General features: G+C 44.4%; 1 protein-coding gene across 11 annotated transcripts; it reads left to right on the top strand.

Moving 5' to 3' along the window:
- The first annotated feature begins 53,825 nt into the window (after positions 1 to 53,825).
- DUSP22 (dual specificity phosphatase 22) lies at positions 53,826 to 120,382 on the top strand. Of its 11 annotated transcripts, none has more exons than XM_046639822.1 (10): positions 53,830 to 54,208; positions 66,603 to 66,636; positions 75,100 to 75,182; positions 96,304 to 96,353; positions 103,209 to 103,268; positions 105,873 to 105,947; positions 108,205 to 108,376; positions 108,863 to 108,935; positions 110,661 to 110,813; positions 110,947 to 112,784. In XM_046639822.1, the coding sequence occupies exons 1-9, from the start codon at positions 54,188 to 54,190 to the stop codon at positions 110,798 to 110,800; spliced, it is 708 nt and encodes a 235-aa protein (XP_046495778.1). In that variant the 5' UTR covers positions 53,830 to 54,187; the 3' UTR covers positions 110,801 to 110,813; positions 110,947 to 112,784. The 11 variants fall into 11 exon arrangements, 10 of the variants coding, with proteins under 10 accessions (XP_046495776.1, XP_046495771.1, XP_046495778.1 ...); XR_006885313.1 differs by having other exon boundaries at positions 53,832 to 54,208; positions 110,680 to 110,813; XM_046639815.1 differs by lacking the exons at positions 110,661 to 110,813; positions 110,947 to 112,784 and adding an exon at positions 112,791 to 120,382 and having other exon boundaries at positions 53,827 to 54,208.
- Positions 120,383 to 144,179: the final 23,797 nt, after the last annotated feature.

Raw genomic sequence — 144,179 nt, 5'->3', positions numbered from 1 at the left:
AGAGTGTGTACTCAGTACATGCCTTTTGAATGAATGCACAAATGAATACAATCAACTAAAAGTAAAATTATAGAGAAAGGCTTACCAAATGAACCTCACTTTTGCCTTTAACAAAAGACTAAAAGAATATTAGCCCAAGAGAGCACGTCACACAATTTTGAAATAAAATTTCCTAGTAGACAGTGAAACTTGACACCCGACGCTGTGCGTTTCTCCAGCATCTCATCCTTTTCCCTAATTTTACAGAAGAAACTCAACTACGCGTGTGCTGCCAGCCAGAGGCAGAGTGCCCTAGCTCAGTGTTCTGGAGAATCAGTCTTTAGTTGCCACTAAGGTTACGCGTATACAACACCTAAAGGCTGTCCTGTCATTCAGAGCTAAACAGGAGAACCAAGAGCAAATGCATAAATGAAGGCCATGGCAGTTTAATTATTACTGATGTAGTAAACACAAGTCTGGCTCTGACATGGACACGCTCGTAGCTGAGCCTTTTGTGTGCATCAAGTCACTTGCTTTGTGTTATCTAGATTGGTGCTACCGTGATGATATTTTGACCTGATTTGTACTTGGGTGCTCTCATTCTCCCAGGCCTGGCTGACAAGTGCTATGTCAAAGCTGGGTCATACAGACCTGAGCCCTGTGGCCCTGTGCGGGTGCCCGACCGAGGCTCACAGGTCAGTACTCATACTGTCAGCAGCTGTTCAGTGTACTAACACACAGTGGTAGGAGAGATGTAATATTTTATGTCAAATTGTATTTATTATATATATATAAATATTTATGTAATATATTTCTATAAATGGATATATCATTTCATTTAATATTAAAATATATATATATATATATATATATAGTGTATATAATTTGTGACAGAGGTATCCTTTCCCCAGATATCAACTATTTCATAGCTCATGGGGCCTTCTAAAGGGAAGAAAGACAGTCGTCCCTTGGGTAGGTTCTAGGACCTCCACAGATACCAAAATCCAAGGATGCTCAAGTCCTTTATATAAGATGGTGTAGTATTTGCGTGTAACCCACACACATCCTCCCTCCTGTGTACTTTAAATCATCTCTAGATTACTTATAATACTTAATACAGTGTAAATGCTATGTAGATAGTTGTTATACTGTACTGTTTAGGGAATAATGACAAAGAAAAGTGTGTACACCTTCAGGACAGACACAGCCATCGTAGGCCAGTTGATGTGCGGTTGGTTGAATCTGCGGATGGGGAACACTCAGGGACGGAAGGCTGACTGGCTTTGGGAATTTTATCTTTAAAAAACAGTTTAAGCTGAATGCCTTAAATCCATAATTTTACATTTTAACTTAGGTGTAAAATTCCTTAGGGAAAAAAGTTCGTAAGAAATTTTTCAACCTAATAATTGCACTTGCTTTATTGAAGGACAACATACCCATTTATGAAGCCAATACATTTTCCTCTAAAATACTAAATGTATTCTAGAAAAAATACTTCCTGGAGAAGTGGTTTCCTTTTGAAAATTCATTTTATCTTGCTCTGACTGTTTCTGGTTGACTAATCATGAGAAATCTCCCCTTGGTGAGGTAATTCTCATTCCGACGCTGTCACCACGGGGGAAAGAAAACTTCCAATTTCTGTTTAAGAGGAAGCCAGCGCCTGGGCCAGGTAATCACTTCCCTGGAAGAAGAGCATCTCTTGATAAACAGAATTTTTTAAGCTTAAAAACTTAATTTTTCAATGCTTAAAAATTGAAACTATTGCTAGAATTGATAAAGTGGGTACGATTAAAGATTATATGTGTAAGATAAATGCCAGTATGGAAAGAAAATTGTATTATGGAACTGAGTGTTGATGGTGTAAAAATTAATTTTTTGCATTTAAAAACTCATCTGTGGGCTTGGCTATTGGGTGCTGGGAAGGGCTTCTAGGATATTCCTCAGGACAGCAGAAGGTGTAGGCCAAGTCTTTTAAAAGTGGTACAGAAAATGTTTTATATCTCCATCTGTTGGAGGTTCTATGAATTCTAGATATAAAAGGACTAAAATATTATGGACTTTACTGTATGTAACTTATACCTCACTTAAAAAGGCAAAGCGAGCTAGTGAGCCAGCCAGTGAGCAGTGTGGAGCACTTCTCTCCACGTTTCCCGTCAGCCTCAACTGTGCCGACCTCTTGTTCCTGGCTCAGAACCAGCCAAGTACTCAGCACGTGGGGATGACTGGTAAATGGTCTGCACTGCTCCTCACCTCCATTTGTGTTGTTGAAGGGGGACTGTTTATTACCCACTCCTGATGCTACCTTCCACATGGAAGGACATCTATTAGTGTAACACTCTTGGTTGCTTTCTACCGTTCAGCTCCTGCCCCCCTGATGGAGTTGGGAAGGAGAAGCTGATATGTGCAGCTGTGCCCTTCTGCCTCCCTCCTCGCAACAAGATGCTCATGGGAAGTCTGCATTCCCTACTGCTCTTCCCTGCTGTAGGTCTTGCAGAGACAGACTTCTCACGATGGGAGACCACCGACATTGCCCATGACTGGGTGGGGACATTCACACGCTGCAAATATAAGCTATCCTTTCATTAATAGTTACCAACTCATCTGTCATTTCTTAATTGGTTCAAGCCTCAGGTGGGAATCAAAGACACCGACAATTAGGCTCCCACAGAGACCCCCAACACTTGCCTTCCAGACCAGAACAGATGAAAGCTCCCTGTGTCTCTGAATGCAAACCTGGCATGCCCTGATTTAAGCCTCAGTAAAATCTCGCAGAATTGTTATGTAAAAGAATTAGCTAATCTTTAGTTTTAACTTTCAAATATCTTTTATTTTTGAGGAAAATCAAGTCCATTATTGTTTTTGGAGTTCGAGAATGCTACTTTCTTTTTTTTTTTAAAGATTTAATTTTTTTCCTTTTTCTCCCCAAAGCCCCCTGGTACATAGTTGTATATTCTTCTTTGTGGGTCCTTCTAGTTGTGGCATATGGGACACTGCCTCAGCGTGGCTCTATGAGCAGTGCCATGTCCGCACCCAGGATTCGAATCAACGAAACACTGGGCCGCCTGCTGTGGAGCGCGCGAACTTAACCACTCAGCCACAGGGCCAGCCCCAAGAATGCTACTTTATCACACCCTTTTCCTGCTATGGCTTTGTGAATTAGTTGACAAACAGAAACAGAAGTCAGATATGGATCAACATATTGACTTTGTTGCTGGTAAGGTTGGATTTTTAATCCAACCTTGGACTTTGACCCAAGGTCCAAATCTTCAACTTAATTTACTGCCCACTTGCAGACAGGACAGCTGTAGGCCTCCTGTGGCAAGGGCAGCACCTGGCTTCCTGGGCTTACCCCAGGAGGTGAGGAAGACAGGTGCATCCTGTGGCTGGGCTGTTTAAAAAAATTATGAGAGAGAGAGGGCCTACCAAGGAGGGGGGAATGAGAGCAGTGACCTTTGTTCATTGATTCTGACCTGTAATGGGTAGTGCAAGTAGTCAGTCTTGCTGAGAAGTTAGAGAGCAGATGAAGAGGAGAAGGAAAAAGTTCTTTCCAATAATTCTGAAAGGTCAGAAGTTCCCTTTCCCCAGGCCAAGGCAGGAGCAGGTAGGGACAGGGAGATATCTCCCTTTGATTGATCATTCCAGGAGGTCACTTAGAATGTTATTGTGGGCCAAAACTGAAACTAGGCTTTGCCTAATGGGCCTTTGCCCATAGGACACAAAAATTTGAAAGCCCAGTAAAAGTTTTAAATAATACTTTGAAAAGACTGTGCATGCATTTAAATCCCACCTCCTCAACAAATGCTCTGCCACCAGCACTATGGCCTCACCAAAAGAGGCCATGAGGGGCTGGCCCAGTGGCCTTGTGGTTAAGTTCAGGCGCTTGGCTTCAGCGGCCCAGGGTTTGCCAGTTCAGATCCTGGGTGTGGACCTAGAACCACTCATAAGCTACGCTGAAGCAGAGTCCCACATAGAAGAACTAGAATGATTTACAATTAGGATATACAACTGTGTACTGGGGCTTAGTGAAGAAGAAAAAAAAGAGGAAAATTGGCAACAGATGTTAGCTCAGGGCCAGTCTTCCTCACCAAAAAGCATACCTTTAAAAAAAAGGAAAAAGAGGCCTTGAGCCCAGCTCCAGCCTGCAGCAGCAATGATGATGGGGCTGGAGACCAAATGTCCCTCTATGGGCATGAAGAGTGTTCCTCTCTTCCTCTCCCCTTCCCTTTTCCTACTGTGTAACCTGGTGCCTCTTTTGATTTGAGGGATTTTTCACGTTGTTTGTCTCTAGCATCAAAGTTGGTAGCTAGGAAGCTGAAGGCAGAAGAGTTTCTTTCAAATAAGTGTTAGAATTCTTTCAATAGTAATTTATTGAGCACGTGCTCTGTGCTGTTCTAGGTGCCAGGCATACTGCACTCAGCAAAAGTTTCCATCTCAGTGGAAGGAAACGGGAGTGAACCAGTAATTCATCTGTGGAGATAAGTGCTTCTATGTATTTGCCTTTCTCGCGTTTTCACGGAAACCAGCACGTGAATAAGGCACGCTGCAGCTCCCCGGAGGACGCTCACTGAGACAGTTCTTCAAGGTGTGATCATCGTAGGGTGGTGTGAGCGATAAACCTGACACCGACACAGATACACACAAATTGATTTATTGACTATTCAGGCTGTGCAACGGACACTTTCATTTTAAAGCTCACTCTATTACAGGAAGTATATAACCACAGCTGATTCCTTTTTTAGTGGTGAACAATAAACCTTGAACTCACATCTCTGCTTTGTTTTAACCGGGTAGCCAAAAAGCAATAGTGAAAGTTTTTGGCTTTTTTTTAAAATGAAGACAAGTTTGAGAGGAAAATGTTTCAAACTTATTCTTTACCCAGGTCACTTTACTGATCCGTGTCCAGTGACAACTGCTTCTTGGAGCAGCCTCGGGGGCACTTTGCACTCACTGGCTCTTTATAAACAACTGTATATTCGTTTTGTAATCCAGATTGCAGCCTGTTGTATGTATGTGGACTTACAGACTCAGCATGGGAGGAGCCTGAGACACCATCATGTCCTGTCTTGCCTGCCACATAGCTGAGAGAAGGCCACCTGTGTGCTGTCTGCTGGTCTCCAGTGAGCACATGCACCTTACTCCAAGAAAGAACAGTGTATTCCACTGTTGTCCAGACGTAATTGTCAGAAAGCCCCTCCTTATACTGTGATCAGAACTGATCTCCATGCAGCTTCCACCCATGGATTAACCCAGAGCCTGTCTATGTTCTCTTGGGCACATGGCCCTTCAGATATTTAAATGCAACAGAGGTTGCAAATTGACCCCTGTTGGGGATTCCATTCCTTCTGCAGTGCGTTTTAGTTTTTAGGATAGTTGCCACCATGTAAAGTTTGGAAGATTTCATGTAATCCAGATCCTAGCTACTCTTTATGAACTGGAAGATCTGCTGACCCCAGGTCTTCACTCTGCCAAGTCAACCAACGGCTGGCTGACTCTGAGGAGCAGAGGCGTCTTCTAGACATTTCCCTCCACTTGGCCTGCTTCTGTAATGTCCTATACTGTCTCACATTTGTTTTCTCAACTGCTGTCTGCCATTTCTCAAGCATCATAGCTCCCGGACTCCTCACGAGTACCCGTGCCCTCCTGTGGACATTTGGCAGTCAGGCCAAGAACTAAACATAGTTCTTCAGGCCCGGTCGGGTCACACTGGGCCGCCTGGCATTTCTTCTCTTCATGTGGACGTTACTCTTCCATTAGTTCAACTTCAGGTCAAGTCATCTTTTTTGTTGTCCTCATTATTCGTTCGCGGGGAGCTTTTGGTCACTAAAATCCTCCCGTTCTTAGCTACATCAATGCTGTTGCTTGAGTTCTCCTCTACTCACATCTTTTTGTTTTAATTTATATGCAGAACTTTTTTGATACTTCTTCTATTTCATCTTGTTGGTTTAAGGCTCTAATTGCAGCCTATCAGAGAACATTCATAATTCCTTAATCTGTCATCTAATATACTCTGAGCATTCTATCTTCCTCACACTTGATACAGCAGATGGTCGCTGTGGGTCTATGTGCCAGTTTTCAATTAAATGCTACTCGAGACCATTCTCCTGGTTGTCACTGATTCATTAATCAAGACTCCTTTGGAAATAGCTGTTTAACTTTTGGGGGCATATTGTTTTCATATTTAGTGTGTGCGTGTGTTCATGTGAAAGAGAAACTGCAAACTTCTATTTGGCAAGTTCTGGTGGGAGGTCCCAAGTAGAACAATACATTGTAATTGGATCAGAAACAAGTAAACTATAGGTTTAAATTACACCATTGAATTTTCTACTAAAGATCTAACAAATAAAGAATTAAATGTTGTTGGAGAGGTCCCCAAGACCACTCTTAGGTTCAGTTATTCATTAGGACTCAGAATTTGGCAAAGCTGCTACCTTCATGGTTACAATTTATTACAGCAAAAGGACGCATATTAAAATCATCAACAGAAAAGGGCACATGGGGCAGAATGCAGAAGGCAAGCACGAGCTTTCGGGCGTCCCCTCCCAGTGGAGTCTGACTGATAGTGTTTAATTCTCGCAGCAATGATGTGTGACAACACACAGAGAGGATTGCCAACCAGGGAAGCTCACCCAAGTCTTGATGTCCAGGGCTTTTAGGGGGGGTCAGTCTTGTAGACAGGGCTTACTGCCCGCCTGGCTGACTTTGGTCTCCAGTCCCTCCAGAGGTCAAGCTGATGCCAGGTGGCCCGAGGCCCCCACCGTAAGGCACAGTATCAGCATAAACCATCCGATGCAGGCTCATGTAAACAAAGACACTGTTAACTGACAGGACCTTCTAAGGGCTTCGAGGTTATCTCCTAGGAGCCCGGCAGGGGCCCCCACTTCCCTTTGGAAAGTACAGGTCTGGATGACCCAGACCTGCTGGGTTAACCCTTTACTGCACAATTTCACTTTGATCCATTTTTATTTAATTAAAAAAGTAAATAACGTTCAAAATTCAAAAGATACAAAATGGTATATAATGAAAAGTATTTCTCTCGCCTCCACCCCCAGCTGTCAGTTCCCCTCCCAAGAGCATCAGGTTCTCAAATTCTTAGACGTAAATCCAGAGACACTTTAGATGTTCACGCATATATGAGCAAAAGTGGTTTATGTGTGCTTTCCCTGCTCTTCTTTACAAAAAACTCAGCACACCATAAACATGTCTGCACTTTTCATTTTTCACTTAACAAGTATTTCTTAGTAATCCTTCTCTATCAACTTTCTCGTTCTTTATTATGGCTACATGCTGTTCCAGCGGGCTCTGCACACCTGGGTACTGCCATTATTTAAGCAGACTCGAGCTAACGGGGATTTAAGTTGTTTCCAAATCCTTTGCTGGAACAAATATTGCTTCAATAAATAACTCTGTACACAGATTATTTCACACCTGTACAAGTACATCTTTAGCATAAATTCCTGGAAATGGAATTGCTGGATCAGAGGGTATGTGCTTTTGCAGTTTGAGAAGTGATACCAAATTTTCCTCCGTAGTTGCTTTACCGATTCACATTCCCATCGGGAACAAAGAAAACTGCTTCCCTTTCCACATTCTTTTTGTTAGAAGATAGTGATTTTGCCAGTTTAGAGAATAAATTTTAGTGAAGTTTTATAAAATCTTGAAAACCGTTATTATGTCAAATCTCAAAATAGAATTCTGTTTCTTAACCTGCTCAAGTCTCAGATAAACTATTTTTCCCCTCTTTTGACCTTTTCCTCAATTTTATTCTTTAACCACAAAAAAATAGCATTTGACTTTTATTGAACACCATGTCTTGGCCATAATTTCCAAGGTGATACTTACCCACTTAAAACCTTTGTGTTCTTTCTCTTCTCCCATTTTGTCTTCTCCTTCCTTCTTATCTTCATTGTGTCTGCCAAAGGCTCTGACCCAAGCTCTGCTCTTGGTTAAAAAGATAGGCAACTTTAACATCATCATCTCTGCCAATCGCGTACATTTCTGAGCATCCTTGCCTGGCCTGGCACTCGACGAAGTGCCAGTTAATATTTAAGTTCACTATACGTTCTTTCTGCTCGTGGTGTACCTGAGAAAGCAGTGTGGCCAGAATCTCAAAGGCTTTCTTGCCCAGGGTTTACAGGAAGCTCTCCTTATGATTGTTCATCTTTGTGACTAGCTCCAGGAATTCTTACTTTTGCTAATTAGGTTGCAAAATATTTTCCATTATGCATTCTCTCTCTCTCAAGAAAAGCTCTCCTAGTCCAGTGCAGTCTAGCAGAAATGAAATACATCTCCTTTGAATATTATTTATGATCACAAATATTGGCCATATAGGCCAGTGTTTGAGGAGGCTCTAAGTGACTCTTACCTCTCTCCTTGGGTGAGCTGAGAGTGGGAGACAGTTTGAGTGCCCTATGGAAGAAGGACAAGTGTTCCGAGGCTCTCCATCCACCCAGTCCATCCAGGAGCAGTGGGAGGAACGTTCCAGTAACATGTTTCATCATCGGCTGTGAGGCAGACAGAAGAGGAAAAGTGAGAAGACAAAGAAAGCCCTAGCACCTCTGCATCAGTGGTGGGCCAGTCAGTCCCAAGAACTTCCGGTAAAGTTAGTGTGATTGGCAGTGACACAGAAGACAAGCATGGCAGATTTGAAACCTCTAGGACAAACAGCAGCTCCGGATCATGAATAGGAAAATGACACAGATTACTCACTGCTTTTTTTCTTTTGAGGCCACTGTTTCTTCTTCTCCTCTTTTTATTGTGGAAAATATATATATCATGAAATTTGTCATTTTAAACATTTTTAGGTATATAATTAGTGGCACTGATTACACTGACAGTGTTCTGCCACCATCATCACTATTTCCAAAACTTTTTCATCACCCTAACAGAAACTTTGTACCCAGTAAGCAATAACTCTCCAATGCCCCCACTCCCACCCAGCCCTTGAGAACCTCTAGTTTACTTTCTGTCTCTATGTATTTGCCTATTCTGTATTGTATATTTCAAGTAAGAGGAATCATACAGTTTTTGTCCTCTTGTGTCTGGCTTATTGCACTTATATTGTTTTCAAGGTTCATCCATGTTGTAGCATGTTTCAGAACTTCATTCCTTTTTATGGCCAGATAATATTTCACTCTATGTGTGTGTGTGTGTGTACCACATTTTATGTGTCCATTCGTCTGTTGGTAGATACTTGTTTGGTGGAATGGTTTCCACCTTTTGGCTATTGTAAATAATGCTGCAATAAACATTGGCATAAAAGTATGTCAGTTCCTGTTTGCAATTCTTTTGTGTTGTATCTCTAGGAGTGGAATTCCTGGGTAATGTGGTAATTCTGTTTAACATTTTGAGGAACCACTAGACTTTTCCAGAATGGCTGAACATTTTAAATTTCTATCAGCAATGTACAAGGGTTCTAATTTCTCCATATCCTTGCCAATACTTGTTATTTCAATTTTTTTCGTTATAATCATCCTAGTAGGTGTAAAGTGGTATCTCACGGTGATTTTGTTTTGCATTTCCCTAACTATTAATAATGTTGAGAATCTTTTCATGTGCTTATTGGCTATTTGTATATCTTCTTTGGAGAAATGTCTATTAAAGTTCTTTGCCCATTTTATTTATTGGGCTATTTGTCTTTTTGTCATTGAATTGTAGGAGTTCTTTATATATTATGGATATTAATCACTTATCAAATATATGTTTTGAAAATATTTTTCTTCCATTCAGTAGATTGTCTTTCACTTTCTCGATAATATCCTTTGATGTACAAAAGTTTTTGGGTGAAAGGGGTAAAGGGGCACACGTGTATGGTCACAGATGAAAACTAGTCTTTACCAGTAAACACAATACAGTCTATACATGACCAGAAATACAATAATGTACACCTGAAATTTACACAACGTTATAAACCAATGTGACCTCAATAAAATAATTAAACAAAAAAAAGGTTTTAATTTTGACGTTCAACTTAACCTATTTTTTCTTTTGTTGCTTGTGCTTTTGGTGTCTTATCTGAGAATCCATTAACAAATTCAAAGTCATGTTTTCTTCTAAGAGTTTTATTATTTTAGCTCTTAGGTCATTGATCCATTTTGAGTTAATTTTTGTATATGGTGTAAGGTAGGGGGCCCAGCTTCATTCTTTTGCACATGGAAATCCAGTTGCCCCTGCACCATTTGTTGAAGAGACTATTCCTTCTTCATTGAAAGGAATTGGCACTTACGTCAAAAATCGGTTGACCATAGATGCGTGAATTTATTTCTAGGCCCTCAATTCTATTCCATTTGTCTATATGTCTATCTCTATGCCGGTACCCCATTGTTTTGATTACTATAGCTTTGCAGGAAGTTTTGAAATCAGAAAGTGGGATTTCTCCAACTTTGTTTTACTTTTTCAACATTGTTTTGGCTATTCAAGGTTCCTTGCAATTCCATATGAATTTGAAGATCAAGTTTTCCATTTCTGCAGAAAAGGTTGCTGGAATTTTGAAAAGGATTTCATTCAATCTGCAGATTTTTATGGGTGGTATTAACCTCTTAACAATATTAAGTCTTCCAATCCATAAACGAGTAGAAGTGATCTTTCCACTCGTTTTTGTCTCCCTTAATTTCTTTCAGCGATATTTTACACTTTTCAGTGTAAACTCTTTCACCTCCTTGATTAAATTTATTCTTAGGCATTTATTCTTTTCGATGCTACTGTAAATGCAATTGATTTTTAAATTTCCTTTTTAGATTGTTCATTGCTGATGTATAGAAACATAACTGATTTTTTTATGTTGGTCCTATAATCTACAACTTGGCTAGATTTGTTTTTTTGTGGGTTCTTTGGGAGTTTCTATATACATGAACATGCCCTCTGCTGATAAAGATAGTTTTACTTCTTCCCTTCAAATTTGGATGCCTTTTACTTCTTTTGCTTGTCTAACTGCTCTGGCCAGAACTTCCAGGGCAATGTTGAATAGCGGGAGTGAAAATGGGCATCCTTGTCTTGTTTCTGATCCGAGGAGGAAAGCTTTCAGTCTTTCACAATTGAGTATGATGTTAGCTGTGGGTTTTTCAAAAATGCTCTTTGTCATGTTTAGGAAGTTCTCTCCTATTCCTAGTTTCTGAGTTTTTGTTTGTTTTACCATGAAAGGGTGTTGAATTTTGTCACACGCCTTTTCTGCATCAGTCCAGATGATCATGTGTTTTTTCCCCTTCCTTCTTTTAATATAATCATCTATTATATTGATTGATTTTCTTATTTTGAACCAACCACCTTTGCATTCCTGGCATAAATCCCACTTGGTCATGATGTGTTATCTGTTTAACATACCATTGGATTCCATTTGCTAATATTTTGTTGAGGATTTTTGCATCTTTATTCGTAAAGGATATTGATTTGTAATTTTCTTTTCCTGTGATCTTCTTTTGACTTTGGTTTCAGAGTAATGCTGGCCCTATAGAATGAATCAGAATGTATTTTTCCCCTCTTCAGTTTTTTGGAAGAGTTTATGAAGGATTGGTTGTTAATTCTTTAAATGTTTGGTAGAATTCCAAATGTTTAGACCAGTGAAGCCATCTGGTCCTGGATGCTTCTTTGTAGGGAGGTTTTTGATTACTCATTCAATCTCTTTACTTGTTACAGATCTGTTTAGGTTTTCTATTTCTTCTTGAGTTAGCTTAGGTGATTTGCCTGTTTTTAGGAATTTGTCCATTTCATCTAAGTAATTTAATTTGTCGGTTACAATTGTTCATAGCATTCTCTTATAATCTTTTTCTTTCTGTAAAATTGATACTAATGTCCCCATTTTCATTTCTGATTTTAATTCAATTTAATTTGTGTCTTCTCTCTTTTCCTTTGTCAGTATAGCTAAAGGTTTGCCAATTTTGTTCATCTTTTCAAAAAACCAGTCTTTGTTTTTATTGATTCTGTCTTTTTCTTTTCTTGATTTCATTTATCTCCACTCTAATCTTTATTATTTTCTTCCTTCTTTTAGCTTTGCAGAAGAAAGTTTAATTTTCTCTTCTTTTTACAGCTCCTCCTGCTGTTAGGTTATTGATTTGTTATCTTCTTTTTTAGTGTAGATATTTACAGTTATAAGTTTCCCTTTGAGCACTGCTTTGGCTGAATCTCATGAGTTTTGGTATGTTGTGTTTTCATTTTCATTCACCTCTAAGCATTTTCTAATTTCTGTTGTGATTTCTTCTTTGACCTACTAGTTGTTTAGGAAGATGTTGTTTAATTTCCACATATTTGTGACTTTTCCAGTTTTCCTTCTATTTTTTGTTTCTAGTGTATTCCACTGAGATTGGAGAAGATAGTCTGTTATTTCAATCTTTTTAAATTTATTGAGGCTTATTTTGTGGCCTAACATGTAATGTATCCTGGGGCATGTTCCATGTACACTTAAAAAGAAAGTGTATTCTGATGTTTTGGGTGGAGTATTGTACATACGTCTGTTAGATCTAGTTAGTTAATAGTGTTGTTTCAGTCTTCCATTTCCTGATTGATATTCTTTCTCTATCTTCTATCCATTATTGAAAATCATATATTGAAGCACTCAACTTTTATTGTAGAACTATTTCTCCCTTCAATTCTGCCAATGTTTGCTTTGTATATTTTAGCCTTGCTGTTTTATGCAGATGTGTTTATAATTCTTAGATCTTTTTCATGAATTGTCCCATATACTCTTGCTAATATAGCTCTATCGACCTGTCATGTCTACTAATGTGCTTGGCTCATTTGAATTTTTCTTATTATGAGTACAATTGAGCATCCTTTGTACATGTTTAAAAGTCATTTGTTTTTCTTTTCTATAAACTCTCTGCTCATATCCTTAGCTCGCATTTATGCTATTTAAAAATTATTGATATATATGTAATCACAATATATTGGGATAATTAGTTCTTTGTTTCACTGTGATTTGTAAATATGCATTTATCCATGTGTCATTTGTCCTCTGACTCTGCTTATGGTGGCTTTTGCTATGCAGAAATGTTTGATTTTCGTGTATCTAAATTTGTCAATATTTTCTGAGTTTTGTATAATAGTTAACCAGAGATTCTTCACTCAAAAGTTGTTTTGAAAACTATTGTTTCCTTTAGTTTCCTGTAGTACTTTCTGATTTCATCAGGGTTTTTTTCAACTTATTAACTACATAAATTCCATGGGGAATGTATACTGTTTCAAAGTGTGAGGTAAGGAACCATACTTATTTATCTCTCCAGAGGGCCTTCGAGTCAACCCAAACTATATATTAACCGGTCTGCCTATTCAACTAGCTTCGATGTGACCTAACTTTAACAATTTCACTTTCTCCCTTATCAGACAGCTTTCCACTCACCGCAGCATTCCTTAATGAAGCCCACCTGAGAATGTAACTCTGCCTCACATTTTGGTACCAAATCTGTTCATAGTAGAAAAGGCATCTAGGAATCCCTAAGGTAGAAAATTTTTCACCAAGCCAATATTCCTATTTATTCCACTCTCACCTTCTCTTCCAGTTTAGTAAATGGGCTTTCTGTAATCAAGACTCTATCTGTACCCCATTTCAGGACCGTATCTTTATTTTGTACTGATTTGAGTGCGTCATTGCTTTAAAAACCTATTTGGGACCCTCAATTCCTGAATGACTGAGGAATGGAGCCCGATTATAAACCCCAAGGCCAACAACCATTTATATGCTGAGCTGTGTCTCTGAATGTTGCTTTCTCTCAATTTGTATGGATATGTCTACAAAGAAGATTATACAGACAACAAATATACACAAGAGAATATATTCAGCATCATATCTCATTAGGAATGAGATACCACTTCACATCTATTAGAATGTCTAAAATTACAGAGAGTGACCAAACTAGGTATTGGTGAGGATGTGGAACAACTGGAACTCTCATACACTTCTAGTGGGAATGAAGGTTAAGCATATTCAAACATACACCTACTTTATGATCCAGCCATGTTCATACAAGACTTGTACATAAATATGTACAGCTTTATGCATAACAGCCATAAACTAAAAACAACCTAAATGTCCTTTGACCGGTGAATGGATAAACAAATTGTGGTATGTCCATACAACTGAATACTACACAATAATAAAAAAGGAAGCAATTATTGATATAGGCAACAACATGGATGAATCTCAAAATAACTAGGCAGAGTAAAAGCAGACAAACAAAAAAGTGTACAAACTATATGATTCCATTTATATAAAATTCTAGAAAATACAAACCAGTCTTTAGTGAGAGAAAGTAGGTCAGCAGTTGCCCGAGGATGAAGGGTGGGCAGAAATGGGCAGGAGAGACGAATTACAGAAGGGGACATGAGGGGACTTTGGGGATGATGGATAAATTTATTCACTTTCTTGATTGTGTTGATAGCTTCACAGGCATATACATACATATGTCAAAACAACAGATTCTACTCTTCAAACGTGTGTAATTTATTATTTGTCATTTACGCCTATGTCAATAAAGTTGTAAAAATAGGTATATAAGTTTAGAATTAGTATTTGAGTCTGTATGGAATAGAGGAGCACCCAGAAGGTTTTGAGAGGAAGGTAATGCACCATGGTGCTATATGTAAAATTATCATCAAATTCATGAAACTGATACTTCTGGGTAAAAATTTCAAAATGTTACCCCCTAGAATGAACTGTATGGTACCAGGTTAGAGTCGGAGACACCAGAATGAACTCATGTTTAGCTTAATACACATACAGATGGATAAATAGAGAAACAATTACAGATGCGCATGTATACATGGGTTAGTGTATACACATATATGTCCTAGCCCTGTCTAAGAGGGCCTAGAAGCAGTGGGACACCAGTAACAATGAGCATACCTAGTGCCCAGATCTTGATTTCTAATAACACCATTCTCAAGCATAAGGAACTAGAACTCCTAGTACCACATAGAACTGTTGATTTTAGAACTGTGGCAGGGAAAATACAAGGTGAATCTGGAGCATCTAGTAGTGCCAGCAAGAAAGGATGTATTCATGAAACAAAATTATTAGAACATGTCAAAGGGACACAGCAGCCAACCTGAAAGGGCTCCCAAAGGATCAATTTGGAACAATTTGAGCAAAAAAATAATGACATAATATTGAACTATAACCTAAAGCATAAAATAAATATTTATGAGTCTATACTGATATAAATAAGTGGTTGAATGAATGAATAAATGAACAAGAAAATAAATAAATAAGAATAGATAAATCTTACATGAAGAAGAATTCCAAATAATTTACGCAGATACTTTGTCCCGCAGGAAGTGTAGCTTAATCCCTCCTCCGTGCCCCAGCCTCCTCTTGAATATTGGCTTTGCTTGATGACTTGCTTCCAAAGAGAAGAACATGCACAAAGGAGGGTGAACTTTACAGTGGGGATACCTGGAAAGCACTACTTCAGTCAGGCGATCAAGGTTATCATCACTGATAAGTCATGTTGATAACATGTACCCCTGATATGATATAATGAGAATGGCGCTTCATCTCTGTGGTCTTCCTTCCAAAGCCCCATAACCACAGTCTGACCATGAGAAAACATCAGACAAACCCAAATTGAGGAACATTTCTACAAAATATCTGACCAATACTCAAAACTATCAAGGTTATCAAAAACAAAGTAAGTCTGAAAAACTGTCACAGACCAGAGGAGATGACTAAATGTAATGGTGGTATACTTGATGGGAAGCTGTAACAGAAAAAAGACACCAGTGGAAAATTAGTGAAAACCGGATAAAGTACGGAGTTCAGTTTCTATTAATGTACCAACATTGGATTCCTAGTTTCACAAATGTACTGTGGTTGTGTATGATGTTAACGATGGGGGAAAGACAGGGCAGCACTCTGCCCTATACTGCAACTTTTCTATAAATGCAAACCTATTCCAAAATAAAATGTTTACTTAAAAACATATCCGCTTTGTTCTGGTCTTTCGGCAGACTAATACAAATCAAAAAAAATTAATAAGAGTATGACCAAGATCAACCTTTGTTCATCTCAAAGTGATTTCTCATGAGAATAAAAGAGAAAGTCCTCCTTCTCCAATGTAACACTTGGCTCTGGGTGTTACCAGCCTAAATTCTCAAAGTTTTAAATCTGAGGTCTTAGTGTTCCCCATCTGATAAACGAGATTTCACAAAGGGAACCACTGGGGGCTAGCAGGGGCCTAGTGAAGTTCTTGGAGGCCCCCAGAGATGCAAATTACATTGACCACTTTTTCCAGTTGGGGAGAGAAGCTCTAGAAGAAAGGTGCTGGAAGCCTTTATCCAAGGACAGAGGATGAGTGAATGAGCTCCACCATCAGAAATATAAGCTGAGAGCACGTCTTGGAATTTCCCAGTTACCTTCTGGTAATTCTCCCTGAAATATCATGAACTTCCCATACCCTCAAGCAGGTTAATCTCCTACTCTACTTTCAAAGCATTCTAAATATCCCATTACTGCAGTCATGACTGTCTAGTTAACATTCTTTCCCCAACCAGATGAACTCCATGAGGGCCACGCCCTGCCTCTACCCTTCTCCAACTCCCTCAACCCACTCTGGCCTGATGCCTTGCACTCAATAAGTATTTTGTGTTAGTTTCTGCCTTAACATTACCACAAACTTAGTGACTTAAAACAACATAAACTTATTAGCTTATAGTTCTACAGGTCAGAAGTCTGACATGGGTTTCATTGGGCTAAAATTAAGGTGTCAGTAGGCTACATTCCCTTCTAGAAGCTGTGGGGGGAAATCTGTCTCCTCCTCATTTGGTTTGTTGGCAGAATTCCTTGTGGTTGTAGGACCTAGGCTTGTGTTTTCTTGCTGGCTGTAGGCTGAGGGCTATTCTCAGCTTTTTGAGGCTGCTAGATGCCTTGGCTCATGGCCCCGTTCCTCCATCTTTAAAGAAATGGTAAGTGGAATCCTTCTCACATTGCATCTTCCCAACCCACTCTTCTTTTGCCATCTTCCACTTTAAGGATTAGGCCAGAATTGTCTCCCCATCTTAAGGTCCTTAACCTTAATCACATTTGCAAAATCCCTTTGCCATGTGAGCTAACATATTCATAGATACCAGGGATTAGCACATGGACATCTTGGCAAGAGGGGGCATTATTCTGCCTACCACACATTTGTTGAATGACGGTTGAATGAAATTGTCAGAAACTATAGAGTGAGAAGTTCTTTTTTAACACACTATGGGAACTTTTTAAGTTTTGTAACTTCTTTACATTTTTAATTTGTTGTTATGTCATTTCAGTTTCCCTGTACTGATTAGTTTTGTTGTAATTGGCAATGACACCCTTAAAAACAGAAGAATAAAGTGTTCCACTTCAGAAAATCAAATGATAAAAGCACCTGCTAAGCACTAAGATGTCACAGGGACTCGGCAAAGTGTTTCACACGTATCAATCACCTCACTTAATTCTCACAAACCCTAGGAACTGAATGCAAGTATTATATATATCTTCATTTTGCAGATGAGGAAACCAAGTTTTAAAGATTTAGTAGGTATCCCAAGTTCATACAGCTAGTTACTAGTGCAGGAGCTAGTATTCAAAACCAGTTCTGACAAGGTCCAGAGCAGAAGTATCTCCCCAAGGAGCATCCTGCCTGACAAGGACGAGGCTCCGGAAGCTCCAGCATCAGCCCTTAGCTGAGTTTAGAGCTAATAATTCCAAGAGATGGAATGGATGGTGTCTAACCACCAAACGGGAAAACAGAAGAAAGAGTCCTCTGTGGTCTGAGCAAAAAAAAAAAGAACAAGTAGGGCAAGGCTGGCACTGGAGATGGATGAGAGAAGCCTGGGAAGGGATCCAGGAATTGACTTCTGCTCCCTACTTAAGTTGTATATGTATACATAATTTATTTTTACTATCTTTAAATCTTCTCAGCATTTTTTCCAAGTAGCATTATTGAGATTCATAATTCACACATCATAATGTTCACCCTTTTAAAGTGTACAATTTAATGGTTTTTAGTATATTCACAGAATTGTGCAACCATCATCACAATCTAATTGTAGAATATTTTCATTACCTAAAAAGAAACCCAGTAACCATCAGCAGTCACTCCATTCCCATCTCCCACTCCCCAGTCTGACGCGACCACTAAATTACTTTCTGTCATATAGGTTTGCCCATTCTAGATGTTTCAAGTGAATTGAATCATACAATATTCATCCCTTTGTGACTGGCTTATTTCACTTGTCATAATGCCTTCAAGGTTCATCCATGTTGTAGCATGTGTCAGAATTTCATTTAATTTTAAGGCTAAATAACATTCCATTGTAGGATATATCACATTTGTTGACCCATTTATCTGTTGATGGGCTTTTGTGTTGTTTCCATTTTTTGCTATTGTGAATAATGCTGCTATGAACGTGGTAACAAATACCTGTTCAAGTCCCTGATTTCACTCCTTTTGTGCACACACCCAGAGGTGGAACGGCTGGATCCTATGGTAATTCGATGGTTGACTCTTTAAGCAACTGTCACATTGTTTTCCATAGAGTCTGCATCATTTTACATTCCCACCAGCAATGTACAAGAGTTCCAATTTCTCTACATCTTCACCAACACTTCTTTTCTGTTTCTTTTAATAATAGTCATACTAGTGCTGTGACATGGTACTTGTGGAAATGTGCATTTCCCTAATGATTAGTGATGTTGAATTTCATGTACTTATTGGCCATTCATGTATCTTCTTTGGAGAAGTGTCTATTCAAGACCTTTGCTCACTTTTTAATTGGGTTGTTTGGCTTTTGTTGTTGTTGAGTTTTAGGAGATCTTTCCATAGTCTGGATATTAATCCCTATTCATATATGTGATTTACAAATATCTTCTCCCATTCTGTGGGTTGCCTTTTTACTGTGTTGATAGTATTTTGATGCAAATAGTTTTTAATTTTGATGGAGTCCAAGTTGTCTATTTTTCTTCTGGTTGCCTGTAATTTTGGTGTCATATCCATAAATCTTTGCCAAATCCAGTGTTGTGAAACTTTCTCCCTAATGTTTTCTTCTAAGTGTTTTATAGCTTTAGCTCTTACATTTAGGGCTTTGATCCATTTTGAATTAATTTGGTATATAGTGTTAGGTAAGTGTCTAAATTCATTATTTTTTATGTGGATATCCAGTTTTCCAGCACCATTGTTTTAAAAGACTATTCTTTCTCCTTCAATGGTTTGAGTATACTTGTCAAAAATCATTTGGCCAAAGATGTGGTCTATTTCTGGGCTCCTGTCCTATCTATTGGTCTATATATCTGTCTTTATGCCAGTACTGCACTCTTTTGATTTCTGTAGCTTTTTTTGTGTGTATGAGGAAGATTGGCCCTGAGCTAACATCCATGCCAGTCTTCCTCCATTTTGTATGTGAGATGCCACCATGGCCTGGCTTAATGACGGTGTGTATGCCCACACCTGGGATCCAAACCCATGAACTCCAGGCCACTGAAGTGGAGTATACCAATCTAACCACCATGCAACTGGGCTCGCTCCTGATTTCTGTAGTTTTGTAGTAAGTTTTTAAATCAGAAAACGTGAGTGCTCCGAATTTGTTCTTTTTCAGGATTTTTTAGGATATTGAAGTCTCTTCAGATTCCATATGAATTTTAGGAAGGATGTTTCTATTTCTGCAAAAAGACATTGTTAAGATTTTATAGGGATTCCATTGACTCTATAGATCCTTTGGGACAGTATTGACATCTTGAAAATACCACAATGGATGAACATTGGATGTATTTCTATCTATTTACCTCTTCTTTAATTTCTTTCAACAATGTTTCATAGTTTTAAATAGAAGTCTTCCACCTCTTTGGTTAAGTTAATTCCCAAATCTTTTATCTTTTTCAATGCTATTGTAAATGGAATTATTTTCATAATTTCCTCTGCAGCTTGTTCATTGTAAGTGTATAGAAAAGCAAATGATTTCTGTGTGTTCATGTTGTATTCTGCAACTTTGCTGAAATTATATATTAGTTCTAAGGTTTTTTCTTCTGTCTGTGTATGTGTGAAATCTTTAGGGTTTTCTATGTATAAAATCATCTGTGAACAAAGAAAGGTTACTTCTTCCTTTCTAATTGAATACCTTTTATTTCTTTTTCTTGCCTAATTGCTCTGGCTATGTTATGGACTGAATGCCCCCATTCCTATGTTGAAACCCTAATCCTCAATGTGATGGTATTTGGAGATGAGGTGTTTGAGGCCTTGAGAAGGTAATTTGGTCGTGAGGAAGGAGTCCTCATGAATGGGATTAGAGTCCCATAAGAAAAAATCTGTAGTGTCTGCATGTTGCTGTGATGCTGAAAGCTGTGCTACCAGTATTTCAAACACCATCAGGGTCACCCATGATGGACAGGTTTCAGGGGAGCTTCCAGACTAGACAGACTAGGAAGAAGGACCTGGCCACCCACTTCCAAAGAAAATTGTCCGTAAAAACCCTATGAATGGCAGTGGAGCATTGTCTGATATTGCACCAAAAGGTGAGAGAATGGCAAAAAGAAACCAGGCAGGGTTCTGCTCTGCTGTACACAGAGCCACTAGGAGTTGGAATCAACTCAACAGCACAAACAACAAAAGAAAATACACCAGAGAAATGATTTACCTCTCTGCAATGTGAGGCTACAGCAAGGAGGAGGCCGTCTCAAACCAGAAAGAGAGCTCTCACCAGGAACCAGATTGGCAGGCACCTTGATCTTAGATTTCCCAGTCTCCAGAACTGTGAGAAATAAATGTCTGTTGTTTATGCCCCCCAGTTTATGATGATCTATTATAGCACTCCAAACTGACCATGGCAGGCTAGAACTTCCAATACTCTATTAAATAGAAATGATAAAAATGAACATTCTGGTCTTGTTCTTGATTTTAGAGGAAAAGCTTTCAGTCTTTCACCACTGAGTACAACGTTAGCTGTGGGTTTTTCATATATGGCCATTATTATATTGAGTAGTTTCCTTCCATTTTAGTTTGTTGCCTTTTTTTAACTCACAAAAGGGCATTGAATTTTGTCAAATGCTTTATCTGCATCAGTTGAGATGATCATGTGATTTCCCCCCTTCTTTCCATTACGTGATTGATTTTCATATGTTGAAGCATCTTTGCATTGCAGGAATAAATCCCTCTTGGTTATGGTGTATAATCCTTTTAATACACTGTTGAATTCGGTGTGGTAGTATTTTCTTGAAGATTTTTGCATTAATATTCATAAGCGATATTCATCTGTAATTTTCTTTTCTTGTAGCATTCTTGTCTGGGTTTGGTACCAGGGCAATGCCGGCCTCTTAGAATGAGGTAGGAAGTATTCCCTTCTCTTCAATTTTTCGAGTTTGAGACAGATTGGTGTTATTTCTTCGTTAAATGTTTGGTAGAATGTACCAGTGAAGCCATTTGGTCCTGGGCTTTTCTCTGTTTGGGGGGTTTTTTATTACTGGTTCAATCTCCTCACTAGTTATAGGTCTATTTGTATTTTCTAGTTTTTCGTGATTCAGCCATGGTAGGTTTTGTGTCTCTAGGATTTTGTCCATTTCATCAAGGTTACCCGATTTGTTGATGTACAGTTGTTTATGGTGCCCTCATAATCTTTTATATTTCTGTAGAATTGGTAGTAATGTCCCTACTTTCATTTCTGATTTTAGTAATTTGAGTCTTCTCTTTTTGTCTTTGTCTATCTAACTAAAGGTTTGTCAATTTTGCTGATCTCTTTGAAGAACCACTTTCTGACTTCATTTATTTTCTCTGATGTTTTTCTATTCTCTATTTTATTTATCTCTGCTCTAATCTTTATTATTTCCTTCCTTCTGCCGGTTTTGGGGTTATTTTGTTCTTCTTTTTCCAGTTCCCTAAATGTAAATTTAGATTGTTGATTTGAAATCTTTCTTCTTTTTTAATACAAGCATTTACAGTTATAAATTTCCCTCTTTGCAGTGCTTTCACTGCATCCTATAAATTTTGGCATGTTGTATTTTCATTCATCTGTAAACACTTTCCAATTTCCTTTGTGATTTCTTCCTTGACCCATTGGTTGTTTAAGAGTGTACTGTTTAATTTCTACATGTTTGTGAATTTTTTGTTTTTCCTTCTGTTATTGATTCCTAACTCCAGTTTGTTTGGTTTAGAAAAGATGCTTTGTATGATATCAATCTTTTAAAATCTATTAAGACTAGTTTTGTGGGCTAAGATATCCTCCATCCTGAAGAATGTCCTATGTGTCCTTGAAAAGAGTATATGTTCTATTTTTCTTGGGTGAAGTATTCTGTATCTGTTAGATCTAGCTGATTTACTGTGTTATTCAAGTCCCCTATTTTCTTATTTATCTTCTGTCTTCTTGTTCTATACATTATTGAGAGTGGGATATTGACAATTATTGCAGAACTGTCTATATCTCCCTTCAGTTCTGTCAGCTTTTACTTCATGTATATTTTGAGAGTCTTTTATTAGGTGTGTAAATGTTTATAATTGTTATATCATCTTGCTGTATTGAAAAGTTTATTAATATATATGTCCTTTTTTGTCTCTTTTTTGACTTGTCTATGTTGTATGATATTAGTATGCCCTCCCCACTTCTCTTGATTACTATTTACATAGAATATCTTTTTCCATCCTTTCACTCTGAACCCTTTTGTGTCTTTGAATCTAAAGTGAATCTCTAGTAGGCAACAAATAGTTGGATCATTTTTTTAAAATCCACTCTGCCAATCTCTGTCTTTTCATTTGAGAGTTTAACCTATTTACATTTAAACTGTTTACTGACAAGAAGATACTTTTTTCTGCTATTTTGCTATTTGTTTTCTGTAGAGTTTATAGCTTTTTTGTCCTTCATTTCCTGCATTACTGTATTATTTTGTGTTTAACTGAAACATTTTAATTTCTTTCTCATTACCTTTTGTGTATACACACCATAATTATTTTATTTGTGGTTACCATGGGAATTGCATTTAACATCCTAAAGTTATAACACTCTAATGTGAATTAATACCAGCTTGAGTTCGACAGCATGTAGAATCCTGCTCCTATACAGATCTGTCCCCACCTTCTCTCACTAATTGATGTCAGAAATTACACATTTATACGTTGTGTGTCCCAAGACAATGACAAGTAATAGTTTTTCAAAATATTTGTCTTGTAAAACTTGTAGAACATATAAAGTGGAGTTACAAACCAAAATTACAATAACACTAGTTTTTATAATTGCCCATGTATTTACTTTTATCAGAAATCTTTATTTATTCATATTTATTAGCATTCTTGTCTAACATTCTTTCATTTCCACATGAAAGATTTCCTTTAGCATTTCTTGCAGAGAAGTCTAGTGTTAATGAACCCCTTCATCTTTTGTTTACCTGGGAATGTCTTAATTTCTCACTTGTTTTAAAAGAATTTTTGTAAATATAGAATTCTCAATTGACAGTTTTCTTCTTTCAGTACCTTGAATATCTCAACCCACTGTCTTCTGGCCTCTGAGGTTTCTGGTGAGAAATATGCTGATAATTTTATTGGCAGTCCCTTGTATGTGGTGGGTAACTTCTCTCTTACTACTTTCAAGATTCTCTCTTTGTCTGTGGCTTTCAACAGTTTGATTATAACTTGCTTTGGTGTGGGTCTCTTTAAATTTATCCTGCATGGAGTTCATTAAGCTTCTTGGATTTGTAGATTTACATCTTACTTCAAATTTGGGAAGTTTTTAGGCATTGGTTCTTCAAATATCTGTGTGCCCTTTTCTCTCTCTCTTCTCCTTCTGGAACTCCTACAATGAATATGTTGATCTTGTTGATGATGTCCCACAGGTCCCCTAGGCTCTGCTCATTTTCCTTCAATCTTTTTTTTCTTTTCCTCAGACTTAATTTCAGTTGTCCTTTCTTCAAGTCCACTGATTCTTTTTTCTGCCTGCTCAAATCTGCTTTTGAATCCCTTCAGTGAATTTTTCATTTCAGTTGTACTTTTCAACCCCACAGTTCTTTTTGTTCCTTTCATGTTTTCCATGTCTTTACTGATATTTCTGTTTTGCCCGTACATCATTTTCCTAACTTTGTGCATGTCTTCTTTTAGTTCTTTGAGCATCTTTAAGAAGGTTGTTTTAAAGTTTTTGTCTAGTAAGTCTGTCATTTGGTGTTCCTCGGGAATTGTTTCCGTCAATTCATTTTGTTTGTCTGAATGGGTTTTACTTTGCTATTTCTTTGTATGCACTACAATCATTTTTGTTGTTGAAAACTGGACATTTGAATCTTATAATGTGGTAACTCTGGAAATCAGATTCTCTCCCTTTACCCAGGTTTGCTTTTTTTTCTAGGAAGAAAGGCAGACAAACTTTTGAAATATTGGGTGCATTATGTGCCATGCACTCTAACTTTTCCATGTGAGTTTTCATTGCTGGAAACTAATTATAAAAGAGGATAAGACCTTTCCATTATGTTAATAAATGTGTGTAAAAATTGTATAAAAGATCTTGGACTTTTGTTAGAATATTTTCTGAGCCCCTTTCCAGTTCTCCAAAGTTGCAAATATCTTTGTATCACAGTAGTTGAATTTCTTTGAAGTCATTTCACAAACAAAAATTTTTTTTTCAAAATTGTGGTAACATTGGTTTATAACATTATATAACTTTCAGGCGTACATTATTATATTTCAATTTCTGTGCAGATTACATCGTGTTCACCACCCAAAGACTAATTACCATCCATAACCACACACCTGTGCCTAATCATCCCTTTCACCATCCTCCCTTTCCCTTCCCCTCCAGTAACCACCAATCTAATCTCTTTTTCTATGTGTTTGTTTGTCATTGTTTTTATCTTCTACTTACAAGCGAGATCATACAGTATTTAACTTTCCCCTTCTGACTTGTCTCACTTAGCATAATACCCTCAAGGTCCATCCATGTTGTCACATATGGCCAGATTTCATCATTTCTTATGGGTGAGTAGTATTCCATTGTGTGTATATACCACATCTTCTTTATCCATTCATCCCTTGATTGGCACCTAGGTTGTTTCCGAGTCTTGGCTATTGTGAATGATGCTACACTGAACATAGGGGTGCATGAAACTTTATGCATTCACGTTTTCATGCTCTTTGGATAAATACCCAGCAGTGGAATAGCTGGATCATATGGTAGTTCTATTCTTAATTTTTTGAGGAATCTCCATACTGTTTTCCATAGTGGCTGCACCAGTTTGCACTCCCACCAGCAGTGTATGAGGGTTCCCTTCTCTCCACATCCTCTCCAACAGTGTTGTTTCCTGTCTTGTTAATTATAGTCATTCTGGCTGGAGTGAGGTGATATTTCATTGTAGTTTTGATTTTCATTTCCCTGATAGTTAGTGACGTTGATCTTCTTTTCATATGCCTGTTGGCAACCTGTATATCTTCTCTAGGAAAATGTCTGTTCTGATCTTTTGCCCATTTTTTAATTGGGTTGTTAGCTTTTTTGTTGTTGAGATGTAGGAGTTCTTTGTATATTTTGGGTACTCACCCCTTATCTGATGTACAGTTTGCAAATATCTTTTGCCAATTGTTAGGTTGTCTTTTTATTTTGTTGATGGTTTCCTTTGCTGTGCAGAAGATTTTTCGTTTGATGTAGTCTCATTTGTTTATTTTTTCTATTGTTTCCCTTGCCCAATCAGACATGGTACTTGAAAATATGCTGCTCAGACAGGTGTCAAAGAGCATACTGCCTATGTTTTCTTCTATAAGTTTAATGGTTCCAGGTCTTACATTCAAGTCTTTGATCCACTTTGAATTAATTTTTGTGTGTGGTGTAAGATAATGATCTACTTTCATTCTTTTGCATGTGTCTGTCCAGTTTTCCCAACACCATTTATTGAAGAGACTCTTATTTCTCCATTGTACGTTCTTGGCTCCCTTGCCAAAAATTAGCTGTCTATAGATTTATGGGTTTACTTCTGGGCTCTCTGTTCTGTTCCATTGATCTGTGTGTCTGTTTTTATGCCAGTACCATGCTGTTTTGCTTACTAGAGCTTTGTAGTATATTTTGAAATCAGGGAGTGATATCTGCAGCTTTGTTCTTTTTTCTCAGGATTCCTTTGTCTATTTGGGGTCTTTTATTGTTCCATATAAATTTTAGGATTCTTTGTTCTATTTCTGTGAAAAGCGTTGTTAGAACTTTGATAGGAATTGCATTGAATCTGTAGATTGCTTTAGGACGTATGGACATTTTAATCATGTTAATTCTTCCAATCTGAGAGCACAGAATATCTTTCCATTTCTTTGTCTCTTCTTCAATTTCTTTCGACAATGTTGTTTTATAGTTTTCAGTGTACAGATCATTCATCTCTTTGTTTAAGTTTATCCCGAGGTATTTTATTCTTTTTGTTGTAATGGGATTGTATTCTTAATTTCTCTTTCTACTGCTTCGTTGTTAGTGTATAGAAATGAAATTGATTTTTGCATGTTGATTTTGTATCCTGCAACCTTACCATATTTATTTATTATTTTAAAAGTTTTTTAGTGGATTCTTCAGGGTTTTCTATATAAAAATCACATCATCTGTAAATAGTGACATTTTCACTTCTTCCTTTCCAATTTAGATCACTTTTATTTCTTTTTCTTGCCGGATTGCTCTAAGATTTCCAATACTATGTTAAATAAGAGTGGTGAAAGTGAGCATCCTTCTCTGGTTCCTGTTATTAGAGGGATAGCTTTCAGTTTTTTTCCATTGAGAGTGATATTAGCTGTAGGCTTGTCATATATGGCTTTTATTATGTTCAGGGACTTTCCTTCTATACCTATTTTATTCAGATTTTTATCATAAAAGCATGTGGTATCTTGTCAAATGCTTTCTCTGCATCTATCAGTATGGTTGTGTGATTTTTATTCTTCATTTTGTTAATGTGGTTTATCACATTGATTGATTTGTGGATGTTGAGACATCCCTGCATCCCTGGAATAAATCCCACTTGATCATGATGTGTGATCTTTTTAATGTACTGTTGTATTCGATTTGCTAGTATTTTGTTGAGGATTTTTGCATTGATGTTCACCAGTGACATTGGCCTGTAATTTTCTTTTTTTGTGGTTTCCTTGTCTGGTTTGGTATCAGGTTAATGTTGGATTCATAGAATGAGTTAGGAAGCTTCCTCTCCTCTTCAATTTTTTGGAAGAGTTTGAGAAGGATAGATATTAAGTCTTCTTTGACTGTTTGATAGAGTTCACCAGAGAAGCTGTCTGGCCCTGGACTTTTACTTTGGGGTAGGTTTTTGACTGCTGTTTCAATCTCCTTACTGGTGATCAGTCTATTCAAATTCTCTATTTCTTCTTGATTCAGTTTTGGAAGGTTTATGATTCTAAGAATTTATCCATTTCTTCTAGATTATCCAATTTGTTGGCATATAGCTTTTTGTAGTATTCTCTCATAATCTTTGTATTTCTGAGGTATCTGTTGTAATTTCTTCTCTTTCATCTGATTTTATTTATTTGAGCCTCCTCTCTTTTTTTCTTCTTGAGTCTAGCTAAAGGTTTGTCAATTTTGCTTATCTTTTCAAAGAACTAGCTCTTGGTTTTATTGATGTTTTTTCTTTTCTTTTTCTTTTTTCTATTTTATTTATGTCTGCTCTGATTTTTATTATTTCCTTCCTTCTACTGATTTTGAGCTTTGTTTGTTCTTCTTTTTCCAGAAGAACAATGCTTTTATCTATTTATGGTGATGAATAGAGTAAATTTAGATACTGATTAATGGGTAAGCACACAGATCGACTAAGTGACTTGGTCCTACACATGAAGAAGAAATGATTCAAATTTGCCTCAGGTAAACTATACGTGACCACATGTCAAAGACCTTTGGGCTCTCTCATGTTTCATCTTTGAATGCCATGGTCCTGCTTTAGACCATAATGGCATTTATACTGTTTTCTTTGCTCATTTTAGTTCTCGCTCCCTCTCCCTCTCTCCCTCTCTTCCTTCCTCCCTCTCTATATGTCTCATGGAAAAAAATCTGAGCTGCACATTTATAACAGATCTTGTCCTTGTGTTTAATGAAAAAAGTCATGACAAACTTAATGAAAAATGAAAGCAGCCCTATAGTCTGTACATGAAAACAACTATCAAGTACCTGTTATGTGACGGACACTGAGTTATTTACATGTTTATTTACCCTGCTCATGCAGTATAATCACCCAGGGAGCTTTTTGAAACACAGATATTCATGTCCAGGCTGAATAATATTCCTGTGTGTGTGTGTACACATATCACATTTTCTTTATCCATTCATCCATCAGTGGACACTTAGGCTCTTTCCATGTCTTGGCTATTTTAAAAATGCTGCAACAAATATGGGGGTGTAGCTATCTCTTCAAAATAATGATTTCATTTCTTTAAAATATATACGCAGAGATGGAATTGCTGGATCATGTGGTAGTTCTATTTTTAAGTTTTTGAGGAACATCCATATTGCTTTCCATTGTGGCAAACCAATTTACATTCCCACCAGCAGTGCACAAAGCTTCCTTTTCATCACATCCGTGCCAGCATTTGTTATCTTTTGTCTTTTTGATGACAACCATGCTAAAATGTGTGAGGTAGTATCTCATGTGGCCTTCATTTACATTTCCCTGATGAGTAGCAATGTTGAGCATCTTTGCACATACCTGCTGGCCATCTGTCTTCTTTGGAAAAACATCTAGTTCCTCTGCCCATCTTTTTTTTTTCCAATTGTTTGTTTTTATGCTATTGAGTTGTATGAGTTCTTTATATATTCTGGATATTAACTTCTTCTCAAATATATGATTTACAAATATTTTCTCCCTTTTCATTTGTTGATGGCTTCCTTTGCTGCCAAGAGATTTTTAGTTTAATGTAGTAAAACTTATCTATTTTTGCTTTCGTTTCCTTTGCTTTTGGTGTCAAATCCAAAAAATCATTGCCAAGACCAATGTCAAGGAGCTTACCCCCAATGTTTTCTCCTAGGAGTTTTATGCTTTTAGGTCTTATGTTAAAGCCTTTAATCCATTTTGAGCTGATTTTTGTGTATAGTGTAAGATAGGGGTCCAGTTTCATTTATTTTGTTTGTGCCTGTCCAGTTTTCCCAGAACCATCTATTGGAGAGTCTATCCTGTCCCCTTTGTATATTCTTGGCTCCTTTGTCATAAACAAATAGATCATATTTGCATGGGTTTTGTTTCTGGGACCGCTATTCTCTTTCCTTGATCTATGTGTCTGTTTTTTTGCCAATACCATATTGTTTTGATTACTACAGCTTTGTAATGTAGCTTGAAGTCAGTAAGTGTGAGGCCTCTAGCTTTGTTTTTCTTTCTCAAGATTGTGTTGGCTATTTGGGGTCTTTAGTAGTCCCATACAAATTCTAGGACTATTTGTTGTATTTCTGTGAAAAACGCCATTAAAATTTTGATAGAGATTGTATTAAATCTGTAGATTGCTTGAGTAGTACGGATATTTTAACAATATTAGTTCTTCCAATCCATGAGCATGGAATATCTTTCCATTTATTTGTACCTTCTCCAATTTCTTTCATTAATGTCTTATAGTTTTTAGTCTACAGGTCTTTCATCTCCTTGGTTAAGTTTATTCATAAGCATTTTATTCTTTTTGATGCACTTGTAAATGGGATTGTTTTCCTAATTTCTCTTTCTGATAGTTCATTATTAATATATAGAAATACAACTGACTTCTATATTGATTTTGTATCCTGCAATTTTACTGGATTCGCTTATTAGTTCTAACAGGTTTTTGGTGCAGTCTTTAGGATTTTCTATACATAATATCATGTCATCTGCAAATAGAAACAGTTTTATTTCTTTGTTTCTGATTTGGATGTCTTTTATTTCTTTTTCTTGCCTAATTGCTTTGGCTAGCACTTTCAGTACCACATTGAATAAAAGTGGCAAGAGCAGGCATCCTTGTCTTCTTCCTGATATTAGAGGACAATCTTTCAGCTTTTCTCCAGTGAGTATGATGTTACCTGTGAGCTTGTCATATATGACCGTTGTTATGTTGAGGGGCTATGTTTTTCAGTTGTTGCAGGGTCCTCTGTCCTGAGGATCAGCCTGAGGTATAAAAGTCTTCTCAGGCCTTTTCTGAACCTGAATCTTTCTCTGGGCATGTGTGGTGACTTTCTAAATTCTCCCATATAAGCAGTTGCTTTTGAGTGTCCTAATCCTTAAATGTCAGCCAAGTGTTTCCCTGAAAGCTGCAAGCCTTCAAATAGATTCCAGAGTTCTAAAATAGTTACATCAGACAGAATATGGAAGTAAAATTGCTCTCTAGGTGGAGAGATGGATTCCTGGAACTTCTTACTCCACCATCTTCCCTGATGTTTCCCTGAATTGAATTCTAGAAGAGCTCATCATCAAGAGCATTTATAGATATATAAAATTTACATGCCTAGTAAAAAAAAACTTACCATATCTTTCACATATTACTCTGGGTTTTATAAAACTAAATAAATATAAAAAATGAAAACACTAAAATCTGAATTAATTCTATTTGTCTTCAACAAAACATCCCAATGAGAACAGGCTGTGATTTGTTGTATAAGTTCACGCATCAATGAATGCACTGTGCTGATGTCCCACAGCCAATGTACCAATTAAGTCTTGCTACAGACCCACTATCCAGAATCCTTCATCCAGGTAACTAGTTTTCGAGGGATAAACAGTCAACAGTTGAGTTTATCACTTCTCAAGAATTAGTGTAAAACCTTATACATACACTTCATATTTTTTGGTAGAGTTATCACTAGACATTCCTTGCATTAAGTATGTTAACTTTAGTCCTCATCAAATGAGTTACATGAGATGAGAACATTAACTTAATTTAGTTATTATATTCCAATGTCGTTTAAAAAAACTTCTACTACCACATTCTATTGGTCATTATTATCACATAATAAAATCATGACACAGCTATCTAGTCAGAATTTTAATTTTTCAAGTGTCCTTCATCAATCTTTACTTTTTTTAATGTAACAGACATCTCTTGGTTAAAGGTCCATCTCATAATTACCATTTCTCTGAGAATAGTCCCCAATACACAGGTTTAGACTTCCAGGGTTAGACTCATTTGCACTAAATGTCCTTGACTTCAGGGTCATAACTAATCAACCAAGAGGTGGGCATCTGACCTAACCCGAGGCACTCAAATTGTTTCTCCCAGGGACTTAAAACATGGAGTAAACCAGACATGAGGAGCTGTTGGAGGGGAGCTATGTTTTTGCAGTATCTAGGGAGAGGCTTCACAAATTCCTGCTGCTCAGATCCTTGGAGATATGCCAGCTATTTCTCTTCTGACTCTGGGTTGCTTTATTTTTCCTTTGATTCTGTGATATCATACATTGTTTACTGCCTACCCAAGAACTCTCCTTTCTTCTTCTTTGCTTAAAACCCCAGACATTTCCCATGATAACCTCATGAGATGACTTGCAACTGCTCTAAGACTTTCCAGACAAAATAGTTTATCTTTGCTAGACACTCTATTTTTCATCCTTTCTTGCAACAATTGTGGCCATATGACCCAGTTCTGACCAAAGATTCCTAGGAGAAGTTTGGCGGAGGGATTCTGGAATAGTTCTCCCTCTTTTTTTCTGGAATTGAATGCAGACATAGTACCTGGAACTGCAGCAGCAAGAGCAGCAAACAAATACATTAAAGGTGGTGGAGTAGAAAGTTGAAACAGACCAGCACCTTGACGGACCACCCAAACCTGATCTCACTGCCTCCAAACATCGTTTAATCACAGAAAAATAAATCCCTATTTCTTTAAGTCACTATTAATCAGGTTTTCTATTTGCAACAGCAAACATTCATAACTAATGTTCTATGGTGGGCAGAATAATAGTCCCTCAAAGATGCCCACATCCTCATCCCTGGTACCTGTGAATATGCTGCCTTCTGTGGCAAAAAGGACTGCAGATGTGACGAAGGTTAAGAACCTTGGGGCAGAGAGTTTATCCTGGCCCAATCTAAACACGTTATTCCTTAAAAATGGAAGACAATAAAAGAATAGTGGGTCAGAGAGATGCAATGTGCAAAGGATTCAAGCTGCCAATGTTTTGAAGACAGAGGAAGGAATCCAGCCATATCTAGAAGCTGGGAACAATAGAACATGGCTCTCAGTCCCACAACTGCAGGAACTGAGTTCTACCAACAAACCAGTAAGGAGGAAGCAGATTCTTCCCTACAGTCTCCAGAAAGGAGTGCAGCTTGCCAACACCTTGATTTCAGGCCAGCGAAACCCGTGTCAGACCTCTAACCTACAGAACTGTAGCCTAATACATTTTTGTCATCTTAAAGCACCAAGTTTGTGGTAATTTGTTAAAGCAGCAATAGAAAATTTATACATACACTCAGTTTCATCTCAGTAAATTCAACTTATCTCACCTAGAACTAAAAGAATCTTCAGTAATTCAAGGATTTAGGCTCATAAAATTAAAGCCATATATTCTCTGAACTGAAAAGAAAATATGCTTTCCCAAAACTCTTGGATACATGGCTATCTGTGTCCAATACCATCTTTTCTTTCTTAGTCCATACTCTAAAAAGACAAATTCTATCTTGCTATCTGCTGTTCTTCAGAATTAGGTCTGGAGTTGTGGTTCCTCTTTGTTGCCTCCTCCACCAACTTAGATGAACTCAGCCAAGCAACGACAAATATTTAGCAGATATTTTTCCTTTAGCAGAATTAGAATCACAGTAGATGTCCAGAAGTGTCAGTATATGAAAAAAAATACAAAAAGTTCTAATCCATGATTCTATTAATCAGTTCAACATAAGGGGATTACTAAAAATTAAAAATAATTTTATTATTCAAAAAATAGTTGTTAGAATTCCATGTGGGGTTGTTCCATGATTATCTCTAATGAAATACAACATAGTGAGTAAGTATGCATAATACAGAGGGAGTTCACATTAGAGTAATGATTAAGTGTTGGAGCTCTGAAGGCACTCAGCCTGGGTACAAATATCACTCCTTCCACTTACTCAGCACATGATTATGGGGAGTTACCTTCTCTTAGTTACCCTCTCAGTTTTCCATTAGTTAAAATGGGAGTATAGTACCTGAATCATAGGACCATAAGCATGAAATAAGTTAATATATTTGAGGCACATAGAAGAGTTCTGGCCGATAGTAAATACTTAATAAATGCTATTATTTATTATTACTCAATTAACTCTTATGAAGAATATATTTTTAAGTGACTATTTCACATATCTTCAAAGAGCTTCATCACCCTGAATTGGCAAGACTATTTCATTTTACATTTGGTCATCATTAAAGAATATTGTTGCCAAAACAGTTGCTTTCTTATTGATTAGAATGCTTTTAGCTGCAAGTGATGTAAAACCAAAGTGTGCTTAAACCATAAGGAAATTTATTGTTTATCCAACAACTCTAGTTCCTTTGCCTTTCCATACAAATTTTAGAACCTGTTTACTGACTTCTACAAAGAATCCTGCAGAGATTATAAATGGGATTGTATTGAATCTATAAATCAACTCGGGGGAAATTTGACATTTTAACAATACTGAGTCTTTCAATTCATGAACATGGTATACTTCTCCATTTATTTAGATATCCTTTGATTGCTCTCATCAGCTTTTTGTTAATTTTAAACAAAGAACTTGCACATATTTTATTAGATTTACATCTTTTTCATGTTTATTGGTGGTATTGTAAATGATACTGCTTTTTAAAATTTCAATTTCCACTTTTTTATTGCTATTTTATAAAAAACAATTGATATTTTTATATTGATCTTGTATCCAGTGGCCTTGTTAAATTCATTTACCAGTTTTGGAATTTTTTGTCTATTATTTGAAATTTTCTGTGTAGGTAATCATGTCATCTGCAAACAGAGGCAGCTGTATTTCTTCCTTCTCAATCTGTATTCTTTCTCTCCCCACCCCTCCTTAGTACATTGGCAAGGATTTCTAGTATGATGCTGAACAGAAGTGGTGAGAGTGGACAACTTTGCCTTGTTCCTGATCTTAAAGGGACAACATTTAGTTTTTCATGATTAAGTAATTGATGTTAGCAGCAGATTTTTTATAGATGCCATAAGGTCTCAGGTTGAGGAAGTTCCCTTGTATTCCTAGTTTGCTGAGAGTTTTATCAGGAACAGATGTTGGATTTTGTCAAATATTTTTTCTGGATATATCCAGATGTCCATTGATTTCTTTAGTCTATTAATGTGGTGAATTATACTGTTTGATTTTCTAATATTGAACTAACATTGCACTTATGGGATAAATCTCACTTGGTCATAATTTATTATACTTTTCATCTATCAATGGATTTGATTTACTAATATTTTGTTCAGGATTTTCACATCTACATTTATGATAAGATAGGCCTGTAGTTTTCTTTTCTTGCATTGTCTGTGTCTGGTTTTGGTGCCAAGGCAATGTCGGCTTCACAGAATATGTTGAGACGTGTTCTCTCTATTTTCTGGAAGACTCTGTGTAAAATTGGTGCTATTTCTTCATTAAACGTTTAGAATATCTTCCTGTGAAGACTTCTGAGCCTGGGAGTTTTTTTGGAAGATTTTTTTACTTATATTTTAACTTATTTTTGTGGCAAAATATACATAACATAAAAATTATCATTTTAACCACATGTAGGTGTACAATTCAGTGGTGTACATTCACAATATTGTGCAACCATCTCCACTATCTATTTCCATAATGTTTTATCTTCCCCAGACGATAACTCCCTATTCTGTCCTCCTCCCCAGCCCTGGTAGCCTCTGTTCTGCTTTCCATCTCTATGACTGCCTATTTTAGGTGTCTCATAGAAGTGGAGTCATACAATATTTATCCTTTTTTTCTTGCTTATTTCACTTATTATAATGTTTTTAAGGTTCAACCATACATCAAAATTTCCTTCCCTTTTAAGGCTGAATATTATTCTGTTGTAGTATGTACCACATTTTATCTATCCATTTATCTGTTGATGACACTTGGGTTGTTTCTAACTTTTGGCTGTTGTGAATAATACTGCAGTGAACATTGGGTACAAGTATCTGTTTGAGTTCTTGCTTTCACTTCTTTTGCATAGACATTAGGATATATAGAATCTATTCCTGAAAATGGGATGACTCTCCTGGGTAGTTAATTGAGGGAGTTGAGTCAATCTGGTCAAGAGCTGAGTTGGAGTTGGGTTTTGATTACCTTCAGTGCATCACTGGCATCAAATTTCTCTGCTGTTGTCTTGTGCTTAGGCTTGGAGTTCAGGACCTGGGGAGTTTTCCTCAGTGCTCCTGCTCCACTCTCAGCTTTTGTCTTTCCTTGTGACTGGACACCACAGACAGATTCTCTCTCCCTGCCCTTGCCACCTGCCAGTGGTAGGCTGCTGTTGCTTGTCCCTCAGCGCTTGCTAGCTTTGTGGTGGGAAGCAGGAGAATTCTTTGTTGTCCTGGTCCAGCTTCAGTCTCAGGCAGGCCCTGTGTGCTGAGGATTCCATGGTGGGCTTTCTCCAGCTTTCCATGAAGCCAAATTCTTCTGCGTACCTCTGGCAGGTCTTGTGTGGGTAGGGTTGCTAGATAAAACCCAATTAAATTTGAATTTCAGGTAAACAACAAACAACTTTTTAGCATTAGTATGTCCCAAATATTGCAAGGGACAAACTTACACTAAAAATTATTTAGTTTGTGTGAATTTCAAATTTAGCTGTCATTTTTATTTGCTAAATCTGGCAACTCTATGTGTTGGAGCTTCCTGCCCTCTCCCTCTAAGATATTAGAATAGGTTCCTGGGCCAGGGCTGTTTTCTGTCCCTCTCCCAAAGATAGAGGGGTTTTTATTTTTCATCCTTCCTTAGACAATGCGTGTTCACCTGCACCCTCAGACTTACAGGATTTCCTGCCCCTCTGCAGTGACTTTAAGCTTTAGTTCCATAGCGGAGAGGGGTCTGGATGGGATTCATGACTCTTCTGACGTGGCAGCACTCCCTCCTCCATGTCTGCACTGCCATAGGAGGCTCTCTCCAACCTCTTGTCCTCCTACCCCATCTCACCAATGATAACCTGGTGAAAGTCTGTGGGGACGAGCTCGTGAGTGGGGGACAACTCTCCTCACATCAGTGGGGGGCCTCTCACACTAGCTCATACTTGGCCTCCAGCAAACTGTTTAGAAGTTTTAACTCTTACCTACTTGTATGGTACCCACAACGTTTCCTGCTCTATTCTACCATTAATGGGCCAGTGCTCATATCCCATCTGTCCTGGAAATGGCCTGCCTTTCCTTGGATATGGGGCTACTTAGTTAATCTATGACCTCAAGTCCCTGATGGGTTCAAGAAAAGTTATGATTATATAGTTTATCTAGCTTTTACTTCTTAGAGTAGAAGAGATACTTCTTGTTTTCTGTATATTTAGAACTGCCCATCTTTCTTTCTATTTTATTATATATTAATTGAAATCTCAGTTAAGACATAATAAAATAGAACTTTAAATAAGTGCATTGGAATCCTCTTTAATTGGCCTTACAAAGTGCATAGGTTTTTTCAATTGCAACAAAGAAAATGTGCCTTACCTTTATTATTTTTCAAATATGCCTTAGGGAGATTATTTGACCAACAGTAAAACCACACAGATGTTTCTGCAAGAGGATTTTCAGAGGATTAAGAGCCATCTTTCAGTGAGACTGTCTTTTTTTTTATTGCAGTAATATTGGATTATAACATTATATAGCTTTCAGATGTACATCGTAATATATTTTAAATTCTATGTAGATTACATCTTATTCACCACCAAAAACTAATTATAGACCATCACCACACATGTGAGCCTAATCACCCCTTTGCCCTCCCCTCTTCCCCTTCCCCTCTGGTAAGCACCAATCCAATCTCTGTTGCTATGTACTTGTTTGTTATTGTTTTTATTTTCTACTTATGAGTGAGATCATATGGTATTTGACTTTCTTCCTCTGGCTTATATCACTTCACATAATACCCTCAAGCTCCATCCATGTTGTCACAAATGGCCAGATTTCATCATTTCTTATGGCTGAGTAGTATTCCATTGTGTATATACGCCACATCTTCCTTATCCATTCGTCCCTTGAGCAGCACCTAGGTTGCTTCCAAGTCTTGGCTATTGAGAATAGTGCTGCAATGAACATAGGGATGCATGTATCTTTATGCATTTGTGTTTTCAAGTTCTTTGGATAAATACCCAGCAGTGGAATAGCTGGATCATATGGTAGACCTATTCTTAATTTTTTGAGGAATCTCCATACTGTTTTCCATAGTGGCCGCACCAGTTTGCACTCCCACCAGCAGTGTACGAGGGTTTCCTTCTCTCCACATCCTTTCCAGCACTGTTGTTTCCTGTCTTGTTAATTATAGTCATTCTGACCAGAGTGAGGTGATATCTCATTGTAGTTTTGATTTGCATTTCCCTGATAGTTAATGATGCTGAGCATCTTTTCATATGCCTGTTGGCCATCTGTATATCTTCTCTGGAAGAATCTCTGTTCAGATCCTTTGTCCATGCTTTATTGGGTTGTTGGTTTTCTTGTTGTTGAGATGTATGTGTTCTTTGTATATTTGGATACTCACCCCTTATCTAATATATGGTTTGCAAATATCTCCTCCCAATTGTTATGTTGTCTAATCGTTTTGTTGATGGTTTCCTTTGCTTTGCAGAAGCTTTTTAGTTTGATGTAGTCCCATTTGTTCGTTTTTTCTTTTGTTTCCCTTGCCCGGTCAGACATGGGACTTGAAAATATGCTGCTCAGACCGATGTCAAAGAGCATACTGCCTACGTTTTCTTCTAGAAGTTTCATGGTTTCTGGTCTTACATTCAAGTCCTTAATCCATTTTGAGTTTATTTTTGCATATGGTGTAAGAAAATGGTCTACTTTCATTCTTTTGCATGTGGCTGTCCAGTTTTCCCAACACCATTTATTAATGAGACTCTCCTTTCTCTGTTGTATGCTCTTGGCTCCCTTGTCGAATATTAGCTGTCCATAAATGCGTGGGTTTATTTCTGAGCTCTCGATCCTGTTCCTTTGATCTGTGTGTCTGTTTTTGTGCCAGTACCATGCTGTTTTGGTTACTATGGCTTTGTAGTATATTGTGAAATCAGGGAGTGTGATATCTCCAGCTTTGTTCTCTTTTCTCAGGAATCCTTTGGCTATTCGGGGTTTTTTGTTGTTCCATATAAATTTTAGGATTCTTTGTTCTATTTCTGTGAAAAGTGTTGTTGGAACGTTGATAAGGATTGCATTGAATCTATAGATTGCTTTAGGAAGTGTGGACATTTTAACAATGTTAATTCTTCCAATCCAAGAGCATGGAATCTCTTTCCATTCCTTTGTGTCTTCTTCAATTTCTTTCAACAATGTTTTGTAGTTTTTGGTGTACAGATCTTTCACCTCTTTGCTTAAGTTTATTCCTAGGTATTTTATTCTTTTTGTTACAATTGTAAATGGGATTGTATTCTTAATTTCTCTTTCTATTACTTCATTGTTAGTGTATAGAAATGCAACTGATTTTTGTACGTTGATTTTGTATCCTGCAACTTGACTGTATTCATTTATTATTTCTAAAAGTTTTTAGTGGATTCTTTAGGGTTTTCTATATATAAAATCAGGTCGTTTGCAAAAGTGACAGTTTTGTTTCTTCTTTTCCAATATGGATCTCTTTTATTTCTTTTTCTTGCCTGATTGCTCTGGCTAGGACTTCCAATACTATGTTAAATAAGAGTGGTGACAGTGGGCATCCTTGTCTGGCTCCTGTTCCTATAGGGATAGCTTTCAGTTTTTCTCTGTTGAGAATGATATTTGCTGTGGGTTTGTCATATATGGCCTTCATTATGTTGAGATATTTTCCTTCCATACCCATTTTATTTAGAGTTATTATCATAAATGGATGTTGTATGTTGTCAAATGCTTTCTCTGCATCTATTGAGATGATCATGTGATTTTTATTCTTCATTTTGTTAATGTGGTGTATCACGTTGGCAGATTTGCCAATGTTGAACCATCCCTGCATCCCTGGAATGAAACCCACTTGACCATGTTGTATGATCTTTGTAATGTATTGTTGTATTTGATTTGCTAATATTTTGTTGAGGATTTTTGCATCGATGTTCACCAGTGACATTGGCCTGTAATTTTCTTTTTTTGTGTTGTCCTTGTCTGGTTTTGCTATCAGGATAATGTTGGCTTTGTAGAATGAGCTAGGAAGCCTCCCTTCCTCTTCAATTTTTTGGAAGAGTTTGAGAAGGATAGGTATTAAGTCTTCTTTGAATGTTTGGTAGAATTCACCAGGGAAGCCATCTGGTCCTGGACTTTTATTTTTTGGGAGGTTTTTGATGGCTGTTTCGATCTCCTTACTGGTGATTGGTCTATTCAAATTCTCTACTTCTTCTTGGTCTGGTTTTGGAAGGTTGTATGTTTCTAAGAATTTATCCATTTCTTCTAGATTATCCAATTTGTTGGCATATAGATTTTCATAGTATTCTCTTATCATCTTTTGTATTTCTTAGGTGTCTGTTGTAATTTCTCCTCTTTCACTTCTGATTTTATTTATTTGAGACTTCTCTCTTTTTCTAAGGGTTTGTCAATTTTGTTTATCTTTTCAAATAACTAGCTCTTGGTTTCATTATTTTTTTCCATTTTTTAGTCTCTATTTTGTTTATTTCTGCTCTGATTTTTATTATTTCCTTCCTTTTGCTGATTTTGGGCTTCTTTTGTTCTTCTTTTCCAAGTACCTTTAGATGTGCTATTAGATTGTTTATTTGGGATTTTTCTTGTTTGTGAGGTAGGCCTGAATTGCTACAAACTTCCCTCTTAGAACTGCTTTTGCTGCATCCCATAGATTTTGGCATGTCGTATTTTTGTTTTCATTTGTCTCCAGGAACTTTTTGATTTGTTCTTTGATTTCTTCATTGACCCAATTATTGTCCAGTAGCATTTTGTTTAATCTCCACATTTTTGTGGCTTTTCTGATTTCTTCCTGTCATTGATTTCTGATTTCATACCTTTGTGGTCAGGAAAGATGCATGGTATTATTTGATCTTCTTAAAATTATTGAGACTTGTTTTGTGGCCTAATATGTGATCAATCCTGGAGAATGTTCCATGTGCATTTGAAAAGAATGTGTATTCTGTGGTTTTTAGATGGAATGTTCTATATATATCCACTAAGTCCATCTGGTCAAATGTGTTGTTTAAGGCTGGTGTTTCCCTATTGATCTTCTGTTTGGATGATCCATCCATTGGTGTAAGTGGAGCATTAAAGTCCCCTACTATGACTGTGTTACTGTGTATTTCTCCTTTTATGTCTGTTAATAATTGCTTTATATATTTAAGTGCTCCTATGTTCTGTGCATAGATATTTACAAATGCTATATCTTCTTGTTGGATTGTTCCCTTTATCATTACGTAGTGCCTGTCTTTGTCTCTTGTTACAGTTTTTGTTTTAAAGTCAATTTTGCCTGATATAAGTATTGCTACTCCCACTTTCTTTTCTTTGTCATTTGTGTGAAATATCTTTTTCCATCCTTTCACTTTCAGTTTGTGTGTCTGTAGGTCTGAAGTGTGTCTCTTATATGCAGCATATATATGGGTCTTGTTTTTTTATCCGACTGGCCACCCTATGCCTTTTGATTGGAGCATTTAGTCCATTGCCATTTAAAGTAGCTATTGATAAATATGTATTTATTGCCATTTTGTCACTTTTTTTTCTGGGTGTTTTAGCAGTTCTTCTCTGTTCCTTTCTTTTTCTCTTGCTCCTTTCCCTTGTGGTTTGATGGCTTCCTTTAGTAATATGTTTGATTTCTTTTGTCTTACTTATTTGCTTACTTATTATAGGTTTTGGATTTGTGATTACCATGAGGATCCTACATAATACTCTATGTATATAACAGTCTATATTGAGTTGATAGACTCTTTAGCTTGACCTCTTTCTAAAAGCTCTACTGTTCACTCCCCTCCTCCCACATTTTATGTTCTTGAAATCACACCTAATCTCCTGTTTTGTATTTGTCTATCCATCACCCTCTTATCATTGAAATAGGTAAGTTTAGTAGTTTTGTCTTTTCACCTTCATATTATCTTCACAGATGGTTGATCTACTACCTTTACTGTATTTTTACCTTTACCAGTGATTTTATTGCCTGGTTTTTTGGGGGATTTTTTTGATAATTTTTTTTTATCCCTATTTGTGGTCATTGCTTTCCCACTTTAAGGCCCTTCTGCATTTCTTGAAGAACTGGTTTTTTGGTGATAAACTTCTTTAATTTTTGCTTGTCTGGGAAGCTGTTTATCTCTCCTTCCATTCTGAATGACAACCTTGATGGATAGAGTATTCTTGGCTGTAGGTTTTTTCCTTTTAGCACTTTAAATACATCATGCCATTCTCTTCTTGCCTGTAAGGCTGAAAAGTCCACTGATAGCCTTATGGGGTTTCCTTTGTATGTCACTTGTTGCCTTTCTCTTGCTGCTTTTAAGATTCTCTCTTTATCTTTAATTTTGGACATTTTAATTATAATGCGTCTTGGTGTGGACCTCTTTGGGCTTATCTTGTTTGGAGCTCTCTGTGCTTCCTGTACTTGGAGGTCTGTTTCCTTTCTTAGGTTAGGAAAATTTTCAGCTATTATTTCTTCAAATAAATTTTCTGCCCCTTTGTCTCTCTCTTCCCCTTCTGGGACACCTATAATACAAATGTTAGTGTGCTTGATATTGTCCCAGCATTCTCTTAGTCTGTTCTCATTCATCTAATTCTTTTTCTTTTTTCTGGAGACTTTCTTTTATACTACTTTGTTCCTAAGGGCTATCTGCTGACCATAACTAGGGTTGTCAGAATTACCAAACCACCAAAATTGAGGTGGATGATAAAATGAATTATTTTTTCAAACTAAGATTTCATAAAAACATCTTTGGAGTCACTGATGTAGCACACACAGGTATTTTTTCATCTTTCCAAATTTTGGCATTGCATAGTTCACTTCCTCGTTATTTGTTGCCTGCTTGAGCTGACTAATTTGAAATGGCACACTAGAAGGCCATGACACGCACAATTTGCTCTACCAGTGGGCTTTAAGAGCTGTAGTCTTCATCTGGCCTTTACACCTAGTATTATTTTCTCCTGCTGACAACACAACTGGAATGGGATTTCTAAGTAGCTCACATCATCATACCAGTGTTCAGCTGGGAATCTTAAGATCCACTATATCGACATTTATTCCACACTTAGCACTTCCATCCTCTTTGGTCACTCCTTTGTTTCACTTTTTTGACTCCATCAGCTCTTTCTGGAAGACTCTGTCTTACTCATCTTTCACTGTTACCTTTCCATCTCCCAACACTTATTTCAAGATTTATGCCAAATTAGAAGTCAATAACTGCTTGTCTAAAAAATTACTATTTTTTTTTAAAGATTGGCCCTGAGCTAGCATCTGTTGCCAATATTCTCTTTTTCTCCTTCTCCCCAAAGCCCCCCAGTACATAGTTGTATATTCCAGTTGTTGGTCCCTCTGGTTGTGCTATGTGGGACACCACCTCAGCATGGCTGATGAGTGGTGCTAGGTCTACACCCACGATCCGAACTGGGGAAACCCTGGGCTGCTGAAGTGGAGCATGTGAGCTTAACCATTCGGCCATGGTGATGGCCTCCTAAAAAATTATTAAAATAATATGCTTATAACTATGACCTAATCATGGTAGTATCTGCTTCTCTCTCACACCAAAGGTAGGAAAAATAATAATTTTTTTAGAAGAATAAAACCATTCTGATTCATGCTGTAAGATGGTTAACAAAATTTAAGTCATCATTAGGTTTTCTGTATTTTCTTGTGTCACTTCTCTCTATATTTTCTACTTGGGTAACCCAGAGGCATCTGAAACTCAGTTTCATTTTCCCACCATCATTTTCCCACCAGCCTGTTCCTCCTCCTGTGTTTCCAGCCTTTGTGAATGGCACCACCATCCGTACAGTCTCTCAAGCTAAGAACCTGGGAGTAACCTTTTCCTCTTCTCTCCTTCCCTCTTCCTACATCTAATTAGTATTCAAGTCCTATCTCCCTTTTCCCTTTTCCCCAACCAGCCCCATTCTTTCCAACCCCACTGCCAATCAAGGCTTTCATTATTTTTCAACCGGCTTTCTGTAAAGGCCTTCTAACTGATCTCCCGTCTTCAGTCTCATCTACTAGGATATGTCAACCCCAACAGAGCCCTCAAGATGCTCATTCTAACATCCAAATCCTTCAAAGACCCCCAAAAGTCTCTGAGAAGGAGTCCAAACATCTTGGCACAGCATATGAGGATGTTTTTAATCTGGCTCTGCCTCCCTTCCGCTCATGTCCTGCCTCTCACCACTTTGCCCTCTATACCCCCACCTTGATAAACCACCTCAGGTCCTCGAAGGTACCTTAGCTCTCTTGCCAAGGTGCCTTTGTGTCTATAACATCTTCTATTGGAATTGTCCTTTATTCAGGCATCATCGTCTGCTGATGACTGGACCCTCAGGGACGCAGCCTTGGCTGGTAGCTTTTGAGCAGGAGGCCTGGGTGTGAAGCTGGCTTAGCCACTTGCTGAACCTCTTTGAGACTAACTTTCTTATCTGTAAAAAGAGGAGAATAATACCAACCTCTAGGATTGCTAAGAGGAACTAGAAATAATAAATAAAAAGGGCTGCTGGTGAAAACAATAACAACAACAACACATAGCTCTTATTATGGGGCAAGTAAGATTCTAAGTGTTTCATTCATATTAACTCATTTATTATTCCAGACTCAGTTCAAGAATCACCTCCTCCTTGTAGCCTTTCTTGATTTCTCAAGACTTAATTGGACGTCTTTGCTGGATCCATTCTTACCCTCCTTGGCTCCCAGGTGCCCTGGGAACCTGCACGTGTGGAACTCATCTCTTGGGCTCCTCTGCTCACATCTAGCTGGGGCTGGCTTTGGAGTGAGATTAGGGAGCAGCTGGAGAGAGGCCAGGTGTCTCTTCCCCATGGCCTTCCTGATCGAGTCACTTTTCTGGCAGTGGCTGCTTCCTACTCTGTATTAGTTTGCTAGGGCTGCTGCCATAACAAAGTACCACAGACGGGGCAAAAAATGTCTTTTATTTCTTTAAACAGCAGAAAATTATTGTCTCCCAGATCTGGAGGCTGGACATTGAAGATCAAGGTGTCAGCAGTGTTGGTTCCTTCCGAGACTTCTCTCCTTGGCCTGTGGATGGCCGTCTTCCCCCTGTGTCTTCAGGTGTGCTTCCCTCCGTGTGTGTCTGTGTCCTAATCTCTTCTTAGGGGACACCAGTCATATTGGATGAGGGCCCACCCCAGTGACCTCATTTTTACTTTAATTACCCTCTAAAGGCCCTATTTCTAAATATGGTCCCATTCTGAGGTCCTGGGGGTTAGGACTTCAACAGATGAGTTTTGGGGAACACAGCTCAGCCCAGAACACTTACTCCAGTCAGTGGCCCATCGCCACGGCTCCAGCTTCTACTGGGCTCCAATCAACTTGTTCTTCCTCTCCCTCCTTCAGGCCTAGGGACGGCAACAGCTTCCCGCTGTGCTGGTCTCCTGCTGCCTCAGCAGCCACTTTGGGTTCTCTCAGCCCTGACATCCCTTTCATGAAGTAATTCCTCATTGCAGTTACTTGAACTATCTGATTGGGTTCAGTTTCCTGCTGAGACACTGAAATAGTGGCTTCTCTGTGAGTTCCCTCAGCCACATTCTCTCCCCTGCTCCCAACAGTTAGCACACAGTATGTCAGTTGTCTGATTCCTCACCATGTTCCCCATGAAACTGCAAGTTCCTTGTGGGTAAAAACCAGGCCTTTTTATTTTTTATCTTCAGGGCTTCACCTGGTATCTGTTGTATTATAGTTGCTCCATGTTTGTTGTACAATTTAATCACTGCCTAAGGCTCCCCTCGCCCTCCCTCCCCACTCCCCGTCTTTCTAGCCTTATTTCTTTAGATCCCTTGTGCCTCATCTAGACTATGGAAATAGCTTTCTAGTGGATTTCACTGGCTCCCATCTCTTCCACCTTCAGTACTAATGATGGATTAGTCTTACTAATAAAGGATTAGTCTTTAATAAAAGATTAATGTTCCTAATAAAGGATTTTCTGAGACATGTGGCATCCAAGGCATCCACACTCAGCCTTAACCCACCTTCAATTTCTCATGCTCCCACTATGCCCATCACCACCACCCACTTTCCAGCCCAGAATATACCTCTGCTGCCAGCCTTTGTGCCACTAAATTGTGCCACTGTGCCATTGCTTTGTGCCATTGAATTGTAATTCAATTTTTTTCAATATATAACAAATTTGACTTGCTGATTTTGCTCATTACCAATCGTCTAACTCTGTGGCCAGGTTTTTTTTACAGGAAAGAAGAGCCAGATGAGGCAGATCTAGCAGGGCCCTCCTCTAAGCTCCCAAAGCCAGTGCTACAAATTCAGGTGCTCCACACCGCGTGGAAGCTGTTTCCACATAAGCCTCTCTTTCCCATGGACTGACAGATAAATGTGAGTTAAGCGTGGGGACAGTTTTACTTCTGTATCCTTAGCTTCTGGTGCAATGTCTAGAACACAGTAGGTTTTCAGTAAATGTTTGCTGAATGAATCAAAAGGCCACCTCCATGCTTGGAGATGGAGAATGTGCACAAGGACATCCATGACCATTTTACCTGGAGAGTGGCGACTGGGCGGAGGGACAGTGGGCAGTGAGGGGATCTCAGAGGAGGAAGGAGATGACTAAATAATGTATTTATGTATCCAACCCTCTAGTTTATGGAACTGTAACCACTTTTAGGAGACTGTGCGTCTCGTTTGAAATAAACACTCACTCTTTCAAGCACTGTGATCTCTTCAACTCAGTACTATTAGGAAAATCTATTAGGCTCTCTTGGTTATTCCGAGATAGTTTCTAGGGAAAATATTCAAGTGGAACTTAACACAACTATCGACTTGTTTGGGAAAGATCAAAATGTATGCTTCTCCAGGGAGAAATAGTGACCTTGATTCTTGTTCAGCCAGTATTTCCCTTCTGGAAAGTACTGATTGCCCACTGCAGCCCTCGAGGACAGAGTCCCTGCCTCGTGCACCAGGCGGCTGAAAACTGCGCGGCCCTGCCTAGCAACAGGAGGCAGCTGCTCCTTTTCAAGGCTTCACACAAGGAAGGATTTATAATAAAGAGGAAGGTGCTTAAATGATAACTACTTTTTTCTCATTTAAAACTAGTGTGTATTTCCCCAAAATACACCATAGCTGTAGGGTAACCAGCTGTCCTGGATTGCCCAGAACTAAAGGGCTTCCTGGGACACAGAATTGTCACTTTTACTTTTTTTTTTTGGAGGAAGATAGCCCTGAGCTAACATCTTCTGCCAATCCTCCTCTTTTTGCTGAGGAAGACTGGCCCTGAGCTAACGTCCATGCCCATCTTCCTCTACTTTATATGTGGGATGCCTACCACAGCATGGCTTGATGAGCGGTGTGTAGGTTGGCACAGAGATCCGAACCGGCGAACTCCGGGCCTCCGAAGCGAAGAGTGAGAACTTAACCACAGCACCACTGGGCCGGCCCCAAGGACTTTCACTTTCAAAACCAGGGAAAGGCTGGGCAAATTGGTACAGGCTGGTCACCCACATGATAGATTCTTTATACCAAGTCAAAGAACCAAATTGTTCCCTCTTTTTATGTGATGACTAAACATCTTGGAAATAAGAAATTCTACAAAATTAAAAAGAATAGAAATTGGTGCTGCAGACTAAAACCGTATCTTTCTTTAGGGAATGGGTAAAGAAGGCTAAGGGAGGATTATCTTAACTCTATGAAACTGTTAGACTTAATGACTAGAAGAGAGCACCGTCTATTCCACTGGATGAGACATTTTACCTCTGTGACAGTCAGATATGGAATTCTGACCATCAGAATCAACACTGACTCTAAAATTCTGAAGTTGCTATTACTCAGGAAAAAAAACCACACACATACTTTTTGTGTGTGTGTGAGGAAGATTGGCCCTGAGCTAGCATCTGTTGCCAATCTTCCCCTTTTTGCTTGAGGAAGATTGCTGCTGCGCTAACATCTGTGGCAACCTTCCTCTATTTTATGTGGGATGCCACCACAGCATGGCCTGATGAGGGGTGCCAGGTCCATACCCAGGATCCAAACCTCCGGCCACCAAAGCGGAGCCTGAGAACTTAAACCACTACACCACTGGGCCAGCCCCCACACTCATGCCTTTACACCAAAACGAAGCATCGTACAACGGCCTGAATATAATAGCCACAATGCAAACAGCTTCCTGACCCATTTGCTTAACTCTTATGACTGCAACAAAAATAGCGAGATTTTAAAAGCAAAAGTTCATCTTAAATTGTACGTATTTTGAAAAGCACTGCAGTGAGGAAAGATGTTCACATATCGTGCTGTCTTATATATCAGTTATCTAACTATCTTTCTATCCATCAGGGCACTTGCCCACCTGTTGTTCTGCCCTACAAAGCCTTGACAAGCACGTGGGGGAACTACCATTAAAAGTCACAAAATTCTCAGTCTGTAGAGACAGAGATCTCACATCACCCTCCAGACACACTGCCTCCCACAGGAAGTACCCTCACAGCCTCCAATTACAAGAGGCCATTAAGCACTGCTGGGTAGTTTGGGGCAGAACGCGGGAGAAGCTGACATCATTACACAGCCCTGCAGAAGTGTGTTTAGGTTGAGACACGTTCTAGTCTGTGCAGCGTGCGATTGTGCATCGATGAGCCTGGCTGAGCTTTTCCCAGACTTTGTTGTGCTTTTTCAGGGGTTACTGGTGCTATGAGAGGTGAAAGAGAAATATACCCAAACCCCTCATGAGCTGGCCTAGACCTCATGTGCATCTGCTTGACCCTCTTTGTGGTTGTGCCTGTCAGTCGCTGTGTGCGCAGACCTGCAGCTGAAGTCCTGCACAGAAGGGGCACACAGGTGTGACGGAGACGTAAAAAGTACAAGTCAACCAGCCCCTGAAGGGCACCCGTCTTCAAGTACTGCGAAGGGCGCTGGGTGGGATGGCCTTGTCTGAGCAGGGCAGGTGGCCTCCTGCAGGCCAAGTGGGGTTCACTGAGAAAATACAAGCGCCTGCTGTGGGCAAGGAAGACAACAGTCTGGGTTTGCTGCTCAGCCTGAGTAGCACTTTATATACAATGGTCTTCTCATAATTCACAGGGTTTTAATGATGAATGACTAATCAAAATAACGATAACTATTAACAAATGTAAAACCCAACCAAGTGTTAAATAATGACACCATTATGTCATATGAAATGGACTTCCCCTCTCACGACAAGTAAAATTTCTCTTGGGACATTCCATTCTCTGAGGAAACCCCCTTCTCCCTCCAGCCCCCTACCCAGACATTTTTTAATGTCTTCAGATCTAGTTCACTTTCTGTTTCACATAAAAAGGTGAAACAAACAAACAAGCAAAACTAACGTACATAAAGCTCTTCCCGAAGGAAGGACTAAAGCAACATTGAGCAGCTGGGCGTCAGGTTCTCTGAGGAGAGCTGCCCTGCCCTGGTCATTGCTCAGAGCTGGGGCTCCCCTTGCCATCTTCCCCTTGTCTTCACTCCTGGGCTGCCCCCTGGTCCCTGCAGGCATTTGAAGAAGGAGAAGTGTGTCTCTGAGAGGGTAGTTGGCCATGCAGGTGTGGTAGATGCAGACGGACGGAATCTTCTGACAAGGGACACTTAGGGACTGTCCCACTCTCCACTAGACTGCAGGCCGGGGGTCACTTTGAATAAGAGCTATGAAGATTTGGAGACCAGGAGCATAGGACTACACAGAAGGCAAATGGCAAAGGCTCCTGTGTCTCTTCGTGCCCAAGTGAATGAGGGAAAGAAAACAAGGCCAAGTTGTATCATAGACCAGTCCTATGAGACACAAATGAAAAAGATGATGATGCTACTGAGTCTAAAAAGATATTAGTGGAGGCCGACCTGGTGGCGCAGCGGTTAAGTTCCCACGTTCCGCTTCACCAGCCCGGGGTTCGCCGGTTCAGATCCTGGGTGCAGACATGGCATCGCTTGGCAAGCCATGCTGTGGCAGGCGCCCTACATATAAAGTAGAGGAAGATGGGCATGGATGTTAGCTCAGGCTCAGTCTTCCTCAGCAGAAAGAGGAGGATTGGTGGCAGAAGTTAGCTCAGGGCTAATCTTCCTCAAAAAAAAAAAAAAAAAGATATTAGTGGTCCAGATTTTAGCAGCTCTTTGGGGCTGGCATCATCAACCTTGAAAAGTTTTTTGGTTTTTTTTTTAAGCCATATAAATTTTTAAAGGACCTGTTTGTTGTCTCAGGTAGACCTTCCTTGGCAGAGACAGGGAAGTACGTAGGTCAAGGCAAACCATCCTAGACAAGGAGAATAACCATAGTCAACCTGCAAGATGGATGTTCATAAACCAGGAATGGTCTCTTAACCAAAGCTCAAAGAACAACATGATGTCAAGGGCAGAGGTATAGAAAGTACTGGACTCTGCCAACTATAGCTATGGCTGCAAATCAGGGGGCAGAGGACACATGAAACTACTGTGTGCAAGCACTCTCTCACCTGCACATACACACACACCACAGTACACTGCACCAGGGTCAGAAACAAAAGACAATAGAACTTTGGTCACTCCTAGATCACAGAGCCATCCCACATGGAAATTGCATTGCTCTAGAAAAGGTAGATGCAGCATTGATAGAGTATCTGGCATCTAAAAGGATGAATTATTGTGAACCTCACATCTGGACAAATGCAAGCACCTCTCAGCTAGGTTTTTTCTCCTTAATCAATAAACATCTGAATGTTTCCCCATGTACCAGGAACTATTTTACGTGCTAGATACTAAGGTTGATGACAACTGGTCCCTGCCCTCATGAAGCTTACAATTTCAGAAACTAGGTGTACTGACAATACACAGGCAGACATGTTATGACCTGTAGGCTGACAAAAGTGTCACCTTTCATCCAATCTTTAGGAGCTAGGGCTCTGTTTTATTTCCTCCTTTGCCTAATACTCTGCTCTGTAATCAGCCTGAGAACTCCATTCCTCCAAGACTGTGCTTGCCTCTGCTAACTCTCCCAGGAACTCTATATGTTGACAGACTGTCCTGTCTCCCAACTACATGCTTGCTGGCATTCCTCCATTTACCTCCTCCCAGATTCTCCAACCCCATCTTTCTGCCCTGCTCACCTACCTGCATATCCATTCCTCGTTCTGCCCTGACCCCACACTCTCCAGATGCCTGTGCTCTGAGCTCCCCAAACTTCTTATGTGGAATAGCGAAACCAAGTTCATAATCAGAAGACCACGTGGAGGGCCGGAAATTGATGGTGTTTTAAAGGTTAAGGTCATTGAGGAGCCATCCTCATAGTCAAGCTGCCCTGCATGGCTCCAAGCAGTCAACTGGGTGCCCTCTTTCTGGACAGTTCTGGAGAAAGAGAGAAAATATTTTATGCTTTTGTTTCAGTAGCTCTAGACTCCATCTTTTTCCTTCTTTCCACAATTCATTAGGTTCTGGCTTTCTTTGACTTTCAATTGTACTTTGGCTCGATGAGCTCTTCATTTTAACGTCTTGTTCTCAGTTTGTTCCTATTTGACCTAATGATTCTGCAGAGGACTAACACTACCTCATTAGTGTATATTTAACTGGTTATTAAGCGAGAAAAAGAGAGAGGGAAAGAGTGACAGAGAGAAAGGGAGATTTCGTCCCTAAAAGATCTCATCCAGGTGGCCCCATCATACAGACGATGGTGGCAGGACATGCATTTTGCTGTCCCAGGGCTGGAGACATTTCCTATTGTCGTGACTGAGAGGGTGCTACTGGCATCTAGTGGGTAGAGGCCAGGGATGCTGTTAAACACCCTACAAGGCACAGGACAGCCACACAAGGAGAAAACTATCCAGCCCCAAATGTCAGCAGTGCTGAGCTTGAGACACCCTGGATACAAGCATGTTCCAAAGGCCAAGGAAGATTACATAACTGCTTCTCACTTGGGCAGAGGTTTATGTCAATCCTCTGAAGTCATCAGTAACACCCTAGTGATTTGGCTGAACCTAACGCTGGAGCTGCTGCCTGCGGGCTTTTACACACTCCCACCTTAAAGTTCAAAGTTATTGCTCACTAAACACTGCGAACTGCTTATCCTTAACCACGTGTATGGACCCAGCCGGCCCACATGACCAGTAGACCAGCCCTCATTGTGCACACATGAAGGCCTTACTTTTTGGGAGTTGTTGCAAAACTTGCGGTGTTGGCTGTCCTGAGAGACGGAAAAAATGGCAGGAAGCAAAGTGGAAGTAAAAATCTTACATGGAGTGAAATTCCACTACGCTTATGGTGCCTTAAACATTTTATGAGTGAAAGAGAACGCAAGCAAAAATTCTACTTTAGATGTGAAGCATGTCAGCTTTGTCTAGGAGTCTCCTTCCTTCCCTTCTTTCCATTATCAGAAGCTGTAGAGAACAAAAGAAAGAAGACAGGAAGGAGGTCGGAAACAGGCAGGTCGTCTGTTTGCCATGAGAGCCGACCCTGAAAATCTCTGAGATCAGGACGTGCTGCCAAATTGGATCAGACTTTCCCCTTTTCTTTAGTTACAGAACTGCAAGACATGACAAACTGATAACGATTGTGTTATGATGCGGGGGTTGTGTTCTAGGATACAGTGGGGAGGCGGTACGGGAGATAGGTTCTTATGGAGAAGCCCCCCACACACAAAAGAATAAATTTTAAACATCTGACTCTTCTGACTTCTAGTGTTAAGGGTCTCCTCATTTCTCATTTAACCCAAAAGAAAACTCCGAGAATTTGAAGTGCGCTCTGGATGTGGGGGTGTTGCAGGGCTACAGTGAGTGCCGGCCAGAGGGCGCGTGTTGGTGGCTAGGAGACAGCCATGGAAACTCTGAGCCTGGGAGAGACTGTCAAGCAGATGATCTGAGCTAGAGAAATAAGTTTATAAGAAACGAATAAGAGAAAGGAAATGTAGCAAATGGACAACAGAAGAAAAACTGGGTATGGATCTCTCATTATGAGCAAGTGCCAACTTATGAAGTGATTGTGTTCTGGAAAGTTCATCTGACTACTGGAAGCAACAACAGCACAAGTGGAGTGGAGGGAAACAGAAGTAGTTTATTGATTGCTGGACACGACCTATAAAAATTCACAATCCAATGCTCTCATTTTAAGGAGGAAAAACTTATTTCAGAAAACTTGATCATGGCACCCAAGACACTCTCAGATTTAGGAACAGAGGTTGGTCTTGGGATTCCCCAGGCGGTCTACTAACCATGCTGTGTTCTCTATAAGCAGGAAGGCAATAAAAACAATGATGATGAGGAGCAGAAAGGTAGGAGGTGGGCTGTCCAGGTGACTGGGAGGCGGAAGGGAGAAGAAAAAGTGAAGATGGTAGGGAAGGAACACTCCAGAAGCAATGAGCAGGAAGGGTGCTGCCTGGTCTGGGTCCCATTCCCCTATGGGAGACAATTTGAGTGCACATTGAGTGGGGGCTTCCTACATGGGGGTTCTGGTCCCTGTCGCTGCCCAGAAATGTGGAATACAAGGAGAGAAATGACTAAGATGGAGTCTCCAACTTCTTTTCAAAATGTCAGCAATCTTCAGAACCTCATGGCTATTTTCTCGGCCCCCCTGGAATTCATTAATTTATTTAACAAATGCTTACTGGACCCCATTTGTGCCAGATCCTGTCCCAGGCCACATGGCTAGGGCCGTAAAGAGGACAAAGGCCTTTTCCTCTGGAGGCTGCTTTCTAGAGAGACAGATAAAAAGCAAGCAAATCAATATGATAATGTCTGGTCATGTTAAGCGCTATGAAGAAAATAATGCAGGGTAACACGATAGTGACCAGAGGGTCCACTGTAGATTGGGTGGTCAGGAAATGTCTCTTTGAGGAGGTGACATTTGGGCTGAGACCCAACAGGCAAGAGCCAGCTTTGCAAAGAGCTAGGGATTGAGAGCACAGCCCACACAAAGGTCCCAGTGCATGATCAAGCAATCAAGTGTGGCAAGTTCAAGGGACACACAGAAAGGCAGTGTGGCTGTTAACTTGGTGAGCAAGAAGGAGCATATGAAATGAGCTCATCAGGGGTGAGCCCGGCCATCTCAGATTGATGCATGTGCTCATTTAACAAATATTTATTAAGCACCTGCTGTGTGCCGGACATCGCTAAGGATATAAACATGAAACTGAGAGACTCCTAGCTCAAAGATTCTGTCCCCAGGGAAGAAGTTAAGAGTCGAGTAAGGACGACAGAATCCTCAAAACAATTCTGCTACAGGTTAGAAGGTGTTCCACTCCAAAGAGACTCAACGCAGACACCACCATGTTGCTGAGCAAGGCTAGGGGCTTTCCAGAAGCAACTGTATGAACACAGCCATGCACCAACTACAGTCAGTTTACAATCTGAAGAAAGGGGCACACTGGACGTCCAAAAGACAGCACGAGGTCTGAGGTCCGGCCATCTGCTCCCCAGGGCAGGGAGCTTAGGGCATCCCAGAGATGAGTCACCTAGCCCACCTTTCCCCACCGGGTGAGCCTTCTCGTCTTCGTGGGTGGGGCAGGGCCACAGGAATCCCCCCACCCGGCCTAAATCTGTCACACTCAGAAACCCCAGGCAGGGGGGCCGCGAAGACCGAGGCTCTGATTAGCACCTGATTCACCGCGCAGTCAGGGCAGGGCGGCGACTGCTGGGAACAGGCCCCCTTGAGTCGCCCCAAGGGGAAAGGCTTGCGGGAGTTTCGGTGACCCCGATCCCGGGGGACCTGCCCGGTGACGCGCCGCCGCCCGGTGCTAGCGGTGCCTGCACGACCCCCACCCTGCCCGCGGGAACGCGCGCGGAACCGGCGCGGGCGGCGCGTGCGCTCTCGGCTCTCGGCCCTGAGCTCGTGGGGCACCCGAGCCGAGTCCGCGCGCCCCCGTGCCCGGCCACCGGGAGCCGAGTCCGCTCGGGGCGGGGCCGGCGCGGCGCCGGGAGCCCGACTACAAGTCCCAGGGAGCCGGCCGGGGAGGGACGCGAGCGGGCAAGGCGAGACCGTTTCCTGGCCGGGGCGCCGGTGCCCCTGCCCTGCTCTGGCCGAACGAGCAAAAAGGCCTGCCGTCCATGCCGGATCCCTGGAGCAAACCGAGTGGCCTGGGCGTCCCTGGTCCCTGTTGTTTATTCCGCGAGCAGGAAATTCCTCCCCGCCCGCCCCTCCCTCCTCCTGCTGTAACATGCCTTAGTGAGCCCGCGCCCTCCCTGCCCAGGGTGCTAGAGTTCGCGGTCAGCCGCCATGGGGAATGGGATGAACAAGGTAACGTGTCGTCTTTCCTTTGCGATCTCTTTGTTTCCACTTTGCAGCCTTCCCTCTGGCTGGGGTTTGCTGGGCAGGAAAGCCCGTCCTCGCTCCCCCACCTGTCACCGGGGTACCCTTGCTCCGCCACTCGAACGTGGTGCGCTTTCCCGTGGTGGGGAGGGGAGCGGGAGGGGGGCGGCGTGTCAGGCCTGACCGTCACGGCTGTGTTTTTGAGGTGCTCCCCCCCAGGTCCCCTGCCGGCTTCCGGGTGAGCAGTCCCCAAGCCAGCCCTGCGTCCTGCGGCTGAGAACAAGCCGTGCCCTTTAAAAGCGTTGACACTTGCTCTGCCTAGAACTCAGCTGAGCTCAGGGGATTGTGGTTTCCTCTTTTTCTCCCCTCCCCTCCCCTCCCAAACTTGGCTCTTGAAACATCACCACCCACATCATTAGTAAACTGCAGTAGATAAGTGTCTTCTATTCAGTAATTTCCTCTTTCTCCCCAGATTTTTATTTGTGTGCACAGATAAGTTTTTCTTGTGGACAGAAAAGCTTGTAGAGGCCTGAGTCCTGAGGGGTTTTTAAATACCTGGAGGGAGGGGGGGAATAGAGTCAGAGCTGAGTTATCCTGGGTTATGTGGCTTCTCCAAGAAGGGCAACCTGCTGACTGGCTGCTTGTGCTGATCGTGCCTTCTCGAAAATCCGCCTTGCTCTCTTCTGTTTGTCTCTGTTCTGGCCCCCACCCACTGCTCCCCAGTTTCCCAGAGCCCGCTTCCTAGACTGTGGGATAGTCTGTGTCTTTCTGTCAATGGAAGGTTCCAGATCCCAGCTCTTGCAAGTGAGAGTTGTGTCAGGTGTGTTCTTATCAACCGCAAGGTTAAGGATTTTGTGATCTGGTACTGCTGGTTTAAAGGAAAGACTTATAAAACTTTTAGAAGTCCCTCAGGTCCTTCCCTCTTCCCAGGGCTTCGAAGGGGTCCTGGATCCGGGGTTAGTTCCTGGTCTTCTGTTTCTCTCCTTCCATGTGTTCCACTCACCTGCAGCCCACATCCATTCAGCTTTCGTATTTGGTGGATGTGGCAGTGTGGCTGGCTTTCCTTTTGGTTTTTCTCGCCGGTGGGGTCAGCAGTGGTTTGGTTCTTTCAGCTGGAGTGTTAGAAGTGGGGTAGGGAGGTTAGGAGCCAGGCGGGGAAGGGCAAGTGTGGTAGGGCACGCTGTGTACTGTGTGCTGAACTCTTGTCACCTGCCCACACCATGTTTATTGGCTCCTCGAGACCCAGTTTCTGAAGGAACCATTGCGTGTTTGGGGCCTGCATATCTGAGGTTTTCTGGTAACCAGAATTGTATTCGTTGTGTGTGGGATTTTTTGGAGGGGCGGGGGTGGGGGAGTGGGCAGTGATCGGGTTTGGAAATAGACTCTGTCTCTCTCGGATAAATCCTTGATCACATCCCCATCAGCGCTGGCATCCATCAGCACCATGAGCCTTCTGCTTTTTACATGAGAACAGAACCCGGTAATGGTGCGTCCATGAGTTTGTGGGCTCTGCCACCTCAGCTGGCCTTTGGTTCTTTCTACAGTTTTCCCACTTGAGTTGTTCACTCTTTACCTCTTTCAGCATTTAATTTGTGGTATTTTTATATTATAATTCTAATTACATATTTAGGAATACAAATGATTGCCTAAGGGTTCAAAATTAATTTCAGGCTTTTCAACAAAAGCAGTCATATTCATGTCATGATTTTTACCTTTCAAAGAAAGTAAAACATTTCTTGATGATGTTGTCACCATGACCATCTTGTATTGTAAATAGAGCCACTGTTTCCAGTGTAGAGGTGGAGAAATGTGTACAGACAGATGTAGAGACATCATTGATTCAACGCTGTGTACTGTGCGCTTGCTGTTAGCCAGGTGCTGGGCTAGCTGAGGAGCTGGGAGGAGAGGGGGTGGGAAGTGGCACAGAGGTCCTTCACCTGACGTTCAGTATAGACCAGCAACTGCCCAATAGAAGTAGAATGTGAGCCAAATATGTAATTTAAAACTTTCTAGTAGCCACATTAAAACAGTAAAAAGAAACAGGTGAAATTAATTTTAACTATTTTATTTAACTGAAATATATTCAGAATATTGTCATTTCAACATGTAACCAATATATAAAATTATTTATAGAATGGTTTACATTTTTTTTTGTACGAAATCTTCAAAGTCTGCTGTATATTTTCTGCTTAAATCACAGCTTGTTTGGGATTTTAAGTACTCAGTAGCCACCCTGGCTAATGGCTGCTGTGTTGCACAACGCTGGTTGTGGGTGTGAGAGAGAGAGAGCAAACACAAGCCAGGGAGAAGTGGAGGAGAAGATGGGCAGTGGCGGGAGAGCAGAGAGCAGGTGTGAGCGCGACCTAGAAGAGGCAGTCCATCCAGGCGCACTCTCCCACTGGGGTAAAGATGCTGAACCTGAGCTCACAAGGAATTACTCAAAGTTAAAAGGTTAGTTAGTGGCAAAGTAGATTGCTTGAGGCCGGAAATTAAAAGGCTTAACTAGAATTCGTACATATATTACTGTGTGACTTTGAATTAGGCTTCATATTTTCCCCATCTGTAAAAAAAAAAAAAAAAAAAAAAAAAAGAATGGTTGATTTGCACAGTCAGTGGAATTATTATAAGGTACTATCCATAAAATGCTTTTCTAAGAACACTTATAGATAAAAATGTACAGTGCCTTTGGAACTAAAAACATGTTTTGCAGTGTGTGCCCTGAGGTTACTGGGACAAGATTTCTTTCCTTAGCAAAAGAAAACTTAGGAACTAAACAGTGCAGATTCCACTCTGACTGCTTTGAATGTGGCGGTTTTCATTTCTATTTCACATCCTCATGGAGGCCCTTCTCATTGGTCTGTCCCAGTCTCCTGGGTGGCACAGCATCCTGCCCCTCTCAGTGTGGACGGTGTGTTACACAGAGAATGTGAGAGAAGGAGGCTTCTGTATTCTGGCCTGTGGAAGATGATGAGGAGATAGAGAAAAGACACAGCAGTTGTGGTCTGTTATTTTTTGAGCTGCATATCATGTGCCTGCAGTTTATGAAATCGAGGCCTCACTGTCGCCCCAGGAGGACAGTCTCTCACCCTCTTTGTGCAGGTTGGGAGATGGACTCTCAGAGACGTTACGTAGCATGACTAAGGCCCGATGCTAGGGAGTGGCGGAACTGGGCTTGGAACAAACCGGATGGTAGAAGTCTTTCCTTTGAGCTGGGATGCTGGTTCATCCCAAGTGAATTCTAAAGATGCTGGAAAGTAACCTGAAAAAGCTCCCCAGAGTTTCAAATTAATTGCAAAATAGGAAAAAAACACCTTCTTTCTTCCTTCATGTTTGACATTGATAAAAAAGAGGAGGGAAAGGCAGGCAACTAAAACCATCTTTTCACTGTTTTGTGCAGTTCCCAAGTAGACCCTCTGAGCGGGCCAAAGTTACAATCATGCCTGAGCTTATGGTGTGCCAGGGCCTGCCCTGAGCCTTTACACTAGAGCAACTCCTCCAACCCTCCCCGCAGCCCTGTGGTTGTGAAGTCACTACTGCTCTTTGCATCCCTGGCTTACAGAGGAGGTGCACAGAGGTGAGACCTGCCCCGAGCACCCAGCTGGTGAGGCCTGGGCCTGGACTCCCTGCCAGGTGGTCTGCCTCTTAGCCACGACACAGGGCCTCGCTGCTGGTAAATGTCTCTGTAGGATTAGGGTTAGACTCAACAAGCTGTTGCATGCAAATGTCGTGTTTATGTGGAGCCTTTGAAAACTCCTGGTTAACTCAAAGTTCTCTTAAGGGTCTGAACTCCTAGATCTTTGTGGGGAGGAGCTATAAAGAAAACTCCTCATTGCCAGCTTGTAAGTCTTAAGGCCTACAGTGCCTCAATAAAAACAAAAATCTAGCCTCTCTAGCCAAGCATTAGGACAGAGAAATCGGCCCTAAATGCTTTTCCACGTGCATATTTTTATCTTAATCAAGCTGAACTTACAACCTAAAAGTGACCTGCAGTATTGCCATCCTAGGGCAGGATGTGAGGACCCTCTGGCTCTGACATCGTCCCCCACTGACTGCCAGGGTTGGTTCAGTTCCTCCAGCAGCCAGCTGCCCAGCCTGGAGGCCTCTTCCTCGCTGCCATGCATGTTATCCAAAAGCATCCTGCCTGGTGGATATGGATGCTGTCCCAGCATTTCATGGGAAATTTGCTTGTGGCGATGGGAGGCAAACACTTCAGTTAGTGCGTCACTTTACCATGGGACGCCCACAGTTGTGAAAGAAAGAGGGGCAGAGTCTTCAGAAAGCCTGATGTGGGGTGTCTCTAGCACTCTGCCGCTTCATGGGTGTGATCTTGAACAATCACCTAGTGTGTCTGAGCCTCAGTTTCTTTATCTCCCTCGATCGTGGGGACAGTGGTTAGGTTATCTAGTCTCCTGACTCACTCTAAAATGAGTATAATGATAGCTCCCCCAGTCACTACCCAGGTTCTTGGGAGAAGCAGATGAGAATTTATTAGAAGATATTTTTTCAAACTGGGAAATGCAGATGTGCGCTGCTTTCGTATTCTTGGATCTGTCCCATCAATGGTTACAGTGATGACCTCTGCCGTGGAGATGGCTGATGCTGTTTTAGGATGGCTCTTTTCTCCATAGGAAGATAAGGGAGTATAGTTGAGAAAGGAGGATAGGGAAGAGAGCAAGGGGAATATGCCCTCCTCGGCATAGGCCAGGGTTCCTCAACCTCTGCTCTCTCAACATTTGGGGCTAGGTCATTCTTTGTTGTGGGACTGTCCTTACATTGTAGGCGGTTTAGCAATATCCCAGGCCTCCACCCACTAGCTGCCAGTAGCACCTCCCCCCACTGTGACAACCAAATATGTCTCCGGGCATTGCCAGGTGTCCCCTGCAGGGCAAAATCGTCCCCCATGGAGAACCCCTGGCCTAGGGTTCTCCACTCAAAATCTCCTGAGGCCTGTGTGACGTGGAACCGGATCATTCTCAAAAGATGGGCTAGGGCGTGGCAGGTTGAGAAGCACTGTTTTAGTGGTAAGGGGCTGGACCGTCACACACCCTTGTGCTTTTAGATGCTGCAGTTCGTACATGGGAGCACCTGACTTGGGTGCCTGCATAATTCATTCATTTGTCCATTCTCCCATTTATCAAATTATGTTATTGAACAACTGCTATTGTCAAGGCACTGAGCTGGATCCTTGTGCTAGATCCAAGAAAACTCTGCAGATGGGTCCCAGGAAGCTTACAGAGGAGCTCCCTGCAAGAGGTGAGCACTCTGTGAGTGGCACAGCTGTACAGCCACGGTCGTGGGGCTGATGGACAAAGCCTCTGGGCTGGCGGTCTGTCTTCTCTCCTCTACACCAGCCCCTCCACATTTGCTCCTCTCAACATTACAGTTTTATTTCATATTGAAGGAACAGATGCTTAAGGCAATGTTGTAAGTGCATACAAGAGTATTCTCAGATTCATCCTTTTATAAATGCAAGCTGATTAAGTCCACAGCCAAATGGCACTAAGAAAGTCCATGACATTTAACCCTTCAGGGAACCCACCAAAGTTCTCCCTCTCACCCCTGGCTTTGAAACCCACAAAGTCCTTTCTGACCTAGGAAGAATCAAGATCCCCTACCCCTGTCACCACCTTGTACTGCTGCTTGATCGGGAATTTTCTCTCTTACATCTATTTGGGGGGTGTTCTTACTTAGATTCCGTGGCATCCTGAAGTACTAAGAGAAATGTTTAAAAAATAAACTCAAAATATTTCCTGCCTTTTGTGCTTAAGTCCTTTTTTATGGCCGAGCATTTCATTGTATGCATTTCTGTATGACGAGTGTTAGTATACTGTGGGCATGAAGGCTGTTGATCAAGATGAGCCATCAGTCATGGAGAGTATTTAGCATTAGATCTCAAAGTATTTCTGTAGGAGTCTACCTTCATTATCTATCGCCAGTCGCTCTTTTACCAGAGAACCAGAATCTCTGTGCCCAGCAGAGTGCCAGAGGTCATCTGGCTTGTGGTTTGTGCCATTTCATCACCGGTTGTCAGTGCTTCTCTCTTCACGTGCGGACTCCACCGCAGGCTTTCGGGACACAGCAGGGAACCAGGCAGACACAGCCCTTGCTGCAAGGTCAGTAAAAAAAGTAAGCAAATAAATAACTTTAGGTGCGGATAAATATGATGAGGAAAATAAAACAGGATCAAGTGATAGAGGGTGTCAGGGAGCTTGGTGGTCAGGAGAGACCTCCCTTGGAGCTGTCACCTTGTGGGAGACCCTGACAAGAAGCCACCAGGTGAACCATGGGAGAGGACCATTCTCAGCAGAGGGGCAGAACAGTTGTTTCTGAGGCCCAAGGATGATTAGGGCCAATTCTGTACTTCCTCTTTTAGAGTCATGGAAGATTCCCACGTTGCATTTACGAACTTTTTCCTTGGTTTAGCCTGACTTCCTCCCAGGTGGTGCTGATCGCACTCCTGGTGTGTCCTTGCTTCCAGCTTGAGCTCAGACTCTCCGTGAATCAGCCACTTTCTCCCAGATGAACACTCTCTTCCGTGGTCTGGAAAATTATTTTATTTCATTTCATTTTCTCTTTCTCTGTACTTCAGGATTACCAGCAACAATAATAGTGGGGAAGTCAATGGGTCAGATTTTTTAGTTTTAAGTTTGAATTTTGAAGCTGACTAGAATCAAAGTTTAAATGTTTATGGGCTTTTTATTCTTCTTGAAAACAAAAATGTAAGTCTGAAATTCTCTCCCTGCCAGTGGCCAGTCCTCCAGCCTTCTTTGGTGTTGTTTTGTAATGCTATATGGAAGCAACTACAGAAACTGGCAATGAGCAATGTGCTTTCTATTTCCAGCCCTTGAAGCGCGAGCTTACTCTCCTGATGTGGGAAATTGCAGTTAAAGGTTTACTGACACAACTCTGTCCTCTCTTTATATTACTGAAAAATATTTCAAATGCTTACAAAATGGGAATCTTATGTGATTTTTACTAGGTTGGCTCCTTGAGCTAGTAAGCTCAGCCCTCTGTCTCTGCCCCAGAGTCCCCTCAGGGTCCTGCTCTCCTGCAGCCTGGACCGGTGCCCCTGGCCTGGTGTCGCTGACCCCTGGGAACCTGCCCAGGGCAGAAAGGAGCGCAGTTTGACCTCTCAGGATTCACTCACCACAGTTTTCACATCTCTCTTCTCCTTGCTTCGCCTCCTCCTGCCCTCTGCACACTGTCTCTTTGTTCATTCCTTCATTGAAGAAATGATTACTTGAGTAGCTACCCATCAAAGGAGAGCCATTCACATTTAAAGAAAACATATCACAAATATGATGCAAACAGCAGATAGAGGTCATAAACTAGATATTCATGGGCCATAGTCAGCCTGCAGATGTGTTTTATTTGTCATATATTTAAGGGTTTTTTTAAAGTAGTTGACAGTATTTGAAAATTGGGCAGTTTCCCATAAAACCTGGAGGCTGGAATTGGGGGTCTCAGCCTGCAGCTGTGCGTCGTCACCTCCTCAGATGTGGAGAAGATTGAGGAAGACGCTAGCATGGGGCGGAGGCTGAAGACAGAGCAAATCTCAGTCCTGGAAGGTCTCACTTGCTGAGGTGTTGACTGAATTTCACGATGATAACTACTTGGAGCCCTAAGATCTTAATCTGAAGAGTCATGTGATTAACTTTGCATCTTGGAGGCAGGTTGAGGAATCCTTTGGAGGGACAAGTTCCGGGGTGGGGAGCTCTCTGGGAGGCTGTTGCAAAAATCAGACGGGAGGTGCTAAGAAGCTGAACAGAGGTACTGCAGAAAGTTCCAAGAGGAGCAGATAAATTGGGGAGCTGTTGATGAGTAGAGGTGAGTGCTGAATGAGACACAAGTGGAGTCCAGGGGAGGGAGGCCTCTCCTGTCGGAACCATCTCTGACTTGCTCTGGGAGTGCCAGTGGACCTGCTGTTGCAGGGTAGGAGGGTGGGGAGGGCTTTGCAGTCTATAACTTGCCTGAAGGTGTGTGCAGCTCATTTGCGTTTGTGCATTTTTTCCGAGTTGAAAGGCCCATCAGGTCCATGGCTGTAAGCGGCAGAATCCAAATGTGGCTGCTTTAGGTAGAATAGCTCAGATGGCCAGGAAGGCTAGAGAACCAAATTCAGGCTGGCCTGCCAGGAGCAGATCCTGGAACTGGTCTGGCGAGAGCTTTCTGGGACTGTCCCAAGACGCTGATGCTGCTGCCAGCAGGCCCCAGGTGTGCCACTAGCCCTACTGCCCCTGCTGCTGGAGAGAAGATGCGCTGTGTTATCTCTGGATTCTAGTCCTAGTCTACAGCAACTGTGGAGACATGTTGCATTTAGGTCCTCTGTCTGTGCCATAGCAGCAAAGGCAAATGAAAAGTGCATATCTGGCATTCGCAGCTTCTGTAGTAAGAGCTGGGCTCTGCTTTCTACCGAGACTCCATGGTGGGGGCTGGGGATTCTAAACACAGGAAAGGGCTTCAGAGGCTAGGAAACCCATAGAATAAAATAATGGTCCATCACAGGGTTTATGATTTTTGAGCATACCCAAGGGCTGAGGTACTCTAAACAGTGAGAACCACTTCTCTGTCTAAGAGAATACTGAGAGCAAAGAAAGATGATATTGCAAGGTGGGACCAGTAAGGGGTGTGGGAAAATGGGGTTACCCAGCTTGCCTGAGAGACAAGAGAGGTGGGGAAATCCTTCATAGGTAGGAAGCCATGTTGAAATTTTCAGTTGCATTTCAAGTTTGGCCTTCATTTTCTTGGGAAATGGTTTGCCACTGAACATGTTGATCTGGAAAATGACCCAATGAGAATATGACTTTAGAAAATTAATTTGATGGGACGCAGAAATAAATTCAGTGGCTACTGCTCTAGCCCTGTGTGGACTGGGTTCTGGAGTGATGGGGCTTCATGACTCACTGGGCAGAGGCGGGCACCAGGGTAGGGGGGCAAGGTGCCCTGGTGGGAGTGAGCTCCACCTGTTTCACTGTGGGTGAATGGGAGAAGGTGGCGCCATCGTGGGAACTGATGATGGGTGTGGGAAGACGATGGCCTGTTTTAGAGGGTGCAGGGAGTGGAAGCAAGACTGGAGGTGAGTTCCCGAGGGTGGATTTAGAAATCACATAGTCCTGATTTGAGAGTGGCAGAGCACAGAGCTCATCTAATCTCACGCCTTTGTTTTGTTTTATTTAAAAAATATGAGATGTATTAGTTTATGCTTCGTAGAGAAGGTAGTAGAAGTACAAAGAAGAAAAGCAAAAATGAGCCATAATCTTGTCCCCAAATAACCCCACTTGACTTTTTTAAAAAGTCAATTGAAGTAATGTATGCGTACGATTAGAACATTCAAACCATATGGAAAAGTGCAAAGCGAAATGCAAAGGCGGTCCTCCACAGACCTGCCCAGCCCCCAGCATCCCTTCACAGAGGTGAGCACAGCAATGAAGGCCTCATAGTGCACACAACTTTACCTTTCCTTTCCTTTTATCATGACTTTTCCAAGATAAAGTAAATAAAAATACATAGAAATGTCTACTTCCTTCTAACAGCCTCACACATCTTAAACATCTTAGTGGCACTTATCCTGGAGCCTTGGAAACTTTCTCTGGCTGACAGTGTCCGCTGAGCAGGACCGACAGCCTTCACCACTGCCTCTACCTTCCTCATTCTCTCTCTGGTAGAGACTGACCTTCTTTCTCGAGGCTGTTTCCACTGCTCCTTGCCTGTCCTTCCCTCTCCCCTGGCCCACTCCTCTTGGATGTCAGGTCTTCTCAATGTCACTGCCTCCTGGAAGTCCTTGAGGATCTCGGAGTGGTCAGTACCCTCCTCCTTCCCTAGGCAAGAATCTCCACAAGGGAAATAGGATACTGACAGGGCCATGTCTCTCTTGGCCACATCTGTATCCTGATTGCCTAGCATGGTGCCCATGTGTGACAGGAACTTAGTAAACCATTCATCCACTGTAATACGTTCTGTCACTTTGGGCAAACAAACGTGCTCATATTGTAGTCCATTATAACTGTCAACTGTATGAATCTGGAGCCATTTGTGGTCGATGATATAAAAGAAAAATTATTCTAACACTTATTAAAAATGGCAAGGAAGACTATTGCAAGTGAGAGATTGAACTCAACTCCCAGTACAACAGGGGCAGGTGGGGATTTGTAGCCAGTGGGCAGGGTGAGGGAGTGGATGGGAACGTACTAAGAAAACCTTGATTAGATCTCAAGGGTGGAGGAAGAGGAGCTTGAGTGGATGTCAAGAATGGGAGGATTCCTTGCTGCATCTGGCAGGCCAGGGACAAGGTCTGGTCGAGAAAAGGACTAAAGGGGCCTGACTGAAGCTTGATCAAGGAGGATGTCCCAGTCACCATCAGCCAAAAGGCCTAGGTGGTAATGCTGCCCCATGGCATCTAATGCCACATCATAACAAAGATAGGAGGGAGCCTGGAGAATGGGCAATCACACATGTACGTGGGCAAGAGCTGCCAGAGGACATCAGTTTGATCCATCTCCAATAGTGAACTTCTATTGTTCTTGTGTTTTAAAACAGGAACGATGAAGTGTCTACTCCACCCTTCCTCCCGGGAGAATCCCGAATACTGATTACATTTCAAGAAAGACCTGTCAAGTGTTTTAGCTCCTTGGCAGTGAATGCTGGCGTTTTCCTCTGAGATTCTGTTTCCCATCTTCCTGGTTACAGAGCTCACCCAGCTGGCGTCTGTGCTGTGACCTTGGTCACGGACGTGACTGACCTCTGAGTCCCATGGGGCGCTCTCCAAGCTCACTTTGCCACCCTGGGTAGGAGTCAGCCAAGGGGATCACACTTGCTGGGCCCATGTTGTCCTGAGTCGTTATTAGTAGCCTCTCGTTACCCTCACGAGTGTTGTAGTTAGATCAATATGTTCTGTGGCCCCTCAGCTTGGCCCTGCCCCCAGCACAGAGGCTAACCCTGGACCTACTTCTGCGTCCCCACAGGCTGTCCTGACATTGCCACGATAGGCTCCCCCTGCAGTGACTCGCACACATGCCATCAGTTTTTGGCAAGGCAGCTGGTTGTCGGGATAGTGTGTGAAGAAATCCACACTCATGAAGGACCTCACCACACGCTGCTTCCTGCTGTCAGTGGGAGTGGACAAAAGCAGGGGTGTGAAGCAGGCAGAGCTGAGAGGGGTGCGGGGAGTGGTGCTGAAAACAGGGTGTTGCCGGGATACCGGGGGTCTGAAGCGAAGTGTCACCGAGGCCGGGATGCTGTATGCACTTGGAAATCACTTTAGGTGATGTGGCTTCTGTATTTGGATTTCACTTACCGTACAAAGTATTGGCAGGATGAGAATTTGCTTCATATTTTGCGGAGTGGAAGGTGTTTGTGAGAAACACAGTCCCTAGTTCTCTGAGATCTACTGAATCATCCTATATGGCAGCTGGGAGTAGGGGCTTGTCCAGAAATCTGAATTTTTAACAGATTCTAGTGATGGATAGTCTGGTTTGAGGCCCACTGCCTCAGGAAAGGTAGACCTTTTGGCTTGTTTAGACAGTTCATTCATTCATTCAGGAATTCTTCACTGAGTGGTCATCATGGACCAAGCCGTGGGCCGGGAGCTAGGCAGGCAGCAGTGAGCCACACGATGTGTGTGCTGCCCAGAGAGCTTTCCAGACCAGCAGAGGGGACTGGCCTTCACCTAGTGATGCCCCTGTGACAGCATCACTACAAGGGGAACACAGAGGGCTGTGGGTGCTGAAGCAGGGCCCAACCCCAAATCTGGGCTCAGGGCAGGCCTCCCTAGGGTGTCGGTCAGAGCTGGGACCTGAAGGATGAGGAAAGCAGAAGAAGAGCTGCCTGACAGTGGAAACAGCATGTGCAAACGCCTCAGACAGCAGAGGGCAGGGTTGCTGGAGCTGTGAGAGAAGCCAGGGATGTGTAGGGTGTAGGGGGTGTGTAGGATGTAGGGGACATGGAGGGTGTAGCTAGAAAAGGAGGGGCTGTCGGGGAAAGAGGGTGGGGAGGGATAGAGGGGATGCTGGAGGTGCTTAGGTTTAGGGCTGGGCTTGGAATGCTGAGGAGCGCTGAGAGGCTCGAAGTGAGAGAGGACACGTGGGGTCCATGAGGACCTGTGGGGGATCCTGGTCTTTAAAGTTCTATGAGTTGATGGGCACCAAAATGCAGCCACCCACAGGCTATTTGAGCAGCCTTCCTAGTGGCCCTGGGCAGGCCAGGGCCCTGGAGGCATGGCTACTTGGTCATCTGTGCTGTCTGTCTGGGGAGGTGCTAGCAAGCTGGTGTGGTGGACAACAGGCCTGGGCTGTGCTCTGACCACTGTGGTGAGGGCCCAGCCTCTGTGTACAAAATACTGTCATCTTCAGATCTATAACACTCATTCTGGTCTATGTCTCTCCCCTAGATCCTGCCTGGCCTGTACATCGGCAACTTCAAAGGTGAGTTCTGTTTTTTATTGTTGTGGTAAAATATACGTAATACAAAATATGCCTTTTTAATCATTTTTAAGTTTACAGTTCAGTGGCATTAAGCACATTCAATTGCTGTGCAACCATCACCACCATCCATCTCAACAACTTTTTCATCTTCCCCAAATGAAACTGTCATCGTTAACCACTGACTCCGGTCCCCTCCGCAGCCCCTGGAAAGCACCCTTCTGCTTTCTGTCTCTGAATTTCACTACCCTAGGGACCTCATCTAAGTGGAGTCATACAGTATTTGCCCTTTTGTATCTGGCTTTTTTCACTGAGCATAATGTCTTCAAGGTTCCTCCATGTTGTAGCATGTGACAGAATTTCCTTCCTTTTTAAGGCTGAATACTGTTCCACTGTATATATGCACCAGGTTTTGTTTGTCCATTCATCTGTTGATGGACATTTGGGTTGCTTCCACCAAAGGTGAGTTCACCTTTTAGAAGATCACCTTCAGGCTTCTCATGCATGATTGAGTCCAAGGGTAGACTCATTTTATATGGCATCTGCCTGGGCCCCTTGCTGGGCCCTCATCCTTGTGCCCTGACCAGAGTGTGAGGGGCCCTTCAGGTTCCAACGTGACCTCTGATCTTTGTCTTCGTTGTGCTCGCTTGCTGAAACATTATTATAAAAGAAGGTAGCTAACAGGCAAGCACATTGATCAGTCATGTAACTTATTTATAATCTTCTATCACTTTTGTTTTCTAGTTATTTTTAATAAATTTCAAAACCTATTTTTTTAAACTGCCTGGGAAAAATAAGTGGCAATTTCATCTCTGGCAAATTATCCTCATCTTGTGTTGACTTTTCTTTGTACATTTCTGTGTGGCTTGTTCAGTATTTATTGATTTGCTGTCAGTTATTGATTTTTTACTTTTAGCTCATCTGTCTCAAAATACTCTGTAATCACCGCAGTGAGGAGAAGCCCACAGAGCAAAGCACCTGGTGGAGAACAGGCTCTTGTTGATTTCCAGAGCGGGCCTGGGTCCCCATGTGCCGCTTCAAGTGTGTGCGGTGTGGACACAGCTCCCGTAGCGATGGAGAGAGCGTGTGCTCAGTAGGAGGCACGCACCTGGGAAATGTGCAGAAACAAGTCTGCTGGTGGCAGGTGGAGAGAGCCAAACCTCATCGTAAACCCCGAACAAGCCAGAACACACTCCTGCCTGTTTTCTGGTTGTTGCTTAAATTTGTGAGTTCAGGTTTAAATTGATTGTCAAAACAATCTATGATTTTTCTGCATCATGTTTATTTCCTCCGCTTCCCCCGTAGGCTCCTGGTGCTGCTAGCTGGCTTCTAAGAGGCTGAGTGCAGGGCTCTGACAGCTGCTAATTGCTACTAGAACAGGTTAAAAATAGTACTAGAGTTCCTAAATTAGTAAGCTTTGTAGTTCTGAAAAAGCAGCCAAGTGCTCTGTGGTGGGTAGGCCAGCGGTGCTGGAGTGCACTAAGGAGCAAATGTCTTCACGGATTATTTAGTGAGTTATTTAGGGGAGAGGGGAATGTTTTTGTGTTTGAGAGCAGAGTTAAGTAAAAATTCTTGAAAGTAGAATTGCTAGGTGAAAGTTGTTTACAAATTACAAATTGTAATAAATGCCAACCAAATTCAATACTGCTGCCAACAGTTTTGAGCGTTTTCTCCTTACTCATAGATCACTTTCTTTTAGAAGGACATGTGTGCACAACTTTAAGGAATTATTCAAAACTCTTTCTGTACTAGAATCTCTATCTCTTTTCTCAATATTCAGTGACGTGGGAACCCTCGCGGGCCCTGGACTCCTGCTCTGGGATCTCACTGTCAGACAGCTCGACAGCAGCCACGCCTCCCGTGTGCAGGCGGGGTGTTCCGTGACTGCCTTCAGTTACTCTGACACTAATATGTGGTTGTGTTTGACTCATTCATTAATTTACCAAACACTTATTAAACACTCACCAGGTAAGGTAAGACATGGGAATGGTAGTCCAGGGAGTTGACAGTGCTGGAAGGAAGTGTTGCATCCTTCAAGTTGCCTGTGAATTAATCATTCATTCCACAAACTCATTGCAAGTGCCCAACGTATGGGGCATCTGATGTGGACATGTGTCCTGGTCCTCAGAGGTTTGGAGTCGGGGGAGCAGGTCCTGCGGAATGGAGACAAGCTGTGGGGTGGGCCTGCCTTGGAATCCGGTTACCCCACGGCTCACGAGCCAGGCGCTTGCTCTTGGACACATCGCACAGCCTGGATGTGGGAGGGGATGAGGACATCAGCCCGGGGCTGTGGTGAGGGCTGAACCAGATGTGCAGTGGAGGCCCTCGGTTCCGTGCCTGGTAGATGGTGGGTCAGCCAGTGTCAGGCCCTCCTCGCCTTCCCTGTCTGTGAAATGGAAACCACACACCTACTTTGGGCTGTTGTGGGAAGGAGACAGATGCTCATGAAGTACCCACACCACACCAGGTGTGCAGTAGGCGCTGCTGGCCAGTGTGGAAGCCCAAGGTCAAACGATCATGACTTCTCCTGGAACCCAGATCCAGCTGTCATCCATGCTTTAGCACAAGGTCTCATTTAGTCATTTTCTTCTCTTTTTAAATTACAAATAGTACGTGCCTACTGTAATACAACAGCCAATCTGGAAATGTATAAAGAAAAATTAATGGAAACATTCTTTTGACTTTCTGAGAGATCTTTATTTTTTATAGACTATGGATAGGCACTGCTATCCTGGCCGGCGTTCTGGTGGCCGTGATCTCCTCAATGCACTCATTGAATGGTCTCCTTCCTTCCCTCCCTCCCCCTGCCCTGCCCTTCCTTCCAGGGGATCCTTTACATGTCACTCTGCAACTTCCTTTTTTTCTTTTAAGTTTGCAATGAATCACAAACGGTTTTCCAACACCTGGTGATTTTTCCACCTAGAGAAAAACCCACAAACAAACCCAACCTCTCGAGCTGGTGTTTGATGAGAGCCTCTCAGCTGAGCTGCCTGTGGCTGGCAGGTGGCTCTGCCCAGATGCCGGGGGGGGGGGGGGGGGGGGGGGAGGGTGAAGCCCAAAGCAGCTCCTCCCTGGGCTGAGCGGGCGAGGCTAGTGCTTCCTCACAGCTTGGCACGTGCAGCGTGGATGTGCGCTGACAGAGGAAGCCCTTTTTGTTTGAAGGTATCCACAAACATCTAGAAAAGTGAGAGACAAGCTCAGGAACTGTGTGTGTGCTGGGGATGTACACGGAGACACGTCTGAGGGCTCCGAGCTTTTGTTCTGTGTCTGCCAGTGAGAAGGGCCGTGGTCCCAGTGGCGGTTCCCTGGATGTTCAGACAAGGCTGAGCTGGGTGCCCTGCTGCCCACTGTCTGTGGTGGACTGCTGTTATTTAGCCCAGGAGAGCGTTAGGTGGCGGAGGGAGAGCTGGGAGTCAGGTGTCTTTGAAGAAAGCGTGTGTTTGGAAACAGTCAGAGGTGACTGAGATCGACGCCCATACTCTGGTCCTGATGATGATGTTGATGATGATGATGGCAATAGTAACATCACCACGCGCCAGCCAGCACTTTTCTTTGTATTTTATATCATTTAGTACTTCCAGCAGCCCTTTGAGGTTTCACTCTTACCATTTTCCCACTTTACAGGTGAGAAAAGTGAGGCACAGAAACACTTGCCCGAGGTTAGCTCCAAAAATGTCAGAGCCAGGGTTTGTGGAGAAGGTAACAAGTAGGAACCGCCCCATTTTGGCCCCCAGCACAGGTTGGAAGTGTATCCACTTCAAGGTTGAACCCACTAACAGCTAATTTATAACTCTAGCAGTTGTTATAATGTATAATCATTTATAACTCTGGAAGCCTTTCCATCTAGTTCGTGGTGGGAAGTATAACTGCGAGCAGGTTGGAATCTCTCACCCGTCTCTCACAGATTCTCACCCTGGAGGTGAAGGTTGTTTGGGAGATGACTGAACATGGCTTGGGGTTCAGGGTGAGAGCACAGGGCGCTGGGACCCTTTGAAACAGAACCCTCCCCTCTCATCCCGCGTGGCCATGCTCTTGAGCCTACAAAGCAGTGCAGCCGCTGCTCTGAGTGTTGGGACGGCGTTACTAAAGAAGTTCTTTCCTGCAGACTTTTTCTAGAGTGCTTGTGTTGATGGTGTTAATTTCTGATGCTTTCTCCGATATATTTTTGTTAATTTTTTTCAGAAGCAATTCTGCTTGACTTCGCTGGACTAGCTTATTTCCCATGGCCATTCTGGCATTTCCCACATTCAGGGCTGGTGCCCCTGTCCGTCTTTTGTGTCAATATAAGATCTAGAGCACTAATTCCCATCCTAAGGAAGCATGTGGCTGTCACTTTGCCCACTGAGGGCAGCATCTTCCAAGAACCCACCTGCTACCCCAGTGAAGTCTTACCAGTGGTGGGTGGGGTCTTCCTCTGAGCCAGGCAGGGAACGTGAAACAGCAAAGGGGGAGGATTGGTTGGGAGCTTCTGTTTCAGTGCTCCCACCATGTGAAGGTGACATTTGCTTCCTCAGGAGGCCACGTGAGGCCTGGCATGGGGGTAAACAGAGGTAGGCGACAAGAGTGGGTATGAGTCCAGAGGCCAGGGGAGAAGTTGAGACAGAGGAAAAGAACATGTTTAGCTGTTTTTGCCAATGAGGAGTTGACTATTCATTTTACCTATTCATGTGATTTATATTGAATTTTGTGAACAGTATTTTTTAAATTTTGTTTTTCCTAATTATGTGAGTGATGTGGCCTTATCAAGCTAAAATAAGATAAAAGCTTCAAAAGTCCAAACATGAGAGAAATATGTTAAAGAGAGTAAAACCTTCTGCAAACCCCACATCCTGAGGTAACCATGGTCAGTGTATGTCCCTCTAGATTTTGTGTCTGTGTGTGTGTGTGTGTGTGTGTGTGTGAGAGAGAGAGAGAGCAAGATTGGCCCTGAGCTAACATCTGTGCCAGTCTTCCTCTATTTTATATGTGGGATGCTGCCACAGAGTGGCCTGATAAGTGGTGTGTAGGTCTGTGCCCAGGATTCGAACCTGCAAACCACAGGCCACCAAAACAGAGCACGTGAACTTAACCACTAGGCCACTGGGCCAGCTCCAGGTCCCTCTAGATTTTTTTTTTCCACATGAATTTTAACCGGTAATCTTCCCATTGTTTTTGTTTGTTTGTTTTTTGTGGGGTTTTTGGCCAAGGAAGATTTGCCCTGAGCTAACTTCCACTGCCAGTCTTCCTCTTTTTGTATGTGAGCTGCTGCCACAGCGTGGCTGCTGACAGATGAGTGGTGCAGGTCCACTCCCAGGGACCAAACCTGGGCCACCAAAGCAGAACACACTGAACTTAACTGCTAGGCCATGGGGGCTGGCCCCCCACTAGTTTTATTGATGTTGACTTGTTGCATTTTTTATTGCGAATGGTTCTAAATTATTTTCTGACTTAGAAGTGGCATTAATGTTCCTCAGTGGGGGCAGGACACTGTTGACACCAGGTCAAAAGTCATGCCCTGGGGGCTCCCAGGGCTCCATGTGTGCAGTGCACACAGCCTTCTGGGTTCTTAGGCAATGGCGGGTTCTGGTCCTGTGGGTATGTGTGGCCTGGGAGTCTACATTTCCAGCACACTCCTGGGCGACGCTGTGCTGCTGCTTGGCAGATTCCCGTTTGAGCAGCAAGGACTGAATTCTGCCCCTCTCACTTGGTGCTCAGGGAGAGCTGGTGTGAAACTTTCCAGGCTGGTGCACATGTGTGTGAGCTGATAACTCACGGCTGAGTCTTAGTGCTGTGTGCCTAGCTCGGCCCAGAGTGCCCGTGGTTGTAGGCAGCCATCCAAAACCATCAATAATTTTAATTTTGAAGAATAAAAGGTCCAATGTCATCATCCAGTGGTATTGATCAAGCATTTTGTGCACACAAATAGGTGGGCAGAGCCTGTGCTTATGGGAAAGCGTCATCCCAAATTGGGGTGTCAGTGTGCACAGTGCTGTAATAAGACAGAAGGAGTGCAGAGCGCAGAGCAGTTTCTAAGAGTTGCTTGCGTTGTCTTTGGAGTCCAGCATTCAGTCGCCTCATTTGTGGTATTGAGTGGTCTTCTGTATTCAAAAATGTATAATTTTATTCCCAAACCACTTTTTTTGTTGTTTATCTCAATCTGTATATTTATTATCTGTATATTTAATAAGTATCTTTCTGGGGTGATGAAAATGTTCTAAAGGTGGGTTGTGGTGATGGTGACTCTGATATACAGTTTAACTGTACAATTTTATGATATGTGAATTATCTCAATAAAGCTGTTTGTGTGTTTTTTTTAAAGATTGGCACCTGGGTTAACAACTGTTGCCAATCTTCTTTTTTCCTTTTTCTGCTTTTTCTCCCCAAATCCCCCCAGTACATAGTTGCATATTTCAGTTGTGGGTCCTTCTAGTTGTGGCATATGGGACGCCGCCTCAGCGTGGCCTGATGAGCGGTGCCATGTCCGCGCCCAGGATCCGAACCGGCGAAACCCTAGGCCGCTGAAGCAGAGTGGGTGAACTTAACCATTCGGCCACAGGGCCGGCCCCAATAAGGCTGTTTTAAAAAGTATGTTGAAACAAATACTGATGTTTCGAATTCAAATCCTGGCACAACCAGAATCTGGAAGGCCCTGTGCTCGAGCATCGTGAGGCTGCTGTGGGAGCTCCCTGGTGCCCTGCCTCTCCCGAGTCTGCTGCTCCGCTTTGTCTGAGCTCTTCCGTGGGCACCAAAGCTCCAGCTTGATCTTGTTTCCCTGCTTGTCTAAAAGATGCATACTCATGGCAACTGGAAAAATCACATGTTAGTGAGAATGTGGAGGCTGGCTGTCTGCGGGACCGTAAATGACTGTAGCTCCTGCATCGTTCAAAGCTTCTGATGCGGCACCTTGTGATAGCTAGGAGGTTAGAATTGAGTCCCCACGTGTGTAATGTAGATGGCTGCTATGCACATCTCACTTTGAAGCTTGAGATGGTTGGAGTGATGAAGAGATCTTAAAATAAAACTAATTTTTGTGTAAGATTGGCACCTGAGCTAACAACTGCTGCAAATCTTTTTTTTCTTCTTCTTCTTCTTCTTCTCCCCAAAGCCCCCCCAGTACATAGCTGTATATTCTAGTTGTGAGTGCCTCTGGTTGTGTAAAACCAATGTTTTAATATTACTTTTAAAGATATTTTTCTGACTTTAAAGGTGGTGCATGCTTATTGAAGAATGTTTAGAACACTGTTTCTTAGTTTCTGCTCTATCATTGAGGCTTATTAGAAATGCAGATTCCTCAGCCCTGCTGTAGACCTTGAGCTAAGTTGGAGCACAGGAATCTGCCTCTTTAACAGGCCCCCCGATAGTTCATGGGCATGGTAAACTTTTAGAACCACCTGTGTTGAATACACACAAAAACTATAAAGAAGGAGAAAAATTAAAAACACTTGGAAGAGTATCACTATTGGGGCTAATTCCTTATAACTTTTCCCCCTGTGTGTGTGTGTTTGTCTTTATGTTTTTACACATTGAGTTTACATTGTATTTACCGTTTGTAAATTATAAATACCATTACACTGTATTTACCATTACCAGGACTTACCATGATGTCCTGATCATTTTCCCGTATCGTTAATATTCTCTAAACACATGATAATTAAACACTTGACTTTTGGTCCATTTTATGCTGTATCATTTTAAAAAGCTTGTCCCAGACCAGGACAGGGGCCAAGGGGAGCTGACCACCTTGTTTCTTGCAGGACTCCTCTTTTGTAGATTAGCAGATGGGCTCCAATTTAGGGGGATTCATTCAATCTTTCTTCTTCAGGTAGGAGCATTGGAAGGGAATATAATTTTGGTGTTTTCTAAATTTCATTTGCAGATAATTTAATAGCCAAGTGATAACTTATGGACAATTTTGTTTGGAATTTCTAGAAAATGTTTCATTTTCACTTTTGCCCTAAAATGGATTTGATGTTATAAACCACAGTCTTGTCTGTATCTGCCTACTTTTGACATCAGGGTAGAGTCGTCTCTGGCAAGTTTCTATTTCTTATATAGTAAGCGGGTCTTTTGTGTTTAATTTTAACTTGGATTACTAATTGTTGAGGTAATTTTTAAAAATCTTTATTATTATCTATTTCATTGTGAGTGTCTACAGTTTAACAAATGTCAACTACAAAGTGACCTCATAGCTTCACTTCCTTTAAACAGCAACAATTGTGATTACAGTGTTTGTTACTCTAACATCTGTCAAGTTTTAGATGACCACTTTGTATCAGAAGATGTGCTAATCAGAAGTAAACTTGGTTGTCTGCTAAATGCATAAAAGCAATAGGCCTAAATCCCCTAGATCTAATTATTCTGAGTATGGTCAATTATGAAGTTTCAAGAAAGAATTAGCAAGTCATATTGTGTTTTTTCCTTGCTAAACTTTAGAAGTAATCACTTGCAGAGAATATTAAAATATCCATTCTCTTTCTCCTGTGACAGATGCCAGAGATGCAGAACAATTGAGCAAGAACAAGGTGACACATATTCTGTCTGTCCACGATAGTGCCAGGCCTATGTTGGAGGTAAGGGAGCCGTGCACATGTGTCTTCATCTGTGTTCTTTGGGAGTGCATGGGACATTAATGAAGGCAGCTGTGTTCTCTCGGACACGTGTGCTCCTGTGAGTGCTGGCCACATCAGTTTTGTGCTCAGGCCATATTTGTGTCTGTGCCCTGTCCCTGGCTTGCCAGAAAGGCGTGTGCTTTTTCTGATTGTACTCCTGCTGCGTTGCCAGCTTGGCTTTCTTGCTAAATGCCAAAGAATAAGCTGATGCTGCATTTCCCTCTGGATTTTAAGGACATTTAGAACCAATTTTCATTCCTTTCAAAATTATCTCCGGTTTTAGAATCCAAAAGTATTCAGGCTGCTCATTTCCTGATTTTTTTTCATTGAAGCTCAATTATATACTATTTGGATTTAGGAATGAAAAACAGTGGAAGACAAATTGTCACTGGAGATTTTCCAGGGTTTCCCTGGGACAGAGACTATCGTGTGGAAGCTGTTATTGTGTTTTAGATTTTCGAGTAAACAGGGTGTGTCTGCCTGTACACTAATTCCAAAAACATCTTCAATTTTACGCTAATGGACAGTTTGAGCTGTTGGCTGGGAGTAAAAGCTATTTCTGTTTGTTAGCCTTGACAGAGTCCAAGTTACCTCTTTTTAGAAAATAATACATGTGTGGTTGTGACGTGCACATGTTTTTCTATTTTAGGGTGGGGTGTTGGAGAGGGAGGGGTGACCTGAAAGAAATAATCCTAGTTCAAGATGTTTTCATGTAAATTCATATTCTGCCAGAAGAGGTAATATATTTTTTTAATTTTAAATTTACCTATTTTCCTTAGCGATTAGAGCTGCCGGATCTCCGTTAGTGTAAAACAAATGAGAACACGTGATGACAAGTGACTCTTAAACGCTGTGGAGAGCAGTAGGTGGTGAACAGACCTCTGTCTGTCTCTCCAGGTCTGTGGGCTCGTACTTCCTTCTGTTGCAGCTCATGGTTTTTTGTTAAAGGCTATAGTTTGTGTTGCAGCATGATTTTTTTTTTGAAAACAACAAGAGCACATCATTTTTTGGAGTCTAACACTTCCTTTGAAAATAGCTACCCCATCTTTTTATCTGTCAACGGTAGTTTATATTTAAAATATAGCCAAGCTATAGCCAAGATGGTAAGTTAAATGCAAACTGGTCATGATTGACTTCCTCTTAAATCACAAGATGAGGCTTGAGGTTTCCTTTATTTTAATAAATTACATAGCTGTCCTTCCCCCCCCTACCCTCCCGGCCTGCCTCAGTGCGTTAGACTCCATTTAATGGAGCACACTGTCATGTGTGAACATGGCCCTTGAATCTATTCACCTTGCAACTTCTGGCTAAATACAAGGTCTTCAAGTGTTAGAAATAAAAGAGCTGCAGCCCTTCTCTCTCCACTTTACACGCAAGGGAGTAAAATAGGTGGGATTGAACCCGCTGCAAAGAGACCACTATTGGTGTGAAAACCTCGGAACTGCAGGCAGACTGTGCTTCCTTGTCAATATTACACTTGTGTTCCTTGATAGTCCCTGTGTATCTCAATCTGTAAGGACAAATTCTGCCTTGAAAAAGAAAAAAGAAGGAGAAGTTCTGTGCCCTTTCTTCACAGGGACAGCTTGCCTTGGTGACACCCTGCTGTAGTCTTTGGGTGCTCCTGCTCCCTCAGCACAAGGAGAAGTATTCTCCTGTGAGTTCACATTCATTAGCAGTTAGATCACTGTTTTATAGCATAACATAGTTTAACTTTGCCCCTCTTATTTTATTCATTTTTAACTTCACAAGTAATTTGTAAATACATTCCTATAAAAAAATTTAAAACAATAGCCTCTCTGATTGTGCAAGTGGGGAAAACTGAGGCGCAGAAGTCATTTGAACTGGGGTACTCCCCTTAAGTTATCGGGAGAGAGGAGGTTCGCTAGGGTCCCAGAAGTGCCAGATGGTTGTTGAGCCCTCTGCCTGGTAGGTAAAGCGGTCTTCTGTCCTGAATTTAAACTTCACCACGAAAGCCGGGGTCTCCCCGAGCTGAGACGAGTCGAGGAAATTGTCGGGAGTTAACAGAGAGACTTTATTTCTCAGCGGCTCCACGTTATGCTGGCCCTGATCCTGCGGGGAAAATAGTGCAGGAATGAAGCTGAGTAGGGCAGACTGTGTGCAGAGCGAGCTGCTGCAGGAAGCTGACCCCAGCCGGTGAAGGGCCCTAATAAAGGAGGAAGGGTAAGGAGTGGGAGAGGAGAGAGTCGGGACTGCCTTCGTTTTCTGAGATCTTCAAAACCATGCCTGTTTGTCAAATCTCCCCCAACTTACTCTGGGCAGCACTAGTCTGGGGCTGGGCTGGAAGTGGGGAGGTAGATACTATCTAAAATTGAAAGATTTCTGTCCTGTCACCTCAGTGCAGGAGTTCGGTGAGCCCTGCTGCCGAGTCACTCTGTATTGGACTCTAGAATATGGATGCTTCTTTGGGTCATTTCCAACACACATCTGGATGGGTTTAAATGCACGAAGTGCTTAGCATCAGCCTTCAAGGGCTTTTAGAACTTTTGTCTGCTCTTACTGTGATGGCAGCTAAGAGAGAGTGGGCAGCCATGTTGTCCAATGTGGTTTCTAGAACAGAGGTCACAGCTCAGAGGCTTAGTGAGGATTTTCAAAGGACTGATTGTTGAACACTAGGTTTGGGACGTGATGGCTTTGCAAACAATAAATAAGTTTAGGGAATTTAGCACACCGTAGGCCACTCTGGAAGATTCATAGTTGTATTGACAGAATGAAGTTCTCAGGTTCTGCATTGAAGACACACATTTATCAGTCTTTCTGGGCAGGGAACCAGTTTGTGTGTGTGCGTGCTTGTGTGACATACCACATGATAATGTCCCATGGAACTGTTTCTACTAATACAGTCATGGGGATCCGGACTCAGGAGGACCCAGGAAAGGAGTCTACTAGCCCTTGGAGTCCAGGGTGAGCCTCCTGGGTGAGTGCTTGTTCAGAGGGATGCTCATACAGTTTGTAAGCTAAGGCAGCTGGGGTCAAGGAGATGGTACCAAAACTGATGTTGTTACCAACTGAGGCTGCCCTGGTATAGATTGGTGTGAGAACCTGGTAGAGGTGGAATGGAAGACTGCACAGTTTTTGTGCTTGTTACGTCCTCTCCGGTTGTAATGATTTGTAACCTGTTGCAACACCTGACCAGTGACAATACTATAAAGTGCACCCACTGTGAAAGGCCTCATGACTATGCTGAAAGCATCTTTCATATTATGCACTTATTCATGTTACTTAGGAAGGACTTTAAGGAACTTGTGACTTGATTGATTTCAGTTAGATTAGATGTGATTCTCCATTATTTGGGTAATTTTTGGAAGAGTTTCCCAGTGTAGTGTTATAGGATCTCATACTCTTCCTGGCAACCCAATAGATCAAAGGAAATCACAGAAAGACAGACCTCTGGAGCGGCTGGGCCTCACCTCTGGTCATCGAGTGGAGCCAGGTGGTCTTTGGTGCTTCTTTGGTGGATGAGACAAGATTTCCTTATCGTCTGAACCATGGGGTGAGGTGGTCAGCCAAGGGAAGGAGGTCTAAGGCTCCAAATACTGTTTCTTCAGAAAAGTGACTGAAAAGTAGGTCTTCTAGAATGAAGATTCTTAGAAACATGGGGACCTGCACACACTTAAGTCAGCCCTAAACTAACATCTGAGATGCTGACGAGCTCTGCCTCCATTTCAATGCCTACTACTCTGTTTGACGTAAAAAACCCCATTGAACAGGATCCTAGAGATCGCTTACTGGACTCCATTACTGTGTGGACAAGGAAGCTGAAGTTCAGAGACATGAAGGGACTTGCCCACCATCCCACAGCTGGTCTAGGTAACTTCATGGGAACCTGGATCTTCTTTTCCAGGCCAGAGATTTTCCCAGAGTGCCTTAGTGCCTTGGTCCTCTCCCAACATAACTGATGCTTCTGATTTTCCTGGCACTGTTCATAGATACTGCCATGTCAGCTCTGGAGAGGGTGGTACCATTTGTGCCCTTCCTGGTGGTGTGTGAAAGTGCCTGTTTTCTCATACCACCACCAGCACAGTGTTTTATTGTTTTTTACTTTTATTTAGCAAAATGTTGTTTTGTGTTTTTTGCTGCAAATGCCTTCCTCACACTGTTGAGTCCCTTGTCCAGACAGTTCTTCCCTTTGAAGGCAGGGAGTTAGTGATTTATTCATTTCTTGAGCTTCTGCCACACGCCAGGCCTGGGACAGGTCCTGGAGCTCGCAGAAGTGAATCAGTCCCAGCGTCTGCCCTGGGGAAGCCCTTAGTGTATAAACAAGACCTATATGATGGCTGTTTTATAAATATTAGTAATAATTACAGTCCAGTGGAGGAAGAGCCATGGATCAGGGCAGGTCCTTGGTGCCAGAAATCAAGTAGGAAGGAAGGCTGTGGAAGCTCGGAGAATAAGGTCCCCCCTCGACCATGTGAGTCTGGAGGCATCTGCAGTGACCAGGTGTTTAACCGGGACTTTGGAGGTTGGAATTCGGAAAGTCTGATTGCTGGCATTATGGCCAGAAGGAGGCTGGTAGAGAGCACCAAGACATGACTCCTTCTGGTGGAGCCCAGACTCCACAGAATCACACCAGTCTCGTCTGATGACTAGTGAACTCTGTGAGGCCCGCAAGGCGGATGGCATTTCCTGGTTCCTCCACAGCGTCTTCAGACCTGCTGACTTGCTCACGTCACCCACTAGCAAGTGGCAGAGCCAAGCAGAAAAAAATCATTGCCACCTATTTTAATTTCAAATAGGAATTAAGCCCAGACCTGTAATTAAGGGGGAAGAAGCTCTTCATTTGTTTCTGTGTTTAGGGCTTGGTTGGGGAGTTGCTCAGAGCGTTTCCTCTTTTGTGAGCTGCGTCCTCAGTGCCTCCTGAGGACTCCAGATTCGAAGGCTGGCAGAGACTCCTGTCATGAAGACCGTGCTTTTTCAAATCAGAAGCCCCATATTGTTTGTAGGTGCTGAGGAAGTAATATTGAGCAATGAAAGGTTTCTGCCTTCCCCCGAGAAAAGAAACAGAGCTCTGTCTTTCTAATGTAAAAATTTCAGTGCTGTTTCATTTTTCATTCTGGGTATTTAACCAGAGCACCTGCAGGAAACAAACTATTTTTCACTATTAACAAAAATGCTTTAAAAAGTATTCTCATTCCTTCACTGGGCTAATAACCCAAAGAATTTTGATTTTTAAATGATGAGTATTTTAGGGTTAAATAGAAAACAGTAGTTTGTGCACATATGTTCCCCCCAGGCACTGTGTGTGCCAGGGAGGGTTTTGAGCTTGAGTCCAGCTTGGATATTCTTTCCATTTTAAGCTGTGTGTTCAAGTAAGACTTTTGTAGTTTGAACCATTTAAGTTGGGTTTTGTTTTTAAAGAATACGCTGTTTTCCTAGGCAGGCATTTATTCCTGGTCATTCTGTTCTGTATTTCCTTTAACACTGAAGACCTTTTTTGAGGTGTCCAGGCTCAGTTTACTTTGCGAGTTTTGTTTTTGTTGGCCGCTTCTCCGGGTTCTGATCCTTGCTGTGGTCTGCACATCTGCACAGCCGCCTGCATTTACCTGCTTCCTGATGAGGAAGCTCACCAAGGGGAGATGTCCAGTCTGCTTGGATGGTGGTGCTGAGGGCCTGGGGGCTCCTGGAAGGGCCTTGGTCCCTGCTACATGCCGTCTGGTGACCCGCCGCACTTCTCTCCCTCAGATGTTTTGTTGGCTTCTCAAAAGGGAAACAGAATGGCATTTGAAGTTTAAGAAGCCATGCTTCTATGTGTTCTTGCTTCTCTTCGTCTCTCGTCTGCCCGCATCCTACCTCCTCAAACTCAGCCCCGGCTCCTCCTCCTGAAAAGGACACTCCCAGTGCCCTCCAACCTCAGGGCTCCTTCCCTTCTTTCTATAATATTTGTAATTTGTACTCTTCATTGAGTCATGAATTGCATGCACTCTGTGATAGATTCTGTAGTTTATTAAATGGCTATCTGACCTCTGTTTGATGATCTCGCTCTTCGGTGCCTGTGTCCGGGCTCTGAGCTGGTTCCAGGCCTGCTAGGGGCAGGTGCCCCATTGTGATTTCTTTGGTCTTCCCAGCAGCACTCAGCCTGGTCTGGTACACAGGGGCCCTCTGCAGATGCTTCTTGACAAACTGAGAGCCTCAGGCATTTTCAGCTCTATTCTAAAGAAAGAAGTCATGTCTGGTCACAGAAAAGGTTAATTTTAAGCAAAAGAAGTGAGTTGTAGAATAAGATCCACAATATTATCTCATTTATGTAAAATCAAATATCAATTATGTATTTGTACACGTACATATATGTGTGTAAAGGCACAGATAAGGGTTTGAAACAACCATACCAGACTCCTGAGAATGGTAAAGAGGATGGGGGAAGAGGTGAAAAGGATGAGTTTCGCTTTTGTCTCTATTTTTATTTATTTTTCACAGTGGGAATATGTTCATGGATAGTATCTCTTTGAATGAAGAGGGTAGGGAAGGAAGGTAGGCGGGAGGGGGTGGCCACACTCTCATGTCTGTGGTATTGACAGGTGGCTTACATTTGGATGTTCAGGCTTGGCCAGAATGGGCTCTGGGTTTGGTAGCAATGTTTCCCATGGATTCCCATGTGAGTGTGCAACATCAGACGTGCCACATCCTTGTCACCCACGGTCAGTGGGTACAGAGCATTCATCTCAGTCATCTTATTCTTCAGACGGAAAAGACAGCCCAAGACACACCTTTCAACTATATAGATTTTATTTTCAATATCAGTTATATTGTTCCACTTGATTATTTCAGTTAGATGGGTTAGTGTCCTTTTCTAAGATTCACAGATTCCCTAGTGATACAACTTGAATCATTGGGCAAGATTGCCTATTTGAATTGGCCAGTTTCCAGCATGGATGATTTCAGTTGTTTTACTGGCATTGCAAAAAATAGCACACTACCAAATTGCTAATGAGATCCTGGGCCTTTGAAAACAAGTTGTTGTTTGCCTGGAATGGTTTTCAGATTGACGGTTGTTTCCAGTGAACCTCAGTTGTTTTCACCTCTCTAGGAAAGTCTCTCTGATGCCGCCAAGTCTTAGTGGTACCTACTATACCAAAGGCTTGCAGCAGCTTTCATGTGTTGAGGTAAATTTGTTTGAAGCCAACCCCAGACTTAAATAGAAATGACTCAAATAGAAATGATTATGGTAGGTATCGAAAACTGTCTAGTAATCGCTCTTTCTTAAATCAAGCTGTATCTGAGTTTTTTGTGTGTGGGCAGCCAAGTGCGCAAGAAGGCAGCTCCATCTGGCTTCTGGCCCTTCCGTGACAAACTCACTTGAAAATGGAGTTCTAAAGCCGGAATTCCAGCGTGACTAGACTAGAAGGGGCTCGAAATCTTCTAGCACTTCATTGATTCTAGAGGGGAAGTGGTGTTTTCTGTCTCTAAATGAAAGAGCTCTATGCTAACCTTCCTTTTTCCTGGCGTTCTTGAGTACCCTGAACTTCACCTCTGGACCTTCTCCTTAGTACTCATACTTACAGACCAGCCTCTCCACATAACTGAAGACTTTTGCAAAAGACTCTTCCTAGACTTTTCCTCTCAGTCAAGTCCTGATTTCTTGAGCGTTTCCTGCTGGGCCCTGCCTCTCACACCTCTTCTCCTGACTTCCATGCATGTTCAAGTACTGAGCACGTTGTATGCAAGTCCTGGGTTCCTGGAGCGGGCTTCCTTGTTTGCATGCCTCCCAGTCCTTAACGGGGAATATGCTGGTGACAAGATCTGCCAGGATCTCCAAACCAAGGTCTCAGGAGAAGCACGTGGTATGTGGTCTGTCTCCTGTGCCCCAGCTGGAGCAATGGTATACATGGACACAACTGTGCTTGATTTGCCTGTAAGTGCCGAAGCACATGGCATGGATGGTGGAGGCTCTGGCCATTTATACAAGATCCTCATGCCCATGGCTGGGGGCTTGGGGAAGACTTTGTGAAGAGGGGTGTTGAGGCAACCTTGTAGGACTGGTATGGTTTGGTTTAGTGGGGAGGGAGAGAAAGGATGTGTCTTGAGTAGGAGCAGCCCTTAGAGGCTGGTCAGGAAGGGGGAAATAAGCCCTGGAGCTATAGGAGATGTGTAGAGCTCAGCTGATTATAGAGTGGAGAAGGTGGTCAGTATGGTGGGGTGAAGGTGCTGCTATCTTCAGTTCTCCTTTTGGCTAACTTGGGAGTTATTCCTTCAGATTCAGCAAACGCTTATTGAGTACCTACCTTGTAGCAGGGATTGGGGATAAAACACAAAGAGGAGTAAGATGGGGCCCAGCATTACGAAGAGACAGGCATGGAAATCCTTATAACGGCGCAGAGCTGCAACTGCAAAATGGAGGTGAGGGTCCCTGGGCCACCCAGGAGAAAGTGGCTAACCCTGCCAGGTTAGCCAGGCTTCGCCAAGGAGTTGACACTTTGATGTGGTCCTAAGGGTAACAGAGATTTGCCAGATAGTGATGGTGAGAAGGGACAGTTGGAGTGGGGGATGGGATTCTGGGTAAGAAAGCACATGCAGGGGCACCAGGCGTGCCAAGGTGACGCGTGTTCTGGGATTCATGAAGGGCTTAGCAGAGCAGGTCTGCAGGGTAGCTAGGCTGGAAAAGCAGGTTTGTTGTTCTCAGTGCTGCTGAGTCTATTTCGACTCCTAGCGACTCTGTGGACAGCAGAGCAGAGCCCTGCCTGGTCTTGTGTGCCATCCTCTCACCTTCCGGTGCTTTATCAGGCAAAGCTCTGCTGCTCTTCACAGGGTTTTCATGGCCAATTGTTTCAGAAGTGGATGGAAGTTAGGGAAAGTTTGCTTTGTCAAGCTGAGGAGTCTAAGCCTTATTTTGTATGAAGCAGGGGCTCAGTGAAGATTTACGAACAAAGGCCAGTGAAACATTCAGACTTCTTTTCCAGGATGTTGACTAGGGGATGGGATGGAGTGAGGGAAATGGATATCAGGGAAGCTACTGGGAAGCTCTTACAGGAATCCTGCTCATAAATGATAGAGAGTTTGAACTGGGACACTGGGGAGTGGGACTTTTTTCCAGAAGTGCAAGAGTCATTTCCATAAAGTGTGACATAGCAAGATTGAAAATCAAAGGATGGGAAAAGATCTCCAGCAAACGTGAACCCAAAGAAGGGTGGCATAGCCATAATTTTACCAGGCAAATAGAATTGAAAGCAAGAGAAAAGAAAATGGTTGGAGTAAGGAGGAAAACTACATAAATGAAAAAAAGGAATGATCATCAAGAAGTTATAACAACCATGAACATGTAGGCACCTCATAAAACAGCTTCCAAATATAGAAAACTGTGTCCCAAGTGGAGTGAACAGGAACTGTGTACTGATTAGATGTGAGCAGTGAAGCGGGGTGGAGTTAGGAATTCCTGAAGTCACAGCTTGATAGACTGAAAGGACAGCTGTGCCACCCATGGATGTGAGTGCTCCGGGAGGCAGAGGTGGTGTGGAAAGAGGACTGACCTCAGTTCTGTTGGAGGTGCTCGTGTGATATTCCCCAGTGGGTAGAAATATAAGTTCAGAGCTCAGGAGAGAAGTCTAGGCTGGAGATGAAGATTTCAGCATCATCAGTGAGACATGTAGCCAAGCTATTAGGGTTAAATAAAACCATGCAAGTAAATGCTACTGCAGCATGACTAGGAGACTAGGAGATGAACAGAATCTTTGGAGGGTAGAAGCGTCTGACTTTTATAATGATCCCATCAGTCATGACATGTCATGTTCTGAGGTGGATGCATCTTGCTTATTATTCCTAAGGCCACACCTTGGTGGGTTCTAGTTAGTCTCAACTCTTCTGAGGACAGTCCCTGGGGCTCCCCGCGGGGGCACCCCAGGCCGCAGAGGAGTTGAAGAGGAGGAGCTCTTGGGCAGACGTTCTGCAGTTCCTTGCCCATCAGCGCTTCCAAAGAAGCCTCTTGTGTATGGCTGTGTTAGGCGCTGAGGACGCTGGAAGAGGCAGAGTGACATAGGAGCAAATCTGGAAAGCTTTTATAGGGAATGCAGTTTTGCTAAGGAGTTTAAAAGGGAAGAGTAGCTTAGTTTCGGGGAGACAACCAAAGAGAGTGTCCACAGAGGGCAATGTGTTTCTGGTTCCAGATCAGTGCAGCACAGCATGTGGCTGCAGACCAGCAGGAGTGCTGGGCATCGTGGCGGTGGTGGTCGTGGTGGCTGAGGATGTCTAGTTCAAGGGGGTTGGATAGGTTGCAGACTCCTTGGGTAAAGGGCCTTCAAGTGTGCAACCAGAAGTCTGAATGAGAAGTAAAGGGTGGGTGGGTGGTTAAGACCCAAAGTAGAGTTAAACAGTTGTATGGGCACTGTAGTTGTTTTTAGCCATAAAGAAAATAATGATTTAAATGTAGCCTGGTTAACTGAAGCTGGTTTAAGCAAATTTGCCATTTTCAGGTGCTCCTAATAATTCCTCGCCTGGTATGTGCTGCAGCTGGCCCTTGTGCCTGCCACACCTGCAAGGGAAGTGACCCAGCCTGACTTCACAAGCCTGAGAGTGAAGTGGTGGCAGCTAGTGAGTGCCATCGCCTCGGGGCAGGCTGAGTGGGCAGGTCGTGGCCATGCTGCCTTTGGGAGTGCTTGCCTCCATGCAGTCTGACTCCTGGGGTGTTTGGAGGCCTTTGTTGGGGGGTTGGGGTGCAGAGGTTGGTGTCAGACCTGGGTTTGAGTTGAGAAATTGTTTCTCTCCTTTCCAGTTATCACCACAACTAGTACAGATGTTAAGTTTCAACATTCGTAACTGAGCAGGGGCATCTTCAGCTAGCTCATGACCTCTTTTCTAATGGGAAAACGGAGGAAATGCATGGTGAAAGTTCGGGCTGGTCAAGCCCTAGCTGCTTACAGCACTGGGTGAGGGAGAGGAAGTCGATGAGTCTGCAATCTGAGGGACAGCCTCCTTCTTGAGGGCCAACCGGGACACTCTTATTGCTTCTAGATTTTTTCCCAACTGTAGGGAGATAGTGGATCCATAGGCCCCTTTGGTGAGAGCCACAGCCAGCTGCCAGAGAACGGAGAGGACGTGTGGGAAAGCTGCCATCCGGCCGTCCCTTTATCATTGACTGGCTGCCTAGGGACAGCTTCCCTCATGTGTGTGATCGTGGGGCAAACAGAACTGAGCCCAGAGCTTGGCCTGAACCTTCTGGTCTTGGAAGCTCTTCCTACACAGAGCACTTTCGAGATCACTACAGAATGACTGGCCTTTGGAATAGGTGGGCCTCGCAATGTTAGATCTGGTCCAGCTTAAATTTACCTACTTAATGAAATACCTTGTCAAAGGGACCAGCCCCACAACATCCAAGTAGAAGGCACTTCCAAGTCTACCCTAAATGACTGTTCATTTAAACTGCAGTATAGAACACCCTGACTCTATGCCCTAAAGAAAGAAAGAAATCTCCTAACTAACAAAGTAAGAATAATGTTTCCAAGTGGTTTTTTTTAATTTACTGTTCCTTTAAATGGAGCCTTCCTGCCTTTTCTGATGGAAACTTCTCTTGTTGCTACTCCTGCATTTGCGATGGTTAGACGGTTTCAACCAGTCATCACAGGGTCCTGCTGACCTCGGTGAGGGACCTCCGGCCTCCTTGGTGACCAGTGCTCTCTCTCCTTGTGAGTCCCTGTACAGGCTCTAACGAAGGTGGCCTGGGGCTTCCTTCTATGCCCAGTGCAAGAGGATGCAGTTGTCAAAATGAAAACAGCCCATCAGCTTGCTCTCCGTGGCAGCGTGAGGGAGGATTGATGGAGAGCTGTCCCTGCGAAGGAAGACCCTGGAACCCTGACCTCCAGTCCTTAGAGCAGAGCAAGGGAAATGCCCCCCTTGTCATGTTTGGGAAATGGGACACCCCACACCTGCTATGTGTGAATGTACCATGAAACACACGAAGTCAGTGCCATCTCTAATAATCCATGTGTACCTGCCTGGTAGACGGACACCCTTCCTTGTATTGGGGAGAAAGGGAGAGTGACTATTCTCTGCTTTGCTTCTCTCCACCTCCGAGCCAATGGTGCTTTCTCACTGCTCTGAGCTCCGTGGCCCTTCATGTGCGGCCCACGCACTGGCCTCACCACATCCAGCCTTCGCATGTCGTAAGCCTGAGCCCTCTCCACGGGGGACTGGCCAGCTCTCCAGGACAGGGCCTCTTCTGGGCCAGTGTTTGCTTCATTTACAAAAGAAACCATTTCTAGAGCCTGATCCCACATGGGGGAGGCAAGGTTAGGCCACAGGATCGTGAACGCTGTTAAGAATGAGCTTCTTAAGTGCTGTGGATTGTGTCCACGCCTGAAGACAAATGGTAATCCACAAAATCGATAACTCCTCCTGCAGTAGTTTTATCATCTATCATAAGTGGGGGAGTCTGAGAACTCATTTGCTTAGTAATCTGCAAAAGAGGCCGCCAATAATGTTCTAACCAATGCTGTGTTCCTCCCTGAGGAGACAGCTATGGTTAAGAAGGGAGACAGTCACCCTCTTGCCAAGAAGGTGTGGGCAGCTCAGGAAGGCGTGCTTGTGCTGGCGGGTGGACGCGCTGAGGAGTGAGTGTGGCTCTCTGCATGTTCTCAAGAGGCTCTGCTTCAGCATTCTGCAAGCTGGTCTGTTGACGCCATATTTTCTGGTGACTGAGGACTGCCGTCGGGGTAGACGACGAATCTGCCTTCCACCATTTATTGAGCACCTGCCAACTGCCCTGTGCTTCACATATGGCATCTAATTTCCTTATTTTAAAAAGTCCTGCATTAGAGGGAAATTCCTGTCCCTCTCTCTTGCAGAGTAAGGAAAAGAACTGAACACAACTACTGATTAAGAATGTTGCAATTCTAAGAAAGTGGTGTCCTGTATTAGATGTCATTTAAATGTAGAAGAAAAATGTGGTATGCAAGATGAGCTCCAAGTCATCAAAATGACTTCGTGAAATGTCACTGTCTAGACAAAGGGTCGGTACACTTGTTCTCTCACGGGCCAGATAGTAAATACTTTGGGCTTTGTGACCCTTGAGGTTTCTGTGGCAGTATCCTGCTCTCCCCTGTCGCATGAAAGGAGCTGTGGATGATACATAGGTGAATGGACGTGGCTGTGTTCCAATAAACAGGCCTCAATGTGCCATCTCTGGTTTTCACAGCCAGGTGGCAGGGAACATTAACTGGGACGGACCTCAGTAACTGGGACTGCATCTTCCAGGAGCCTGTGCTGGATCTGAAGCTTGGGGCCATTTAGTCCCCAGTTTAATGCAATCCTGAACATTTCTGAGCATTTTGCCTGCCTTCACCTCCGTTACGATTTTCCATTGTTAGTGAGACTGACACAACATCCTGCTGAGACCATTTAGAGTGTGTAGGTCACCAAAGATGAAGGCCTAGCCTTTCAGACTGCTCGTACCTGGCCTGCCTATGCTGGACCATGACTTTGGAGCCAACTGCAGGTGCCTCTGTCCAGCCCGGGGACAGTGCTCTCAGTGCCTATTGGATTGGTGGCCATATGTGTAAAATCCTGGAAGTGGATCTCCCTTCCCGTGCATTCCTTCCTTCCCTTAGGAGCCATTTCTTGATGGTCTTGGAAGAGAGAGGTACTGGGATACTGAAAGGAAGGTACCTAAGACAAGACCTGGGCATAGACAGAATTTGGGGTCTAATGGGAGAGACTGGCCGTTTATGAGCTATGATAGCCTTTGTGCTTGGGCCCTGGCACCTGCATGCCAGCCTTGTTGTGTGTGTGGAGCACTTAGAACAATGCTGGAGTCAGCCTGAGGAGAAGGAGATGAGGTCAGGGAAGGCTCTGTCCAGAGGGCCAGTGGGTTCCATCGCGGAGCTTTCTCCGAGCAAGTGCCCCTGGGAGGAGTCCTGAGGAGAAGGCTATTCCAGAGAGAAGTACTTGCAGGACCCCTGGGGAGGGGTGGGCAGGACAGTCCAGGGTGTCTGGGGAGAATCGCAAGCAGTGCAGGGTACCTGGGGTTTGGCGAGCTGGGGAAGGTGACATTAGGCCGTAAGTTGTGGACTTTGAAGTGAAGGGCAGATAAGAAGGAGCCACTAAACATTTTTCAGCAGTTGAGATACGTGATCAGATAAAAGTTTATCTTTGTATCTTTTACAAGTGGTATCTCTTGCATGCTTCTGAAGCATCTGCTGATTTCTAAGCATGAGTGTTAATTCATGATAATTTTCTGATGTGGTTGTTTAGCATTAACATTCATTAAGTAATACTGTAGAATTAGTTGGTTTGCAGAGACTCCTGAAACTGGCCCTGTTTTTGTGAGTCACGTTGGGCACATCAGCAAGTCCTCAGAAGAACCGAAATCACAGAAGAGGGCTTTTGGTGGCAGGCTGGAGCCGGCGTGTGTCTCCCTCTCTGCCTTCCCATAACCTGCCCGCGTTGGCTCAAGGAAATCCGATGTGCTGACTATGCCCGCTTTAGCCTTTCATTGAAATAGCTTGAGCAAAAATAAGCATTGGGTCCTCATCTGTTGATCTGACAAGTCAAATGTATGTCATTTTTTGACTAACCTGAAAGAAGCCACCAGGTGTTGGAGGTTTCTCATTTGCATTTTTTCTCACAAAATCAAACCAAGGGCTAAATCTTGTCTCTCCACTCTGACCTTCCCACCCCTCCCCACCCCATCGAGCACCACAGAGTTCTTGGAAGTTGTTATTTGTAGTCATGTTTCCTAAATTTAGCTGTTGCAGGAAGAATCAGTGGCAAGTGGAAACCTGAAGAAAATGCCTCTTCCCTGAGAACTTAGCCTTAAACCGTGGCTTACGGAGCACAACTAAAGGGTTGTCCTTGTCTTCTGTGGTGATTTTCCACAGTAATTTCTTTGAGATTTTTGTCATGGTACAAACCATCAAAAAGAGAGATGGCCGAGAATCTCAACCCCCGGACCCCTGTCCGTTTTGTTTTTTATGCTGACTTCCGGTTCTTAGTCCACAGATGTACATAACGTTTTCCAAATGTAATCTTTCCATGGATGTAATTTTGTATTCTACTTTGTCCCTTTAAAATGTTATTGGCTGTGTGAAAATTCTTAAATTGAGGAGACTTAATAATCAAAATGCATGTGCCCGTACTGGATTTGGCTTCCACATACATAAACTACGTGGAAATCTTCATGTGCTTTCTCTGGAGTGAGACACTCTGCGAAGAAGGGAGAGTCAACTAGCATTGCGTCCGAAAGCAATTTCCAGTCAGTGATGGCTGTCTCTTGGGTCTGTGACCTTCAAGAGTTCCGCCAGACTAATTTTTTCACAGTTTACTTTCCTTTAGGTTTATATAAAAGGGCAGAAGTAGTGAAATTCATAGAGACAGAAAGTAGAATGGGGGTTACCAGGGGCTGGGGGGGGGATGGGGAGTGGATGTTTAATGGGGACATGGTTTCCATTTGGAGGATCAAAACGTTCTGGAGATGGATGGGTGGTGATGTGGATGTGAATATACTTAATGCCACTGAACCTCTATACTTAAAAATGGTTAAAATGGTCAATTTTATGTTATGTATATTTTACCACAATTAAAAAAAAAGTGCAGAGACTGGTTGTCTCAAGTGGGAGAGACTTCGGGTTTTTTTAGTAGTATGTAAGCTTAGTCTTGCTTCTGATCAGGTGTGGAACAGTCTGAATTTATTTTTTTTTAATTTTGTGTTTATTTTTTGACTCAGATTTTTGGAGAATATGGTGAAATTAGCTCTTAATAGGGTCCCCAGCTTGTTTTGCTCCACGTGTTAATGGGTGTTAGATGATCACTGTTAATAGAGAGTTCTGTGTGTGGGAACCGCCAAGTCTGAGCCGTGACGCCACTCTGATACCTCGCAAACATGCTTTTGTCAAATTAAAAGTATCGTCTTTAGGAGAACCCGTCCTGTGTACACCCTTGTTGGTACTGGTCCTGGGTGGAATAAGATGAAAAATCAAGGTTTCTAATCGCGTCGTTTTTATCAGCAGCTAAAATAACTTTTCCATCGCCTGCTAATTTTGGCCCCTTAGTGAACTGCTGCTCCTTCTGTTTATGCTTCCTCTTAGGTTTTGAATAGGTCCTTGCAGAGAATATAGTGATATTCTCTAACTGGTTTTTGTTAGCTTTCCTAGGCGTAAGAGAAAGATTCTGAAGTGCTCAATCTTTTGAAAAGTAGAACGTCAATTGGTTATTCTTCTAGAAGACTCTTACTTAACGATGTTTCAGAAAGAAAAGAGCAGTGAATTTTAGAAATTGTACTTGAAACAAGCGAGAGTTTGATCTCTTTACTAGTCCTGAAATCAGAATCTTGAGTCTGCTTTTCAAGCACTTGCCTACGTATCGTTTTAAGTGTAATCTTTGGTTTCAGGCTAAAAGAAAGGCAGCAACTTTACTTTTGGTGGTTACTATGCTTGTTGAAACAGAAAACTGAAAAATATTAGAACTTTTGAGAATATGGACTTAGAAAGCTTTAACCTTTTGTTCAAGAAGAGCCTCTGGAATACTTTCTAAACTTTCTTTCGGCCAAGTGATGTCTATTGTTTCTTTTAAAACCTGACACGAAAACTTTATCCAGCAGGCTTTCCCTAGCAGCTCCCACCTCTTACGTCTTTCCTGTACTTTCCTAATATTTTCCCATATTATGTCACACTATTCATGTGTCGCTTGGTATTATGAAAATTCAGGGTGTATGTGGTCAGCGTATGAATGAGGCTTTTCTTAACTCTTTGCCCTTTTCTCCCTTCGGTCCCCATCTTTTATCAGTATTGGTGCATTCTCAGGGCATGTTAGGCCATTCAGAATGCCACGTCATCCAAAGAAATTGGCTGCTCTTTCTCTGTCCCTCGCAGAAATCACCACAGTCTCAGCGCACAGACTGAATCCCTTGCCCTGAGCAGAGCTCGTCATGACCTTCAGTGCATTCCTGGGCGAGCTCTCTAAACCGAAGATTTGTGACTTGACGTTTCTTGACTCCATAAGAGTTTAATGTTTATTGGCTTTCCACCAATCACTTTTTTGAAACGTCATGAAAAGTACTGAATTTTCATTTATTTAGTAAGAATTTTATTTCAAAGAAGATAGCCAATTTTAGTCTAATGGATTTTTAATATTAGAGGTGGTGCAAAGGAGTAAACACACATGGCAGATGCTATACAAATGGAAACATTGCTGCTATTTCATTACTTGTGAATTTTCAGATTGCTCTAGGATTTTGTTCTAGAATAAGATGTTCTTATTCTTTTTTCCTTTAAGTTTGCTATACTTTGCATAATTTAGCTAAACACATCTTGTCTCTGTCCCTGTGAACTTCAGCACTAGAGAATGGCCCTTGTTTAGGTCCAGTTAAGTAGAAAATCTACTCCACATCACACTAAAGCATTTGCAGAAGCCACTCGTTTAACACTAAGATAATTCTGAGCCCCCAGCCCTCCTGCAGCGCAGAGTCCTCCATGCTGCCGCGCTCCTGCTGCTTTCTGAATTAGTAATTAACTGCCATGAGTCGTACACATGTGCAGGCATCTGAAGCCCTTCTCTGGGAGCTCGAGTTCTGCAGTCTGTGGCCTCCAAGAGACTGTTCGTGCTTCGTTAATGACTAAGCCAAGATAAATAGCTGTTCTTGGGTGGCGAGCAGCTGAACCTTTTTGACAGTTTTGACTCCTTTCTGTGCTGTATTTGCATACTTTGTTCCCTTCTTATTGTAGATCACGGTGAGCTGCTTCTTAGCCGAGTCCCGTTGGAGGGGACGGGCGGGAGACTGGTATCTGGAGCATGTGTGCAGCGGGCCCCTCACACAGCACGGCTGAAAGTCAGCTCTCTTGTCTCTGAGGTCACCCGGATAAGGTGTGGGCACTGTACCAGATTTTTCTTCCCTGGCACCATTCTTAGAGTGTGGTTGTCATCGTAGTTGGTTTTCACCGTCTTCTTGTCGTTCTCAGACTGCAGTGAGTGCCACTGTGTGCTGGGCGTCCTTAAAGGTTATTGTAGTTGTCATTCTGTCTTTGAGAGTGCATGCTCTTATCTTATGCTTTATGTTTTCTCTGACCTGCCTTAAGGGTAGGGCATCCCCAAACTTGTGGCTGGGAGCTGCTTTGTTCCTCCTCAGGAGCTTCACTGATGGGAAGCTGTAGCTGCCTCATGCCCAGCCCAGCTAGAGAGGGGCCCGGCATGGCCGAAAGTTCGTCCTCTGTGGGCACGAGGGAAGGAAACCCTTTGCCATCTTCCCACAGTTGGCTCCTGCCTGGTGGGGCCACCTCCTTTCCTCTTGTGCATCAGGTAGCACGGAAGAGAACTCGGCCCCATCCAGGGAATGCCAAAAGGCAGCACAGTCTTTCCACCCACATGGCTGTGGGCATTTATGGCAAATGCTCTTGATAGGTTAAGGGTTAGTTAGCCTCTGCTTCTGGTCATTCTCTTCTTTCCTTCATTTTTTTTTTCCCCTCCCAACATATGGGCTGGGTTGATTTTAGATTCTGCTAGAATTCCATGGCTGTCAGTCAGCATGTGTGACAGGCAGGCATTTTCCTCCTGTTAGAGGGGGTCCCCCTCGATGTCCTTGTTGATTGAAGTTGCCCAGATGGGCAGTCACAGTGGAAGGGAAGGTGGGAACCTGGGGATCCTCCCATCCCTCTGGGAGTCCTGGTCTGAAAGAGGTTGGAGGAAGTGTGTGGGAGGGAAGAATTTCACAAGCTTCGGGGCCTGATCCATGGCCAGATCTCGCTTAAGAGTAAGAGGAAAAAAAATAAATGAGTCATTTCAATGGCAGATGTATGAAATGAGCAGTGTATGTGTCTACACCAACAAGCTTGTTTGGCCTTGATGGAGGGAAGGAGTGAAATGACTTTTTTTACAGTATCATTTGCTTTTCCATTTTCTATCCTTTTAAATCTCTACTCTAGACCTCTCTGGCTTTAGAGGTGCTTTAGAGCTTCAACCACTGGTTTGTTATTTCCAGCAGAGCACAGCGCCCAGAGTCCAGGAAAAATGAGAACAGAGAAAGAGGAAGCAGTTGGGATGATGAAGTGAAGCTTGAATGCAGGAGAACCTCCTGCTTCACTTTCTTCTTCTAGCAGCTGATCCTTAAATTTTGTCCCGGGCATGTTAAAGCCTGTTTGGTCTCATGTGAAGTGTTCCCATCTGGATTAGCAGCGGTAAAACTCATCTTCTTCAAGACCCAAAGGAGCCTTTGTTGGAAGATGTAATGATTCACTCAAAGCTGAAAAAATATATACAGGAATTAAGCAGGAACACATGTTTTTTTCTGACCTCTCATAGTGGTAGGAGACAGTAAGAGGAGCTCAACCACTTGGCTCTCAGCTTCAGACAACGGGCTCCACCCTGGGCCCGTCTCAGCAGTAAGGGGTTTGAGAAGAGATGCTGGAGAGCTTATGGTCCCCTTAGAACAGCCAGAGAAACAGGCTCTCAGCTGGAGTTCCAGGAGCAACACCCAGACCACGTCACACAACTGCCCAGTGAGATCTGCTGCCACGTCTGCCCCCAGCACCGCCTGCACCTGCCACACAGGTGCTCTTCGCCTGTCTGACTCTTCCCATGTCCTGTTTACAGATCCGCCTCGAGTAGATGTGTCAGATGGTGAAACCAGGTCCTGATCCACACCCTAATAGCAAAGGAGGTTGAGAAACGCAGTTTCCATGGATTCTGTATTGGAAAAGTGGGATTCTCAATGTGGGAAAGTATCAGATGTGGTGGTGTGGCAGGGTTCGGGGCAGCCACAAATTCCAGTGTTGCTCACAAGACTCCCTTGGCAGAAACGGCACAGAGATCCCTAATGATATGAGTTAACAGTAAAATTGTAATGATCAACTGCAAAAGATTTTCAAAGAATTCTGGGAGACAAATTATTTTGTGATGTATCTGCTGAGGGACTTGTGGTTGTCGTACTGCGATTCTGCATATTTTTCCATCATTTACTCTTGTAGCTGGGTTATTTTTCTAGCTTCTGATGTGTTCCCCCACTTACTATCCATGATGCAGCAGCAGCAAGATCCTAAGAGATTAGGCTATCAAGAGAGGAGGGCTTAGGGGCCAGCCTGGTGGTGCAGCGGTTAAGTGCGCACGTTCCGCTTCTCGGCGGCCTGGGGTTCGCCGGTTTGGATCCCGGGTGCGGACATGGCACCGCTTGGCAAGCCATGCTGTGGTAGGCATCCCACATATGAAGTGGATGAGGATGGGCATGGATGTTAGCTCAGGGCCAGGCTTCCTCAGCAAAAAGAGGAGGATGGGCAGCAGTTAGCTCAGGGCTAATCTTCCTCCAAAAAAAAAAGAGAGGAGGGCTTAGAAAGGGTCCATGGAGGTCTTCAGGAAACCATATTCTTTTGCAAAGGTCCCTGACATTTCTGGATTCTGTATTTTTACTTGGCATTGAAGACCTTTTGAACTGTACTCTAAATCCTGCTCAGGAAGAAACAACCAGATTTTGTTTCATTAAAACTCAGATTTAGCATGATTTTCTGTAGCATGAATTTACTTAAACATTTTTTATAGATTTTTATAGAGACCTATGTCAAGTTCATTTTTTTTTCAAATCTAACCATTCTTTTTTAAAAAATGTATTAGTTTGGTACACAAACTTTTACTTTTCTGAAAAGCAAGCGAAATAAATTGTTTTTCCAATGTGTAAAGCTTCTCCCAGTGCATCAGTGAACGGTGACTCTCCTCATGCTGAAATTGGACGAGGAAACTGTAGCTAGCATTATAGTTTTTAGTCATCGTGTTAAGGTTTTTACTAACAGTGCTTCCTTTTTGGCCATTTAGGACCCTAAATGAAATAGATGAAAAATGTGGAATATGTGAACAGCTCTCTGAGATGATAGTTCTGGAATTTGTTGACGCTTACTGGAAAATACTCAATTATTTCACTTTTTTGATGAACACTGTCTAACCTACAAACTGTTTGCAAACTAGAGTGTGAATATTTGTGTGCATGGTCGTGGAAAATACCAGGAACCTTAATTAAAGAGTTTTTCCCCAGTTCCTTGGCAACAAAAGATGAGTGAAAAACTTCTCCTTTTTATTTTTTATTTTTTGACCTGAGTAAATAGTTCCTTTAAATATTTTACTCCACTGAGTATCATCTTTTTATTTTGTTTTATTTTTTATCATTCTACAGGGGGTTAAATACCTGTGCATTCCAGCAGCGGATTCACCATCTCAAAACCTGTAAGTGTTTTTTTCCCTGTGTTATTTGGAGATATTAAAAATGAATAAAGGACTATAAAGTCAAATAAGTTAAGGACTGTGCAGTCTTTGGAGCCTATGGGACCCCTGCTCCCATGCACCGCTGCCACCCCGCGGGGAGCCGTGAGGCCACAGCCGGCTGTGCTGCCACGTGGGCAGTGCCAGAGCTGGAGGTGCGCTTCTTGTGCAACGCCCACTGACGGGAGTCTACTCAAAGAGTCTAATTTGTAAAAGGACCCTCAAAGCAAAGCTTTAGCATGTTCATCCTTTCTCTAGAAGCAAATGCTTAAAGGAGCTGTTGGGTTTTGTCTGAAGTAGCACTGTCAAATAGAAATAGATATGAGCCGCAAATGCAAGCCACACAATGTAATTTTAAGTTTTCTAGGAGCCACGTTAAAAAAAGTAAAAAAAAAAAACAAAAGAAAAAACAGGTGACAAAAGTTTTAGTAATATGCTTTGTTTAACCCAATATATGCAGAATACTATCATTTCAACATATGCTCAACACACAAAAAAATTGAGATATTCTACATCTGTTTTTTTCATACTAAGTCTTCAAAATCTGGTATGAGTTTTTACGCTTGCAGCACATCTCAGCTTGGACCAGCTTCGCTTCAAGCGCTCAACAGCTCCCAGTGGCGGCAGCCTCCACATGGCACAGTGCAGTTCTCCAGCTTGTCTGAGCTGAGTGAACAGGTCTTTCCAGTTTGGGAAAGTCCAGTCCTTGTTTCTTCACAGCTGAATACATCTTTGATGCCATATTCACTCTGTTTGCCCCTATAGAGAGGAATTCATAACTGCTCCTCTGGCCAAATGCCGGCAGTTGTGTGGGGACTCTCAGGGCTGGGCTTTGCCAGAGTGGGGCTCTGCAGACGCTTGGCAGTGACGGCTTTAACATTCACACCCTTCCGTGTTCAGAAGTGCCCCAGAAAGACCATGACTTGGATGAAAGTTGTACTGAAGCTTGGAATTGGACCTCGCAGGCTGACAGGCTGGGGCAGAAGAAGTTCTAGCCATTCAGTGCATCCAGTGGACCCCAGCCTCTGCTTCTCAGGCTGGCCTTGTGTTGGGCATTGGAGGTCAGACACAACAACCCTCCTAGAATTACATGTGACTGCATTTCATCAGGGAAGTTATAAGCTTTGATGGTGTTTGCAAATCTGGGAGTGAAGATTCATCCTTCGTGATTCTCAAGCTCTATGGCCTACAAATCCTACAAATCAGAGGTACAGACCTCACAGTGTTATGTTTGCTACCCCAAGTGTCCAGCCTCTCCAAAAACTGGTGAATCCCGGAATATCAGCCAGCCTTAGTTTTTCACTGTTGGAGAGCAGAGAAATCACAGGTTATGCAATGATTTTGTGAGATCTGCCTGTTTGAAAAAAAAAAATGGGGCTGGAGTCAGATGGATTTATGTGGGGCAGAGTAGGAGTAGAGCAGGGGCCGGGGGTATAGACTTAGACCAGGACAAGGAGGGGTGGGTTGGGAGGGGCAAATAATTCTGCTGAGGCCTGTGCTTCCATACTAGCTCTCCATATCTCACAGAAATAGTCATTTTTTCTGATTGAGGATGGTGGAGGAGAGATTTTACTGGGATCTCTAGGCAAACCAGTAGCCTGGGTCGGGAAGGAGGAGGAGAAGCGCTAGAGAACTTCCTTGGTTACTAGTCGTGTCAAGAAACAGAAGTGGTTGGAAGGGCATGTGTGTACGGAAGGAAGTGAGCCACTGCCTTTCTCTGAAGACCATAGCAATCTTCTGCCTGTGTTTTGGTGGCTATTTTTAGAATGGTTGCTTTGCTCTTATCTCAAACTGAGATTCTTACATACTGTTGAGCTTGTCAATATCTGCCTGGCAATATGACTCTTTGGAAGAATCAGATTGCAACACATCCTGGGCATTTGTTGTCAGGGCACATGGCCACCTACACTTGAGCTGGCTCCAGGACTTTGCAGCTTTGATGGAGCCAAGCACTGTGCTTGATGTCCAGGGCAATGACTCTGACTTACCAAGTGAAGATTGAGTGTTGAGCAGTCCTACACTGTATAGACAAGAAAGCGGTGAACCTAGACATTCGATGTCTTAAATTTAAAACCAGTTCCATCCACCTTGGACAAGTCATTTTAACCCATCTGAACTTTAGTTGTCTCATCTGAAAAATGCCTGCCTTCAGGATTTTTGGAGATGAGTTCATGTATGTGGAAGTGTTCTCTGTGAACTCAAGGACTTTTGAAAGTAAAAGAATATTTTTACTCTACTCAAAGTATATTAACATATCTTGAGTTAGAGAAAAGATAATGGAAATAAGTTTTGGTGCTCGGGAGGCCCACTTCAGTTACTTGGAAGATGTGCTCACATGACAGAGAATGCAGCAGCTGCTGCTCTGAGTTCCTGTCTCATGGGTCAGTTCGAATCTTCTGGCAAAACCAGCCCAAACACAGTCACCTTGGGGCCAGAGGACTAGCCCCTTAGATTTGAATTAGTTCTCTCCTGTCCCAAGTACGTACCGAGATGTGTGGTTTGGCTTTTAACACTTTCCTTGTATCTGGATGAAAGTAGGGGGTGGGTACCGTGTTTCAACAGGTAGGTTAATACTGTATCCATGTTTGGGGCAAATGACAGAAAGAACTTGCAGAGAAAGACAGAAAGAAGCTTGCTGCTATTTTGAGTGAAGATCTACGACAGTGCGACCTCTCTTTCAGTTGGGAAAGGAAGTCAAGACCATAACTCATCAAAAGGCAGAAAAGTCATGTTCTTAGGCCCTGGTGCGATTCTTTGGGGAAACTTATTTTTAATCCATCAGTCATAGCAAAGTTTATGCATAAGTGAGGGTTTGGGCCCATAAATGTCCATTATTCTATCAGTATTTCTTGCTCTGCTGACATTCTGTGGGATCTAGGTGTAGTATTTATGGTGAGAGAGGGCCTACGAAATAGCTTGAGTTTCTCTTCACCTGTTACGGATGTTGCACTGGAAAGCATAACGTGCCTTTTGAGGTGAGCGTGCTTTCATGATAGAATCAGACTGCGGACGTTGGCAGGCAGAACCCTTGACTCTGTTTACATGACCTACCTCACTCCAGGTAGCCTGTAGTTAGTACTCACCAACATTAGGAGCGTGTGAAGGCTGGCACCAAACCTTCACTTTCTGTATCGTCAACCAATGTAGATGGTCGAGAGACAAACATTCTTAGTGCTCTGGTTAACAAAGCAAGAGAAATCACGTCCGTCACTTGGAAAATGTGCTCTAGGTAACCCGACAATTAAAACTAGTAGTTCTTTAGTGCAGCCACTTTTAATTCCTGATGCTTGAGAGTTCCTGTTTATAATGACAAATTCTAGTAAACTGTATCACTTATTGTTTTAAACTGGTTACAGATTTTTAAAATTATTTCCAACTCTGGATATAATTTAAGGTTTTATACCCTAAATCTTTCCCCACAAATCCGTATGCCGACAGGAATTCTTCATGCTAATTGTGCTTGGTGAGAGGTTTGTGGCCTTTTGAGACTACCTGCTTTCACTTGGCATTCAGTTGCCCAGAAAGGCCAGTGTTCTGTCTTGGCCTTAATGCTCACAAACTCTCCTTCTGACCTTCCAGGAATTTAAAATGCAGAAACCTGGGTGAGATAACATTAGCACATTAAAATTTTAGCTCAGTTCCCCCAACCACCTTGCCTTGCAAAGTCAGGAAATGTGAAAGTTCAAGTTCTCAGAGTCATAATAACCCCACAGACACGGGCTGGTACGTTTTGCATGATTTCTCACAATGAGAGGCATCCTAGGGTTTGTGTCAAATGCACGCACTGAGTGTTCCCCACATCCCGATGTGGGGCAGGTTAGTGAATGAGGGCTTTTGGAAATACTTGGTTTTCCTTTCTCTCTGTGCTTTCTTAGGCAAGTCATTTCTCTCATCTGTAAAATACCTATCATTTTTATAGTATTAGGTGAGATAAGTAAAGCTGTTTTTTATGAACACTAAGCATTTCCACAAGTAAGATTATACTTTGTGTCTGCACTCTATAAGGAATATTAATGTATCCCGAGAGTGAATGGTTGGATGCATAGTAGCTTATTTTATTCAGGCAGTTTAATATTTATTAAATTGGTGTTTTGTATTTAGACATCGTTAGGGGGATAATTGTCTCTCTTCATCTTCTCCTTCTGCCGAGTCCTGGGGAGTCTGGTCTGTGCTGTGCGGTTGGCGACATCGCATCGGCACAGGACGGCCTGTGTGGCCTTCAGTGGTTTGAGAATCGAGCGGGCTCTAAATTTCTTGAGGTTTTTGTGGGCAGAAGAGGCATTAGCAATACAGAGAGTGTTAAATACAGTGTTTCATACTGATATTAAAATATCAGTAAAACTTCCTTGCCTTTAATCTACCTTCCTATCTTTTTGGGTATGTTTTCTTTAGTTTAGTTGGTGTCTTCTGTACTTCTACATTTTTCTTTATTTTCATTATTAAAAAGCAGTTTTGAAAGATCAGAGGTAAATGGGCCCTTGGAGTGCTACAATCCTGCTTCCAGACAGAGATGCACACTCATGTGTATACACATACACACATGCTCACGCATGACTCCTGAGGACTCTGCAGCCCACAGAAGTGAGAAATCTGCAGAAAACGTATATTATTTTCATAAGACTTTGCTTATTCAACTTAAAGAACTATTTTTCAGTCTTAGACTCTGTCCTCCTTGTTTTTTTAGTGTTGAACTATTCTTTGTGAAATGATATTGTGGTAGATGGTAGAGAGGTTTTTTTCCTTAGTTCATTTTTTAAATGACCTCATCTGGCAAAATGAAAAGTACAGTAAATATATTCCCCCAATTTTTTAAAAATGTTGTCAGGGCAAAAAATACACCAGTTGGGGAATTGCTCGCATACCTGTCAGGTCTGTGTTGAATGCTGCGCGCATGTGCCGTGCGGATGAAGACTCTCCGCGGCTCTCTTCAGGGGATGCGAGAGTTCCGCAGGCAGTGTGGCCGGAGGGGCCCACTCAGGGCCTGGGGGCCTGCACCGAGTTTGCCCCAGGAGGACCAACTCTCTGGTCCATGTCCACCTCCCAGGGACTGGGCTCAGACAGAAGACTTCACTCATTTGCCTTTTTTTTAAGCATTGCTTTCTGAGGAAAAAAATTCTAAGGGTACTTGCCTTTCCTGTGTTTTTCTGTTTTGCTTTCATATATATACACAGACATGCACACATATACACACATATTCATACTCTGTTGGGGGAAGGAGAAGCATCCTGGATCTCGTGGCTTTTGCTGTCAGTACAACCTGGTCTGGTCCTGCTGGCTTTGGGGTAAGCCCAGCTGCCCTTCCAGGTACTTGGCCAGACCCCTGGGCTCCTGTTCAGACAAGCAGAGTTCTCAGCAGGACAGGACTGCCTCAGATCCCACAGTGGGGATCACAACCTCCAAATCTTGCAGGCTTGGAGTAAGGAGGAATTGTTCAGCCTCAACAAATGAGCATTGTGTGATGTGGTTTTGCTCCATCTGTCCACCATGGTTTTTGTGAACCCTCTGAAGGTCAGGAAAACCTGGCTGGTCCTGGCTCTTAGCCTCTGGATGAGGGGTGAGGGGTTGGGTGCACTGATCAGTGAGGAGAGCCAGCACAGAGTGAGGAGGAGGAAGGGGACGATGGCAGCGCTGGCTGTTTGTGGAGGACACCTCTCATCGGAAGCGCCCTTCTCTACCCCTCGGGGTGTTCTCTCTGGATGTCGGCAGCAGCAGGCACTATGGGGTGAGTTTGTGACACGCCTGTAGGTCGTGCTTCCCTGTGGATGAGCCCAGCAGGCTTTCCTCGAACAGACCTTACTCCACGTCTTGATATGGAAGTAAAGGTACAAAGTGAAGAGAAACAAAACGAAGAGGAATAGGGAAGCTGCTGTGTTCATTGAAACAGCTTGTGGTGGATGGGGCTCCAGATTTGCTTCTGCTTCCCGTTGGAGAGTTGAGCAATGCGAGGACTGGAGCCGCGGGTATTTCCCACTGTGGAGGAGGGAGTTCAGTGACCAGGGCTTGGGCTTATGTCATTAGCTTCCCTGGAAATAACCCCCACTGCCTGCAGCGCACCCAGGCAGCAGTGCCGAGCCTGCCTCCTGCCGTTCTTGGAAAAGGCTCTTCTAGGAACGTCTGCCTGGCCTGGCCTTGCGCCAGTTGCGTTCATGTGTCAAGCTTCGTGGTGGGGCTCTGCGCCACCCCTTCGTGGGCGTCGTTACGCTCCTAGGTCGGGGCCATCAGCAGCACCCTCACGGATGCTGCCACCCCAACCCAGTGGTGAACAGGGGCTGTCCGTGGGTTTATCCTGGGTTTAACACTTGGTGCAGACAACTGAGCGAGGGAAAGCTGGCCGGTTGGGGTGGGGAGGGGCGCCTCCTCAGGACTTCCCTGGCTCCTCACCTCCTTCACACTCGCTCTGGGCTCGCGGGTCTGGGTGTTGCCCTCCTGACCACACCCCCATGCCCACTCTCTTGTTTAGAGATGTGGCAAGGCTGACTCCACAATATAAGACTTGGGTTTCATCGTACGTGTGGTTTAGGACATGCAGGAATAAAAGCCAGATATACAGAGTTGTTCCCACTCTCAGGTTTCAGTAAAGGGATTCACTTGTCATTCACATGTGGAGATCTTGGTGAGCTCCACAGCACTGACCACATACCCAAGACACCAAGCCCTGTCCGCCTGGAGGGGACTGCTGGCCCTCACGTCACTGGTGCCGCCGCAGTGTACTCAGAAGCCATCTGTGGTTTGCTCACTGACTCAGGCGGTTGTCATTCGTTTCTAGATTCGCTTTTCCTTTTCTGGTTGCTGTCTTCTTCCCTGCCTGTCTTGTCTCAGATGCAGCTCTCGCCGACCAGAAGGAGACCCACAAAGGACAGGCAAGAGCATGGGCTGCAGGTGCGGACAGGGCCCCAGTGTGGGAGGCCTGGTGGACAAAGGCGTGTGCCGTCCAGCTGCACCCCTCAGCTGCTGGCCTACAGTCAGGGGTGAGCCCTGGGTTTTGGGGGGCCTGGCCTGGCCTGGAGCCTACAGCGAACTTACCGACCCACTCTGGCCTGTCTGCCATCTGCAATGGCCTGCGGAGGAGGACACCCCACACTGCATAAACCGTGAAGCAGACCGTAGATGGCAGCCTGTAACCGCTCCTAGGCCAGGCCAGTTGGCTCACTGTCTTTCAAACTGTTGAATTAGTTGCTGATGTCAGGTAGGTTGTGTTTGGCTATAAGTAACAGGATATCTGGTTAACAGTGTTTTAAGTTATAAAGACATTTATTTACTTCACTCTGTGACCGTGAAGCCTGGAGGCGGGGCTGCCGGGCCTGGGCAGCCCACAGTGCCCCTCGCTGCCGTTCTTTCACCCTGGGCCATTGCCTGCTGGTGGGCAGCTGACGCAGCTTGGTGTGGCGCTCACTGCAAGTCCCTGGCACAAAGACTGGGGCGGAGATAGACAGCTTTCTCTTCTTTTCTTTTCTTTTTTGCCGAGAAAGATGAGCCCTGAACTAAGACCTGTGCCCGTCTTCCTTTGTGTTGCATGTGCGACTCCTGCACTGCGTGGCTAGTGAGTAGAGTAGGCCTGTGCCCAGGATCCGAACTCGCGAACCTGGGCCGCTGACGCGGAGTGCCCGGAACTGTAACCACTCAGCCTCGGGGCCGGGCCTGATAGCTTTCTTTTCATCAGGAAGTGAAGACATTTCTAGATGCCCCCAGCCCACTGCCTCCCCTGTGTTCTTTGGGGCTGGAGCTGGAGGGAAGATGGCATATCCTGAGGGTCTGGGCACTTTGCTGTCCCACACACAGTCAGAACTGGAGGTCTGCCATGGTTCCGGAATCAGAAGCTTCGCTGCAAACTCCAGATTGTGGGTTTCTCTCAAGCCGGGAGCTCTGATGGCACAGAGCCTTCCCTCCTGCCTGCAGCGCCTTGCCCTGGGGCTGGGCTTCTCCCGGTCACATCCCCCAAGTGCCCACACCCCTCCATCCCAGTGCAGTCTGCTCACTGCCCGGCCCCCCCAGGGCTTTCTGCTTCACAGCCCTGCCATGAGGACTCTTTCAGGACTAACACTCAGATTTCAGGTCACAGCAGGAGTCTTGTCTTACCTGCTTATGCCAAGCCAGTGTTTGGGAGTAGAGTTGAATGCCCCGAGTCACTTTATAAGTCTGCATGGGGAGCATCTGTCCCTAGGAGAATTAGCGGTGGCTCCAGTCGCAATGTTCTGGTAGGTAGAGATTTCAGCTGAGAGTCTGGAGTCCTTGGGTTTAGGACTCTGCACGCGTGCTGACATCATGCCTTGTGTTTGGCTACAGTGGTGTGCGTGCGTGTGCACTGACACTTTCCTTGTCGCCCGCCTGCCCTCATGCAGCTGGGCACTTACCCCTCGGCGGCTGAGTTTCTTCTGCAGTCAATACCTGGCTGAGTTTGCTTTCCCACACCTGCATTTCCCATTCTTATTAAACTCATTTGCCCTGTCTGCCCTCATGAGAAAGTAGACCTAGTTTGTGCAGTGGGGCCTACATCTTATTCATCTCTGAATCTGTTGCAGCTTACCAGAGTCCCCAGTAGATTGTCAATACTCAATCAGTATTTAAGGGAAGTGAATTTAGTCGGTGGGTAACTTAGATAGTTTGCTGCTTTATAAACCATTCAAAGGTAGAAGACATCGAAAAGCACACATGTACTCTGTGGGTCCTCTCAGAGTACTTGCACTTAACCCGCCAGCCAGTCTAGAACCCGATGGATGCCGATGTCCACGTGCTACATGGGCAGGTTCTGGGAGGAGGGGCAGCCAGAAGGAGGGCGGGCCATGGTCCTGTCGCCTTAGAGGACTTTGGGGTTTGTAGAGCAGCCTGGCGTGCATTACCTCACCCCACCCTGTAAGATATTATTCCCTTTATAAGTGAGGTTAGGGGAAGATAAGTGCCTTTCCCAAGGGCACACAGCCAGTTGGTGGCCAAGCAGGGGTCGGAGCTGCCATTTCCATTTCCCCACAGCTCCTCAGTGACATGCAGACTGGACCTACGGAAGTCAAAGGAGACCAAGATGGGAGTGTATTACTGGGTTTTCAGATTATCAGAAGGACACTGGCTTTTAGGACTTGGGGAGCCACATGGTGAGGGCACCTTCCTCACCTGGATGGCTGTGACTGCTCGCAGCTGGTGTGTGGGTCATCTGTGTGGGGCACTGGCATGCTGCTAGTGTCAAGGGGCCCAGACTGACTACAGGGATGGGCAGATCACTCTCCCCCAAGTCAGTGGCAGCTGTGTGTTTCAGGGATTCCTTGCAGAGAAATTCTGAAAATCCCAGAAGATGGGCAGCCTTCCCCGGGCCTCAGTGTTGTGTGTGATGGATTCTACAGCTTGAGGCAGCTCTGGCCCCAGACAGTGTGACCAGGGTTTTGAAGCTGTGGGACTCTGAGACCTTTTCAAGAAACCTCAGGTGGATTTTTCTTTTCATCATATGTTGAGTAAAGTAGAGAGATGTCACTTCTCTCTTTTTTTCTCCCCCAGGACAAGACATTTCAAAGAGAGCATTAAATTCATTCATGAGTGCCGGCTCAGGGGTGAGGGCTGTCTTGTACACTGGTATGTACGTCTCTTGCATAATAATAGCTTAGTGTGTTCTGCTCAGCTTGACTTCTCATCGTGTGTTTTTCTGTGTGTGATTAATTATTTCATCTAATAGTTTTCTCTACATTCCCCCCCACCCCCGAGCACACATCCTCCCTGACCCTTGCTGTCTGTTAGTCATCATTTGCTCTTGTTGAAGGAGAAGCCTACAATGTTTTTTTTCATTTTCACTTAGGATTTTCATTTTTGCAGTTAGGACTTCTGTAGGGACTGTCGAGGTTACAGAGGACAGAAGTTCCTTTCCTGCCTCCATCTACCGCTCTGCCAGAGCAGCCTCTTCTGAGGCCGTGGGGCTGTAGGCTCACCCCTGAAACTCCAGTGGCCTTTCAGAACATTGTTTCTTTCTGGAGAATTTTGGTTGCACATATGGGTGTTTGCACTGCATTAGTATTAACAACAAAATAACCATTTCTTCTCTGTTTACAGATTGAGGCTTTTATGTGTGTTTGGCTGACTGCTTTGCTTTGAAAAGATCTGAATAGTCTCTTAAACAGTTTATATACAGCTATTATATGTATATCATATGTTCTGCATTCAGCTGTACGCTAGTCATGTAGATATATGTATGCGTATGTACCCACACACTGTTATAACACACGTAACCCAAGGACAGCACACGTAAGGCTCTCAGCTCCGCACCTGGCACATAGTGAGCTCTCTGTGAGTGTGGGCTCTCATTTTCATTGCAGCATGTGTTCATGATATGATAACTAGTGTGTCCAGGGAACCAGCAGCCAGTGTTCTGGAGCCAGGGCTCTGCTGTCTGTTAAGGTGCAGGCTGGATGTGTCCCCTCTCTCTCGGATGAGGCTTGATCTTAGTTAACTTAAAGCTTAATCTTTTGAGTTCCCCCAGAGAAGTTGCTGTTGTAGTGAAGGCTCTCCAGAAATGCAAAGCGATGTCTTCTGGGGAGTGTTGCTGCTAAGGTTGGTGGCAGTCCTGCCATGGCAGAGGGGACCCATTGCATGGCATCCAGAAGAGCCTTTCATGAAAACTGTCATTTGTTCTAAGGGCCAGTAGCCTGTAATGGGGGCCAAGGATGCTTTGCTTTAAAAATAGTATTCTGTAGTTTTATACAGTTCTTGAAATGGTGTGATTTTTCATTTTACTTTTAAAAAGGATAGGCCATGTGATAAATACAAATTGCAGGCTTTGTGACATTCATTTTCATTTGCTTTAAAGTGCTTGGGGGTGTAGGTGAAGCCCTGTAACGGGAGTTCTGAGACCCCTGCCTGGGCTTCTGTGGCTCCGGGTGAGCTGGAATCTCCAGGGCTGCAGCCCAAGAGGATGTGTTTCTTAAAAGCTCTCTCAGTATTGCTGATATAAAGCCGCAGGGAAGAGCCACTACTTGAGAGTGTTTTATTATTATTATTATTATTTATATTTGAATATGTGTGGGCCTGATATTCTAGGAATTCGTATTTCATACAGTTGTGTAAATCTGAAGACAGGCTTGTCTAAAAATGAGAAATTGGCTAAACTTCCCCGTCTTAAACCGTTGCTAGACCACTCTAAGTCTGACACAGCACAGCCTTTCTGTGACCGCCTTAATTTGCATACGCATTTAAAATTGGTCCCCTTACTCAGCCTGTTCGAGATGGGCAACCGCTGCTGCCTGCAGAGCGGCCACTTGGCCCGAAGCTCACAGCAGGCTGAGTGTGCCACGCTGGCCCTCTGCTTAGTCAGGGCAAGAAGAACACGAAATACGTGGTAGAGGCCTCTGTATTTAATGTTTTTTTAAGTTTCGGATTTAGCCCTCACGTACCTAAGAAAACCAGACTTTTAAACATGAAGGCTTCTCCGCTGCTTAGCTTATGGATGGATTTACTGTGTAGATCTCAGACCCTCAGTTCCCTTGCTGTGCTTTTGTAATTTTATCTGTTTGGGGAAATAGAGAATATCTGAAGAAAGGCTCAGGAACGATACAGAATCAGGAAACTGAAGTGCCCAGAGCCATAGCCAGTGAAAAATCAATAAAAAATGAGGCTAACACAGATAAAGGATGCCTGAGATTCGAGCGTCGTAAAGCGGAGGGCAGCGCGTATGTTTCTGAGTAATTTCCTAGTAACATGCTGGCTTGCTGTTTGCTCATAAGCCAAGGCGGGAAGACTTGGGAAAATGGGGTCCACAGAATCCCCTGCTCCAGACAGATCGGGAGGTAGACTTAGAAACCTAAACGTGTCTTGCCCATGTGTCGTTCTCCTGGCCCCGCAGCCTGGCCGGCGTCTCCAGGAGCGTGACTCTGGTGATTGCCTACATCATGACCGTCACCGACTTTGGCTGGGAAGACGCCCTGCACACGGTGCGTGCAGGGAGGTCCTGTGCCAACCCCAACCTGGGCTTCCAGAGACAGCTCCAGGACTTTGAGAAGCATGAAGTGCACCAGGTAACACACCAGGGGACTTTGGTAACGTAGGCAGCAGCCCCAGAGAAGATGCCTCAGTCTTTCTGTACACACCTGGAATCATCACGACTAGAGTTGGAAAGACCCACAGAGGTTGTCTGGTCCAACGATGGCCCACCTGGATCCCCACTGCAGTTGTCACTGGGCTGTAGTTCACCAGCCGCAGCCACAGGATGTCACCCCTTATCCGTTTCTTTAGGCCCTGTGTTAGTTTCTCTTTCTCTCCCTTTGGGTCAAGCGCCTTTCTTGGTTTGGCTTGCTTTCATATCCTCAGGCCAAAACCTTGAAGAAGCAGTTATTTCTCTTGCTTGACCCTGGCTGGCCAACCACAGAACTATGATTGCCCAATGCCCACTTATTTCCCTGTTTGTATGTGGCCAAGTCGGTACCATTAAGTAAGAGGTGAAATGCCTATGGGGATTCAGGGGGTTGTGTGTGACATTTTGGTTTTGTTTCCCACTTTTCCAGTACCGGCAGTGGCTGAAGGAAGAATATGGAGAGAGCCCTTTGCGGGATGCAGAAGAAGCCAGAAACATCCTGGGTAAATATAAAGAGCAAGGGCGCGTGGAGTCCCAGCCTGGCGCGAGGCGGTGGAGCAGCTTTCAGGCCGTGCCTCCTCTGGCCTTCAGCAACTACATGACAGAGACCTAATGCAGAGCCGTTTGCGGCCTGCCTTTCCCCTTCCTGCCGCTTGTCCTCCCTGTGTTCCTGCTGGTACCCTGCTGTGCTGGCTGCCGCTTCCAGGGCAGGAAAGGGAGGGTGGCGAAGGTGGAGCCGGGTTCCTTCCCCAGCCCTCCCCAACCCTGCCCCAGGCCCTGTGACCTGCCCACTCCTGCCCCACCTGAGCTTGCTGCACTGCTGCCTGGCACCTCCGCGTGTGCACGCGTGTGTGCGCATCTGTGTGTGTGTGTGTGTAAACTCTGAATGTTCACGTTGCTGAAACAGTCACAAAATCCATACTGCCAGGGTTGGTTTTGCCACCTTTCCCTTTGTGCAAGACTCCACGTGGAAGGCATTTGAAGTTGACATCCAAAAAGCTGCTCAGCCAGAAGCAGCCTGTGCGTGTGAGCAGACAGCGAGGAGAACTCAAGGGGAGGCCGAGCAGCTGCAAGCGGCGGCCTTCCCAGAACCCAGGGTGGTCACAACAGGGGCAGCAGGAGGCCAGACTCCCTCCTGAGGGTGGTTCCAGGGGCCGTGGAAGGATGGGTGCTCTGACGTCGCCTCAGTGTTAATGAGAGTGCCCCAGGCTGCGGTTCCTTGCTGCCTAGAGTCAAGGCCACCTTTTCAGCCCATCTGTCCTCACTTGGTGTCTGTTCTCTGTGGCACCCACTGCGTTTTAGTTCCACGGGGAGCACTACCTCTTCAGCCAAAGCTGTATGCCCAGACGCCCTCCTCTTCCTCCTGTCCAGCTTCCCTGCTCCAGCTTCCCGCTGCTCTCATTCTGCAGGGGCCTCTGGCCAAGTTTGCATGCACCCTCAGGAATTTGGAAGAAAGAGCATTTATTAGGCATTGTAGCAGTTTGCATTAAAAATACCTGTAAAAATGCTGAGCGCTCACTAAGCACCTGTGTACATGCTGTGGCTTTGATATTTGATCTCAGCTACCTCATTAAATGTTTTTTGAAAAGGTGTTTTTCATTATTCCAATCAACTGTGCTTCATGGTTGAAAATGTTTGGTCATGATTGCTTTTGAAGCCAAAGGGAAAGCATCATTGAGCTGTTTAAAGTATCTGATTTGGGCTCTGATGATGCTTTCTGGTGGGTAAAATTCCACATGCAGACGGAGGCCAGAAGAGCGTCTGCAGTTTGCAGCTCGGGCAGCTGGCATCCTGGGATACTGTGAGCAACTCTGTGGTCCATTCCTCTATGCCACTCAGATTGTTTAAGCACGCAGAGCCACAAGAATGGAAAAGTATACTTGGCGTCTCCCTAAAAAGATGTTGGAACCCAGTTTTTCCAAATTCCACCACAAAAAGAGCCCCTGAATAAGAAGAACAGTCTTCCTGTGCTTGTAGAGGGAGTGTCACAGGTGAGGTCCTTGGGGACCAGGGAGAATGGAGCTGCCTGACTCTGTCCTCACATACAGGCCCCAGACATACAGTGAGAAAGGGAAATGTGGTTGTAGAGTCATCCATCAACAGCTGAAACAGTTTCCCTGTAAAGTGCATTTTTTTCCTTAAACCAAAAAGAAATGTAAATATGTTAACAGGAAGAGTACTTAGGGCTGTACCCCGCAGGTCCTGAGTTGTTTCATATTTGTTGCCAGGAATGTTCTTTCTTCACAGCCACCCCGGGAATTCTGAAGCACCGGGCCTTTCTCAGACGACTGTAATATGCCTGAAGTTTCTGAAATGTTGCAAAGCTACAGAGCTTAGGCTGGTGCTGCCAAAAAGAAATTCAACCTAGTGTTTATTTTCAAGTATCCAGAAGTGATTTGTAAACTTGTTTTTCACTTTAAATTGAATACACGTGTAATTGTGTTGTAATACGCTGAGAGCGAAGGATACTCTTTAGCAAGATAAAACATTTTTACCTTAACCCCGCTGCTGCAGCTATTTTTTTAACCTTAACCTGGACACCTACAAAGCGCTGTTTTGGTTACCGTGTCTTAATGAGATTGCTCTCATGAGGATCCTGCTGCCGCTGCGTAAACTCTGTTCGTGTGTTCTTAAATTTCCCAGTTTGGGAAATAGCTCTCAGTGTGTCTTTTATCCCTGGTTTGTGTTTTCCACGGTGGCATTTGCCAAACGCACACATTTTTGTTGCTAAAGGGCAGCCCGCCGCACTGACCTTCCTGGCGGCGTGTTCTTCCTTGGCTGAGGTGTGCGCGTGTTTCTGCCTCCAGGGTCCTGGAGCAGGTTTAGAGCTGCTCCTCCTAATGCTGGTTTCATTTTAGAGGCTGTTGTTTTCCTCCAGAAGGCAGTGCGGTGGACACTAGGAAAAGTGAATTAATTTCTCCATGAGAGAAAAATTGATCCTCAATGTGAGCGGAGAGAAATTGGATATGGGAGTGATGTTTTGCCTGCGTATGTGGGAAGTGAATGCTCAGCACACCTGGAATCACTGCATCACCGTGGGGTGTGCGTCCCGGGTCTCCTTTAACATGTGCTGCACGTTGCTGGATGCAGTTATTCTGATTCCAGATTCAGCTTTTAATTTGAAGGAACACAAACTGAACTGAGGAGCAATTTAAGTCGATTTCCTAAATTTTCCTTGTCTAAACCTAGTGGGGAAAGAGGGAAATTTAACTTTCTACTTCAAGGATAGGTTCGGCTTGAACTAAAGGCAGGTAGACGCAGGAGCTAATCCATGGACCCTTCGACTCTAGGTGGCAGGCTTCACATATATTCTGTTTCTGTTTCTGGTGCAGGGAAGCTCAGGGGAGGGTCTGGGAACTGTGTACTGGGGCAAAGAGGACCTTCTGTGCTGGCAGCAGCCCCTGATGTGTGTGAGATGATGAGCACTGATCAGTTTGGGGCATTAAAATGCTTATCCTGACTTACCAGGCTTCCTGGGTATAACACAGATAATCCAGTTGTAGGTGCCTCTGAGCACTCCCGTGTGCCAGACCTAGAAGCCGTCAGATGTCTCCATTTCCCACTGTGAGGATGTGCCAGAACCTTGTCTCTGTGGAAACTCAGGAGCAGCAGCCAAGGCTGAGTGCAGAGCCTCCGGAAGACCTGCATGTTGTGGGTAGGGCAGGAGGCAACAGCATTAGGAAAATACCTTTTCTGGCCACAATCCAGTACGGTCACTCATCCCTCGTGGCCTGACGTCCTTCCCCATCCACCTCTTCTTGCTGCAGGACCAGATCTGGCACCAACAATAACCCCCTAATAATTGGTGCCCTGCAGGTCACGAACTGTCACCCCGACCTGAGGCTCAGAGAGGCCAAGAAACACACTGAAAACTGAAAATGTTAGCACTGCTTTGCTTGAACCTGGATCTTTTTATTTTAAATTAGTGGACAGGGTGAGAGGCAGGGGCCGAGCCACCGGCTTCGTGCCGAGAGCTGTGTGAGGCTCTGCTGCCAAGGCTGAGGCCGAGCAGAGAGCCGGCATGCTGCAGCAGGGCCACCAGGCTGTCCAAGCGGGACCTCTGTTTGGCTGCTTCCCCCGGTCTCAGGGGAGTTTGTTTTGGGCCACTGTGGGATGGTGGTCCATTCTTGTCTTCTCTGCAAGCCCATGGATGGTCCTGTGAATGGTGTTGCCCATGTTTAGATGTTAGAGGCAGAGGCGCCTTCTCTGTCTGTGACCAGACCAGCCATGTGGGGTCACCCTGGAGATGAGGATGGTGAGCTCCTCCTGCCTCGAGGGCCTGGGCTGGTTGGATGAGGTGGTCGTGGCCCAAGGCAGTTTTCTTAGGCTATTTTTTCTTTGATTTTCTTTGAACACAGATCTGTTCCAGCCTGGAACTCACAATCATGCCTACAATGGAGGAGTTAACTGGCCACCTGCGCTTACCTCCACTCCATTCAGTTCTTTGTTCCTTCCTTTGACAAATGCATGTTCATCAGAGCAGGCGCCTTGGGACTCAGGCAGGATGCACAGACATATTCCTGATGCCCGGAAAGACTGTCATTTGGTGGGTTGGCAGTTAGGAAAATTGGCAGTTACCGAGCAGGTCATAAGGACTACCATAGGTGCTCTCCGTACTGTGTGGGAAGGAAATAGGGACACACCATTCCAGTTTTGGGATGAGGAATGTGGTGTTCAGGGAAGGCATCTCAGAAAAAGTAACAGCTATGGGAGAACTGAAGCGTAAGTGCTAGAATTAGCTGGGCACAGAGGGAGGATGGGGTCCAGCAGAGGCCCAGCACGTGTGTGGTGGCACCAGAGAGCAGAGCGTGCTGGGGCAATCCAAAGTCACTTTTATGACCAGAGCGAGCACTAGGGGTGGGCGACACTGTGAGTGGTGCGGACACAAGCTGAGGCCTGTTGGCCAGGCTGTTATCATGGCAGCCTGTCACTGTGTGCCCAGTACCTGCTGTACAGTAACTGGTTACTTCTCACACCAGCCCTTGGAGCAACCAAGCTCAGAGATCAGGGGCCCTGCCAGTTTCCCACAGGTCTGATTCCCAGCTTGGAGCCTTATAAGCAGTGTGAACGCCTTCTGAGGACATGGAGTCAGAGGTGGGGGGCTTGCTGAGCGAGCTGGGCCAGCAGGCACCAGGATCTGCATGGGTGGAGAAGGGGTTGTTACGGCTGTCCAGGTGATAGAGAGCAGGCCGTGGTGTGGGGGTGCAGAGGGGCTGAGGAGGCTGGTGGACTTGAGGGAGGCTGGGGAGGGAGAAGCAAGCGCTCTCGGTGCCGGGTGGAACGTGGAGCACTAAGGGCTTGGTGGCCATGCCACACTCTGAATCTTGCTTCCAACACAGTGGTCCTTTGTGTCAGCATCTTCCTGCGCCATGACGGTGTGTGGGCTCTGCAGTGTCAAGGTTAGATTTCAGGGGGCGCTAGACCCTGGGCCTCCAAGAGGTTTGTCCCTGGGTGTGACCCAGCTTTGCCGATTAGGTGCTCAAGTGTGCCCCTGCACCCAGAACGGACTCCCAGGAACCAGACTTGCAACAAGGTAGAATTCGGATGTCCAATTTCTTCATTTATTGTGAAAGATAAAACATTAGCTTTATGAAGACTAATTTTATTCCCTAGCCAGGCTATCTCTCTTTCATTATCAAGATTTTTGGAAATCAATACATTGTACACCCTAAACTTACACAATGTTGTATGTCAATTGTATCTCAATAAAGCTGAAAAAAATGGAGTAAAACATCTTTTAAATCATTAAAAAAAATGAAGATTTTTGGGAAGCCAGATTAGTCACTGGGCATTGTGCTGTGAGCGTGGACATGAAGCTGAGAGCCTGGGGGCGGGGGGAGGGGTGCCCTGGTCTGGCGTGTCCACAGTTGGAGTGCTGTCGTGGCCATAGCACACCTGAGCAGTGTGTCAGCCAGCCTGCAGTCTCCTCTGTTGAGCGAGGCTCCTGCTGGCCCCCTGGAGCCCTTTCCTGGGTTCTGGGCAGACCACCCTATTTATCTATCTCTCTGCCCAAGGTAATTCTTTGAGTGAAATGCTGTTTTTCTGAGCACCTTCTTTAACCTTGGGTGTCATCATGTGTCCTCAACAGCATTTATGCTTTTCCCTGAGGATGGGTTCCTACTAGTAGCTTTTTTTTTTATTTGTTGGGTGCTGGTTCTTTCTAGTTTTCTGTTTCAAGAGGGAACCCTACTTCCAGCTTCTGGGCCTGTTTCAAGTTATAAAGACAACCTATAAATTTGGTGATTGGGGTGTGTATGTGTGCGCCCGTGCCCGCACACACACAGCTGTGTTTTATTGTTTTCTAATTTTAGTTTAGAGAAATCCTTAGCCTTCAGGGGAATCACGTGTGCAGTGTCAAGGGGCGTGTGGAGCTCAGGTACCTGGGCGTCCGGGGAAACATCAGAAACTGTGTTGCACCATCAGAGCTGGTCACGAAGGGCCGCTCTGCACACCAGCGTCAAGTCATAAAAATAGGGAACACACTAAAAACCAGACCCTGTGATCCCACAGCAGATGACTCCTCCCATCCTGACCTTGAGTTATTAATAATTTTATTAAGAATGTGCTTTCAACACGTCTGTATTTATATATGTACTTAACAAGAAATCACCACGACTTCAAGAGGGAAGTTCCTCTTCCCTTTCCTTTTTATTGCCCGGAGAAAGGGAGAAACTGAGAAAAAAAAACCTACCTTTGACTTGTCTCTGGAGGCTGCAGCATGTCCCTTGTTCCCTTCTTAGGATTTAATGGGGTCTCCTTAGGCCTCGGGCGTGTCAGGCCTGGGTGACACACGGGCTGTGTTGCATCATGCAGAGAGATCTTGACGCTCGGCTCTCTGGTTTTCCTGCCCCCGTGGAGGTTTTGAGCCGTGTGACTGCAGTACTGGGACGCGACTATCTCAGCTAGTATCACAGTGAGCCTGCTGGGTGTGGCTTAGGACACGTCTGACCGAAGGCTGCGGGTGCTGGCTCCGCGCCTCTTTCCATCGGGGGAAATTGTTGCCAGGACCTCGTTGAACATCTGCGAGTCTGGGTTTTTTTTGGCTGTAGGTCTCTATACAAAGTGCGATCATAAAGAGTCAGAAGTTCACAGTTAATTTTCCTGAAGCTTCTCGTTGAGTTGGTAGCGCCCGGTGTCAACAGAGCTTTGTTAGCAGGTGCCCGAGAGCGTGGAGTCGGCGTTCGGAGTGTGGTGCTGACCGTTTGTTTGGAGGTCGGTTCAGTAGGAGAGACTTTGAATGGGGTCAAATGTATATCTGAGTACATCCTTTACACACAGGCCTGTTTAAGAAAACTAGACAGGAGTGGGAGGAAAACAACTGATTTTGGGGGAGTTAACAATTCCTTCTAGGAATAATGTTCTTTGGTTCAGTTTTGGAAACAGTGCTGATCACACCATTTGCCCATCTGCCCCTCTTAGCCCCAGGAGGCCAGCTTGGCTCACAGTGGCCTTTCCACCAACTGCTCAGTCCTCCAGGACACACGTGAGTGACAAGCGACCTATGCAAATAGAATACGCCTTTGACATGGTGTTGGTCCCTCTCCCCTCAAAGCCAGCCTGCCCTCAGCTTCACGCGCCCACCCCCCAAAGGGGCCAAACCAGTGCAGACGGGAAGCGTCCTTTTGGGTGAGCAGGCTCGCCTTTTGTTGGTTGGCTCTGGGTTTCCCCGAGACACTGATGGGGAGCCTTTTTGGAAAATAAAAATCCAAAGCCTTCTCCATGTGCAAGAGAAATGTCACCTTCTGCTTTGCAAAGGGTGTGCCCTTCACAGCGAGAGGCCCAAGTGGCAGAGAGCTTCCTCAGAATGGGAGTCCCTAGAGAGGCTTGTCATGTGCTAGGAGTCAGATGTCCAGATTCTCCATATTGATGTGGTGACAGAGGGAAAGGCCAGGAGGTGTGAGAGGAGAGGACCGTTTCTTGACACTTTGCAGAGGCCTGCCTTGAATATCCAGAAATCAGGTGCGTCCCAGAGGTGTACTGCAGAGCGGTGCAGAAACCCATTTCCTGCCCTGTTATTCCCTATCCCACAGCAGACAGGCCTGCTCTCTGCTCTGCCAGAGCTGCTGCCCGTTGTCTTCCACCTGCCGGGAGCACAGGGGGCAGGTCCTGACAGAGCAGGTAGGGGCAGAGGTGGTTCTTAGCGGGTGGGAGGCCGAGGTCCTGGACCGGTGACGAGGCAGCCATGGGAGACACAGACAGGAAGGCCTGGCTGAGGTCCGTTTTGATCCTGGTTCTCTGGAATACCTTGGGGAAGTCCCAGAGGAGGCAACCCACTCATGGGAGGAACTTCTTCTCAGGACTAGCATGAAAGAAACCCCCTGGAAGGAACTAGCAGTGATGGATGGCACCCTGTCTAGTGGCCCAGTGATGTGGCCAGAGGCAGCCTCGCAGCCTTCCTGGGTGTGTTTTATGTGTCGAGGAAGGCCCCTTCCAATCCTAAAGACCTCGCATCTAGAAGGCAAGATGGTCAGCCCTTCATGGAGACTTTTTCTTAAAATCATGTCCTCACAACAATCTTGTGGGATAGTTTGTACTATTGTCCTCATTTTTCAGATGAGGAAACCAAGTTCTAGAGAACTTGAGCATTGTCCAGCCTCAGGGCCAGAAAGTGTCCAAGTAGGGAGTGGAATCCAAGCAGTCTGACTCAGGTGTGCCCAAAAGTCACCACTCCTTTCAAAATGCCAGTTCCACTGGGAGGGCCGAGCTAATGAAATGGTAGCAGCCATGCATGTGCATTCAGGTTCTCTGAAGGTGGGTTCACGTTAGATTAGAGGCCTTGTGGGGAGTTTCAGCTGGAAGACAGATAGTGACAAGGAAAGTCCGTGCCTTCTTTCCACCAAAACGTGCCCACTGTGTGTGCACTGTGGCCACCATGCCTACCTCCAACTGGGCATTTCTGATTCAGCCTAGAGTAGCAGGCAGAGTACCAGGACATCCCGGGACCCCAGAAGGCCCTTTGCAGGAATAAAGAATCGCCCCCTCCATGGCTGTGGGGGTGCTGAGTGCCCGGCACCCTAATCCTGTGATGTTCTGTCCTTGGCGAGCCACCATTAAACAAATTGAGGAGCTCTGGTGAGGTTTCTGCAAGAAGCACAAGGATTTGTTGTTATTCAACCTAAATAAGTCAAATGGAGACACTCATCAAGGAGAGAGGCGAGGGAAGCGACAGTGGATGTTGCTGCAGTCAGAGACTGGCAGGACCTTCTTCCACCCCTGGGGCTGAGGGGCAGGGCCGAGAGATGGGGTTACGAGAGCCCAGGAAGAGCTGGTAGGTGCAGTGGCGCACAGCAGGACCAGAGCAGGGCGGGTCTGTAAGAAGTGTGGAGAGGCCAGGAGGGAGCAGGGTGGAAGTTCCCCATCCAGTGTCCTCCTGTTCTGTCTCCTCGAACCCAATGGGAAGCTGGCCAGCAGAGGATTCTACGTGCTGTGGCCATGGGGGAGAGAGCAGGGTGATTGCCTTACAATAGGCAGCCCTGGCCAGCAGCCATGGGTGGGGCAGAGACGCAGTGATGGAGGAAGTGCCACCAGCTTCCAAGAAGTATCTGAGTGTTAACAAGCTGATACTAAAAGTGGCTCTGAGTGGGGAGCCTGGGTGCTCCTACACGCTTTGCCCCAGAAGTATCTGGACCTTGGCCTATGACTCACTTGCTTTCATCTTTAGAAAGCATTCTAGAAGTATCCATGCCTGCTGATGTGCCCCCACTGATCTGTGCTTTCCCGTGGCCTATCTGGAGAAATGACACCCTCCAAGGAAAGGCCATCGGGGTCAGATAGCATCTGAGCGTCTGCTATGAACTGTGCCCCCATGACAAGATCCCCGCCCATAAACAGCAGGAGAGGATAGTCTGCAAGGCCTCAGTCACGTCACAGTGCCCACGGCCGGCCATGAGAGCCACTGCGTGAGACGTGGTAATGTTAGCACCATGCAGACCGCCGGGGGGAAAGGAAGAATCAGGCATGGCAGGCCTGTCTTCAAAGACTGTTTAGTTAAGTTGAGTGAAGAAGGCAGTTACTCGGGATGTTTTGAGAGCAAATGGTGAGCATAGAAGCACAAATGCAGGCCAAGAGGACCACAGATGCTTGATGGAGAGTGCCCTGGCTGGGGATAGAAAACTTGGAAAAAGAGTGAGGGGCATTCTGGGCAGGTAAAGGCACAGGTGAGTAGGAACATGGTAGACTTGGAAGCCACACGTGGACCTGTGACAGGGAAGGTGACCACGAGAGGGACTAGAGGTGCAGGAGCTGGCTTCCAGTGCCCAGGAATGTCCCGGCCCTGTAAGCAGTAGGCAGCCATGGGGGCCTGGGGTTTGCTTTGGGCCTGTGCGGTGTGGACCGGAGGCAGGAAGATAGAGCAGCTAGGAGGGGCTGGAGCCGTGGCCTGGACTGGCTGTCCATGAGACCTCTCCAAAGACCAATGTACCAGGCGAGGTGACAAGATACTTAGATAATCGCCAGTTTGAAGTAGTGGCAGACGGTGCTGGTTTGAGTTCTCCAGAAGCAGAAACAGAGTTGGGGTGCCAACAGTGGTTGGTGAGCAGCGCCTGCAACAGGAGGGGAGGGGGCTGAAGGGGCAGGGGGCTATCAGGAGCAGGGCAGTCCCACATCCTCTCAGTCAGAGGAGCCTGGGGCGGGCGTGGCTGGTCCCCCAGATGAGTGGCTCCGGCTGCCGAGCCATGGGGCCCTGAGACCAGAGCTCGGGGGCTCACGCCGCTCGCTCGCAGGGAGGGACAGCCTGGCTCCTTTCCGGGGACCCCCAGTGCTGTAAGGCGACCTTGCAGGGCTACTTCTCCACAGAGTGCTCACGGCAGGGCTGCCCTCGCGCTGTGCCCCAGCTCCCTGCTCGGAGCAGAGCTGGGCGCGTGGAGAGGGTGTGGGCGCAGCACCAGGAGCTGGGGATTGCTTCTGTCCCTCCCACAGCAGCTGCAGCCTCCGTGGCCACCAGGGCTGCAGCAGAGCCCCTCGCTCCCAGGGCAGGAGGTGTGCAACACACTGGCTGTGGAGCACTGAGTAAAAACAATTTTTAGTGGTAAACAGCTAGAAGTTGGTCTGGTTTTTTCTTACTACCAAGAGCCAGCAATCCTAAACCTTTCCAGTGATAACATATGCCTCCCCCAGAAAATCCTTTTGTTGATCTAAGTTCTAGCTGTAAGCGATGGCTGCATCTACTGTAGAGCTGTGAGAATATACATGTAAACTTCACATGTGCATGTTGTTGCTGCCTGTCCTCAGTAAGTGTTTTCTGTACGGAGGCGAATGGAGAACTCCCAGTTAACAGGCAGGACTGGCACAGAGAGAATCAGCTCATCTGTTTTCCTTCTTCAGTAAATTCAAAATGATCTGGAATCTGAGCTCCATGGGGACAGTTTGGTGTCCAACCCCTGTGACATGACGTTTCTGCACTTGCAGAGTAGATTTGAAATAACCGAGGAGAGGTGACAGAGTCGGTTACTTCAATCTGGCCTTCCAGGGGACCACTTGAATGTTCTTGTCTTTAAAATTTTGTGACAGCAGAGATATTTGAAAGATAATTGATCCCAAAGAAACGTAGACATGCTATTCATGGAATTTGATGTGAAATGCGATTTTTGTGAATTTCTCCCAGTCTTACCATTTTGTGTAACACTTTTCCTTTTTGTCTATCTGTTGCTTAATGTGAAAGAAAATTTTTCAAAATTAAAATAAAGCAAAAATGTTCTGTGATCAATGATAGGTGAAGATAGATCGACAAATCTGACATAAAGAGAAGTTCAGTTTTGACAAATCATTGATAAATTTGCAGAAGTTAAGGCTCAAAAACAAATTGTAATTATTCATCAGTGTGACAGACTGACATATAGGTATATGTATTATTCCCCATTTTTCAAAATATATATTATTGTAATTAAAAAGTATTACTACATGACTTTTTCCTTGTTTTTACTGTGATATTTATTTTATTTTTTTCTATTTATTGGCATTATAATAAATATAAAATTCAATAAAAGAACATTTTGGCAGCATGCATTTCTTTTCTGTCCCATATTGTTCTTGTTTCATTTCATGAGCATTACTGATGGTCACACAGAGGAGAGGTGTCAAATACACCGAGGATGCGCCAGTGTTCACAAGGTCCTTCGTGAAGGACTACAGTCGTTTCTGGGCTTCATTTTCTTTTTTCCGTATCAACCCCCTTCTCTTAGGAAACAGGAGGCCCTGAAGCCCGTCCGATCCCACTGTGGCCTGTGTCAGCGGGAGCCCTGTCTCCCTGTCTCATTCGGTTTTATCATGTTTTCTAAGACCTGGCCAGCTGTTTCCATTTCATTTTCGCTGTAGAGATAGAAGTGAAAAGATCATGAAAATTCTCTGACTTCTCACATGTTCCTTTCATTTTTTCTGGTCCTTTCTTCAAAGATACTTGAAGATTACCATGGTTATTTTTGAGGACCGTGGATGAGAAAGCTGCTTTGCTTTTCCTGTGCTGTGCTCTCCTGCTGGCATCCCTTCTGTAAGAGGCTCAATATGAGAAAATCTACATTTCACAAGAGGTCAATGGAGGCCGAAGCTTCCGCTTTCTCTTTGTCAAAGAATTTCCATTACTGTGTCTTTAAATTGCCCTCTCCCCTCCTGTATTTCAGAGAGTCAGATTTATAATAATTCTATGTACATGCAACTCACTAAGACTACCTCCTCTATTGCAGAAACCACAGCACACCTCTGTTTGGTGATGGGACCTAATTAAAATGTGGAGTTTTGGTGACTACCAGTCATAAAACATACCCTTCCCCTGCCTGTGCTGAAGGTCACCAAGTGCATTTCTCTCACGTAGGGGTGCAAGCCTCTGCCAATGGACCTCCAGCCCCTTGAGGGTAGGGCCTGGTGCACAGCAGGTCCTTGCGCCCTGTTCTCCTGTGAACTCTTGTCAAATCATTGGTCCTGTGGTTTTCTCCGCTCCTCCCTGCTTCACTGTTGTCAGAGCCTCCCCAGCTCACTTTCCTCAGTGTCACTGCAGCCACCCAATTCTTGGAAATATGCTGAGGACCTTCTTTGCCTGCATGCAGTTAGCACATTGGGAACTGTAAGTCTGAGCACACTGAGGAATGGGCAGGACCTGGTTGGCCCACTTGGAGCTTCATAATTTTCCCTACACGCTGCCATCATTTGTTTCTGAGCCTTTCTTTAAAAGAAAAATAATAAAGTCAAATGTTTTGGGAATTGAATCTTAGCTTCTTAAACTTTCCTTTTATCAAGGCCTTCCCACTAGCATCCTAACCTTGTTTTATTTTGCTTCTTAAGCTAAAAATAATTGTGCTAACATGTTCATTTCCGTTTTCTGTGTTTAAGTCCATCAGCGTGTAGCAGTGAGCCGACCCATCCCCGAGCCCCCACGTCCACGCGGGAGGACTGAGGGCCACCTCGGGCACAGGGGGGAGGCCTTCCTCAGGGCCCCTGTGAATTGCTGCTGCAGCCCAACCAGAGCCCATCCACCTTTCCTGGCTTCATGTATCTTCTCGTGGCTTGGATTTTTAAACTATTATCTATTTCTTACAATGTCGTTGACCTTATTCTTGTCCCCTTTCACTCAAATCCATGCACTATCTGATAACCTTGTTCTGCTTCCTGGATTTCTTCATTCACTGCCTTTCTCACAATTTATGCTCATTTCTCAGAAGACTTTGATGTTGATTGTTTGCTGCGAAACTAGCTCTGAACAAAGTTCACGGTACTGTTGTAACGGTTGCTTAAAGCCACTTTTCTTTTAGAGATATACAACTTCTGATGCTGGACTCACACACCTCTCTAGAAAAGACACGCACTAACACTGAACACTCTGAGTGACAAGCTCCGGGCCAGCACATTGACGGCGAGGGCCCCACACAGACTCGTGACCCAGCTCTGAAGTGCCCTTGTTACTGTGGGGCACAGACAGTCTCCAGGTGTACTACAGATCTGCTTTCGTTTACAACATCTTTTCTTCAGGTTTTTTGGGGAAAAGTCTAGACTCTAGATTTTCTGTCCAACAGCTTCTTTCTGAGATTACCAAAATGTGTTTGCCTCCCAAGATAAAAGAAATCTACAATGTAATTCAGAAAATTACTTTTATTTAGTCAATTCTATAATGCTTTATAAGTGTTTTCCATTTATAGAGCACCTTCATGTATATTAATTCATTATCTCAACAAGCCTATGGGATCACCAGCACCCACATTTAGCTGCTGACTAGCAGAGCCAGATCCAGAACTCAGGTCTGACTCAGTCTAGTGCTCTTTGCACTACACCATGTCGGAATCAATGGACAGCAAACTCTTCATGTGAGCAAAACAAAGATAACCTGACAAAATAATTTAGAAACAAAGGTTGAGGCGACTTTGTCATATGACATGGTTGGTTCCCAGTGGACTAATTTATGCATTAATAAAGTGGAAGTGAATAGTAGAAGAGGCCACAGTTAACTAGTCTACAAAAGAATGTTGTCTCCACATGATCTGATAGCGTTTTTGAGGCTCATAGACTTGAATTGGTTGTGTCTGGAATCCAGAACCTGAAGAAGTCTGGACAAGGCAGTGAGTGGCATCTAGGTTAGGAAGGGCAGCAGACAGAGACGGGACCCTGCTAGAAGAGCCAAGAGCAACACAAGTGCAGAACAGAAGCCAGAGGCAAGGCGGGAGCTGCCTGGGAGAGGCTCTGAGGTGGGCCCAGAACTGAGCACACAGGGAGGAGGGCCGATCTGGGTCAGGATGGTGTGTCCCGCAGCAAGCCCTCACCCAGAGGGAGTGCCCCTGTGCTCCTGGGGATGTGCGCAGGGGTTGGAGGTGCTCCATCTGTGGCGGTCACGCGCTGAGGACACACTCTAAGAAACACCATTCTGGACTAAGGACAGCTGCTCGGCAGCCGCGAGTCAATGCACGTTGAAGACCATAGAGTCGACCTCATCTTGCCCAGAGGTAAGACTTGTTTTGCCCCAAAACTTAAAATAAAATTTTAAAAAGCTCTCAAGTCTGTGGAAAAGAATTGATTTTTTTAAAAGAAAAGTTTGAGTAGGAAAAGAAGCAATGGGGCAATGGAAAAGTAGTTATGACAGCCATTCTAAGGAGACAAGGAGTGGACCTTTAGAAAGACAGCCATTGAGTGTGATGGTGAGCATGTCTCGGGCTTCTTTGCCAGCAAAAACCTACTCGATGTCTAATCAGCACCCCTACACTTTGGTTTCTATAAGTTTAAAACTCAAAGGTTAGAAAGCAGAAAACCATGACATTCTTTGGAAGTAAAAGACAACATGGTATTTTGGAAAACAGCGAACTTGCGCCACTTAGGCAGCGAGGGTCCACTTTCCCAGCCATGTGCTCCTCCACCCAATCAGAGCGCTTGACAACCGTCAATAAGTGGAAGAGAAACTTTTCAAAATTACTTCTGAAGCTTAGATTTATTTATTGGCCCAAAAGAGGTAGGCAACATTTAAGGTGGAAAAAAAAAAGTCTTTGGGTCTTCTCTAGTGATGTCACCGTTTTCTCATTTCCATATTTAGGAAATGCTTATTTTTAAGCTCTGTTTGTTTCCTGAAGTCTGCTCTGCAAAGTGTCCCTGTGAAGTCGTGCTGTGTCCGTTTCACAGAGCACGGGACAGACACTGTTGTCCCGATGCCCTTTCACTGCCTGGCATCATAGCTGATCAGCAAACATCCAAGAGAATGTTCTACACAGCGTGTTCTAGGTAACTGGTGGGATTCAGTCAGGAAGATCAGCATCCGTCCTGCCCTCAGCCTCCAGGTTTATCGGCCTAATCAGAATTATTTATTATTTCAATTATTTTTCCTGAAATGTTGGCAGGCGTTGTTGGCATAGCGTCTTCCTGGCTGCCCTCTTGCTCAGGTCCAGGGTGACTTCTCCAGTCCTCAGTTTACTAGACCTTAAAATAAACACGGAATTCAAAGAATTTCAATTTTCTGTAACAAATCAGGTGTAGAGTCATTAAAAAAAGAAAGTATCTTTTGGGGCCGGCCCGGTGGCGCGCGGTTAAGTGCACACTTTTCGCTTTGGCGGCCCAGGGTTCACCGGTTTGGATCCTGGGTGTGGACATGGCACTGTTTGGCAAGCCATGCTGTGATAGGTGTCCCACATATAAAGTAGAAGAAGATGGGCACGGATGTTAGCTCAGGGCTAATCTTCCTCAAAAAAACAAAAAAGAAAGTATCTTTTTGTATGTGGCCTTTGGGCGAATTTCAATTATTGAAATTATCTCCCCTTCCCTGTTCCCATAGTTTCCAGTAAAGGATTGCGCCAGTGGTGGGGGGGTTGGGGGGGGTGGTGAATTTACTAGTAATATTTTCCTTTACCCAAAACTTTGCCAGATTGAGGTCTTGGGATAACTTACTCAAAAGCCTCAACTTCTAACCCATTCTTGTTTTCTTAGCCCCATCAGAACTGAAGATTGTAGAAATGTCAAGCGCTGCCTCATTTAGGGCTGTGGATTCAGCCAAGTTAGTGTTTCTGACTTGACCGGGGAGCTCCTGCACCCGCCTGCTGGCACCGATGGGTCATGACCCCTGAAGATGACTAGGTCTCTAAGGAAAGAGTGAGCGCTTCTTACAGTAAATTAACAGCAGCTAAACATTCTCCAAGAAGACATGTGCTGTCCCACTTACAATAAGAGTCCCCAGCATTTCTCTGAATAGCAACAGCAGCTGTCATTTAATGCAGATCAAAGACAGAGGAACTTTTCTTACCATACAGAGGTTTGAGTGGGCAGTGGGGGATTCTGGGTGGTTTCAAACCTTTCCCTTCACATGTAATGTCACCCAGGCGTGTTTCATCATGAATGCGAGCTATTTTATGTGCTAACAGAAAACATGGAGTATCTCACAAGATAACGCCCTGCTAATCAGCCCGCCTTCGTCCTGGCTGTGTTGAACATGGGTGACCATGCATACACATGATTTTCCACAGAAAGACACACACCAGAACTTGTTAAACAGCCCGTGGAGTTGTATCAGGTGCTAACAGACGCTGCAGCTGTCTGGCCAGCACAAATATTGTGGGCTTGCTCTAACGGCCATTTGGGTTGACAGAGTATGGGGGATCTGACCTCTGGTTTTAGCAGCCTACTTCCCATAGTTGAAGGAAATCACTGGGATTAGGTTTACCTCCTGTTTTGATTTTCTCTTCTTCTGCAACATATTTTAGCCTCTTATTTTTTTTCACATTTTTTTAAACAGCTTTATTAGGTCAAGTTTACATACAATAAAATTCATCCATCTAACGTGTACAATTTAGTGATTTTTAGTACACCTACCAGGTTGTGCAGCCATCAGCATAATCCAGATGCAGAACATTTTCCTCACCCCAATGAGATCCCTCACTGCCGTGTGCAGTTCATTTCCATTCGCGCCCCCAACCCTGACAACCACTCATCTACTTTGTCTCTGCAGATTTGCCTTCTCGTGACATTTCCTCTAGATGGGATCATGCAGTACATAGTCTTTTGTGTCTGACTTCCTTCACCTAACACAAAGTTTTTGAGATTCATCCATGGTGTAGCACATATTGATGTTTCTTTCCTTTTTATTGAATCGCCTGGTATATTTTTACGGGAGTTAAGGACTGATCACTAGTGAGTTGGACCACTGGATCTGATTGTGGGATGTCTGGAGCTATGTTTGATCATCACAACTAGAGTGGGGCCTGCTACTGGCACGCATTAGATAGAGGCCAGTGATGCTGGTAACCATCTTGCAAGGGACAGGACAGCCCTCTCAACAAAGAAGCACCTGACCAAAACGTCGATGGTGCAGAAATTGAGAGTCCCTGGCTTAGACTTGGCTGAATTTCCACTTATCATTGGGGTCCATGTTTAAAATCAAGTGTTTCTTGATGGAAATTTCCCTTTGATTGTAATAGATGTCGTTGCTTTAGGGTTCTGTTTTTCTCATTTTTATGTATGTTTAAAATACGAACTCATTTGTGAAAGTGATCATTTTTCTATCATTTGGGAAAATTCTGGAATCTCCTAAAATGTTATTCAATAAGAAAGGTGACAGGAGAAGAGTGTACAATTCTTATTTCCTGTCTGAGATCTCAATTCCACCTGGTGTTGAAAATTTTAGCAAAAGAAAAGTAGCAAATGATGTTGGCTTGTACAGCTTAAATTCCCAGGACGCTGAGGAACTGTTGGTAGGCTTAAAATAAAGGCATTTAATAAAGTACATTAAGTTTATTTAGCAAAAGATTGCACCATAATTTTTGTGGCCTGAGGACCAATGTTATGCACTCTAGCTATATTTTGCCAGTTCAGTTCCAGAATTTTGAATCTGCTATGTTATTCTTAACATTAGTAACTAAAGTTTACACGGGGGCAGAGGTTAAAAGAAAACAGATCTGGAAAAACAGAACCAAAGAAGTTCTTATCACCCAGCATTTGGTGCAGCACTCCCCTCTTGGGAATAAGAAGAACTCAGCCAGAATTTAAATATTTTGTTTTATCTGAGACCAGGGCCTCGTTGACTGCTCAGTTTTTTCTCTGGGGTGGTTGAGACGCCAAGAGGTGGAATCCTATCTCTTAGCTCTTTTGAGCTTTGTGTGATGACGAATTAGAAACCAAGTTCTCTGTTGGAGCTTACTAACCTAAGTGGAGCCTGATGTGACGTGAGTCAGTAAACCATCCCCGGCAGAGGGTGCCTATGGGAATCTGACAAATAAACAGTGGCGTTTCAGCTGCCCCGGGCAACTTCTCACTCTGACCCCACTTCTGTTCCAGGGGCAGCTCTGCCTCAGCCCTGCAAGACCCAGGCAATGACGGGGAAGGGCAAGGGGGTGGATGACTGGGGTTGATGTTCTGGCTGCCAGGAGAGAGGGGGCAGAATGGGGTTTCCTGGAGGTTCTTCTCATTTTGATGTCCTTTATCACCCCAAGCCTCCTTAGCACCTCCTGTGTACACTAATAGTAAACCACATCAGAAATATATGGTAACATTAAACGGAGTGCAAAACACATACATGCACATGCATGTGTTCACACACATGACATGCATACATAACACGTGCACACATATGTATACACATACCTGAACATGACACACAAACATACCGATACACACGACACACGATGCAATATATACAGATATACAAACACACAATACATGCATGCATTTACATGTGTGCACAGGCACACGTGCATACACACACTCCTCAGAATTACCATAAGCACTTTGTGCACATTTATTCATCAATGCCGGATAGATAGTATATGTCTGTGCTACAGCTGAGGACGCTTATGCTCAGAGAGGTTAAATAACTTGCTCAGGGCCATACAGCTGCTAAGTCGTAGAGCCTGGATTGAAACAAAGTTTCCTCTAAATCCAATTCCAAAGAAAGAAGCAGGAGGGAAGAAAATTTTGCCTTTAAAAAGCTGTAACTCCAACAATCACAACATCAGTGGTTGCGGGGGTAGGGGAGGGGGAGATGACTAGGCAGAGCGCAGAGGCAGTGAAAATACTCTGGATAAGATTATAGTGGTGGATACATGCCATTATATGTTTGTCCAAACCCACAGAAGGTACGACACCAAGAGCGCACCCTCATGTAAACCATGGACTTGAAGTGACAACAGCGTGTCAATGTGGGCTCATCAGTTGCAACAAATGTACCTTTTTGGTGGGGGATGTCCGTAGGAGAGGAGGCTGTGTGTGTGTGTGTATGTATTGGGGGTGGGACACAGGGTATATGAGAAACCTTTGTACCTTCCTCTCAATTTTGTTGTGAACTTCAAACTACTCTAAAAAATTAAATCTGTAAAAAAACACAATATACCTCCACACAGAAGTGTTGCAGCTCAGTCTTTCCACCACCATTCACAGAGAATGCACCTTGGGCGATCAAATGCCTTACCTGAATTTGAAGCTCAGGAATATGATAACCTTAGTCTGTCTTTCTCTTAAAATAAAAGTAGCTTTTTTTTCTGAAGATAAAAATGACATATGCTAATTAAAAGAAAGTAAAAATTATTTCCACCTCTTAACATCTCCTGAACATTCCTCCTGCTATCTCTAGGCAGATTAGATAGGTAGATCATAGGAAGATGGATGATTTATGGAGTTTTATATAAATGATACTATGGTATAGATACTGTACTATATCAGGCTTTGTTTTTACTAACAGTGTAGTTTGACATTCCGTCAAGACATCTAATTCTATATCATTATAAAGGCCACACCGATTCATAACTATGATCTATTGGACCTATATCCTTGTTGGTGTTGTTAAGCCCTCTTGTGAGGGTGGGGCAAGACAAGTAGCCATGGAAAGCCCAACGCTGGGGCAAAAGATGTCTTTGAGGAAGGAATCAAGCACCACACTCCGCATGGAGCAAACCTTCAGGAAACCGAGACCTCTTGATTTCTGATTACTTGAAATTCTAGGGCTACCATCAGCCTAAACTCTTGAAGCCTAGCTGAGCCTGATAAAGACTAGCTTTAGACTAACGCGAAATTTTGACCCCAAAACTAACGCAGTGGATGCACAAGACCTTAAGAGCCATGCAGTTCCGAGAGCACTCCTGCAGCTCAACAGAGAAGCTCAGACATGCTCCCGCCTCACCGGGGGGCTCACCACCTCTCTGAGCTTCTACCCTCTGTTCTAGAAACACTCCAGGATTTCATGCTTGCCCTCCTTGCTTCCATCAATGTGTTCCTGCTCTTTGTTACATGCTGGGAAGATACGTTCTCTTTTTTTGAACACTGAAATTGGAGCCAATTTTTTCAGTGCTATTCTTCATTCAACAAGTATTAACTGAAGGCCTACCGTGGCTGTGCAGTCTTCTAGGTCCAGGGATACGGCAGCAAGCAAGATGGAAGTGAATGCCGGTGGGAGCGACGAGAAGGTCCATCTTCACGTAAGGAGCTTGTGGGGCCTGGGAGCTGGGGGCTGGGATCCACAGCGTTCCCTGGACACCCTCGTGCACGCATTTTTGCAAGTCTAAGTGATATTTTCCTTGAGATAATTTTCCAGAAGTGCCACTGTGGATCAAAAGATCTGCACATTTAAATACCAGAAATATCAGATCAAATTGTACTTTGTACAACAGAGCAGAACAGTGGATTGTGGCTTCCCATTTAACTTGTCTCTCTCTCTCTCTTTTTTTTTTTTTTTTTTTGATAGGTAATTAAAAGGAGATGTAAGTGAAGGCCTCCTCCCCATTCTCACTTTTTACACAAACTATTCTAGGGACAAATTTTGATTTTCAGTGGTGGGAGGTGGGAGGGAGAAGGGAAATGTTCTGACACGTAACTTTGTGTGCATCTTCTCTCTAAAATCGATCAATGGAAGAAGCTCCCGGAACCTCAGAGAGGAGCAATGTTTGTTTGCTGTTTGTCACTCTTCCCCTAAGAACACGTCTGTTCTTCCACTAGGGTCATACTCTGCCCCCTCGGGAAGCATTTGCCACCCCTGGAGACCCACAGATCTCTGGGAGCAGGAAACTCTCCATTCAGTAGGAAACTGTTACCTTTTGGAACTTTATCCCAAACCTGGGGTCCCTGGAGGAAGCTTGGCTCGCTCTTGACAGCCGCCCCTCTGCCAGTACCTCCCTCCTCCTCTCCAGCCTTCTGTGATCTCTTTCTCATTCCTAGGTGTTCTTTGGAGACATTTTATTTTGTAAATAAGAAGATATCAGTTACTATTATTTTTTAAATGGCACTCAGGAATGTTTACGCCAACTTTGGATTCATGCACTGACCTGAAGTGCAACTGGGGGGCGGGGGTGACGTCCATTCTAGATGGTGAGATATTGTCAAGGCAGCCAGCACCTGGGGACCCCGGCTTCCTGCACATCAAAATGAGGGGCCAGGGGCTGGCCCGGTGGGGGAGTGGTTAAGTTCACACACTCTGCTTCGGCGGCCCAGGGTTTCGCCAGTTCGAATCCTAGGCGCGGACATGGCACTGCTCATCAAGCCATGCTGAGGCGGCTTCCCACATGCCACAACTAGAAGGACCCACAACTAAAAATGCACAACTGTGTACCAGGGGGCTTTGGGAGAAAAGGGAAAAAATAAAATCTAAAAAAAAAAAATGAGGGGACGTGTTCTCTTGATTTATATACCATCTCTTCTACCAAAGAGCACACAGCATCTTGACAAGACTTTTAGCCCTCATAATATTGTCATTCGGGAGAAAAGGTACTTTATTTCATTTTTACTCCATCGGAGAACAGCAGGATCAAGAGGAGGGTGGTTCCAGCTACCGCCTCAGCCCCAAGCTGCTTGCCAAGAGTTGCAAACTTCATGTCACTCAGTATCAGGTTAGTACTGATATTTCCGGTCTTGACCCTACTCCACACTGTGTGAGAGCAGAGGTGATGTGGAGTCTGAGGCAGAAATGCCCCCGTGAGTCTGCTCTGTCCCAGGGCCAGGGATGAGGCCAACAGGAATCCAGAGAGTCCAGGTCCTGAGTGCACAGGTCCCCACTGCCAGTGACTTGGGCTCTGCAGGCAGGACCACATGCAGTTCCACACGCATTTCTTATTGCACCCACAGAACTTCATCCTGAAGCTTCCTTGCGCATTCATCACACTGCACTGTGAAGTGTGTGTGCGTGTGTGAGAGCTCCCTGAGGCTGGGGACGGTGTTTTGTTCACCTCAGCACCCCCAGATTCCTACATTCTCCCTGGCGTCAGTGTTATTGAATGAATCATTCATTCAGTGAGTGGGGGTTGGGGGATTCTAAGCCCGTGCACTCCAAACTTTTACATAATGCATCTCCACTGATGGGAAACCTTAAGCTCACACAACTCCCATCCCCTGGGATGGGGTCGACATCGTTAGCTGATACAGCAGGGTGACACATGCATCTAGTATGAGCTTCCGCATTAACGACAGAGAGTGGAAATGCATGGCGTTGGTTTGACTGGGCTGCTGTAACAACCTGCCACCGACTGGGCATCTTAAGCAACCAAGGTTTTTTTCTCATGGTTCCAGAGGCTGAAAGTCCAAGATCAAGGCATCAGCAGATCTAAGGTCTGCAGGGGACCCTCTTTCTAGTGCACAGATGGTGTCTTCTCACTGTGTCCTCACACGGTGGAAGGGGTGAGGGAGTCCTCTCGGGTCGCTAACCCCATTCCTGAGGGCTCCACCCTCAGGACCTGAGCACCTCCTAAAGGCCCCCCTCCTGACACCAGCACACGGTGGGTGAGGATTCAACATTGGAACTGGAGAGGACACAGATATTCAGTCTACAGCATCTGTGCCGCAAAGAGCCATCTTGAGAATCTGGAACGGAGGGGCTGATTTCCTGTCGGATCTTGTCAGATGAGTCCTGCATGTTTTTAATCTGGAAAGGTGGCTGACAAAGAGCTTCTGCTCAGAGGAGGCAAGTGGCTCTGCCTTTTCTCTTTGCTTGCTCGTTGTTAGTGCCGTCTTTCACTCACAGTTTCTTCGCTATTGGTTCTTTTTGGGGTTGTCTACTTAACACCAGAAGGCATTACCTGCAAATCCACTTATGGAGGGCCCTGCAGTGCATGGTGGCAGTCTGCCTGGAAAGGACCACCACCAGCCTGCACCTCGGGGCACCTACCTCCCTGCAGGACCCTCGCCCGTGGGGCACGAGCATGACAGACAGACACAGCAGGGCCACTCACTCTCTAGGCTAAGGATGAGGTTCGCTTATTTTGTAGATTTTAGATTAAAACAAATAGAAACAGGAGTTCTGATATTCTTTGGGTGCCCTCTTCTGTGCTCTGCTCTCTAAGAACATAAGCTTTGAGGGGACTGGAAGCCACTGCACCTGCTGGATCCCAGCCCTGGAGCAGTGCTGAGCAGGTGGCACGTACTCCACACGGGCTCATCGAAGGACAGAGGTGTTTGGATTGAAAGCAACTTTTCATGAACTAGTGACTGATGTGGTGGCAGGTGACAGACGTTCGGGTGGCTTCACAGCCTCATGGCCAGCGGCAGGTCGAGGCTGTCTCCTCCGGACTGGGGGCTCCCTCTAGTCAGGGGGATCAGACACAGTCCCCAGACCTCACACACTGTGCCCATCAGGTCTCAGAAACCTCTCTGTAACTTAATACAGGGGAGATGGAGTGGCCAGTATCCAATCTAGGGGCCTTCAGAGATACAAAGAGTTCACTAAAAACGGAACTTTGTTATAGCTTCCCAAATAGGGATAAAGATACGGAAGTAGTAGTAGTCACATAGCAGAAATAGTAAAGTAGCAGGAAAAGTAGCAGTGAGAATTAACAGCAGCAGTGGCAGTAGTCGTGAAGGTGGTAAGAGGAGCTGTGGCAGGAGAAGCAGCAGCGGCAGCAGTGGCGGTGACCACAGAGGGCAGCCGCTGCCCGTCTTCATTGATACCTCCTATGCGCAAATTCTGTCCTGTTGTACTCTTGTTTACTACGAAAAACTGCCCTGTTTAAGACCCTTAATGTCTTTGGTTGGCCTTACGGTAATGTCTGAGATCCTCACCCTGACACCCTGGGCAATGCCAGGCCTGCTCCGCTCTTCCAGCCACATGCCCCCAGCCCTCAGCCTGCATCTTTCTTTCAGTTCCTCAAGCATCCTGCCCTCCCTGTGCATGTTCTTCGTTCCTCAAGAACAAGCAGCGCTCCTGACCACCTGCCCCTGTAGCCCACGCCCACCCCACAGCCTTAGCTCCGAGTCAGTCCCGTTTGATGGAAGCCTCGTCCCCTCAGCATGGCAGTTGTCTGTTACTGTAATTGCTTGTTTAATACTTTATCTCCTCCATCTGTGCAGCCAGAAAAGAAGGAAGTGCTCACGGAAGGATGGGGATATGCCAAAAGGGCATAGAAGCCAACCTGCTGGAGCTCCCAATGGCAAAAGCTGGACCGAGTTGAGCAAAGAAAACAAATAATGATAGCAGTGGATTCTAATTCATAGAATAATATAAATATTCATGGGTCCATATTGATACAAAAAATGCAAACCAGTGAGAGGAGAGAACTCATGTGTTGTGCCTGCTACTCACTACTGTGTCTCCCCCGGGGCCAGCACACAACATGGTGCACAGTCGGCGGTAACTGCTCAGAGTGGAATGAAGGAGCTGTTGGTGTCACCCATGCACAGGTGAGGGGACGGAGCCTGGAGGGCGAGGGCCGGCCTGAGGAGTGCTGTCAGCAGTGGGCGGAGCTGTAGACTCTGCTTGCTTACTACTACCTCCCAAAGGTGAGGCCAAAAACAGCCCAACATGTCAGCAGCCAGGACTGACACTTAACAATCCTGTCAGATTCTGAAGGCCTTGGCTCTCCGTTTTAGTGTGCCACATTTCATGAATCTTTGCGAATCCGAGCAGTGAACCCTTGGTGTAACAATGCAATAACGGCAAATGGAGAGACTGTTCTGGCTGTCCTGCGTCATTCAGACTTTGTTCGGAAAGTTCCGTCTGTGGAGCTGTCTTGCCGAGGACAGAGAGCACTGCACACGTCTGTCAAGTCCCTGTTCTGGTTAAGCTCCGACGCTGCCCCCTTGGTATCCAGCCCACCCCTCCTCCAAATGCCCCTGTGCACCCTTGGTTTCCCACCTAGGAGCTCATTCCTGTCTCTCAACTGTTAGTTTATAAACTTGTCATGTGTGTGCCAATAAATTCTTCAGAATTCGTGTCAGTATTGCACGTTAAATACCAAGCCTAACAATGAAGCAGTTCCTGAGATGCCCACGCCCTGTCCGTCGGGCCTGCCTGACGCAGCGCTCAGTTCTGTGGAGTGACTCACGCTCTCCTGGATTCTGTTTCTTTCAGAACTATTTTTAGAAAAATGAGGACAGAGATTTGATTCCTAGTTTCAGGCTCCCCAGGCTGGCAGAAGCTAGAATTGCTTCAAAACCACCAATTCTTCCTACAGCCACTCACCAGAACTCTCTGCTAAATCATAAGAAGTCACCAAAGGAGGGGCCAGCCCTGTGGCCGAGAGGTTAAATTTGTGCGCTCCACTTTGGCTGCTTGGGAGCAGACCTAGAGCCGCACATCAAGCCATGCTGTGGTGGCGTCCTACATAGAAGAACTAGAATGACCAACAACTAGGATATACAACTATGCGCTGGAGCTTTAGGGAGAAAAAAGAAAAAAAAGAAGCAGACTGGCAACAGATGTTAACCCAGGGCCAATCTTCCTCACCAAAAAAAAAAAAAACCAAACATATTTTTTAAAAGAAAGAAGTCACTAAAGGAGACAAGAATAAGTCAACCTCTGCTCATTCCACAAAGCACACCCGGGGAGCTCCTAAGCTGTCTCCGGCGCTGTTTTGGGTGGGGTGGAAATAGCCATGACTGGGCAAGCACGGACCCTGCTCTCCAGGGGCCAGCGTCTCCACCAGAAGGTGGAGATGGGAATGCAACTGTGGTCGTGAAACAGATTCAAATGCGTGGGGATGGATTCCGTGGAGAACTGGTGACTCCAGAGTTGGAGCAGGGAAAATACCAGATGAGCCTGAGACTGAGGGAGCAGAAAATAGGGACGTGTTTACAAAAGAAAGGGACATACCAAGAAGGCACAAGAGCCAACCTGCAGGAGCTCCCAATGGCCAAAATTAGAATGATTTGAGCAACAGGATAAACAGTGGATTCTAACCCATGAGTTAGAAGTATTGGATTCTAATCCACAGAGTAAAGTAAATATGTAAGAGTCCATAGTGACGTTAAAAACAATTAAATAAATAAATGAGTGGCAGGGAAGGCGCAGCTCTTCTTTACAGAAGAGTCCAAGTTCCAAATGTGGAAGGAATGATGAAAATATAAAATCACCATTGCACAAACATTACAGTAATAATTGTTGCAGGCAAGATCTGCTGATGGATACAAAAATCACTGGGCTAGGCTTTGAAAAGAAACAGGATATTTTCATAGTCTCAACTTATCTCCCTAAAAAGACTGATCAATTAGAAAGAGAAAAATAGTAGGTTTACAGCGGAGAAGCCCTGCAGCCATCTGAAGCAGGGGACCAAGGCAACATCGCCAGGAACGAGACCTGTCAGCCTCACATACCCACAGTGTGAGCCACCGAGGCGAATGCGGGATCATTTCCATGGGCTTCCTGACAAAATGCATCACCTCCAGATAATTAGTAATGAGAAAACATTAGGCAAATCCGAATTTGAGACATTCTACAAAGTAATTGATTAGTACTACCAAAAGTGTCATGGGCATAAAGACAGGAAAGACTGAGGAACCATCGAAACAATTCCAGTGACCTGCTTTCCTGAAAACAAAGACAGGGTTGGGTGAAGAGATGCTCTTGTCCTGGCAGGAGTTGGGCATCATCTGGAAAGCTTGAGAGTCAAGTAAAATGTACCTCTGACGTCTCTGTAGGGATAAAATGAAGTGTGAGAGAAAAAGCATCTGAATTTGGCCAATGTAGATGCACAGTTAGGACAGTGCAAACCCAAATGTCTTACTTTCCTCAACAGCAGGTTTAAAAATTAGCCTTATTTGAAACATTGCCTGAATTTTCTACTTCACTTTGCCCATCAGGTAGCTTACCTTGTGTAGAGCACTATTTTAAGTCCTGTAAAAAATAATAAAGGAATAGAAAACAAGATCCTTGCCCTTAGAACTTATTAGGGAGAAATAGGTGATTACAAGAGAAACACACAAATAAAAGATTAAAAACATGCTTATAACAAATGGATAAATAAAATGTAGTATATACATAAGTGGAATATTATTCAGCCTTAAAAACAAGGGAAATCCTGCCATTTGTGACAACACGGATGGACCTAGGGGACATTAGGCTCAGTGAGGTGTCAGACAGAGAAAGACAAATACTGTATGATATTACTTATATGTGGAATCTAAAATAGTCATACTCATAAACGCAGAGAGTAGAAGGGTGATTGAAGGAGCTGGGGGAGGAAGGAGACGAGAAGTGATGATCAAAGAGAACAAAGTTTGAGTTATGCAGGGTGAGCAAGTTCTAGAGATACACTCTACAGCATAGTGCCTATAGTTAACAATACTGTAGTGCATTCAAACTTTGCTAAGAAGATAGATCTTGTGTTAAGAGTTCTTATCACAAAATAATAATAACGATAATAATGATAATAATAATAATAATAAAAGGAGTGGGAAGAAACTTTGGGAGGGGATGAATATGTTTATAGCCTTGATGATGGTGATGGCTTCACGGATGTATACTTATCCCCAAACTTGAGTTGTATACATTAAATATGTACAGCTTTCTACATGTCCATCATGTCTCAACGAAGTGTCTTAAAAATTAAGTAAACAATTAATTAATTTGAAAAACCATGCCCGTAGATATTACACATATTCTGAGATATAACCTTGTGTTAAAGGTGAGTGGGACAGACAGGATCAATCCAGGAAGAGGAAGTTGAAAGCTGTGCTTGAATGGTTGAATTATGGCTGCGAAGAGAGTATTTTGGGATGGAGAGAGACCTGCTTGTTTCTGCTAAAGACAGAGAGCACTTGAATCATTAGGAAATGGGGTATGGTAGAGGTGAGGGGTGGCGACGAGGTTTACCTTTTTGGTTGAAGAGGGCAGCATAGCCCCCGGGCCCAGGGTTATGAGGGGAACTGGTGTCATGAAGATAAACATCTTTGAAGAATTTGGTGAGATAATCGGAGTTGATTCAAGGGCATTGTGAGGCTCAGAGATCTGGAGAGGGAGGGGAGGAGTTCAGTTAGACACCCAAAGGACGAGGAAAGCGAAGATGAAGGGAGTGGAGTGTCCTTGAAGACCACACTAGGAAAGATGTCATGGGGAGGGGGCCGGTCAGCCTCTGCAGAGGAGCTGAGAGGCCCGGAGGCCCAGAAAAGGGATGAGGCCATTGGATTTTTGCCAGAAGAATGTCACTGGTGGTTTCAATAAAAGTAGTTCCTCCAAGGTAAAGACGAGAGAACGAGGCTACTCAACTGAAAATTTATTGAGGGCAGGAAGATCTTTGTATTTCCCCAAAATACCTAGCCCAGAATATCATCTCTGAATTTTCACAACGGAGTTCTATGCTTCCCTGCCAAGAGCTTCAACCCACACCAGACTTCAAGCAATCTAGAATAACGCACCAGTGAGAAAATAGGAGTAACCTGAATCAAAAACGTGTTTATGGAATGAATTTTACAGTAAGAAAGAAGAGAATGGAGGGCTGACATGGATTGAGAGATTGAGTAAAGCGAAGGTCAAGAGACATTGTCATAGCATTTGACATAAACCAATGTGATCAGTCAGTCTTAACGTGTGTTAGTTGTCTGTTCTTAAGAAAATGTTTTTATAGTTTTGGTTATATTTTTATCCCCCCAAAAGTATAAACTTCAGGAAAAAAAATGGAGACAAAAACAATTTATATAAATAATATGTGACCTCACCACACATGTTGGGATTTTCCCTAACTCTGGTGCATTTTTCTCAGTTAAGATCAGATCATGCATGCACTTTTGCATCCTGCTCTTTTCCTTTAACTTTATATTATAAGCATTTTCCCCAAATTAACAAAAATTTTCATAAATATAACTTCCAAACTGTGTGAACGTACTAATGTGTATTTAATTGTTCCCTAGTGATTAGATATTTAAACTGACTCCAAGTTTTACAGCAGCAAATGCTGAGATAGACATTTTTGACAAAGTGTCCAACTGCCTTCTAGAAATGTGTTCCTTTTAGCCACACAGTTGTTGTCTCCTGTAGTCTCATTTAAATGGGTGTGCATTTGCTTTCTCTTTTTAATGATCATTCATTCGTTTATGTGTTTATTCAAAAACATTTACTGAGCATCTAATACATGTGGACACTGTTCTAGGTGCTGGCCATGCCAGTGAGTGAGGGCTTAGAAGCCACTGCCCTCATGGGGCTCACCCTCCGGGAGCAGAGATTAGCCGTCACAATGCCAACAAGTGAAGAAGTAGAGTGTGCAGAGCCAAGCAGAGCTGAGCGGAGAGAATAAGGCAAGTTTGAGTGTGTGAGGGTGAGTGAGGGCACACAGAGGGTCCCCACACGGTGGTCTTTGAGTAAAGCCTGAAGGAAGACCAGGAGCAGGCACAGAAAACTGCGAAGAGCCTTCCAGAAGAGAGGTTATTAACGAGGCTGCCCCTGTGTCTCAATGTTGATCATACTGGGCTCATTTCATAAGGAGGCTTGTGGCCAAGGGCCGTTCTGAAGGCCAGCTCCTTCTGTGGACATCAGGCACCTCTAATAACCCTCAGTCTCAATGTGTGCACCCCTAAAATGGAACCCTAATGGCTACTTCACTTCCCCACTGGGTTAGACTAAGACATGATTGAGGAGTCAAGGAAGAAAGTCCCACTTGGTGAGCTGCAGACCAACGCAGCACTTTTTGGGGACCCCTGACCTCTCCCACAGTCCGCCTGGCCATAGGCACAGTCCCTGACTGAATGTGTGGCCCCCGGGCTCCTCCTCCCAGTGTGGGCAGAACAGCTTTGTGTTTCAAAAACAGTTTAGCAGAAGAATTCTCCAAAATGTCACTGTATTCATGGGAAGCACCCCTGTGTTTGTTCCCCCTTCGCCTGCTGACACCTGGTACCTGAGGATTCTCCTTCCTTTCCTCACGCTTCCAGCCCGAGTCTGCTCTGATGGGGTGTGACAGCCGACAGCATTTCCTCCAGGGCCAAGGAACCTGCAGCCTTAAAGGAAGTTACCTTGGGTTGTTCCCACCCAGGGCCACTCCAAAGCTGCACTGGATGAAACCTCCCTGGAGGGAAGTGATCAGCATCCATGGTCAGAGGAAACTTAGTTCCTCCTGACCTCCCCCTGCCCCCAACCTTACAAGTTTGGGGCAGGCAAATAGAGAAGCCTGCTATTAACCGCAATACCCACTGTGTTCAAGACGGTTCAGGAGTCCTCTGCCACCTCCCTGTCTGCTGGAGGGTCCCACATGCACACACCCAGCCTGTCCCCTATCTAACCTGCTTCTGAAGTGGATTCCAACTGCTTTTTACAGGACAATACACTCAAACATCCCTTCCGAATGTCAAACCCAAGTTGCCAAGTCAGACTTAGCCCCCTCCTTTGTAAACGTCGCTCCTCTGTCATTTTCTGTCCCCAGTTCTCAGCATGCGTGGTGTCCCCCTCTGCTGCCCACACTGCAGTGAGCCATGGCTCCCCACTCCAGTGCCTCCTTCTCTGTGGGCTCTGTGATCCCCAGGCCCAGCAATGCCTGTCTGTCCACCTGCACTGTCTTGCACCTCCAATCCATGTTGTACCCACTCTAAAGCTGCCTTCCTGACTAGAGTTGGATCGAGTCACTTCCTGGTCCAGAACTGTTAATGTGCCCCCCCCACACACACACTGCCCCCTTTCTCCCAGCTATGTTGTTCAAAGCGTGTGGTCCTAGTACCCCTGAATCAAAATCCCCCACTGCCTGATGGAAATGCACATTCCTAGGCATGCTGACTGAGTCTGCATCTCTGGGATCACAGTGACACTGCAGAGCCAGCATCCTGCCAAAAAAGCACGAGTCCCTTAGTTGGTGTCAAGCCCTCCACGGTCCTCCCTTCTGGCCGCTTTACCTGAGTCCCCACCTCCACCCCAGACGACGCTTTCCTACCAATATCCCACGGTCACACTTCAGGACTCTGGCCACGATGGTCTCAGCCCAGACTGTCCTTTCCCTTCTTCTATGACACTGAAACCTTGTGACCTCAAGGTTCAGGTCAAATGCCATCTTCATGGTGCTCTCTCTAGGCCCCTCTCCTTTCTGATCTTGTCATAAGTATATTTCATTCTGCTCTGTGTTTTCTCCTGCAGCTGAGTGGTGCATGCACAGTTCAGCGTGTAATGGGGGAAGGGGGTGGCTTCAGGTTGCGGTCACCCTGGGGTCTTCCTCGGTGCCTGTGCTGTGCTTCATGGACGCTCCTGTCTGAGACAGACTGCAGGGTCTCAGGAGAAAGTTGTGCTCTGTCAAGATTAAGGATGTCGTGCCAGCTTGAGACGGCCATGAGAAATGCCATGTACTTGCTGCCCACTTCAGGGCTCTGCTTAGCACGCCCTGCCTCCCCAGAGGGGAGAGGGCATCTGCAGCAACGTCTTATTGAGATCGGGCTTGGGGCCTAGACATGTCAGAGAGTCCCTCTGGAAAGGGAACTCAGAAAAATACAGTGGAATGTTCACTGCCCCCTAGGCAGGACAGCCCATGACGCCTTAAAGAAGAAAGGAATGGCACCATGGGTGTGCAGGACTGACGGTGACCCCAAACCACATCATGCAGTCACCTGCTTGTACTTCTCTAAGAGACCTGGGCACAGTGGAGCTCACAGCCCCTGGAAAGGTAAGCGCCTCCTGTGGCTACACTGCTGCCCGTTGAGACATCTTCCTCAACCAGGCAAATGGAAAAGTGGACTCAGACCGTCAGGAGAGCTATGAGCCCGAGAGCAGGCGGGGACGTCGACAGAGTTCATGGAGCCTCATCACAAAAGACTAGGGAGGTATGTGTCTACAAAACCCATGGCAAAGAAAGTGCCAAAATTACTGAGATCTGTGCATGATAATTCAATATTTCAAGAATAGACTTTTTTTCCGAAAGTTAGTCACTAGGCTAATGCAAAAATAGCACCCACTAAATATACCCTCAGCAGCTGGGTGTTTTAAGGAGAGAATCAAACTAAACACATCTTGGAACTTAACGTTGCTGATGGACCCTGAAGTTGATTCTCAGAAGGAAGAAACACTGAAGGAATTGGGAAGTTTCCATTTAAAAAAAAAAAGGATGGGGCCAGCCCGGTGGCGGAGTGGTTAAGTGCGCATGTTTCACTTCGGTGGCCCGGGGTTTGCCAGTTTGGATCCTGGGTGTGGACATGGCACCGCTTGGCAAAAGCCATTCTGTGGCAGTCGTCCCATGTATAAAGTAGAGGAAGATGGGCACAGATGTTAGCTCAGGGTCAGTCTTCCTCAGCAAAAAGAGGAGGACTGGCAGCAGATGTTAGGACAGGGCTAAACTTCCTCAAAGAAAAAAGAAAAGGAATATCCATTTCTAATTTATAAAGAAGGAGGCAAGGAAGAATGTATTAGGGAGACTTTTGTTATAGATGCTACCAAAAAAGTAAAATTTTACCCAAAAGGGATGGCATATTAACTTACAAAATAAAAAGTTCATGTAAGTCGCAAATTGGCAAAACACAATGTTTTAAGCCTCCTGAAAGGTCTGTGCAGGTCTCCGACGATGGACACGCCCAGGCACAACTTGCGAGGATTCATTTATGAACTGTGACTACACTGTCAGGGACTGTGGTGACACACTCCTTGTTCAAGATAAAAGGAAAATACATCTTCCAAGAAAGCTGAATTGAAACGTTCACAGCACAGCCCCTCTGACGCCTCATCGTCTATATAAGTTGGTTCCTTCTACACTTGACAGATGATACCAGATAAAAACAGAGAACCAAATTCAGTGAGCAGAAGTGAACAGACATGTCCAGGGGATTCATTCAAAATGCACTGCCCACTGGCTTTGAATGATGGTTTGCAAGGGGTTGAAGGAAAAAGCACAATGTTTTGAAGAGAAAGGGAATTTCTGGAGGGAGTTTCAAAACAGAAATTTCACTTTAAACTGGATGAAGGACACAGGCTAGCGCAGTAATTGCTGCCAGCCCCCTGGGAGCTGGGCACCTGGGAGAGGCTGCAGGCACACAGAGAGCTCAAATCGCCCTTCCCAGCAGATGTCCAGGGCAATGGAGTTGCCCCCACACAACGGACCCAGAAGGGGTGAGAGAAGAGAAGGACAGCTGAGGCCCACATAGGTCAGCAGGAGGAGAGGGAGGGGAGCTCACATCCCACGGGAGGTCTCAGATATTTCTGAGCGGAGTCGCCCTCTTAAAAGCCTCTGCTGTTCACGTAAAGTGCCATTATCTGGCGCTGTCTGATAAGCCTATGAGAAACAACTTACAGCAACAGACACCTTTCAAGAACATCAGAACGTGCTGTGCAATGTCCAGACTGAGCCTGTCAGCTGAATGCCACCAACACGATGTGTGTCCACTCCCACGGAGCCATGTGTCCCATCACTGGTCTTACTACCCTGCTCATATGTATCCTTTCAGACTTCGAAGGTTTGAGATGCAATGGCCAGGCAAAGTCCAAAATGCGAATCTGACTGAGCACCTGGGCCTGACGGTGCAAGGGTGCTTCGAGGGAGACAGAACAAGAATCATATTCACTCATTCGGCCGGCCCCACAAGCTGCAGGTGGAGGCAGAAACCTCCTCTAAGAGCGTGGGAAGGAAGATGCCCAGGCGGTGGTGTCTCACGCTCATCTTCTCCAGGAGCGGGGGGGTGGGGGTGAGAAGCAAGTGGGGCAAAGGCATGGGGCCTAGCGGACTGTGAGGAGTAAGTTATGGAGGAAAACAGCGCAGGCAACAGCCCAGCCTGCAGGCAGAAGCTGGACGGCGCCAACACAAGCCAGGCCGACTCTGTGTGGCTTTGCTTCCCTAGCCCAGACTGAGTGTGGGAGAGGGAGCAAGGGGAGGTGGAGGTGGTGACGCCCCTGGGTGGGGCCTGGCAGAAAGGCTGGGGGAAAAGTCAGAGGCCAGGGGCTGCAGGCCTCAGCGAGGTGTGTGGCTGAGGGCTGTCCTCATGGCCCAGCTCATTCTGTTGACATCAGCCCCTCAGTCTCAGGAGTTCGTCTCTAAAATGGAATTATAATGCCCACTTCACTTCCCTCCTAGGTTATAGTAAAATGACTGAGGAAATTCTCTTCAGATGCGTCTCAAAGCCTCTGACATGTCAGAAACAGGGCTCAGTGTCACCAGCAGCTGCTGGGGATGAGAGTTGAGTGGGAGGACACCAAGCACGCCCATGAGCTCAGAAAGGGCAGATGTTCTTATCCATGGCCAGAGCATGCAAGGGGAGGGGCTGGGCTCCCAGAGCGGATGGGCAGGCCTCGTGTTGTCCTCTGTGTCCCAAAGAACATCTGGGCTTGGATGACTGGGTGGGTTTGTGGGCACGTGCCCGCCACACTGCCTTTGGGGACCCCCCGGACAAAAACAGAAGGCTCTTGGAAGGCCAGCCCTTATTCCAGTTCAAAGACGCAAAGCAGGAATTCCACACCAAGCTTCCGAAGCTGTCGTTTCCATAGGTGCTGGTGGCTTTGCAGGACAGGAGGAGAGCCTGAATCTAAGGTCCCATCCAAATCAAAGTGCCCCTGACTTGGCCTGGGCAGCCCCGGCACATTCGGAAAGAGGACAGATCAGCTGCATGCATAAACGGCAGTCTTAGAACATTAAAAAGAAAATACATTCAGATTTTTTAGGCTAAACATACGTAGAGGGGAGTTGAAAGAGGATCTTTTGAGTGCCTGACGTCTGGGTTAAACGTACGACTCTCCTGCTAGAATCAGTGCTGTGTGTCAGGCGCTTTCAGCGCTGCGCGAGAGGCTGTTCCAACATGCAAAGCACGGAGCATGGGAGGAGCCATCAACTCCCAGTCTCCGATCCCCCCTGAGAATCCTCCCCCAGCAGCTCCCCCACCCACTCTGGGCACAGCCGCTCACGCCAACCTCCCTCCAGCTCCCGCAGCAGGCCTCAGGGGCCCCGGCCTATTTGTCCTTGCGCAGGGCTCCCCGAGGTGCTCTTCCAGCCTGCCCTGCCTGGAAAAGCCCAGCTCTCCCATCGAAGTTCTGTCCTAATGTCACTTTTCCCATTAAACCTCCTTGCAAATTCCCAGCAGCCTCACCGCGAGGTGCTGGGTCCTGTGAGCCATGCGTGTGGTCTTTTTCCACCCTTATCCCACCGAGAGGTGCAGTGACCTCTAATGTGGCCATCCCCTCCACCAGCCTCGGGAGAACTGGCCGAAGGCCTCAGGTGAAAAGGAACAAG

The sequence above is a fragment of the Equus quagga genome, chromosome 15 (genome assembly GCF_021613505.1).
Source record: "Equus quagga isolate Etosha38 chromosome 15, UCLA_HA_Equagga_1.0, whole genome shotgun sequence".
NCBI classification, from domain to species: Eukaryota; Metazoa; Chordata; class Mammalia; order Perissodactyla; family Equidae; genus Equus; species Equus quagga.
This window is presented reverse-complemented; position numbering and strand designations above follow the sequence as displayed.

Excerpts from the sequence above, each read along its gene's own strand:
- DUSP22 (XM_046639815.1), top strand. The coding sequence starts at position 54,188 with ATGGGGAATGGGATGAACAAG. Across the intron at positions 66,637-75,099 it reads GTACATCGGCAACTTCAAAG|ATGCCAGAGATGCAGAACAA; the intron begins GTGAGTTCTGTT and ends CTCCTGTGACAG. Across the intron at positions 103,269-105,872 it reads GGCAAGAGCATGGGCTGCAG|GACAAGACATTTCAAAGAGA; the intron begins GTGCGGACAGGG and ends TTTCTCCCCCAG.